The 121,896-nt window shown below is 37.4% G+C and overlaps 2 protein-coding genes across 2 annotated transcripts; one reads left to right on the top strand and one right to left on the bottom strand.

The window, feature by feature from the left end:
• Positions 1-770: 770 nt before the first annotated feature.
• FOXN2 (forkhead box N2) lies at positions 771-68,329 on the bottom strand. Its single transcript, XM_043603334.1, has 6 exons — positions 68,124-68,329; positions 30,749-31,299; positions 18,809-18,933; positions 16,045-16,109; positions 8,059-8,127; positions 771-5,235 (listed from the first exon to the last, which is right to left on the bottom strand). The coding sequence occupies exons 2-6, from the start codon at positions 31,283-31,285 to the stop codon at positions 4,712-4,714; spliced, it is 1,320 nt and encodes a 439-aa protein (XP_043459269.1). The 5' UTR covers positions 31,286-31,299; positions 68,124-68,329; the 3' UTR covers positions 771-4,711.
• Positions 66,658-67,523, top strand: LOC122467069 (lysine-rich arabinogalactan protein 19-like). Its single transcript, XM_043553319.1, has 2 exons — positions 66,658-66,875; positions 67,205-67,523. The coding sequence occupies exons 1-2, from the start codon at positions 66,658-66,660 to the stop codon at positions 67,521-67,523; spliced, it is 537 nt and encodes a 178-aa protein (XP_043409254.1).
• Positions 68,330-121,896: the final 53,567 nt, after the last annotated feature.

Genomic DNA, 121,896 nt, shown 5'->3' with positions numbered 1-121,896 from the left:
TGGATGCCCAATTTTTAAACACATGGCATTACTGGGTATTGTTGAAGTAACACTACTGTATTTATATATTTTTTAATGTTTTATTTAGTTTGAGAGAGAGAGAGTGGGGAAGTGGCTGAGAGAGGAGACAGAGCAGACAGCAGAGAGCCTGATGCAGGGCTTGACCTCAGGAACTGTGAGATCGTGATCTGAGCCGAAGTCGGATGCTTAACTGAATGAGCTACCCAGGCACTCCATAACACTACTGGATTTAGAAATAATCTTAATAATTTCACATTCTACTCAGTTTTTCCTGTTTTTCAAACTATCTCATACATATGCATATGTACAGGAAAAGAAGTTCAATTTCAGGAAGTGAATAATTTTTTTAAAGTTTATTTATTTTTGAGAGAGTATGTGTATGTGCCAGAGTGGGGGAGGGGTAGAGAGAGAATCCAAAGCAGGGTCTGAGCTAAGGGCTCTATCTCACAAACCTTGAGATCACGATCTGAGCTGAAATCAAGTGTCAGGTGCTTAACCTAAACCGACTGAGCCATCCAGACACCCCAGGGAGGGAATAATTTAATTAATACTATTTTAGCTTTCAAAATGATTAAGATGGCCTGTAAACACTAGAAAAAAAAAGACTTAAAAATTCTGAATTTGAAATTTTATTTTTCATTTGTATGACCTTCAACTTTGTAACACCAAAATGGAAAGGGTGTGTGTATGCAGAAGTATGACCACTTACAACTACACTACCCACCCCTAAAGAACAGAGAAAGCAAAAATGTTATAAAACAAGGTTTATTCTGCAATACTTTATCATAATGAATTGCATCTCTTTGGTAAAAATAAACTTTATAAACATTTTAATAATCAGAGATTAGATACAAAAACTAAACATCTGTTAAGTTGCTTTTAATATGAGCAAAGACTGGCAACTGAGAAGTGGTTCATTTGTGACTGGTCATCTACTGGCAGTTATAACTCAAACTCAGGGCAATTTTTATGCTACATTAGAAAAGAGGATAAGGGAATCAGTTCAATAACTCAAATTTCTTGAATGAGAAAGCATTCTTATACTTTCATTGAAAAATAAATAATAGTTACACTGAATTGGCAATTATACATTTTTATACACTATAGGATGGCAACATAATACTTTAAAATTAAGCACTTAGTTTAATAAGAAATGTACAACAATTTTAAAAACAAATTTGATAATGGCACTGGCAGTTAAATGCAAAAAAAAAAATGTGCTTTAAGAAAAAGATGGCAGGTAGAACATTAAAATACTCTAAATTTGTCTTTCAATAAATATTTTGAGTACATCATTAACATAGTGAAGTAAACTTTGTTTAAATCAAAGCTTACACATTTTGAACTAACAACAACAACAAAATAAACGATAAAGTATATGTAAACCAGAAAGCCTCAAAGTTTCTGAATTAAATGCTATAGTCTTCACAAAAGGTTGTTAACTTACTGTAGTATTTAAGACAAAAGTCTTTACAGCTTTGTGAAGTATTCACATCTGTTGCTTAAATTGCTGGGAAAGGCCTCCTGATCTACCAAGACACACACATTCCCTCCTTAACACTTTCTCTAGCTTTGAATTCGTCCTAACATGTATTTAACTGACCGCCTCCTATGAACCCTTTACATAATGCCTCAGAAAGTAGCAGAAGAAAATTTATATTCTAAACCTTATTATATACAAGGGGATCTAAGTTAAGAGAAGTCATGCTGGCTATAGGGAGGAAAGGAAAGGCTCAAAGGTGGAACAAGGAGATGATCCACCAATAATTCTTTCCATGAATACAAGTAATGTTTTCTTTCTCTGAATCTGAAAGGTAAAATAAAATATTAATGAATTTAATAATATATTGCACAAATAAATTTCAAAAATCTATATTCAAGAAACACTGATTCTATTTGGGATGTGAAGGATGAAGATTAATTGTGCTGAGTCAAAACTTTTACTAGAAATCTATTATAAATGGGAATTGGTTGTAACAATTTATATCAATATAAAGCAAATTATATTAGCTTAATTCACAGTCTTAAAGTATGCTGGAATATATATAACCTCTCTGAAAATGCCAAATTTTTGCTGTTACAGTAAAATTTCTTATGAATATATTAGAAATATAATTTCTAGTCATAGGACTGGAAATTACTTTCTTTAATTGGGTGGTGATTAGCCATGTTTTTATCTCAACACATCTGAGGAATGGGATCATAATACCTATGAAAGTAATAATGGGAGAACCATAATTAAAAAGGTACTTTCTCTTTAAAATAACTGTCTTGGTAAATCAGCAAATGGAGTGATGCAATGAATTCTGTTTAAGAATTAAGTGTAAAATATTGTGTGACTTCTTCCTATTCACTTGTAGTACAAAAGTGTTTATTGTCCTTGCTAGTGAAGTTAAATTTAACTTTTAAATTTGCAGGAAGAGCACATGAAGAGGGAGAGAAAATCAAGTTTAAAGTATTACTGTTATTTGTATTAAACCAAAATAATTCTGAAGATCCCTCTTAAAGTAGGGACAACTCAACTCTCCCCCTCCTTAGATCATTTTCCTCTGCTTTCGAAGAGTAATTACAAATGGACAGGAACCAGAGAGATTATCTGTGGTACAGAATTTCAGTAGGACACAATAAACTGGAACCAGATCACTGAAACACTGTTACTAAGGTCTATGCAGAACAGTTTCAAGATATTGTTAGAATGATATTGATAATCTGTGTACTATTTATACTGTGTAAAGCATTTTTTGTGTGTTATATTCATTGTCTACAGTAAAAGGTGGTAACTTGAATTAGCCATTTTCTGTAGATGTGACATATATGAAGAACAAAAACTGCAAATATCTCATCCTGCATACTTGAGGACTATTTTTTGTTATCAACAAATTAAAAAATTACTATATTTCAACAGCACCAATTCTATTAATGTGGCTATCCAGGTTCAATTACAATTAACATGGAAACAGGACAGATAATAGTAATGTTGTTATCCCTGGCTTAAAGTTTTGCCAACTGAAAAACATGTTTTCATTAGGCTTCTCATTTGACAGTTTTGCCCAAATAAAACTTACAAGTCAAAATAAAAATATTTGTCTCTTAAAACACACACACACACACACACAATCCAAGAAAATGCTTTAGTCATAGAAATAGCTGAAAGTAACCATCCCAAATCATGAGCCTATGTGTGTACGTATGTATGTATGTGTGTGTGTGTGTGTGTACGTACATGTATATGAAATTATCAGAAAGTGAAAACAAGGTCATTGTTATAAAACAGAATGTATGTATCATGAGATAAATTGAACTTTTGGAAAGTTGCTTCCACCACTGTAAAAAAATATATATAATAAAGTTTAGTTTTATTAGTATCTTGTGTTCTTTCTAAATAATATATAAACTATAAAAATGATATGAAAAAAATGTCTTGTAGAAGCAGATTTGATCAAATACTTAAAATGCCTTAGTCAATGCACATTTGGAACAGCAATATAAAATCTTTTAGCATGGAATAAATGGCACATAATATGTATTATATGGTCTCCCCCAAAAGATGTACTGTATAAGATTAATTTTGTATAAATTTTAAAACCCCTGAATGTACACTGTCTCTACAGTTTTGTTAAATCCTTTCAATTTCAATTACGAATACATACAAATTTAATTCATACCCTGGAGAGAAGTTTTTTCCTAAAGGATCTACTACCTTTATTTATGACATATGTAGTAACTATTCAAAATGTTTTTATTAGATTACACTCCATTCCTACTACAAAATTCTCAGAATGCACTCCACTTAACAAGCAAATAAAAGATACTCTTATTGCAAAAAGTGTGTCAAAATGAGTGTTAACTCCATAACACACTTTATGGCTATATCCTCTGATTGGATTGTTTCTACTCAACAAATAGAGCTAGTGGCTAAAATTCAAACAATGGTTACAAAGCACTTTGGGAACAAACAAAAGGCCCCAATAAATGTTATGCAATATTTGAGAAGTAAAAAAAATAAATCAAAGATAACACTGTAATAGGAATTGGAGTGTTCTTAGATGGAATTATGCCACAAACCTGCCTTTTCTAAATCTCAGAACTCTGCTGTACTTTCTGCCTATGTAAACAAAAGGAACTTTCTAGACATCTAGGACCTTTTCCAATTTATACTCAACTTTGTCCATGCTTCAACAAAAAGTAATTAAAAACCAAAATTAAGACAAAAAAAAAATCCAAATCTCATTCTACTGGACTGCATGTCTCCAGAGAAAAGTACATGAGAAAGACATCAGCAAAAATTTTAGATGGATCAGCAACTACAGTTAATTACAGATTGGAAAAGAAAATGAAAAAAAGTCACAGAGTTGCCAATTCTTCCACTTTAACATATTAACAAAATAAAAGATTTTTCCTTCAAGTTTTAAGACAGAGGTTGTGGATTTTCTTATACAAAAATTTCCAAATCTTGGAGACACTTATCACAAAAATTATGCTTTTAGGACTTGGCATCGTATCTATGATTGGGCATGTTCCTAACAGCAATTATTTAATAGAAATTAAAACAAACATTTTGAAATAAACAATTAGCACCCCTCCCAACCCTCAAACAAAAGAAGTCCATTATGGCTTTGATATCCCTTATAAAGAATTAAGTAGATGAGTATTGCCACACTTTAAAATAATTTCACACTAATAAGTATTTCTATTTTCTCCGCTGCTTTTGATTTTGTGTCTTTGCAGTACTTATTAGGGAACCCAGACAGGTACGAATTCCAGCAAGGTGGAGCAGAGATCCAGCTGCCTCTTTGAGCTCCTCATCAATTTCTTGACATAACTGTTTACGCATCTTTTTGCCTGGCTGCCCTTTATCAGAGGTATCAGCACAAGCCTGTGACGCATAGCCACTGTCTCCAAGAGGATCATCTTCATAATCAACATCTGTATCTTCTTCACTGTGAAATCCTTCACTGCCATCACTTCCCACATGGTTACTCTTTGGGATAAATTCATATGACTCATCCACAGAGGACAGAGAAGACACGCTAGACCTGGATGCACAGCGCTGTGCTGCCATGCTACTTGCACTGTAATTGTGGTCTTCTTTTGGATCAATGCTTGTGGCTAAAGAATGACTCTCTTGCAGTCGCATAGTACTGGGATGACCAAATGCATTGCTGTAACTCCTCTTTTTTTGCATTGCTGTTTTAAGAGGAAGAGGCTTCTCACCTGTTGTAAAGAAAACATCTATCGATATAGGTCAAATGCATTTGATTGCAAGAACAGGCCATTTAAACTACTGTATCATTCCTGAAAAGTAAGTGCTTTAAGTTAGTTATGTTTTATAGGTTTTTGTTTGCTTGTTTCTTTTTTTATGCAGACCATATCATCCTGTAGGTATTAAGTTGAAACATTTATTTTATACAATTTTTTAATATTTATTTTTAAGAGATAGAGCGAGAGCAAGAGCATGAGCGGGGTGGGGAGCGCACACACATAGACACACACAGAAAGAGAGAGAGAGAGAGAGAGAGAGAGAGAGAGAGAGAAAGAGAGAGAGAAAGAGAGAGAGAGAGATGCAGATTCAGAAGCAGGCTCCAGGCTCTGAGCTGTCAGCACAGAGCCCAATGCAGGGCTTGAACTCATGAACTGGGAGATTATGACCTGAGACGAAGTCAGATGTTTAACCGACTGAGCCACCCAGGTGCCCCTAATTTGAAACATTTTAAAATCACTTAATGAAATGTCTTGACCTTTCCATCAAAAATATAATTATTTTGAGCTGCTTGTACAGAATGCCTCAATAAGAATGTATCACACTGTTTAGCTAACCATTTCCTTATTGATATTTAGGTTTTCCCAATTTTTCACCACTATGAAGAACTGCAATGAAAATCCTTCTGATGCTTTTTCTTACACGTATGCAAATATTTTTCTAGGATACTAAGAAACAGCACTGTTAAGTAAGAGAATACACGCATTTCAAGTTATTATTAGTATTTTTTTAATTGAAGTATTATAGTTGACACACAATATTAGTTTTAGGAGTACAACATAGTGATTTGACAATTCTATACATTCCGTAATGCTCACTGTAAGTGTAGTCACCTATAGAAAGTTAATACATTATTGACTATATTCTCTATGCTGTACTTCTCACTCCCCTCTTATTTATTTTATAACTGGAAATTTGAAACTTCTTAACTCCCTCAATTAATTTCATCCACCCCCCCACCCTCCTTCTCTCTGGCAACCACCGGTTTGTTCTCTGTATTTATAAGTGTGTTTGTTTTTTGTTTGTTCATTTGTTTGTTTTTTAGATTCCACATATAAGTGAAATCATATGGAATCTGTCTTTCTGTCTGGCTTATTTCACTTAACATAAAGCCCTCTAGGTTCCTTTAGGTTGTCAAGAATGGCAAGATTTCATTCTTTTTTATAGGTGGGTAACATTTCATTGTATATATCTATCACATCTTTATCCATTCTTGTATCGATGGACACAAGTTGCTTCCTTATTTTGGCTATGAAAATAATGCTACAATAAACACAGGGATGCATGTATCTTTTAGAATTAGCATTTTTGTTTTCTTTGGGTAAATACCCAGAAGTGGAATTACTGGATAGTATGGTTTTAGTTTTTTGGTTTTTTTTAGTGTTTATTTATTTATTTTGAGAGACAAAGAGAGACCAGGGAAGGGACAGAGAGAGAGAATCCAAGGCAGGCTCTACATAGTCAGCACAGAGTCCGACGCAGGGCTCAATCTCAGGAACTGCATGATCATGACCTTAGCTGAAATCAAGAGTGGAACGCTCAGCCAACTGGGCCACCTAAGCACCCCTATTTTTAGGTCTTTGAGGAACCGCCATACCGTTTTCCATAGTGGCTGTACCAATTTGCATTCCCACCAACAGTAGGTTCCCTTTTCTCTACATTCTCATCAATACTTGTTAGTTCTTATCTTTTTGGTACTAGACATTCTGGTGTGAGATCTCACTGTGGTTTTGATTGGCATTTGTGATTGGTATTTTCAAACTGTCCTCTAAACTGGTTTTATGAATTTACATCCTACAGTGTGTGACAATATTCAGTTCCTACAATTAACACCTGATATTACCATGGACAAGAAAGTAGTATACCAATATTGTTGCATTTTGCATTTCCCTGACTTTTAGACAAGTTGCTTATCTTTTCAAATGTGTATTGTCCACTTTATTTCCTTCTTTGAGACTTACCTAATTCATATTATTTTCTTGGCTTTTCTGTTGGGCTTTTTACTTCTTACTTATAGAATCCTTTTATGTACATATACTCAATATTAACCCTTTGTTGTATACATAGTAAAAAAAAATGTTCTCTCAGTGTTTTGCTTGGGTGACTTTTCTTACAGCTATCTTTTATTGTCAGAACTTCAATTTTTTTTTAATTTTTTTTTTTTAACATTTATTCATTTTTGAAAGACAGAGAGAGACAGAGCGCAAACGGGGGAGGGCTAGAAAGAGAGTCACAGAATGCAAAGCAGGCTCCAGGCTCCGAGCTGTCAGCACAGAGCCTGACGCGGGGCTCGAACTCATGGACCGCGAGATCATGACCTGAGCCAAAGTTGGCTGCTTAACCGACTGAGCCACCCAGGAGCCCCATTCAAAATTTTGACATTTAGTTAAATTTACTCACATTTTCTTTTATGGATTTTGTACTTGTATCTCAAGGGTTTTCTTATTTCTAGGTTATAAACATACCTTCCTATATTTTCTTATCTATGGCTTTCATTTTTACTTTTAAATCCTCAAGTTTAATTTTTATACATGCTGTTAATTTCTTCATTTCTTGGTCCATGTAAAAAAGATCTATCACAATATTAAACTCAATCTCATAATTTGCTCACATAAATTAATTAAAATATGATAAGACAAAGTAATTCAGATGAAAACATAATTTAGTTGGAAAAAAAAACAATTTTGCCTATAACATTTAAATACTTTGCATTCTAAATTACATTTGAAAAAGCACTCACAAAAATGTATTTTAAGAAGAAAAACAGGATTGCTTACATTCTAAAATTCCTTGTTCTATAGAAGTATTTAAAAGCATCATTGCAGTGGCAGCATCAATATCAGATTCTGAAAAAGGAAACCAGTAACAATATTAATGTTCTTTATAAAAGAGAAGCTATTTTAAGTATTTGCAAAGGTAACCAAAATTCAGATGTGGTGCATATTCTTTTGCTTAAATACACACACACATACACATACACATTAAACAAAATGAGACACATTATTCTTCAATTTGTTTTTGTTCACTTAAAATTATGAACAGTTTTATGAACAGTATTGAATTGAATGAAGGAAAACTGCAAGGTACTAGAGATCATAAAATTCTTTATGATTTTAATAACTTTTTCTTTCTTCTAGCTTGCTTTACTATAAGACAGTAATAACTCATAACACACAAAATACGTGTTCATCGACTGTTTATGTTATCAGTAAGGCTTCCAGTCAACAGTAGACTATTAGTAGTTAAATTTTTAGGAAATCAAGTTATACATGGATTTTCAACTGCATAGAGGAAGGAGGCAGGGGTCAGCACCCCTAATCTCCACATTTTCAAAGGCCAACTGTAATTAACTAAAAATGTACACAAAGACATTACTTTTTAGCATTTAAAAAATATCCTTACCTGTGCATATGTGCAGTTATGAAGTAATGCATTAATTGCATGCTAGTTACAGGAGTTAAAAGTATATGTACTTGGTCAGTCTAGATCATGTGAATCTACAAATGCTAAATGAATAATTATTGCTGGCACAAAAGTATTAGTAATGTTTTTAATCATTATATATGAGCCTACAAATACTATAGATTTGTATAATACATATGAGGGCAAAAATAATTATAGATATTCCATAAGAAAAATAGGCTTTAAAAGGTTGAGAAAATCAGCAGATCTACTCCAGATAAAGTCATTATGCTCTCATATCTACTTTTCTACTGAAAGTTCCTCTCCATCTTGGTGATCTATTATTCTGAATAACTATAATTAAATAAAAGTGAAATGATACAATCTAAACGTGAAGAAAAAGTTAGAAAATATTTAGAAATTTTAAATTATAAAGGATGTTTAAATAAGATTTGGATTTGAAACTTCCCATTTCTACCTCAAAGTCAGAAAACTTCTGTTAACCCAAAGTTTTCCATTTTATTTGTAATATCTAATTATAGAGTTATTCTAGATAATTAGGTCATAAAGGTATTGACTTGTCTTCTCCCCAACCTGACCATAAACTTAGTGAAGGCAGAAAAGGTTATTGTTATGGACTTTACCAAACAGACTTAGGTAAATCAGAAGATGGTTGTTACAAGGGAGCACACAATACTGTAGTTCTTTCCCCTTGAATAAACTGTGACTTTGTGAAACACAAGTCTCTATATGAACGCCTCCCCATTAGACTGCCAGCTTAAGGTAGGAACCCATCTTACCCTCTATGTTCCACAATGCCTGTAACAATAGTACGTCCTTGATAAATGTGTAAATAATAAAGTATAAGACCTCTTTATCCTCCTTTCTTTAGATTAAGCTACTACCTACCACCAAATTACTAACGTTATCAATGGGCTTAGCATGCTCTAGGCATTAGTAACTCATCTAATTCTCACAACTTTATAATGTGGGCACTATTAGTATATTTCCATCTTAAAAATGAAAAAAAAAAAAAGAAAAAGACACAGAGGGGTTCTAGGAATGATAGAGATGGGACTTGAACCTCAATAGTCTATTTCTAGAATCCAGGCCTTCAATCCGTATTCTATCATCAATCCTTAATACTTACTAAGTATCCATGACTAGAGTAGGATTCTGCAGAAATTTACAGAAGATACTGGAAATTCTCTATTCTGTTACTCACTCAATAAGTTGAGTGCCCTGTTATGAGCCAGACATCATTCCAGGTTGTGGGAACACAGCAAAAAAAACAAAACGGGAAAATCCCTAACCTGTCAGAGCACAAAGGAATAATTAAAACACAGTATGTCACAAGGTGATAAACACTAGGGAGAAAAATTAAGAGGAAAGGGAGATAGTGTTGAGAAAGGTGGTTGCAATTTTAAAAACAGAGGTTAGAGAAGGTCTCAACAAGAGGCAACAGTTGAGCAAAGATCTCTGGGAGATGAGAAAAAGAAGCCATTTAGATATCTGAGGGAAAAGTATTCCAAGACAGAAAAAACACTAAGTAAAAAAAAATTTTAATCAGTAATTCCCATATCATAGCCAAAAGGATAGCAAAACAAAGATCTCTCAATTCTCGTCTTTTAAAATGAGACCTGACTACAATTTGATAGAGCTCAGTATTCTAACATGTCCCTGAAGAAAAAAAAGTGCAGACTCTAGCCCATATTGTATCTCTGTGTGAACTGGAAAAAAACAACTCTGCCTCCAGGTGAATGCTTCCCTGTATGAAGGCACACAGCTTGAAGACTGGAGTGTGGGTTGAATTTCAGACCCCACTTACTGTCTCAGCCAGATGTCCTTGGGCAGGGCACATCTTGAATGGCACTATGCAAAAGCCCTACAGAGAGATTCCTGCTACATGAAATAATTTTTCTTTTAATAAAAAAAAGGTCTATCTCGTTTCCAATTTTATTAAAAAGAGGCGGAGAAGGGGGAGGTGGTGGTGAGGGAGAATCTAGCACTGAAATACATTATGATGAGGAAACAATTTCAGGACATTTATAATCTTATAAATGAAGTACCTGTAAAATCTTATCAAAAAAAATTAGTGTATCTCTAGCTTAACCTCCCATAGTAAACTTCCATTAGAATTCAAGGAGTCATATTTCTGAAATATAATACCTAAAATAAAGAAAATTGATGAGGCTTATCCTGACAACATAAGAAAATTGCATGAACACCACATTTCTTTTCTCAGTTTTCAAATATTTAAAAATGATAACAAAACTAGGTATTATTTCTGTACAGGACAGGAAATGTGTTCCTTAAATACATTTATTTCTTGTATAAATTACAGCCAAATTAATTTGAACTCTCCCACATGAAATTAACTTTATGAAACCAAAAACTTCTTTGCAAAAGGATTTTATCTGTATCTGGTTTGGTTTAGAACATTTGTAAGTGTGCTTACCATAATGCCTTGCCAATTAATTCTGGAAAAAAAAGTCTAACTGCAAGAGAAATGACCCAAAACACTCAGTAATCAAGAATACCTGATTATCAATGATTTGTCCAAGGTACATTCTTGGAACAAAAACAACAAAAACACTTTACAAATTTTACAAAAACTTTACAATTTTAATTTGGAGTACCCAATCTGTTTTGCTATTAACAGTAAACTGAAGAGTTACTTATTGTCACAATTAAAAACACTTCACAATGTTACTTTTTCACTGACAATACTTCACACCATTTAAAAGGTAGCTGTGTTTTTAAAAAACATACTATTAGGTAGGTTATCTAACATGTCCAGTTCATAAAGAATAAAAATCTGGTGCTCCTATAAGGTCTTTTGTTTATATTTTCTGGCACTATTTAGATTAAGCAAATAATTAACTTCTAGTTGAAAGTCATTTGTCATTAGTCATGAGAGCTATCCAAATAGTGATTAAAAAAAAAAAAACTTAGTTCAAAGTCTTATTATTTCTTTTTTCCTTCATAGTTCTGACTGGAGTCCAAAACCTGCTACTGATTTAACAACTGGTTCAAATAAATTTCCATCATAAGTGTTAATTTGTATGTCCTGGCTTCTATTTCATTAGGTTTGATGCTGGGAAATTATGAATGATCATTCAGAAAAAAATTAAAAGACACTAGGTTCAGCTATGTCAAAGTGAGGGTTTTTGAGAGAGAGGGAGAGAGAGAATCCCAAGCAGACTCCACACCGCGAGTGCAGAGCCCAACGTGGTGCTCAAACTCATGAACCAGGAGATCATGACCTGAGCTGAAACCAAGAGTTGGACGCTTAACCGACTGAGCCACCAACATGCCCCGAAGTGAGGGTTATAACACATTTCTGTTCTAACAGACTAACACATTTCTGTTATCTGATTCTCAATTCATTTGCTTAAGGAATGCTATGAGAACAAAAGAGGCAGAATTTAAATATTTACAAGCTCAGTAATAACTATAAGGACTTATTGCCTCTATCAAAACTAATATACACATTTAAAGAGCATCCAGAGAAGTTGTCTCTTGTGATTCTTTAATAGAGGAGAGCAATTTTGATAAATTGCTGATACTTTAAGCTGCTTGGGCCACTGGTTTACTTTCATTTCTATTAAGATACAAATTATGCTGATTTGCGACCTTAAATTTGCCCTTAGATTTGCACTTAGCCCATAATATCATCATTAACTGCCTAAAGTTTGTATTTTCTTGTAGTATACTAGTGCTTAAGTAGAAATACTAAAACTTACTAACTAGAATGTGAGTTCCATTTTTGTCATCTTTGTTCACTAATGTATCCTTGGTACCTAGTACATAAGTGTGCTCAATATTTAAGTGGATGAATTTATTCCAAACCCACACCAAACCAAAATACTGAGAATAACAGGTTTTGAGATCTCAGTATGAGATTCTTATGTCTCCTGCCGCGTTATACAATCCTGTAAACATAAATATTGGCACATAAAATTAGTCACTGAAAGGTGAGCAAGTGGGGCGCCTGGGTGGCGCAGTCGGTTAAGCGTCCGACTTCAGCCAGGTCACGATCTCGCGGTCCGTGAGTTCGAGCCCCGCGTCGGGCTCTGGGCTGATGGCTCAGAGCCTGGAGCCTGTTTCCGATTCTGTGTCTCCCTCTCTCTCTGCCCCTCTCCCGTTCATGCTCTGTCTCTCTCTGTCCCAAAAATAAATAAACATTGAAAAAAAATTTAAAAGGTAAGCAAGAGATACTTTAAACAAACTGCTGCACCTACTCTGGATGACAGTGACTGTTTCTCAAATTCCTATGCCTAAATAAGTTCTTCTGTTGCTCTTACATATTTTAAAGGTAGCTATAATATAATTATTAGTAAAGATGATTTTATGAAGTGATAGATGAATATAATATTGGATTCTAATACTGGAACTCAATGACACCAAAGTGATCTTTACAAAACACAATACTGACAATGTTGCCTCATTCTTTAAAGCCCTTCAGCAGCAACTCAGGCACCTCATACATGGTAGGAGTGCAGGTTCTGAAATCAGAGTTTCTGAGTACTTTGTATGCCATTTACTAGTCGTGTGGCCTTGAGAAAGTTACTTACTCTCTTCAAACTTCAATCTCTGTATTTGTAAAAGGAAGTAACAATACCTCAAAGAGTTGGAAGGGTTAAATGAGATGACACATTCAAAGCATCATAGTAAGAAACTCAGTGCTAACTAATGTTATAATTATAGGAAGGAGTTCAAACTCCTTACTCTAAGTAAGTTCTCTTTGATTTGGCTAATGCTTGCTTAAACTTCTTCATTTGCCTTGCCCATGCTAAGTGATCACATCTACAGCTACTGGACCAAGGCTATCCAATCCTCTTTTATACTCCTAGGCTTCAGCCAAACTCATCAGCCTGTGGTTCCCAGCAGATACCCTCCAACAAGGTCAAGTATTCCCCCAACTTTTCAGGTCTGGCTCAAGCACCACACTTTGTTTTCTAAGAGGCCTTTCCTAACCTACCTCTAAGCTTAATTTGCCACTCACTTCCTTTTTGTCCCAGTGTACTCTGCATAATTCTTATCAACCTTCTTCAATTAAACTGTATGGTTTTTCAGAGCAGGGCCTGGGTCTCTTTCAACTCTGCATATCTCAAAGCACCCATACATTGCTTGGCACCATGTGGGAATTCCACAATTAGTTATAGAATAAACAGTTGAATGTTTAGTCCCTTTACCACTGTGTTTTTTCAAACTTTTCCCTAAAAATGATATCAAGATAGAAAAAATGCAAATTTCCTCAACAGTCTATCAAACTACCCTAAAGCAATCTGATTTATATATGAATTTTCTCAAGTTTTTGTTTGGTCTTATGTTTTCCTCTTAAAACTCATAAGAACTGTACATTCTATTCCAGGACAGACCTGCATTTGTTTCAACCTAGAACACCAAGCACCCTTCCCACCAAGTCCATTATTACCAGGCCTAAGACTCACCAGTATAGAAATGGAGGGAAGTAAGCTGTTAGCAGCACTGAAGAGATGATGAATCATATGTATAAGTCGTTAGACGAAGGAGAAGTGCCTATGCTCCAGTTATGAAAAACTGGCTAAAACTAGCAAGAGAAAATTGTGGAAGTGTCTGCTCCCCAAAGGAAGAAGCAGAGTTAGGATGGGATGGCATAAGAGCAAGAAGAGATTCTAAATAAACCCAGAATTCACAAAGAAAATGTTCTCAAAATTTGCATATGAACTGAGCTTGAAAGACTAAAGGTCAAAACTTATTGAGATAATAAAAAGATGCAGTTTTAGCAATGTCTACATGTAAAGAGAAAGCACATTTGTCCATGCAGGGAATGAGAAAACAGATACTTGCCTTATGTTAAGTCAGAACATTATCTGAAGCAAACATGTAACTTCCTTGCAAGTTCTCTTGAGCTTTTTCATACTCTTTCCCTTCCTTATTTTTACAGACCATCTTCACACTGCTTCCTAGGCTTGGTTTAGTGTAGTTCCAAAGAGCCAAAATGTGTCTGATACACAGAAGGGCTTTTGGTCTGAGGATTTCTGTTTTTGAATGTCATAGAAATGTCTCTAGGCCCCAAAGCAACAATGCTAGAAAACCTTATGTTAATACATCACTAATTTATAATATTAACTATGAGTAGAGGAAAAAACTACTACCTCAGAATTTTGATATACTTCTAAAAAGTCATCTACAAAATTCTGAAAGTTAACTTGTTACCTTCTTAAAGTTCTTTCCATTTAACCTATAAACGAAAAATTTTGAACTATATTCTAATCCAGGGGTTGGCAAACTTTTTCTGTAAAGGGTAATCAAATAAATAATTTAGGTTTTGCCAGCAAAGAAAAACCAAGGATACAATACAGAGATCTCTGTGGCAACTATTTAACTCTGCTCGTGACAAATTTTCATATGCCTTGAAATATTATTTTTATTATTTTTCAATTGTTTACAAATATAAACTCAGAGGTTATACCTAAATAGGTGGTGGGCCAGATAGGGCGCAAAGGCCAAGGGCCCGAAGGCCAAAGGCCACCTCTTTTGAAGTCTAAGACAGACCTGAAAATACTGATAGTATGACTAAGAAACATTTTCCTTTTTTTTTTTTTTTAAATGCTTATTTTTTGAGAGAGAGAGAAAGAGAGAGAGAGAGAGAGAGAGAGAGAGAGAGAGAGAGAGAGAAAGGGAGGAGGGGAGAGGCAGAGAGAGAGGGAGACACAGGATCTGAAACAGGCTCTAGGCTCTGAGCTGTCAGCACAGAGCCCAACAGGGGATTCAAATCCACGGACCTTGAGATCATGACCTGATCCAAAGTCAGACACTTGATTGATGGAGACACTCAGGCACCCTGCAAAGTATTTTCGTATTTCCTTCCTTCCTTCCTTCCTTCCTTCCTTCCTTCCTTCCTCCCTCCCTCCCTCCCTCCCTCCCTCCTTTCTTTCTTTCTTTCTTTCTTTCTTTTTCTTCCTTCCTTTCTTTAATATGAAATTTATTGGCATATTGGTTTCCATACATCCAGTGCTTATCCTATCTTCCTATTTTCAAGAAAAAATATACATAAAAGGAAATGAAAAAAAAGAGATATACAACAGCATACACAGTATGAGCCTAGCATTTGGAGAAAAAGTATGTGTGTATGTGTGTGCATGCATACATACATATCTACTCATACATAAGGGCAAACAAAGAACCAAAGTAATTAAAACAAAATGTTGACTATAGAATAAAGAGTAAGTTTTAGTTTCTTTTTTATAAGTGTTTTTATTTTCCAAATCTTCTACAACAAGCATATAATATACTTTTATGGTTAGAAAAAAAAGAAATCCTTATTTTTGACCTGAGTTTTTCGGATTTAAAAATAATGTTCTTTCACATACCTTTGAGGGTTCGCACCTGGTTCTGCTTGAGTACAGAGCTTAAGAAGTGAGGTGATAAAGAGCCACTGAAAAATAGAGATAAGACAAATATGCTTATAAAAATCTTTATTTCACTTTTTATAGAACTTAGTCACAAATACAACTAATTTATACAATAAAAAACACAAACTATTTTTACCTTGTTTTCTTTGCTAATACTATTCAGTTTAGGAAGAATCTGCCAAAGCAGAAAGAGCATTAGATCCAAGATTAAATCACAACTATTTGGATGTTCTTAGGCAAAATAATTAATTTCTTAGTTTCTTCATCTGTAAAATAGGAATAATTAAACCTCCCACACAGGGTTGCTGTGATGATTAAATAATAATAATGCATTTAAAATGCCTGTAACAATAGATAATACATAATAGTTACTATTTGGTTTTGTATTGGATGCTTAAGTTTGATGATATTAATATAGGTGTTACCACAGAAATGAAAGCATTTATCAAAACAAATGTGTAAATAGAACTGTATGGTTCCTGATTTTATTAATAAATATCAATATCAAACTAATCTTGCTATATTCATAAAAACACCAGCAGTTTGGGCTTTTTTAATTCCAAAAATTAAAGCATTTTGGGGACACACTATTCCTGTTCTTTGGAATTTGTGATAGCATAAAAAAATCTGTTTTGCTGGGGTGCCTGGGTGGCTCACTTGGTTAAGTGTCCAACTCCTGATTTTGGCTCAGGTCAATATCTCACTGTTATGAGTTTGAGCCCTACATTAGACTCTGTATGTAGCCTGCTTCTCTCTCTCTCTCTCTCTCTCTCCCTCTCTCAAAAAAAATATCTGTTTTGCTAAGTAAATTATAAGTATATTTTCTACTCACAGTTTCACATACACTTTATTTCATTGTCTTCCTCAACTCACCAATTATGACATGAGAGGGCTACACAAAGGCGTATCAGATGGAACCATCACTTTGCCAACAATGAAAAAGAAAATGTTTCTAAAAATATTAAGATAATGTTTTAAAGTAAAAAATTAGAAACTTTATGGTGTCATTTATGTATTTGTTTTTAAACCACAAATCATTTTTATTTAACATCTAAACATGATAAAGCTAAAAAGTACAAACATGAAAATGCAACATATCAAAGGCACAGTAAAGTGCATATTTGATGGTAGAGTGTCAATTCTCTCATTTAATCTTTAATTAAAAAAAAAAGCAGGGGCGCCTGGGTGGCGCAGTCGGTTAAGGGTCCGACTTCAGCCAGGTCACGATCTTGCGGTCCGTGAGTTCGAGCCCCGTGTCAGGCTCTGGGCTGATGGCTCAGAGCTTGGAGCCTATTTCCGATTCTGTGTCTCCCTCTCTCTCTGCCCCTCCCCCGTTCATGCTCTGTCTCTCTCTGTCCCAAAAATAAATAAAAACGTTGAAAAAAAAAATTAAAAATAAATAAATAAATAAATAAATAAATAAATAAATAAATAAATAAAAGCAGAGCTAAATAACACACACAAATGACCAAAAGCAGAACTTACCATTAGTTTCCAAATTAATTTTTTAAACTAGTATACCTCATAAGCACCAACATTAACTAATAAAGAGAAGATACTAAGTCCCAAATAAGCACCAACATTAACTAATAAAGAAGATACCAAGTTCCAAACAAGGCTATAAACTCTGATGACTTCTTTTCTAGGTTTCATTTCATACAGACAAACTACTCAATAATTCTTGTGACAATAATCCTTCTAATCTACTAGTATAGTAAATAAACTTAAAATCTCAATGAGTATATAAATATATTACTGATTGCAACTTTAGCCTTACTAATTTTTTACTGTATTTTGGGTACAACAAGGTCTCTAAGTTAATTAAAATAGTTCAAGAAATTAAACATTGCATTAAATACTGATTAATTGTAGCTTTCTCCCTCCTTTTGTGTATGTTTGAAATTTTCCATTTAGTCTTTTATTAAAAAGCCTCTAAAATTTTCCTAAAAAGAAATTAACCATTGTTAGGCTACCCTCAAAAGTAACTCAACGAAGTCTGGCATTTTCAATTCAAATGAATGTACATAATAGAATTAAAAAAAACAGATTCTTTAGGAAAAGGAAACAAAACCAGATTTGAGGTACCATTTACAGCTTTGACTTAAATGGGAAAGCTATAAGATCAATAGGAGTCACTGAGTTTGAAAACAAAACCCAAGGAAATACATTACAATTATATTCACCAGCAAAAACGAAATGAATAAAAAAACTCAAAGCATTATTCGGCTTGTCAGACATTTTAAAATTTGAGACTCTGAACATAATTTTCAAAATAGTAAATGTGGTGTGAAAGAAAACCAAACTTAAAATAGAAAAGAAATATAAATATACATATAAAACTGTTACAGTGACAAACCATTAATCACCTTACTTTAGAAAGTTTATATATACTTTTAATTTGTCTTGTCTTTAGTATGCATTTGTATTGCAGACAATTAAAATAATTTAAACCTTTTGTACCTAGAATCATATTATAACTTTCTTTACATACCCAGTAGGGTGTATTTTCCAGAATTATGTTCTTACCTATCAAATATCCTATTTCCTAATAACAAAGTTAGATATAAGTGAAAATGCCTTAGGCTAATGTCTTACCCCATATATTGGTCTCCATACAATAAAAAAAACCACACAGAAAACCTTACAACTTTGTTAAGTTTTTGTATCTCACACAATGAAATCTTATAAATCACCATTGACACTTTTATGGAAGATCCTGTACCTTTGTGGAGATGCAGGAGGGGTGTAGAATGTTAATGCTGAGGAAAAAGGTTGCTTCTTCAGTGCCTGCATAAGGTTGGGTTTATATTCTGGATCAACACACCATAAGGAACCTTTCCCATTAACCTAAAATAAAATACACAAGAATTATTTACCTGGAATCTTTAAGACCTACACAATCAGTGCCTAGATGTTTTTACTAAATGTGTGGGGGCAAAAAACCCTACAGTACCTTTTGAGTAGAATGTAAAGGATGAAATAAGCTTGCTATAAATGCATTGTGTGATTAAAAGCCCTAGAGGCAGATCTCCAGCTCTGCCATTTACCTGCTACGTGACCTTAGGAAAGTTAACCAACTCCTATCTCTCCAAGACACTCTCCATTCCTTCTTTTGGAAGGTAGGGATGATAACACGACCTACTTTATAGGACTGTTATGGATTAAATTATGCATAAGGGGCAGTACACAGTGCCTGGCACAGAGAGCCACAGGACATGCCAATCACTTCATTGTCTGTGAGAATGGTACAACGCCAAGAAGTACAGTGAAGAGCACGAAGGACTATACAATGTAGTCCTCCACATGCTAAGTTGTAACAAATGGAAGCCATTACAGGAAAAACAGAAAGAAAAGGAAAAATTAAGCTTTCTATGCAGCAACATTTCCTCAAAAGTAATAAGCAGTATATCAAATGATACATCAAAAAATAATTCTCATTTTTAATGGTATTAACAGTAATAGTTAAGTTAGCATTTAAAGTAAAATTTAGGGGCGCCTGGGTGGCTCAGTCGGTTAAGCATCTGACTTCAGCTCAGGTCATGAGCTCATGAGTTTGAGTGAGTTTGAGCCCCATGTCAGGCTCTGTGCTGGCAGCTCAGAGCCTGGAGCCTGGATTCTGTGTCTCCCTCCCTCTCTCTGCCCCTCCCTTGCTCGCACTCTGTCTTTTTCTCTTTCTCAAAAATAAACATAAAAAAATAAAGTAAAATTTAAATTTAAAATGCAAATGATTTTTTTTAAAATTTTTTTTTTCAACGTTTATTTATTTTTGGAACAGAGAGAGACAGAGCATGAACGGGGGAGGGGCAGAGAGAGAGGGAGACACAGAATCAGAAACAGGCTCCAGGCTCTGAGCCATCAGCCCAGAGCCTGACGCGGGGCTCGAACTCACGGACCGCGAGATCGTGACCTGGCTGAAGTTGGACGCTTAACCGACTGCGCCACCCAGGCGCCCAAAATGCAAATGATTTAATGAAAAGCACAGTAGAAGCCTCAGGGTGGCAAATCAACAACTGAGTATGGAAAAGACTCCTATAAAAGATAATGAAGAGGAAGGAAGCATTATTAGCCCTTAGAGGATTTAAGTTACAACATTTGAGGGACTTTTAGATAATATGGCAATGAACATATGAACCCAGATGCCACTGAAATAATCAACAGAATCTAAAAATTATGTAATTTGTATGATTACTAGAAACTGAAGAAACCATAAACAAAAGTGCCTGCTAAATTTCAAATGGGAGCTGCCTGAAGGAAGGGCTTGAGTGATCCACAGTTGGCCCCATGTGAAGGACCAGCTTAGAGGAAGGTAGGTGGACCTGATACCTGAAAAACCTCACTAATATTATCTAACATACAGAGAAAAGGCTAGGCTATGGGATAATTCCTTCAAATAGGTTTGAAAAATACTACACATTTTACTTCTCTCCTTCTTAGAAGGTCACACTACATATGACCTTCATATAACCTTAACAGGTTAAGGGATCTAAATATTTCTGTCATTAAGCCAGTTTTATATGGTTTCCTAAAATTATCCAACACAGAACTTCCTTCTCTCAGGTAATATTTGAGGAAGCTTGTGTTCTGTGGAACACCTATGAGAAAAATTGATGTAATTAGTGAATTTTTATAGACTACACTTTCAAAATATTAATGGAAAAAACTATAAACATTGATTAGGCCATTAAGAATAATAAATTTCCTTTTAAAGATCACAATTTTAGGAGCACCTGGGTGGCTAAGTGAGTTAAGTGTCTGATTCTTGATTTGGGCTCAGGTTATGATCTCATGTTTTGTGAGATGGAGCCCTGCATTGGGCTCTGTGCTGATGGCATGGAGCCTGCTTGGGATTCTTTCTCCCTCTCTCTGTCCCTCCCCTGCCCATGTGCACTCTTTGTCTCAAAATAAATTGAAATATCTGAAACCAGCTTTTATCATATCTGGGGAGGGGGGTATTATTATAATGTTATATAATATAAATAATGAAAATAAAATTGATAAATTGATAACTAAAAATTAGGAAAATAAGGGAACTGACAAATCAACAGAGTATTCTAAAAAACCATCAAAATATTATACATCCTAGTTGAGGTAGTCAAAGGAAATAAATGAAGGACTTTAGGAGCCGTGAGATCACCTGCTAACTCTTCCTTCAGGATAAATCTTTACTACTTCCTTTTTTTTTTAAATTTTTTTTCTTTTCTTTTTCTTTTTTTTTGAGACAGAGAGAGAGAGAGAGAGAGAGAGAGAGAGACAAAGCACAAGCAGAAGAGGGGCAGGAAGAGAGGGAGACACAATAAGAAGCAGGCTCTGTGCTATCAGCAGAGAGCCCGACACAGGGCTCAAACCCACAAACTGTTGAGATCACTACCTGAGCCAAAGTTGGACACCCAACCAACTGAGCCATCGGCGCCCCTATCGTTTCCTATTTCCTTAGCTGAACATCCCTAACTGCACATCCTGAACAGTAGCTAGATGATAAATATATCCATACACATGTACCGCATCCACACATAGCCTTTACACAAAACTCCACAGCCACGCAAGAAGAAGATCCAAATTCAATCTCATCCCACTTCCCCAGAGCTAAACACTACTTGTACAGTGGTTAAGAGTGTAAGCCTTGGAACCATTTTGCCTCCTTTGGAATCCTGGTTTTGTCACTTAAGAGCTGTGTAATCTTCAGAAAAATGTCTATGTTCAAAATATAACTATATAAAACATAGTACCTATTTCAAGAATTACTGTATTGTAAGAGTTAATTCACATAAAGTGCTTAGAACACTGTCAGACAATAAGTACTCATTAAACATTGGCTACTGCTATTGATATATGTTCATTTTCTTTGTAGTGTTTTAAATTTTTTTTTAAAATGTTTATTATTTTTGAGAGAGAGACAGAGCGTGAGTAGGGGAGGGGCAGAGAGAGAGGGAGACACAGAATCCAAAGCAGACTCCAGGCTCTGAGCTGTCAGCACAGAGCGCAGCGCAGGGCTTGAACTCACGGACTGCGAGATCATGACCTGAGTGGTGGTTGGATGCTTAACCAACAGAGCCACCCAGACACCACTCTCTTTGTAGTTTTAAAAACTGTTCCTGTTTCCTCTAGTCTAATAGCATGCAAGTTTGTTTTTCTGTTTCTATTCTACTAGATATTGGCATTAAATTTTAACAAATATTTTTGAAGATTTTTTCTCTACAAGTGTTGAAAATCAACCATAAGGTATATAATCTTCTCTTCTCCCACCATGTGACGTTCAAAACTTCCTTAGAACTCATAAGATTAGTGAGTTTCAAACTGTTAAATTTTTTTTCATATTATACCTTTCTTTTTTTTTTTTTTTTAATTTTTTTTCAACATTTATTTATTTTGGGGACAGAGAGAGACAGAGCATGAACGGGGGAGGGGCAGAGAGAGAGGGAGACACAGAAACGGAAACAGGCTCCAGGCTCTGAGCCATCAGCCCAGAGCCTGATGCGGGGCTCGAACTCACGGACCGCGAGATCGTGACCTGGCTGAAGTCGGACGCTTAACCGACTGCGCCACCCAGGCGCCCCCCCATATTATACCTTTCTATTTCAAAAGCCCTTTGTTAAAATTTGAATTACACTTCATAATTAAATTAACAATTACTTGGACAACAATAAAATTTATGCGTGTTCTAGTCCCCTGTCTCCTTTTTGTTTATACAAAATCCTATATGATAGAAGCTGTTATGATTGCTGAAGATTTTACATGATGAATTCCAGAGTGTTTCCATGTCCCAAATTCTTCGTCAAGATAATATTCTATTACTGAGGCTCTTTTATCTTCTGAACATCATGTCATAATTATTAGAGTAGAATGGCATAATATAAGAACACTGTTCCACAGGTATAAATAGTAAGGTCTTAATCATTGCTTATTGATTGGCAATGTGATATTGGACAAAACATTTAATCTCTAAGAGTCAGTCATCTTACTCATATTTTATTCATAAAATAAAAAACCAGGCCACTTTACTGAGTTGTGAGGAGATTCGAATAAGGTAATTTATATGTGACACAGAGCTGGAAAATAAGTGAATACTTATTTCTAGGGGTTATTCTGAAATTGGCATAAAGTAAGAGTTTATATGGTTTAGTAACAGTATATTCCTCTAAGAGGGAGTTAAAAAATCAACAATAAGAACAAAAATCAATTAGTTCTGAGTAAGACAGTAAAGGTAGTAAAGAACAAGGAATAAACTAAATTTAGAAGGGAAAATAGCTCTTGTCTTAGAAAAACTATGAGTGTTAGGCAGTTTTTAACATCCTAGCAACCCAGATGTATAGGAAAAGAAAAACCATGGGTGTCATACCATACTGTAATACAGAAAGAAACATACCATACTATTAGATGAAACTTTTCCTGGTCGTCAGCAGCAAAATACCACATGGACTATATATTAAGTATTTGAAATCTTGATTTGTTTTTCAAAGGAAGTCAAATTTTATATATGTATTTTTGGATTAAGTGACGAAATTTCTTAAATTAAATATATTTTCAGTCACTTGGCCCAAATTATAAATATGTTTCAATGATAGGGAAATAAAACTTTAAAACATTAGCACCCACAACATCCTTTGCTCCAACCCACTTCAGTTTCATATAGAAAAGATATGTCTGGATTATTTTTCATATATTGACTAAGACAATTATGTTAAGAATGTTAGTCATGTTCTATCTTGGTATTCCTGAGATTACACTCTTAGAAACTGTTTTGTTCGATAATCTACTTTTCAAATTCAATCGTGAGAATTACAAATTGTTTTGAACATAGCAGAATTGCTATTTCCTTGAAATAGTAAATTGGAAGAACTGGTACTGAAAACCTGCAGTTCAGGGCAGTTAAGTATCTTGAGTAAGGTCTCCAAATAACAGTCTGGTTTATGTTACCATGGCAGCATTTCCTTTCACTGGGTCTGTTCACAAACTATCAGTAACAAGAGATAAAACTATGTATTTGCTAACATTATGTTTTAAGATCTTCAGGAAAGAAAAATTTATTTTAAACTCTTACTTAAAAACCTTGCCCTTTTATTACTGTGCTTAGAAGACAGAACACAAATAATAAAGAGTTTCAGACGTTAAGTATTATTTTAAACTAAATTTGCCTATAACAAAATAAATCTTCTGTGCAATGGAAACAGGAAATGTGCATTCTCTCATTTACTATTTTGCATTGTGGAACTCTAAGGCGTCTGGACTTACTTGTTAAAGAACCACTGAAGGTGCTGAAGACATAAGGAAAATACTAAGAAATGAACTTCAAAAAGATCTAAATGTTAGTTGTAATGAAGAGTTTGGGAGAAAAGGCAATGTTCACTATTTCTGAAATGTTTTTATGTACTTGCCCTGTGCATTTTAATAGACTCCCCTCAACTACCTTTTCTGTGGTTAAAAAAAAAAAAAATAAATAAATAAAAAAGAATTAACTAATTAAAAAGGGCATTCATAACTCTTGTTTATAGCTTCTAGTATGAACTTTTATAGTGGTTGGCATGACTTCTTTCCTGGAATTCAGCTATTGGAGGGAGTCATCACTATGCAAATCTACAGACTAAAATTGTACTAAACCAGGCAAAATTTCTAACTTCACGGTTCCCAGCTAAAATTCCAGTTACAGTATTTTAGTTTGGCTTTATAAAAATTTAGGAAAGTAGATATAAGACCTAGATATTTAAATATTTAAAACATGAAACCTAAACCCAAGCAAAAAAAAATGTATCACGTTTAACTTTTGTAAATACTGAGGCAGATAAATACCAAGCCAAGATTTTTAGACCTCTCTATTGAGAGCAGTAACTATGGTATGGATGACAGTGAAGGAAAGCTAATCAGCAGCTATCCAGCTGGTTGAGTATCATTTCCACTTTGTAGTTTGACCCAGACCTTGCCATCTTGCCTTTTTTCTGAGATAATCATCTATAGATAAGAGATATTCATCAGAAAAGTGCTGTCAGGGTTGCCAAATTCAATTCCAACATTTACTGGAAGTAAGTATAATTTACTTGCCTTCTGCATATTATAAGAGAAACACAGTCATTTTGAAACACTAATTCAAGAAGTATTTCATACATAAAAAAAAAAAATCCACAAGCATTCCCAATCCTACTTGAATGTATCACACTTTCTGTCCAAATTTCAGACATTTAAGCAGGCTACTGATTTTTGAGAAGACCATCACCTGCCTTTCTCTCCTCTCACCCTGACCTCAGTTGTGACAGCTTGCTAATTTTTGTCCCAATATATTACAATTTCTCTATTTATTCTCATATTCTTTATTATCTCATAAGATGATTTATCTCTCTTTGTCACACTCTCCTTGTACTCTGTAATACTCTTCTTTCTTTCTTTCTCTGAGCACTCAAAAATGTTCAGGTTAATTATGTAAATAACACACACATTTACAAATTATGGTCAAGAACAAGTCCCTTTTGATCACTACCACAAATCAAACCACACTGGACATATTATTTTGCAACTTTTATTACAAACAATATCATAGTGAATATCATATACATCTCCTTGCATGCAAGTATGAATGTTACTCTAGGGAAGAAATCAGAATCTAATCCACTACATCAAAATATATGCACATTTCTAATTTTAATAACTGTAGTCAACTTGCCCACAAAAATGGTCATACTCAATTATACTCATATCAGTAGTGTGAAAATATTATTGTTTCCCCTATCCTTATCTAATTTGATATTACCAAACGTTTAAAATGTTTGCATTCTAATGGGTATAAATTACTTTTGGGGTTATTTTAGTTTGTATGTCCCTGACAACTTGTGAGGATGAATATCTTTGCCTGCTTATTGACCATTTATATTTCCTCCTCTGTTAATTGCCTGTTCATATTCTTGTCCATTTTCCTATTAGTTTTCTTTTTCTTATTGAATTAGATGAGTTTGTTACACACAGTGGTGTGCTGCTCACTGTAAACATCTCCCATCAACATCACATTTAATGACATAATACTGGTAGCTTGAAACTGGCCATGATGGAAATATTTATACCATGAAAATTTAGAGAACCTACATCCCCACCTACTTAATCCTTCAACATTTACCAGCACGCCATATTTTGAATCCTAATCTGTTGGCTGCTACTTGTCTCAATCACATCTTAGCAATCATTTTCAAGTTTTTGCAACATTTGATATTGTTGCTCATTCACACTTAAACTTAACCTCTTTAGATTCCATTACAACACACTTTTCCTAGATTTTTCTATTGAAAATCATTGCTGCTGATGACTTCAAAACTTAGAGCTTCAATCCCACATTACCACTATTCCTGGACCATACTTCTAAGTACCAAGTAGACATTTCCCCTCTTATGTCCCACCATAAGTATAAACACAATAGGTCTAAAACTAGTAAATAATTAAGTGATACAATTCAAAATAAAATCTAACAATGCACGTTGGAATGAACATATCCAACATTTCTAAAACTTTTAGTCATCTGAAAGGAAAGTTTGAGAACTGGGGGAATTTGCCTCCAAGATGGCTCACTCACATGGCTGTTGGCAAGAGGCTGCTTAAATGTTCTTATGATATGGCAGCTGGGTTCCCCCACAGCTTGTTATCCAAGAGCGCAAGATGGAAGCCATAGTGGCATTTATGACCTAGCCTCAAAAGGCATGCTCCAGCATTTCCACAATATCCTCTTAGTTACACAACTCAGCCCTATTCATTATTGGCAGGAACTCTACCAGGGCATGCATACTGGAAGGTAGGGCTCATTTGGGGTTCTCTATGACAGAGATTGATCCTTTGAAATTACTGAAGCTTTTTCAATGGCCTAACACATAGTTGGTCTTCATAAATATTCCATATGTAGATGTGTTAGATAGCAACATGTTACAAAAGATAACTAGTACAACCTCCTTTAAGTTAGCTGTAAGATGATGATGTGTCCTGATGTCTTGCTACTCATGGACTAATGGCACCAGGATCAACGGGGAACTAAGGGTACAAGACAAGTGAAAGAACTGAACTCTAAAGTATGACAAAGTCCTATGAGGAGAGATTGAACATATGCAATGTTTTATCTTTGGGAGAGCACAAATAAAGTGGTGGTCATAAAATAAGGTTAAAAAATAAAACTACTCAAATTTTAACAAATTCTTTTTTAAAAAAAAATTTTATTTTGAGAAAGAGAGAAAGAGACAGTGTGAGAGAGCAGGGGAGGGGAAGAGAGAGAGAGAGAGAGAGAGACAGACAGACAGACACCCAAGCAGGTTCTGTATGTACAGCATGGAGCCTGATGCAGGGCTTGGTCTAATGAACTGTGATATCATGACCCAAGATGGAAGCTTAACCAACTGAGCCATTCAAGCACCCCGATTTTAACAAATTCTTAAAAGCCAAGAATGACCTAGCAAGATAACTGAGCATCCTGGGATATCTACTCGCCAGAATTTTTCTATGAGTCTCCATCCAGTGCTCCAGAGGAAGACTGGAGGCAGTGAGAAATACCCTTGGAGATGATGATGGGATGTGCAGAACATACTAAGGTTTAAGCCTGGAGCAAGAATATCAGGCAAAGCTCATCCATGTTCCAGGCCCTAAATGAGCACAAGATAAGATGAGGTGTCACTGTGGGACAGGCACAAAAACTGGGCAAAACTCCACTATGAAGCCAAAGCTGCCTGCCACTAAGAGAGAGGCAAAACACCCTTTTCATCCCAGTCCCAGACAAAGGATGACTGCTGCTGGGAGAGAAATACAAAACTCAGCTATCCTCACACTTTACTGACACTAGGCAATGGCCATGTGTCATTAGGTAATGGGCAGGAAATCTGCTCATGCCCAGATGATACAAAGCAGAGATATACTTCCACTGAGAAAGGAAATGGTCACTCACTTATACCCAGGACCGTCCACTGATAGTAGGCAGAGTTTATTTACCATGATAGGAATGAGCAGGAAATTGGCCTGAGCTCTGAACAGTGTTATCCAATAGGACTTTCTACAGTGACAGAAATATCATATATCTGTACTGTCCAATATGCCAACCACTAGCCACATGTAGATAACTGGCTACTGATAAGTGCGGCCCTAGACTCTTCTCTGAGTAGATGGGAGAGACTGTCTGCTCCCAGGGGAGGCAAGCAAAGTCCTACTTTTGAGACAGGCATAAGAGCCTGCTTAATACTAAAACTAGAACAGAAGAATCAAGAAACTCATGTTCCCACCTCAAGAGCCTCATACCAAGTAACAAGCAATTGTTATGGGAGGGAAAAGAGCACAGACAGAAATAACTAACTCTCCTCCTGCCCCCAAACGTATCACAAGCTGAAAGATGAAGGTAGAGCAAAAATGCTAAGGAACATCATCTAACACTCCAGGACTTTCACTAAGCACAAAGTATTAGCAGTCCATTTCTACATGAATTTGAAGCCTGTGGTATTCTGAAGGTAATTATGACAACCACAAAACCCAAACCCAGCCCAATTATTTACAAAGATTGACCAACACCTGTTTCACACTAACAGACAAAAGTAGAGGCATGTCTATTTCTGAATAGAAATATTATTTGCCTCAGTCTCTACCATTATTTTATAAATAATGTTTGACATTTAATCCAAAATTAGGAAACACACACAGAAACAGGAGATAAAACACTCAACAAAACCAAACACAGAGATGGATGAGATAATGAAGTTATCAGACAGACACCATATCTATAATTAATATGTTTATGGATCTAGTGGGAAATTTTAGCAGAAAGATGGAGATTAATTTTATTGTTATTTTTTAAATGCTTATTTATTTTTCAGATAGCACAAGCAGCATAGGGGCAGAGAGAGAGAGAGAGAGAGAGAGAGAGAGAATCCCAAGCAGGCTCCATAGTATCAGTGCACAGTCCAACACAGAGCTCGAACTCATGAACTTTGAGATCACGACCTGAGCTAAAATCAAGTTGGCTGCTTAACTGACTGAGCCACCCAGATGCTCCAAGATGGAGACTACTTTTAAAAAGGCAAATAGAAGGGGGCACCTGGGTGGCTCAGTCAGTTGGGCATCGGACTTTGGTTCAGGTCATGATCTCACAGTTCATGAGTTCAAGCCCCACATTGGGCTCTGTGCCAACTGCTTAGAGCCTGGAGACTGCTTTGGATTCTGCGTCTCCCTTTTTCTCCACCCCTCCCCCACTCGTGCTGTCTCTTCCTCTCTCTGAAAAAATAAATAAATAAAAAAAATTAAAAATAAAAAAATAATAAGGCAAACAGAAATGCTAGAAATGAAAAATATGCACAAGTCCTTTATCAGGCTTATCGACAGAATGAACACAACAGAGGGAAGACAGAATCTACAGAAAGATAAAAATTATCCAAACTGAAACAAAGAGAGAGAAAAGAGTAGGAACTGGGGCAAAGTAACCAAGAGGTAAGAAAGAGCAAATGGTCTAATATATATTTTACTTGGAAGCCCAGAAGTGGGAAGTGAGCCACAAGAAATATTTAGATATAATGAACAAAACTTTCATAAATTTAAATAATGACAGATCTGATAATGACAATATCCAATAACAAATCACAGATCCAAGAACCTTTGAAAAACCAAAGGCAGGATACAAAAAAAACCAAACAAAACAAAAACCACACCTAGGTGCATCATAGTCAAACAGTGATATAAAGAAAAAAGTCCTTGTGGGAGGGGAGATGGGGTAAGGGGTATTAAGGAATTTACTACTGAAATCACTGTTGCACCATGTGCTAACTAACTTGGATGTAAATTATAAAAAGAAAAGAAAAGAAAAGAAAAGAAAAGAACTATTACAAAGGAACGAAGAATGGCAGCAGACTTCCCATCAGAAACTATATAAGCCAGAAGATAGGAGAGTAACATCTTTAGAGTACTTAAAAAAAACAAAAAAACAAACACACCTGTTAAACTAGAATACCCATCTTCCACAAAAGATTTTTATAAATTCAATGCTATAAGAAATGTTAAATAAACTTCTCCAGGAAAAAAGAACTAATCCAAATAAGCATCAGGATTGGTCAACTTCTCTGTGAAAGGCCAGATATTAAGTGGTATAATGGTAATATGATTTGAAGGTAGACTGTGATAAATTAAAGACACATACTGATAAGTGTGTAACAACCCACCCCTAAAAAAAGAATAGCTGATAAGCCGATAGTAGAGATAAAACTGAATCATAAAAAAAATACTCAATCCTTAAAAAAAACAGGAAAAATGGGGGGAAAGAACAGAGCAAATAGAAAACAAACAGCATGATCATAGATTTAAATCCAACCATATCAATTACATTAATGTAAATAGTCTACATTACAATTATAAGGCAGAGACTGCCGTATTGAATAAATTAAGAGTAATATACTGATACAGTTGACAGGAACAGTATAGAAACTAAGAATAGAAAATTAGAATATTAGAAAACTGATTTATGTACCTATAGTAGACTGAAATTCTGTTAGATTTATATAAATATTTAAGAAATTTAAAAACATCTCAAATGAAAGCAAATGAATATAATTAAGCTCAAACTGAAGTAATCATGAGTTGACTATTTTTTGCCTTCCTTTAATTTCCCCATATTTTAAGGTCTCTATGTTAATTTTCCCCCACCTGCCCAAATATAGCAATGTTCATAAACACTGACCTTGCCATGGCTTCTTTCCACTTTCTGAAAACATTTATTCAGGGACAGATTATGTCGAACAGAATTCTTCCAGCCTGTTGGTGCAGTGGCAAAATATGGGAAGCGGTCCAAAATCCAGCTATAAATTTCTTTGACAGGCAAACATTTATTTGGAGAGTGTTCAATAGCCATGTAAATGAGAAGACTAAAGGAATATGGGGGCTTTGAAGTTGCTGATTTTTTTTCTGGGTTCGGATAGCAAGATGGTCCTAAGGATGGCATATCATCTCCCTCTATGTCATACAATGGACTAACAATTGGAAGACCCTCACTTCCGAAGCTGAAGTTTGTTAGAAGATTAGTACTTTCATGAAGCCAGTTCAAGTTTGTGAGTTCATCATCTGCTGACTCACTGTCCACTAGAGTGGCCTTAGGCCTGGCAGCATCAACAGCTTCAGGCAAGCTTCCCATTTTGTAAATCTGGCTTAATCCTGCAACCTTTTCAGCTCCTGGAGTTTCAGCTCTCTTTTCTGGAGTCATTCCAATTACTGGACCCATTTACTCTTACAGTTCTGCAATAAAGGAAACAATTGTCAATCAATATAATACTTAAGATTTTTAAGCTCATGGAAAAAGAAAATACATATTTAAATATCACCAAAATCAGAAATTTTTCAATCAATTATACCACATAATATTTAAGCACAGTATTTGTGTAACAAAGACATTAAGGTTACAATACAAGGAACAGAGCTTATTTCATGGTATTAGAAATGACTGTAAATAAAATATAGTATTAAAACACCATATGTATGAGTCACATTAAGAAAATTAAATAATTGTGAATACTTACTAAAGTCCCTAGCCCACAGTTATAGCCTAATGGTAATGCTTCTTATTATTAAAAATGAGCAGACTTTCTTTGAATTGTAAGAGTTTATAATCTATGCATTTTAAGGATCTATGACCTATTGTAATAGTCATACATATGGCTCAATACAGAAAATAACCTAATTTAAAACATTGCTTAAATAATAATTCCAAATAAACCCTTTCCTCAAATATGAAATATTTATTATAAAGAGATAAACAGTTTCTAATATTTTTATAGTATATCATACTAAAAAGATAACATTTCTTATTCACTAAATTCATTATCACCAAAATTAAATTTACTATAAATTTATTATTTCTTCTGTACATTCTAACATTTTTAATTGAATTCTGTATCATCTCATCAAGTACTGACACCGAAAGGCTGACATTCTTGAAGTAAAATTTGAATTGTAACTATTTTCAAGGAGAAGAAAGAAAGATATTTCTAAACTACCCTTTTTTATTTCTATTTTCTCAAATGTCTTTTGTTTTGCTTTTGGAACATACTTCAATACAAAAAACTTATGATGGGAGAATAACTGACCAAAGAGAAAAGTAATAGACCTAAGGTGCTATTTAATTCATTTTCAATGGTTCATAAAAGTACCCTACTTAGGAATTCAGTGAAAAACCTTCCATGTCTTCCTATTCTATCTACTTATGCTTATATAACTGAAATAAGAGAAGTATCTCCAGAGTTTTATTTTACTTAGAACAAAGCTGGCAGGTTACGCTAAGAATTATGAAAAAGATTTTATATGTATAACACTCCTATCTGGATTCTGGTAGCTACTAATAGATGTAGTCTCAAAGCACTTAATTATCAACAGCATCAGCTAATATTTTGGGGGCCAGATGTTGTGCTAAACACCACAAACTATATCTCAATTAACCATCAATTAAACTCTCTATATAAAGTAGGCACAATTATTAACCCAATTTTATAAATGAGGAAAATGACTCAGAGGTTAAGCATCCTGTTTTAGCTTACCTGATCAGTAAATGGAAACAACAGAATTTAAACCCAGAAAGACTGAGTTCTGAACCAAAATTAACTACTACGTTATCCTGGTATCAATGCATACACAACACCTGTGAATACCAATGACTCAATCCTATCCATCTTAAATCTCATTATTGTTCTCTCCATATCAAGTTCCTATCTTTCTTACTTACACCTGTATCTATAACTTGACATATTAAGACACTTTAAAAACAAAAAGATCAAACTGTAACAAATATGGTTTCTATTTCAATCAATTATGCAAACCACACATTCATAAACATACACACATCTGTGCATACATGCACACACTATATTTCAGATGACATTCTGTCCAATGTAGCTGGCCAAATTATTCACTTTACCACCTAAGTCTCTCTACCCATAGAGAATTCCAAAAATGTGAATGAGAATTCAATGGCTGAAGAATGTCTTGCTTCCTTAAACAAACAAAAAAACTCTCAGCGCTCAACGTTCAAAGAAAAGAATGACTAATTTCCAATGTTCCAACTTTTACCTCTCACCTATATCTCCATTTATTTTCATTTACATATAGAAATCAGAGAGTAGCACGTATCAGTAGCTAACATTTACTGAGATTTTACTATACTACAGATACTATGCTATGAACTTTATAATCTCTACTTACTCTGCATGGCTATTCAGTTCTGTATATGGCCCTTTCAGCCATGAATTCTGTAATATGTAATTTTTTTACTTTTGTATTCCTAATGAATCTTAACAAAATGTTCAGCATGAATAGGCATTCAAATTATAATTATTTCAAACTGAAATGAACATATAGTCAACATATATGTTTATTCTGTATTTGCCTTTAAGAATTATTTTATTTTAGGAAGAACAAATATTGTTAAAATGTTAATACTACCCAAAGCAATCTACTTATTCAATGCAATACATATCAAAATAACACCAGCATTCTTCACAGAATGAACAAACAATCTTAAAATTTGTATGGAACCAGAAAAGACCCTGAATAGCCAAAGCAATCTTGAAAAAGAAAACCAAAACAGGAAGCATCACAATCCTGGACTTCAAGCTATATTACAAAGCTGTAATCATCCAGACAGTATGGTACTGACACAAAAACAGATATTCAGATCAACAGAACAGAATAGAGAACCCAGAAATGGACCCACAAACGTATGGCCAACTAATCTTTGACAAAGCACAAAAGAACATCCAATGGAATAAAGACAGTCTCTTCGGCAAGTGGTGCTGGGAAAACCGGACAGCAACATGCAGAAAAATGAACCTGGACCACTCTCTTACACCATACACAAAAATAAACTCAAAATGGATGAAAGACCTAAACATAAGACAGGAAGCCATCAAAATCCTAGAGGAGAAAGCAGGAAAAAACCTCTTTGACCTCAACCACAGCAACTTCTTACTCAACATGTCTCCAGAGGCAAGGGAAACAAAAGCAAAAATGAACTATTGGGACCTCATCAAAATAAAAAACTTCTGCACAGTGAAGGAAACAATCAGCAAAACTAAAAGGCAATCGACAGAATGGGAGAAGATATTTGCAAATGACATATCAGATAAGGGGTTAATATCCAAAATCTATAAAGAACTTATCAAACTCAACACCCAAAAAGCAAATAATCCAGTGAAAAAATGGGCAAAAGACATGAATAGACACTTCTCCAAAGAAGACATCCAGATGGCCAACCGACACATGAAAATATGCCCAACATCACTCACCATCAGGGAAATACAAATCAAAACCACAATGAGCTACCACCTCACACCTGTCAGAGTGACTAACATTAACAACTCAGGCAACAACAGATATTGGCGAGGATGCGGAGAAAGAGGATCCCTTTTGCACTGCTGGTGGGAATGCAAACTGGTGCAGCCACTCCGGAAAACACTATAGAGGTTCCTCAAAAAATTAAAAATAGAACTACCCTATGACTCAGCAATTGCACTACTGGGTATTTATCCAAGGGATACAGGTATGCTGTTTCGAAGGGACACATGCACCCCAGTGTTTATAGAAGCACTATCGACAATAGCCAAAGTATGGAAAGAGCCCAAATGTCCATCAATAGATGAATGGGTAAAGAAGATGTGGCATATATATACAATGGAGTATTACTCGGCAATCAAAAAGAATGAAATCTTACCATTTGCAACTACGTGGATGGAACTAGAGGGTACTATGCTAAGTGAAATTAGTCAGAGAAAGACAAATATCATATGACTTCACTCATATGAGGACTTTAAGAGACAAACAGATGAACAAAAGGGAAGGGAAGCAAAAATAACATAAAAATAGGGAGGGGGACAAAATATAAGAGACTCTTAAATATGGAGAACAAACAAAGGGTTACTGGAGGGGTTGTGGGAGAGGGGATGGGCTAAATGGGTAAGGGGCATTAAGGAATCTACTCCTGAGATCATTGTTGCACTATATGATGATTAACTTGAATGTAAATTTAAAAAATAAATTAAATTTAAAAAAAAGAATTATTAATTTTACAGGTGCCTGGGTGGCTCAGTTGGTTAAGCAAAAGACTTCAGCTCAGGTTATGATCTCACAGTTCGTGGGTTCTAGCCCCACATCAGGCTCTGTGCTCACAGCTCGGAGACTGGAGCCTGCTTCAGATTCTGTATCTCCCTCTCTCTCTGCCCCTCCCCCGCTCACACTCTGTCTCTCAAAAATAAATGAATGTTAAAAAATTTTAAGAATTATTTTATTTTAGAAGAAATCCTTAATGCTAGAAAACATCGTAACTAGTAACAATCATAAAACTGAAATTCACTGTTACTATTAAGGAAATGGGAGTGAGGTAAGCCATTTGCCTAAGGTTCTAAAACTAGTAAACAGTAAAGTCAAAATCATAAACTGGGCTAAGTTCAATATTCAAGTTTTTTGTCTAGTAGAGTACACTCAATCTCTTAAGGAACTTACATTTTTAGCAGTACTACTTAAAACAAATACTGTTGACAAAATAAGATATATATTCCCCTCTGAAACTAATTCAAATGTTTGCAAATATATGTTATTCCTCTGAATTACAAGTTTAGAATAAAGTCTCATTACTTTAAGATGTAAAGCAATATTATGACAGCATATATGCCAAAGATTACACAAACTGTACAGCCAAGCAAAGTTAAAAAATCAAGTACTGACTGAAAGGTTGACATTCTCTTCATCATTTCAACGGTGACTGTATTTTCAAGGAGGGAAAAAGGGCTGTTTCTGAACTATCCTTTTAGAATACTTCAGGACATCATCCATTTAGGATACTAAGTCCTGGGGCGCCTGGGTGGCTCAGTCGGTTAAGCATCTGACTTCGGCTCAGGTCATGATCTTGCAGTTCATGAGTTTGAGCCCCGCATCGGGCTCTGTGCTGACAGCTCGGAGCCTGGAGCCTGCTTCAGATTCTGTGTCTCCCTCTCTTGGCCCCTTTCCCGCTCATACTCTGTCTCTCTCTGTCTCTCAAAAATGAATAAAATCGTTAAAAAAAATAAAAAAAAAAACAAAGAATACTAAACAAAGGATCTTTTCCCACAAGTCAAATAAAGATATAACTATAAATAGCAAACATATTAGAAAATACCAAACTTTGCCAATAAAGAAACACAAAGCAATTGATAACACATATGGTATGATAACGTATTTAGCACAATGGTTGGTATACAGTAAGCACAAACATTAGACATAAAAATATCAACTTTTGCCCAAATTGGCAATGGTTTAAAAAAATATTTAATACATGATTTTGGGCAAGGACCTAGTGCATTTTAGAATGCTAAATGGTAGTGTGTACCAAGAATCATTTAAAATGTCATACTCTTTGACCCAATAATTCATAGATTAATGGAACAGAATTGAGAACCCAGCAATAAACCCACAAATATATGGTCAGTTAATCTAAGATAAAGGAGACAAGAACAACGAGGTAAAGACAGCCTCTTCGACAAATGGTGCTGGGAAAACTGGACAGCTACAAGCAAAAGAATGAAACTGGACCACTTTCTTAAAGCATTCACAAAAATAAACTCAAAATGGATTAAAAACGTAAATGTTAAGACCTGAAACCAGAAAAGTAAAAGAAAAAGTCAGCAATCTCTTGGACAGCAACTACAGCAATATTTTTCTAGATCTGTCTCCTCAGGCAAGGGAAACAGAAGCAAAAATAAACAACTGGTACTGTACCAACCTAAAAAGCTTTTGCACACAAAGGAAACCATAAACAAGATGAAAAGGCAATCCACTGAAAGGAAGAAAATATTTGCAAATGATATATACATTAAGGGGTTAAATATCCAAAATCTATAAAGAACTCTTACAACTCAACACGAAAAAACCCCTAAATAATCCAATTAAAAATGGGCAGATGACCTGAACATTTTTCCAAAGACATACAGATGGACAACAGACACATGAAAAAATGCCCAACATCACTAACCACAAGGAAAATGCAAATCAGAACCAGAATGAGAGGGGCACCTGGTGGCTCAGTCAGTTAAGTATCAGACTTCAGCTCAGGTCATGATCTCACAGTTTGTGAGTTCAAGCCCCACATCAGGCTCTCTGCTGTCAGGGCAGAGCCTGCTTTGGGTCCTCTGTCTCCCTCTCTGTCTGCCCCTCCCCGGCTTGTGCACTCTCTCTCAGAAATAAATAAACATTAAAAAGAGAGAGAGAGAGAGAGAGAGAGAGAGAGAGAGAGAGAGAGAGAATGAACCAGAATGAGGTATCACTTTACCACCCAGAATGGCTAGTATCAGAAAGATAAGAAATAACAAGTATTGGTGAGGACATGGAGAAAAGGGAATAGGGAACTCTCATGAACTACTGATGAAATATAAATCAGTACAGGGGCGCCTGGGTGGCGCAGTCGGTTAAGCGTCCGACTTCAGCCAGGTCACCATCTCGCGGTCCGTGAGTTCGAGCCCCGCGTCAGGCTCTGGGCTGATGGCTCGGAGCCTGGAGCCTGTTTCCGATTCTGTGTCTCCCTCTCTCTCTGCCCCTACCCCGTTCATGCTCTGTCTCTCTCTCTGTCCCAAAAATAAATAAAAACGTTGAAAAAAAAATTAAAAAAAAAAAAAAAGAAATATAAATCAGTACAGCCACAGTGGAAAATAGTATGGAGATTTCTCAAAAAATTAAAAATAGAAGTATCATACAATGGATAAATAAACAAATAAATAAATAAGATACGGTATATATATGCAATATTGCTCAGCCATAAAAAGGAATGAAATCTTGCCATTCATGACAACATGAATGGACCTAGAGGATATTACGCTAAGTGAAATAAGCCAGACAGAGAAAGACAAATACCATATGATTTTACTTACATGTGGAATCTAAAAAACAAAACAAACAACATCAATAAAGAGAGAAGCAGACTCACAAATATGAAGAATTGGTAGTATTAAAGGGAAGAGTACGGGAGGGATGGGTAAAATGTGTAAAAGGGATGAAAAATACAAACTTCCAATTATAAAATAAATAAGTCACAGAGATGAAAAGTACAGCACAGGGAATATAGTCAATAATATTGAAATCTACTTATTGTGATGAGCTTTTATAATATATCACTTGAATCACCGTGTTGTATACCTGAAACTAGCTTAATATTATATGTCAACTATACTTCAATGAAAAAGTCATACTTTGACCCAATAATTCCACTTATGAGTCATTTCAGTGAAATAATCCCACATAGGAAAAAAAGATTCTCTCCCTCTCCTCCTCCTCTTACACACACACACACACACACACACGTACACACGTTCACTGAAGAACTATTAAAGACAATAGAAAAGTATAAACAACTTACACATTTTATTATAAAGAAATAGCAACACTGAAATACATCTACTCAATCTAATATTTCGTCATTAAAAATGATTTTCTTGAAGGCTATGAAGTAAAACAAAAAACTTATTAAAAACATGAAAAAGTAAAAATACATAAAAAGCTAACAGTGGTTTGTAGTAGTAACTCGGTAATTGTTTTCTTTTTTCCAGTTTTTTTTAATGCGTTTATTACTTTTATATTAAAAAATTAAAATACACTCAAAGGGGAAAAGGTTGTGCTCGATTATTTTTAGTTATAGTATTTCTACTTCACAAAGAATCAAATCACAAAAAGGTCATGGACATATCAAAGGCTTCAAGTCAAAAACAGAAGTTACCTCTTAAATTCAGTACAGCCTATTCTATTGCCAAGCTTTTCTGTAAAACAAATTAGCTCACTGGTAAATAGGGGAAAGATTTTAGTACAATGTGAAAATCACACTGGTTTGTAAGTGATCTTTTACAAGCCTATGATTTTGCAGTACTAAGAAATAACAGCTGAACCCAAAATAGGCTAACATAGTGGAAAGCTGCAAACTGCTGAGAATGCAGTATTGTACACAATTCTCATTCAACCCATGTTTTTCCTCCCAGCACAGTTTGGCCACATGCATTTTCTTGGAAGTGTTAACGAGCTCCTCTCTCCAAATTTTTATGCATTTTACCCTGGCCTCCATAACCCTGTAGTTTCCACCCTTCCTTGCATGCCTTTCCATCAGGCTATTTTCATCTTTTTTTTTTTTTAATCCTATTTTGTAGTGTTTATTTGTAGTAAGTTTAATATATCTTTAAAAATATCTAACATACTTATTAAGATTTATTTTTGTTAGTGTTCTGATTATAAAACTTCACACTTTTAGGTGAATTGGCACAATATTTAGTGTTTTCACAAATTCATAGTATATAATATTACAACAGAAAGACCTATGTATTTCACACCCAAAATTTTTTTTAAAGCTTTTAGTTTTGTTTGGATAATTCTAGTTTTATGAGAAAGTGCTTCTTAAAATGAACTGAAACCATTCAGTAACAGGTCATTAATAATGAGCATGGAAGTTTGCTTTTTAAAGCAGAACAAGTAAAGAAATACAAGGAAATCTGGGCTAGTGATGTAACGTTTCCTTTTATTAATAAAAATAATACCTCAACAAACCACACATAACTGTTACACATAATGCATGTCACTCAAAAAAGCATTTAGGGGGGCGTCTGGGTGGCTCAGTCGGTTAAGTGTCTGACTTCAGCTCAGGTCATGATCCCATGGATCATGGGTTTGAGCCCCACATCAGGCTCTGTGCTGACAGCTCAGAGCCTGCAGCCTGCTTCAGATGCTCTGTCTCCCTCTCTTTCTGCCCCTCCCCTGCTTGTGCTCTCTCTCTCTCTCAAAAATAAATAAACATTAAGAAAGCAATTTAGGGCCAAGGGACCAAGATGTGGGGTTTGAAAAATGTACTCTAAATTTCTCAGGACTATAACTAGCATAACCCAAGTAATAAATACATCCACTAATAAACCAATTCCTAAAAGACACTGCTACAAAAAAAGTAGGTAAATGTACAAGACAATTTTGCAAATTACACATTTGTATTAAGACTCCAAATCTTCTACGTTTCAGGAAAAAATTGCGTATCTTTAGCGAAGAATTTAAAAGTGGAGTTCAAACAAGCCCATTACAATCACTCTGCAACCTCTGCCTAAAGGTTCACTGTGTAAGGCCATGGCAGGATCTCAAGAAGAGGGCTCAGGATTAAAAGGTATAATTTTTTCACATTGTACAGTTCATGCATTTCTCAAAGATAACTAATAGATATCTGTATGTTTCCATGTTATGTTCAATATTACAGTGATATTCTACTCTGGAACAAGAAAAATAAAACTCCATATTGGAATTCTTGGATCATTTCCCAAAAGGTTAGAGGAGAGCACTTTTTTTAGGTCAGTATTAACAATGGTCTGAGAGAAAAGGCTTGACAGAGCCTAGAGAAGGGAAATTAAGGTACAGAATTTTGAGTATTACCCTGGTATTAGGGGTGCTATACGGATAGCTCTTTTGCCCAAAATAACTAAGAAACCTCCTAAATACAAAATGTTAGTTATTATTATACAGCTTTTTTTGACATTTGTCCATGTTTTTAATTGACTGTATCACAGACTAGGCAAACAAAAACATTTTTTTTTTCACAGTTTTACCATGTTAGGATCCCTAAATATTATTTTAGCCCTCTATGTTCTTTAAACATCATGTAAAACTTAATTGTACTGAAACTTGTTCCCCCCCCACCACCAAATTCATTAACCTTATAGCAGCAGTAATTCATTTTTACAGATGACTGGTATTCTACTTTACGAATATACCAAAATTATTATAGTCTTGAGGACAATTATTTATGTTTGAGGCTATTACAAGTAGCATTGCTATGGATATCCTTGTTCACATCTCCTGGAATACAACTGCCAAGAACTTTTCTGGGGTACACAACTAAAAGCAGAATATATTGAGTAGAATTATTGGGTTACAGAATATTCTTCTCTTCAACTTTCACTGGTCACAACAAATTGCTACCAGCAAGATAGGTGTACTGTTTGCTCCATACACCCATTAAAAATTTTTTTTGCCAACCTGATGACTATGAAATTTCATCTCCTTGTGTTTTAATTTGCATTTCCCAGATTAATAATGGAAGCTGAATATGCAGGTATTCCTCGCTTTTCAAAATTCTTATTCCACCACTTTGATTCTACAAAAGACCTACATTAGTACCTGTCAAAGAGGACTTTCGCTTTTAGGAAAAGGCAAAAAGTGAAAACAGCATTCAGTGTTTGTTTTGAAGTGTGCATTAGAGAGATGGCCCACACCTCCAGCATGGAGAGTGGTACTGGCAAGCTGCTTCCCTAGGGGAAGGAACTATACTTAGCACCTCAGCATCAAGCTGCCATAGCTTTGAAATGTACCTGTGGGCTTCTGTGCTTTCTCTGGATTTATTTTGTGCATCCCTTGTCAATATGTGTCCTAAGGCATCAAAAAAGCCTACGAGACGTTATTTTTGGGGTTTAGGAATGTTCAAAATTTTTCCATATAAATTAATGGTAATTGCTTCTTCACTTTACACCATTTTGGCTTCCTTTCTTATAACTGTTGTACTTGGTAGCAAGAGAAACCTGTATGTAAGAAACTTCTACTAATTGTCTAACTCATTTATACTGTTTGTGCACTAATCCTTATGTGTGATGCAAATATCTTTCCTTAGTAGATGGTTTGTCTTTTTAGTCTATTTATTAGTTGTCTATAAACGAAAAAGTTCTTACTTTAATATGGTAGAATTTATTAACCCTTTCCTTTATGGTTACAGTTTCTCATTTAAGAACTCCTTCCCTACATTAAATTCATGTAAGTTTTATCCTATACTGTCTTCTAAAAGTTTTATAGTTTTTGCCTTTCACATTTAAGTCTTCAATTCACCCAAAATGTATCTCTGTATTTTTATTCAACTTTTACATATGGATACACAATTGTTCCAAGTATAATTTATTAAAAAATTTTATCCTTCCTGTTGGGGGAACCAATCTGGCATTGGCATCCCTGAACATTTTTACTGGATATGTGGAGAATGAAAGGTCTTAAGTGGGCCATTTCTCAGGGTTTGTGTTTGCTACAAGCACACTTGAGGGATGACCTAACATCTCCCAAAGAGCAGTTCAAATTCTACTAACATTTCTTCTTTCATTCATGAGTTATTTAGAAGATTGTTTCTTAACTGCCATATGATTTTTTTCTCTTACTGATTTCTAACTTAAATGGACTTTAGGATACTAATCCTTTGAAATTTGTTGAAACTCGTTTGGCCCAGTATGTGGTTGATTTTTATAATGATTTGGCTGATGTTTCCAGTGATTAGATGAAAGAGATGTCCACTGGATTAAGCTTGTTAATTACTTGTTAAAATTTTCTATATTTGTACCAACTGGGGTGGTGGGGGGCTGCTTTCTTTATCAAATACGAAGGAAGATATATTACAATATCCCATTATGCTGGTGAAATTACTCCATTTTTCCTGGTAGTTCTGTTAATTTAGCTTTTTTTGTGGTTACAGTTATTAATTAGTTGCATACAAATTTAAAGCTATTATTCTTGCAAAAATGAAACATTTACCATTTCACATCAATTCTTTTCCTTTAGTAATTCTACTAGATTTAACATCTATTTCTTTTTTTATTATTATTTTTTTTTTTAATTTTTTTTCAACGTTTATTTATTTTTGGGACAGAGAGAGACAGAGCATGAACAGGGGAGGGGCAGAGAGAGAGGGAGACACAGAATCGGAAACAGGCTCCAGGCTCTGAGCCATCAGCCCAGAGCCTGACGCGGGGCTCGAACTCACGGAACGCGAGATCGTGACCTGGCTGAAGTCGGATGCTTAACCGACTGCGCCACCCAGGTGCCCCAACATCTATTTCAAATGATATGCCAGCTTTCTTTCCACTAGTATTTACCTGGTATATCTTTTTCCATCATTTTACTTCCAACATTTTTTTCCTTTTGTTTCCTTGTAGTCTGTTTTAAACCCCACAGAGCTGAACATTTTAAATATAAGGTGTAGATATACTTGTATTTACTTCTAACACCTTATTTAGTGTTCTCTAGGTTTCTCTCTCTCTCTTTTTTTTTTTTTTTGCTTTATTTTTTTCCCTGGTTCTACTTTTTACCATCTATTAGTTTGGAAGTTATATATTTATTTCTATTACTAAATTGTTACCTTAAAATTTTTACCATGAACACTTACCAAAATCCAAAGTCACCTTTAATTTTCTTCTGAGTAATAAAAAGATCTTCTGAATACTAGCTTTAATCACCTCCTCCTGGTTTATAAAATAACTGGTATTTAGTAAGTAACTAAAATAACTGATACTTTAGTTCTAGTTTTTATTATTTATAGTCAATAATACTGATAAATTATATTACTTATAATTTTTATTAATTTACCCATATACTTACCACTCTTTTTGATTATTCCTTCCTGAATCTCATACTTGCTATGACCATTTTCCTTTTATGTAAAAAGTGGTCTGCTTTTGAACTTTCATGTTTTATTTATCTGAGCATGTCTTTATTTTGTCCTTGTTTAAGAATTCTAGGTCACAGTTGTTAGATTTATTTAAACTGAGTATATCATTCCATGGCCTTCTGCTTCCATTATTATTATTGAAACCTGATATTCCTTTAAAGGTGTTCTGTTTTCTCTTAAAAATTTGCCCTTTATTAACCTCTTCTATATTTTCCATTTTCTTATCTCTCTGTTGCATCCTGGATTTCTTCAGATGTATATCTTTCATTGTATCAATTTTTCTTCAATGGGATCTCCTTACTCTAATCTATCTTTTGAATTTTAATTTCAATTACTACATATTTTTATTTCTAGAGCCAGTGATTCTTTACAAAATGTTTGCTCTTTTCCTCATTTAACCTGTCATTGAACACATTAAATGTACTAATTTTATACTTTACATCCAATAATTCCAAGCTGTGAGCTACTAACAAGTCTGATTCTGCCTATTTTATATTACACTTTGTTTCCTTAGATGGTTTGTAAATTTTTATTAAAAGCCACTCATTTTCATTAGAACTTCATCAAAAGCAACTCTTTGATGACGATGACTTGTGTTGCTTCTGTCCGATTCCTGGGAATAGTAACAATATAGTATCATTTAAAATTCTCAGCTTGAGATTTAGTGTGCATTCAGGCTGCAAACCCGTGTGATAGCTAGTTTGTGGTTACCAAATTTTCAGTAGAGATATTATTTTCCTGTTAGCATCAACACTCTAGAAAATAATTATCTTTGTTGTCTCTAACGACACGAAGGGAAAGAATCCCTAGACCACTTTTGCATTTGGAGGGTATAGCCCTTTGGGGCTCCACAGTAATGGAGAACACTGTTTCCTCCTAGGTGTACTTGGCTGGATCTGGCTTTGCTTCCACAAGGGTAAGAAAACATAAAGTCACTTGATTTGGTAAATACCCTCAAGGCAATAGCCAACTTCAGCACTCAGCTTACCTCACTAGGTTTCCAATTAGTGCTCAGTCTAAAAATTCTTTACTTTTATGCCAGAGCACCGAAGCATTTTAGCCAGCATTTTAAGTTGTCAGCAGAAAGGCTGGTCCCCTGGACTTACTTTGCCCCCAACCTTATTTTGCCATGCCAACGTCCCCAACCTTACTTTGCCATGCTGTTGGAAACAGAGGTTTATATTAGTTCCTGATGGCAATATCACTAAACTACATTATCCTTTATCTTAGAGCACTATTTTAAATTCCTTCTGCCTCAACACACTTGAAGAATCTGACTCACTCTTCTATCAATAAGAATTGCTCACTGTGACAGTGATTCCCTTCTAGAAGTAAGTAGAAGACATTTCCCAGGAGGTGGAAGGTAGTTATCAAAAATTGTGCACTTTTTTTTTTTTTTTGGAGGATGGTTCTTCTCATCCCTTTTAAAAATCATATTCTTTAAAGACAGGATGGAGTGCTAGGTAGCTCAGTTGGTTGATCATCTGACTCTTGATTCTGGCTCAGGTCATGATCACATGGCTGTGGGATTGAGCTCCATGTTGGCCTCTGTGCTGAGTGTGGAGCCTACTTGGGATTCTTTCTCTTTCCCTCTGCCCCTCTCCCCTAGTCACACACACTCTCTCTCTAAAAAATAAAAATAAGGAAAAAATAAAATAAAAATAAGTATAGGAAAGATATCTTAACCCTTTAACTAAGATTCAGGTTCATCATTATAAACAGACTTGGTAAAGAATATTTATAGGGCTGTTCAAGTACATAGGACTATTTGCCACTTTATCAGTGTTTCTCAAATCAAGGTGTCCGATGGATATATTCCAGGGGCCCAAAGTTTTGCAAATTTTCATTCTGTGCTTTTATTTCAGAGTATAAAAATGTATTTTAACCATTTTCAAAGGGAAAAATGAAAGACTTACTTAAAAAAAACTACTTCAGGAAATGATGTCAGTGATTCTTAAAATAGGATCTATAATTTTTTCTTTAAGGGATCCACATATTAGTCAATTTGAGAAACACTGCTCCACGCTAAAAGGCTTCACCTTGCTATGCTTGAGTTACTAGATTAATCTTCTTAGTTCTATATCCTCGTTCTCATTTGTACTACACACACTGTACCTGATTGATCTCTTATCTAAAATCCTTGAGGGCAGATATATTTGAGAATTCAGAATATTTTGGAGTTTAGAAAGGAACTACAATCCAAATATGATATGTTGTATGATGTGTCAGTGAGGTCTGAGGCAGTACCCCATAACAAACATGTGGATATTTCTGTAGCAAAATGTAGATTCACATTGAGAGTAAATAAAGACTATCAGTAGTCTTACAACAGTTCACATCATGTTTTGCTACCAAATGGGCCAAGAGAAAACTTTGGTTTTCAAAGCATTTTGGATTTCCTAAATCATTAATATGGGATTATAGTACCATTGTCAACTATAGACTAGAAAGCCAAAATATTCTTTTTAATTTAATTTTTTTTTTAACATTTATTCATTTTTGAGAGACAGAATAAAACATGAGCAGGGGAGGGGCAAAGAGAGGGAGACAGAATCCAAAGCAGGTTCCAGGCTCTGAGCTGTCAGCACAGAACCCAACGTGGGGCTCGAACTCATTGACTGCGAGATCATGACCTGAGCCAAAGTCAGACACTCAACTGACTGAGCCACCCAGGCACCCCCAAAATATTTTTATTACAATTTCATATAAGATCACAGTAAGATCAATAAGTGTAAAGAGTTCACCATAAAGTGCATGAATTTAATGCATAAACTTTGTAATTTTCCCCCCAACTATTTAAGAATCACTTTTTGTCTATTTGTGGTTTAATAGTTGAGGATACAAAATAAGTAACTTCCTGTTAACAGGAAATATATATATTACGAATTGTAAAATGTCAGAAGTACCTAATCATATATAGGAATTTAAATACATTCCAAAGCTAATGTATTAGCTATACTGGATTATAATTACAAGATCTCTACATCTAGCAATGTGGATAAAAGGAAGAGAAAGAGAACTGTAAGATACACGGTATTCAGAATAACCTCTCCTGGTCCTTTTTGAAGAAGTTTTAAAAAGGAAAACAAAAACAAAACAAAACAAAACAAAACCCTTTTACTCCTACTATATTCACAGCTCTGTTCCCATAGTTGTTCACTATTTTACCGTAGAATCTAACAACCATGGCACAAGTGTAAAATGAAAGACTTCTTCCTTGAGAAAGGAATTAATACATGTAATACTAGGAGATATTTAACCAAAACTTGAGGTGGCAGCATATCTGAAGTTAAAATTGTGAAGGATAAGCAATTTCATATTCTAAAAAAATAGTAAAATCTAAATCACTATATTATTCTTGATATTATAATCATATCTGGCAGTAAAGCAGAGTTAAGAGCATAAGCTGTGAAGAGATACTGTCTTGGTTCAAATCCCAGCTCTGTCACTCCATAGGATACAAATCACATGAAAATATAAAAAGAATATAAAAGAGAATATATTTTATCTATAAAATATAAAAAAGAATATAAAACATACAAACATATAAGTACACAATGAATACCAGCTACAGAGATTGTAAGTATTGTTACTGTTGTGAATTTTTTAAATTATTATTAGTTTTCTTTCTAGGGTAGATTTATAAATGGTACTCTTTCAAATACAAAAAAATAGGGTACAAAATCAGTAACAATACTTTATGTTTTGAAATTTGGAAATAAAAAACATGCTAATATTACAGAGGGATCTCCTACCACTCACTGGACTTCTCAGAAGAGTGCTGTAATAAGTTTCATCATGTTCTTTTGCGACTTTCACTTCCTTATTCTATTTGTATCCTTGCACTTCATATGTTATATCAGTATTTTACCAACTGTGCTACATGACAAAACTCTTGTTCAAATCTTTCTAGTTTAAATAATCTAAAAGATCCTAAACTATGTAAACTTTTAGAACACTTTAGTATTTTGTTATTAATGGCCTCCAAAAACTGTTAAGTTCCTTTAGTAACAGCTCTGCCTGATGCTAACATTTTCGCACACCAAAAAAAGAATTAAAAAATAATAACTACACTACCTCTGAAGTAAAAAAAAAAAAAGTTGAGTTTTCACTAGTAATGATGTTCTCAAAACAAAATGAAAAAATAGTAGTGGCAAATATGCTATAATCAAAGCAAAACAGAAACATAAATATCTACATATATAGTACATTCATTTGTATCCAACTACTTCAGAATCTACTATCCTGTTACATAATTCTTATCAAGTTAAAATATTCAAAATAATCTCTTCTTTGAAGATTATTACTTACAGAATTATGATTGTAGCATATTTATAATCCTTTTAAAATATGGGTTCATAAAAAGTGGGTTCATGAATATATTTACTCAAAACCCCCCAAATCAATCTCGCAGTCCAGCAATTCTCATGAATATGAAAGTTTTTTTAGTGTATACTTTAGTAATACAGATCTACAACAAATAAGGAATAATTGCAGTTAACTCAGTTCTATTAATGATGTGCTTAATACTTCTAAAAAAGTGCTTTTTTTTTTTTTTTAAGTTTTATTTATTTATTTTGGGGGATAGGGTGGGGAAAGACAGACAGGCAGAGGGAGAGAATCCCAAACAGGCTCCATGCTGTGAGCACGGAGCCAGATGCAGGGTTCCATTTCACTAACTGTGAGATCATGACCTGAGCCAAAATCAAGAGTCAGAAGCTTAATCTGCCACCCAGACAGCCCAAAAGTGCTTTTCAATTATATTATTGAATCTCCTCATGTTACATTTTTTGATTTTAATTTTTAATTTTATATATACTATAGTTCTTCAAGCCCTAAATCTAAGATACTATTTGCAAAATAATTTATTAATTATTAAGATTTATTTTTAATCCATTATATTACCTAGGAATTCTCATTAGGAAATAAAGAAAAGCACCAAAATATACTCAGATCAAAATAAAATATGATAGTCAATTCTTGATATCCCAAAGCAAATGTATTCTGATTTTTTTCCTTGCACCCCCCCCAGCTGATCATTGAATATTTCTTTTCCTAGCATATTTCCTAGATTTATTCAACAGCATAGTAAGATTATAACAAGATCAACATAAAATATTTTAGCAGTTTACAAATACTAATTACTTTCTAAATCTCAAGAGTTTCTCATTTTAAAAAAAGGAAAACCCAAAAAGGGTAATGAGGAAAATCAATTTTGCTATTAAAAGCTTTTACTCTACTAGAGTGAGAAGGGGAACCATGCCATCTGTTAACTGGGAAGAAGATGAAACCAACACTTGAGCAATTGTACAGAGAAACCCTGATGAAGACTTGCAGTCAGTCCTATGCTTAAAACAAGCGTCTGGCCTACAGATAAAGTTGTTTCTCACCATTGTCACTCTTCTAGTCTAGCTTCCTACTTAAAATCAGTCTCATTATAAACACTTTAAACATGTGAATTCATAAGGCATGTGGCAAATGAATATCATTTTTAAGTTATATTTAATTAAATGCATAATTTCGAATTCTCTTTTTACATGGCCTTAAATACATTTGGAAACTTTATTATTATTGACTTGCCTTCTTTCTTCCAACCAGTAACTTAATGTCATCAGTAAATCTAACACTCTTGCAAATGTCAAAAGAGCAATCAAAGAGTAGGCCCCATCTTAGATCTGTGGCTTTCTCATCCAATCACTTTAAAGTAACAATATAAAAAAAATATTTGATTTGAGCTAAGACAACAACCCTAGCAAAGGGAAATGAAAACAAATCTACCACAGAGATATGCCATAGCATAGAATACAAAGTGTTTGTGATTTTATTAGCATGTCCTGGCAATGACCTCAATTTTTCACTGTAACTTAAACTTTGTCTCTGATGAAGATAAATACATAAAAAAAAGTTTGATTCCATTTCCTTTTCCTTTCCTCACCTCCAATGTCCTTGGGAGTAAACTACTGCCATTAATTAATTGTAATAAAGTAACTTTTCTCAATGTTGTAAGTCATACCATTATATTTCCTGGATTTATTCAACAGTATAATAAGACTAGAATAAGCTCAATATAAACTATTTTAGCGGCTTACAGATACTAATTATTTCCTAAATCCTAAGAGTTCTTCATTTTTAAAAAAGGAAAACAATTTTATTCCTGTTCATTTATCACTTTGGGAGCAAAAATTAAGTGTAACATTTATTGAGCACATACTATTTGAGCACATGTAACAAATAACAAACACTAGAATTTTAACGACATTCCATTAACTCAAAATACCTGATAACATTGGTAACCCTCAGGTAAGAAAAAAATTAGACATATAAAAGGAAGGAATTCACAATCCTTCCTATTAAATAATAAAACCTTCATTTTGAATAAGATTCTCTATTATAAATACTGTCCATCCCATAAAATCCAATACTGAGATTAAAAGGTAGATTAAAATACCAAATGTACTGCAAAAAAGATGTGTGTTTGATTATAATGCTACATGATGTCATGTATCCAGGACAACTGAAGCATTATGGTCTCTCAGGGATAAAACTGCCTCTTGGTCATAGATTTAGGTGACACAGCATGTGATCCATTGTCTCTACACAAAAAATGTGTGCAGCTGCATTTTCCAGTCAAGAAAGAGCAGGAAGGGGGGAGGGGGGGGGTTGGATACAGAATACAAAAGGGTCAAAGATTTGTCTCATAGGGAAACTGTTTTTCAAATAGGGGTAAAAAAATAAAATTGAGTGGAGGAAAAGACCTTCCTCCAACTCATGCAGAAAGGAGAAAACACTAAAATCTGGGGGAACAAATTCTGTTGTAACCTTCCACTGAATCCACTCTTCTTCCCTAACTTGCCCAGGTACACAGTGTAACCCATGGTTTAAATACAATTTCTATCTAAATAATTTTATGCTATTTGTACTCAGTATATAAAATTGTCCTACACATTGTTGCAGTACTTGTCTCTTAAAGTGTCTGTTGTTCATCAGTTTCTTGGGGAAGTTAAAATAAAGCAATTGCTTTATAAGAAAAAAAAAAACAACACACACAACACATTTGCTTCTAACCAATAAACAAACCTGGTATTTTCCATATAAAGAACAAACATTTTTCTTTAAAAAATGAATGCTAGTACCTAACCCTACCTTTCACACACAGAAATGCTGATCCAAAAAGCAGTACCACAAAAGATCTAAATTCAGTGAAAATTGTTTTCTCTGATAAGGAAAATGGCTGGTTCTCGTAAACATTTTTTTAAAAAGTTGATAACATGGGGCGCCTGGGTGGCTCAGTCGGTTGAGCATCCCGCTTTGGCTCAGGTCATGATTTCACAGGTTCCTAGGTTTGAGCCCCGTGTTGGGCTCTGTGCTGACAGCTCAGAGCCTGGAGCCGGCTTTGGATTCTGTGTCTCCCTCTCTCTCTGCCCCTCCCTCCCTCACACTATCCCTCTCAAAAATAAATAAAATGTAAAAAAAAAAGTTGATAACAAAATGACATGAAAAACTTCTATTACTATTTAAAACATACCACTAATTTAATTTACATGTTACTGAATATGATAGGGAAATTTAAAAATGCAGTACTAGCTCTTAGAGTAAATCTAGCTTAGAAAACCCATCTTTTCTCAACCTTTGGTACTACAATCAATGTGGTGTCCAAGGAAAATATGTTAAAGGCTGGAAAACACTAACAGCACATAAATAAAAAAATAAAAGTAATCACTAAAGGAGGGAAATATCCTTGCCATATAGAATTAGAAGTAATATCACCTATGTTACAAACTATATAGTGACCAGTTAGCCAAACAGCACTTTCGTTCTTTGACAGTCCAGTACTGACAGCACTGAAAAAGTAACGTTGACAGGAACAAAGTTACAGAAACCTGAAAGTCAACAGATCTAATGTCCTAAAGGACCAGGGTAAATTTGGTTGGCATTTGAATACAAACAGCAAATATACTGTCATCAAAATTTACTTATGTAGAAATGATTTTCAATGCCTCAGTCATGCAATAAATCTACTACAGCCAATTAAATGGTTCCACTGAAAATAAGCATTTTTTAAAAGTACATCCATGATCAGAAATACATTTAATACAGGCAGAAAATATCTTATCTTACTAATAGCCCCTTATGTCAAATTTGGAAAGCAAAACTTAGGACTCTATACCTAATAAATTTAATATACTGATTTGAAAATTTTTTTTAATGTTTTATTTTATTTTTGAGAGAGAAAGAAAGCGAGGGAGGGGCCGAGAGAGAGAGAGAGGGAGGCACAGAATCCAAAGCAGGCTCCAGGCTCTGAGTTGCCAGCACAGAGTCTGACGCGGGGCTTGAACCCACAAACGTGATATCATGACCTGAGCCGAAGTTGGACGCTCAACTGACTGAGCCACCCAGGCGCCCCTAATATACTGATTTGAAAGGTCATTCTAAAAACAACACAAAAGTATGATTAATTAAAAGTACAGGTTTTTTTTTAATGTTTATTTATTTTTGAGAGAGAGAGAGAGAGAGAGAGAGAGAGAGAAAGAGCATGAGCAGGGGAGGGGCAGAGAGAGAGGGAGACACAGAATCTGAAGCAGGCTCCAGCGCTGCAAGTGCTGATGCTCAGAGCCTGACTCGGGGCTCGAACTGTGAGATCATGACCTGAGCTGAAGTCTGACTCAATCAACTCAATCAACTGAGCCACTCAGGGGCCCCTAGAAGTAAGTACATTTTAAGTAAGACTCAACTAACCCTCTGGGGCACCTGGATGGCACCTGGGCTCACTGCTGTCAGTGCAGAGCCTGCTTGGGATCCTTTGTCCCTCCTCTCTACCCCTCCCCTGCTTGTACTTTCTCAAAAATAAACTTAAAAAAGGTTAACAAAAGACTCAACTAACCCTCTATGTGTAATTACTGAAATAAAATATATTTATGCTAAAAATTATTAAAGATATCTTGGGGCACCTGGGTGGCTCAGTCGTTAAGCATCCGACTTCGGCTCAGGTCATGATCTCGCGGTCTGTGAGTTCGAGCCCCGCGTCGGGCTCTGTGCTGACAGCTCAGAGCCTGAAGCCTGCTTCAGATTCTGTGTCTCCCTCTCTCTCTGACCCTCCCCTGTTCATGCTCGGTCTCTCCCTGTCTCAAAAATAAATAAAACGTCAAAAAAAATTTAAAAAAAAAGATATCTATGTTATTAAATAGACTATCTCCAGGACATTTTAGAAAGTAACACTTAACCTAATAAACATTCAAGTTCCTAAATAAACTTACATGGAATATAACCTAAATTCTTTTTTTTTTTAATTTTTTTTTTCAACGTTTATTTTTTTTTTGGGATAGAGAGAGAGAGACACAGAGCATGAATGGGGGAGGGGCAGAGAGAGAGGGAGACACAGAATCGGAAACAGGCTCCAGGCCCTGAGCCATCAGCCCAGAGCCTGACGCGGGGCTTGAACTCACGGACCTGAGATCGTGACCTGGCTGAAGTCAGACGCTTAACCGACTGCGCCACCCAGGCGCCCCTATAACCTAAATTCTTAATAGCCAAATCAACTGTAGCTATACATAGCTAAGAAGTCTAGATGTCACTACTAGTAGATAGGATCAGCCACTGAATGGATGTTAGTTCCATTTGATAATACAGAGAATATTGACAGCAAAGTGGCTGCTTTTCTTCTTGGAGGCAGATCAGTGTTTGTGGTGGTGGTGGTGTGTGTGTGTGTGTTTGTTTTGACCTGTTGCATTTGGCTTGTGAGATATTCAAATAGAATGGTCATTTGGGATATATGTGATCTGAAGTTCAGAAGAGAGTTCTGGTCTGGGGATAGATTTTGGAGAAATAGTTAAATCTGAAATCTGCCCATCTTTCTCCACCTTCATAGTCACGACAGTAGTGCGGAGCAATATTTCATTTCTCATCTAGGTTACTATAACAGTAATCTATATGAATGGTACCCCTCATAACTGTGTTCTGCACAAACATATGCAGTGGCTCTGACAATATGTTTTTATTTTATTTTTGTTTTATTTTAGAAAGAGAGAGCTCGAGTGAGGGAGAGGGGTAAAGGGAGAGAGAGAATCTCCAGCAGGTTCCATGCCCAGTGCAGAGCCCTACACGGGTGGGGCTCAATCCTACAATCATGACTTGAGTCAAAATCAAGAGTCAGACACTCAACTGATTGAGCTACCCAGGCATCCAGACAATATCCTTATAATTAGTCTCCCTGCATCTATGCCTGATCCTCTCTTAATTTGCTCTCTACAATACAGAGTAATCTTATAAAATGCAAATCTGACAAAGTCTCTTTCTTGCTTTATCCATCAATGGGGCTCTTAAATCCAAATGCAAAGTCCTTTACATGGTATATAAGGTCTGGCATGACAGCCCCTATCTAACTTCTTTGAACACATCTTTAGCCACTCTTTCCCTGGTTCTCCCCACTTTAGATGTCTAAATAGGCCATGCTTTCTCCTCCCTCAGGACCTTTACAAACGTTACTTCCTTTGCCTGATATACTCTTCATTTCACCTAGCCCTGGCTGCTATTTGTCATTCACAGTTCAGCTTTAAAATCTTAAGGGAGGGGCGCCTGGGTGGTTCAGGCAATTTGAGCATTCTAGCCTCAGACTCTTGATTTTGGCTCAGGTCATGATCTCACAGTTGGGAGACGGAGTTCCATGTTGGGCTCCGTGCTGGGCATGGAGCATGCTTGGGATTCTCTTCCCCTCCCAGCCCCCCCACCCCCACTGCAGACGTGCTCTCATCAAATAAAATAAAATGAAATAAAATAAAATAAAATCATAAGGGAAACCTTCTCCACATCCCAAACTAGAGGGGGCCTTAAGTTCTGTCTTTCCATAATATCCTATATTTTTTGATAACATTTATCTTGAGATGGCTTAATACATATCTTTCCTAACTGACTGAAAGCTGCATAATGGCAGAGCTGGTTGTCTGTTTAATGCTCAAATACTTGTTGTCTGTCAGATCTGGGTTCTAGCTCTGCAACCACTTAACTTGGACATCTATAAAATGAGACGGTTGGATTTTTGTTCTATACTAATCTAAATGTTATTAAAAATGGAAATTCAAGTATTAATAGCTTTCCTGTAGATACATACATGGTAAGACCTATATATATATATCCTACCCATATGTATACTTCCTATGTGTGTTTGTAGAAATCACGTACACATGATTTATGTAAATGAGAGCTAATACTTTCTTATATGAAAACATTTACTGAATGTTTATGATACCAGGAATTGTTTTAAACTTCACAACAACTCTACCAGGCAGATTAGTGTCCATTTTATATAATACGGAAACATATAAAGAGAGATAAAAGGTATGTCCATAATCACAAACTCTGAAGGGAGTATAGCTCCAGAGCTCATACTCTTCACTACTTCACTAGCTGCCACCCTGCCCAGACTGCTCCATTAACTACAAAAGATTTTTTAAAAAGTACATACTGTCATCAATATATCTGACTCAACATCTATACCCTCAAGCTTATTCTTCTCTCCTGGAAGTTAGTCCAAACTAGACTATTCCTGCCCAAATACTTTCTGTGCATTTCTCTATTTAGATTATTGCTTCAGCTATTCTAACACCTGGATTGTCTAGCTTCCCTAACACCATTCAGCCAAAACCCTAATGACAATTCCTCCATGTAATTACCACCTGAACTACTTTTAAAGATGTTTATCTCTCCTATGTTCCAACTGTATTTATTCCTCCTTTTTTTTATGGTTATTTCTGTCAGTAGCTCAAAGCAAACAACAGAAATGAAACCACTTTATAAACACTAAAGTTCTATACCTTATAAAGGACTTAAGGCTAAAACAAACAAACAAGCCCAAAAAGAATAGAAAACAATGGGCACAACAACCCTAAGTAATTTAAGCAAGTATAACCTGGCTGTCACTTGCTGCCAACCACATTAGACATGCAAAGCCCAAATTATACCATATTATTATGGTATTTTTATCAAACTATATGGAACAAAAATTTGAAAGGTGAAATGTGATATTCATTAAAAAATATTTACTGAGCAATCGACATTCAAGCACAGAAAACAATGCGAGATACCATGTTTTCCATTCTGCTTGGCGAGCCTTTCACTTAAATTTTAGTTCTCCACTTAGGAAGTATTTGCAAAACAGTATCAGAAAACTTTTTAAGCATTAATTATTTTAATTCCATCTGAACAACATGCTATTTTGAGGTAGTAAATGAAGGAAGTCTATAGTAAAACTATTTATATGAAGCACTGCTAACAGAAAAGTTTACAAAAACAAATAGAGATAATGAGTTTATTAACAGTAATGATACACCATTAGTAAACTTCCATTGTAACTAAAAAATTCACCTCACCTAATCCCACTCCTTGGGGAAAGTTGGTTCCTAATCTCTGTGTTTCCACAGTACTCTTGAATCTATGTCTAGAAGGGTATGTCTCACACTGTAATTATTTACTTACACACATCTGATTCCTAATGTACATTAAGCATTTGCTAATTATTAAATGAGTATCTTCAGCTTGCACAAATTATTTAAATCTTTTTGTTCTTATAAACATCAAGGAATATCCCATTAAGCTTTCTGATTATTTCATATTTCTGAATTACTATCTTTATATAAAGGAACATCAACAAGTTCTCAAAACTAACCATTTTTTTCTCCATAATGTAAGAACGCCCTAGGTACAAATAATGTAGGTTAGCTTTTAAATATTGGAAAGAGCTAAAGCATTAAATGTCAAAGCACTAACACTTGTGTATTTGCAACAGAAAGATAGTCTCATGACCCTTTCACAATTTCCCAAAGGATCTTTAAGAGACTTTTAAATGCTCTCTCAACTAAGAAGAAATAATCAGGGCAAAACAACAGGTTCAGAGTGCTATGACACGTAAAATCAGTGGACAGCATCATGTGGCAACAATTTTAGAAGTTAAGTTTTTTGCCAAAATTTTAGGGGGTAAAATATATAACCACTCCCCAAATTACAATTATCAGGAAGAGGATTATGGAAAATGGCAGCTGTGGTGGCAGCAAATTTTTAAGTCCTTCTGAATCTTTACATAAAACACAGAGCAACTAGAGAGCAAACCCAAAAACCATGGGTAATTTTTAGAAGAAAACTATTTGATAGTCTCACCACAAACCCTATAATACAAAAGACTGAAACAAACCACCAACAGCCCCAACCTTCTTTCCCCCCACTCTGCTCCCAATCTGTTTTCTACTGGTGTCTAAGTGAAAGAAAGCAGAGGGAAGCAATGAAGTGTCTGAGGAACTTGAGAACAGAAGCACAAAATAGCCAAAAGGTATTCAGTGGCAAGCACTGAGAGAAAATTTGTGAGAAGCTAAAATTACTCTAGCATTGAGTAGGTGCAAGTGGTTCACAGTAAGGCCTATAGGCCTACAGCAGTCTAGTCCCCTTAGGCTATTTGAAACTGACACTTGGGGCTGTCTTCCAAGACAGACCTTACCCTTAAGAGAAAGTCCTGGGAATGAAAACAAAATTGAGCAGGTTAAGGACAAACAAGATAAAGAAAAGAGAAGGTCCAAATAGAAGTGTCAGAGCAGAACAGAGCCAGGAAATCTCAGAAAGCCGTCTACCATTCTTTTTAACGATGCACAAAAACAATAAAAGAGAACTCTGAAGTTAGAAGAACTAAGCCTCCTCCTAAAACTTCAAGAAAACTATTTTCATATAAAGAAACAAGTCAAAGTATTGAGGTTGAATATCATACAAAGTTACAATAAGAAAAAAGAAACAGGAAAATAGTTAAACTCAGAAGCAAGGGAGAGGGGGGAAATGGGAGTTGTTCAATGGATATAAAGTTTCCATTATGCAAGATGAGTAAGTCCTAGAGATCTGTTGTACAACATAGTGCCTCCAGTTAACAATATTGTATTGTACACTTAAAAATTTTTTAACAGGGCAGATCTCATGTTAAGTGTACTTACCATACCACACACAAAAAGTAATAAATAAAAGAAAAAAGGGAATAACATCCTACAGACAATGAAAGCATGCCAGAGATGCTCACAGAAGAGATAAAAATGAGCTTCTATTTCAAAATGAACTTAAAAAATTATGTAAGACAGGAAAGAAAAAATATATCAAAATTTAAAAAGCTCAGGAAAAAATGACAAAATTCAGGAAAGAATCCGAAATAAAAGGGAAAAATCATTTCAGGAATGAAGACTTAAGTTCAAGAAATATAAGAAAAAATAAACATACAAGATAAAGTCTTAAGAAAAACAGAAGGTGAAAAGAAAACAAAAAAAATAAAAAAGAAGGAAGGGTGCATGCAAGCTTAAGTATAGTGTCTAGGGAAACATAGTAATAAAACAAAAAAGAAATTCAATTAAGCAGTTTCCAAAAAAATCAGGTTATTAGTTATTTTTTGAAGGAAAGGAGTTGTTTGGGAAAAGGCATACATGGAAGGGCTTCTAAGGTAGCTGGCAAAATTCTCTCCCTTTACCTGGAAGATGGTTACATGGGTGTCGGTCTCATAATTCACTAAATTACACATTTGTTTTCTCTTCTACATTTTATTTTACAGTAAAAAAGGATAAAAAAGGAATTTAGGAAAATCAAAAACCACAGATACTAATTTAAAACTACTTCTACGTATCAATGGAAAACAGTAACAAAAAGCTTTTGGAATAATCTTCAAACCAACATAATAGAATTAGGCAGCAAACCGAGAGACCAATTTTCCCACAATATTTCGCCCTTATATTTGGCAAACAGGATGATGAATTAAAAGTCTACTATCTTAAGGGCACCTGGGTGGCCCAATCCATTAAGCATCCGACTCTTGATTTCAGCTGAGGTGATGATCTCATGATTTGTGCAATAGAACCTTGTCTCTGGCTCTGCACTGACAGCACCAGAGCCTGTTTAAGGTTCTTTATCTCCCTCACTCTCTGCCCCTCCCCCGGCTCCTGCCTTCTCTCTGTCTCCCTCTCTCTCAAAACAAATAAACGTTAGAAAAATATAAAACTCTATCTTATTATAAAGTACCTACCTGTTCTGTTTCTCGCATACTTTAAAACGTATTTGACACTTACTGATTCTTAGAATAAACTGCAATATTTAAAATGCATAAAAGATTTTTTTCAGTAGAGATACTCTAAAACTGCCAAGAAAATTCATCTTTGTGACAAATATGGTAGTCTTCAAAATAAATATAATTAAATTCAACAAGCACTTATCCAGCACATATTTTCTATGAGGTATTTACACTTTAGACTGAAGAGATAATTAACAACTATAATAATAGAAAGCTATATATAGTAAATGCTTTGAGAAAGGTACAAGGTACTGCAGGTTCGGAAGAAAAAAAGGGCATTTCACCTGCCCTATTGCATTAAAATTCTAACCACACCCTTCTCATATTCCTTCAATCTGTATTCTCCAGTATGGCAGAATCATCTTTCAAACACCAAAATCCCCCTTTAAAAACTCTTTACAAAGTACAGTACAGTACATAGGCAATTTAAATGCCTTACAAGGACAAGGTAGACAACAAGTGGGTGAAGCTGGTTTGATGTAAGACAACAAAGAATGATGGAAACTACCAGCGAGAAGGAAGCTACTCACAAGCTTTAGGCAATTACCACCATGTAGGAACATGAAACCAATGTTGCTGTAATGTTCAATTTTTTCAAGAGATGACAGAACTCTAGTCATTTCATGTGAAATGTACCAATATTTAAATGTTGGCAAATAATTCAAAATGTAAAAAAACCAAACCAAACCAAACCAAAAAAAACCCCACAAGCCAAACAAAAAAACAGCTGTAGGTAAAGTTTGCCAACTCTGCCTTCAGAAATGTGCCTGATATTAATATTCCAGTAGCTGGCTCCTGAGTGTCCTCAGAACTGAAAAAAGACTGTCTTCTTAATTCAAAGCAAAGGGAACAACTTTCTCTCTTATAATGTTTTTCTCTTAAAATTTTCGGACCTGCTACCATTAGTATGCCAGCATAAGCCAGCAGTTGACAAAACACAAGAAAAAATAGAAAAGTAACATTTATTTGATAGTCACCTCAAAGTTGCTTGACCAATTTTTGGTTGTTATTGTTTTCATGAACAGTTATGTTCATGGTCACCATTTTACACTACATACACGTTATATGGTCAAATTTTCTATTGCTAAAACTGTTTCTAGATTATATGATACAATCAAATGTATCCATGTATTTTTTGTTCTTTAACAAAAGAACACCATGAGACTCCAGAAAACCATTAGCCTAGTAAGCTCCCTGAACAATCTGGCTCCTGTGTGCCACTGCTTCACACCACTTCAAGTTTCCTGAATATACTATGCTCTTTCACTCCTTTCGGTTTTTAGATGTATTTAAGGCTCTCTACCCCATTTGTCATAACTGCTCAGAGTCAGTAAAGCCTTAGTAGTAGTAGTCAGAAGAGACTTCCTTGAATTACTTTTTTTCCCATCCTGCTTGCTTAGCATCCTATATAGAACCTTATTATAGAACTTACTTGCTATTTATGACATTTTTGTAGAGATCCATGATATACATATATAACTGAAACAAAGTGAAATCATACTTTTACACTTAACCACATATAACACACTGAAATTTTCTATTCAATTTTTTATTTAAAAAAATATTTCTAATGTTTATTTATTTTTGAGAGAAAGACAGAGCGTGAGTGGGGGAGGAGCAGAGAGAGAGAGAGAGAGAAATCCAAAGCAGGCTCCAGGCTCTGAGCTGTCAGCTCAGAGCCCGTTGTGGGGCTTGAACCCACAAGCTGTAAGATCATGACCTGAGCAGAAGTCGGATGCTCAACTTACCAAGCCACCCAGGTACCTCTTCTATTCAATCTTTTAAAAGAAATGCTGATTACAATTTACCACATAGGTTCTATCATCCACTTAAGAAATACTGCACTAGAATATAAATCCTTGCAAGCAGCACTCAATACATTCATTTTCATGCTGTAGTACAGACCACTTAGTAAGCAAATATTTAAATAAAAGAATAAATATAGCAGTACCCTGTACTAGAAAAGTCAAAGAGCAAGGCAGACCCATCAGCCAACAAACTTCTATATATACAACCTCTGACAAATGACTTAACCTCCTTGAATCCCAAGGAGTTAACACCATTTACTTAACTCATTATAACAATAAAGTAGTAGCACTGCTGCCACAGATTAGGCATTCTATAAATGAGGCATCAAATGAGGGAAGATGGTCTGGAAATATCAGTTTCTTCTCCCTACCATGTATTTTTCCCTACTCCTTCCAGGAGACAAATCAAGATTCAAGTGTCTCATCCTGGCAAATACCCATTTCTTAAAGACTTTAGGTCACAGTACAAAGAGTATGCATTTTGAAAATTTTAACGACTTGGTTTCAAATACCCAGCACTGCATTCACATAACTTCTCATTATCTTTCTCTATCAATAAGAATAAAATACTTCCTGTAGGGTTAAGAGGAATTAATATATACTATATTATACTCTATATATCATATAACTACATGTCCAGTATAATGCCATGCCAGAATATAGTAGGTGATCAATAAAAGATAGTGATTATTGCTAGGACTACTACTGAATGTTGTTCAATCAGCATACAACAGGTAGCATTTAAACTGAACTTTTAAGGATGGAGGAGCTGGACAAAGGCGTGGGACAAACAAGAGGAACAGCAAAATCTTAACTTACAAGAAATCTCTTCTTTTTCTGTTATTTCCTCTTTTAAGATAAAGAAACCATAAGAATGTAAGTTTATCAATTTCCTCAATTCTCTACCTCTAAGGTTATGAATAAAACTCAAAAGTACTATGTTAACTCTGTCTCAAAATTCTAACTTAAGGGGCGCCTGGGTGGCTCAATTGGTTAAGCCTCTGACTTCAGCTCAGGTCATGATCTCGTGGTTCGTAAGTTCAAGCCCCACATCGGGCTCTCTGCTCTCAGCACAGAGCCTGCTTCAAATCCTGTCTCCCTCTCTCTCTGCTCCTCTCCCATTCTCTCTCTAAAAAACAAAAATAAACATGAAAAAAATTCTAACTTAAATATTAAATTATGCTCAGTGGGCTGTAAAATATAGTGTGAAAGGTATAAATGTATTAAATACATTTTAGAAAAAAATTCAGTTAAGAGTTCAAAGTAAGAGCACTTTGTAGTTAACCTAGTTAACTAGAAAAAATTAACTGAAATGTTCATTCAAGAAGACTTTAAACAAAAATCTTATTGTCCAATAAAATTGACAGTTTTATTAATAATATTCTCAATAACATTCCCAATGTTACAATGGCATCACTCTTCTACTAAGTATACAGTGTCTTCCCTCCAACAAAGTTCATCATCACTTTCAAAACTTTAATGTTTATTTTCTTCAACTGCATTTTCTTTTCCATAAATAAATAATTATAGCCTCTCACAAAGAGGAAAGCACAGGGTCTGTTCTTTTCCCAGTATGTTTTCCCCAATATATCTTTCAGACCACTTCTAAGTGGCAAAAGCACCAAATAACTATTAAAGTACAATCAAGAAGCCAAGAATTTTCTGGGGTACCTGGGTGGCTCAGTGGGTTCAGCACCCAATTGTTGATTTCAGCTCAGGCCATGATCTTTCAGTTTGTGAGTTCCAGCCTTGTCTTCAGCTCTGCTCAGACAGTGCAGAGCCTGCTTGGGATTCTCTCTCTCTGCCCCTCCCCCGTGTACGCACGTCTCTCAAAATAAATATTTAAAGAAAAAAAAAAAAAGCCAAGAATTTTCTTATACAACCTGTAGACTTTATAGGATCTGAGGATAATTAATAGTAATTAAACTATCCTGGTAATTTAACAGGAATACATCTATTTGGGGAGAATCAAAGTGATTTTTTGTTACCTGTGTTGGCACAAAAGGCAGTTAATCTTTATGATAATAAGCATATCTTCTACATGACTACTTAAGTAAAGAGATTTATTTAGCCTTTTAGGCCATAGTAATATTATGTTTATAACCTTCAGTGAAACCAAGATCTATGTGAGGGGATAAATTCCATTTTACATTTATAACAGGCAGATTCTAGGAAAGTAGAATTCTCTTGCTCACCACTATATTCTTAGCACATAAATACAGTAGATGCTCAATAAATATCTATCCAACTTTAAATATTTATAGAAAAGCTAATTAGGTTGAGGGAAATAAAAAAATATATGAATCAAAATTAGGTTAAGGCTTTGAGCATGGGATATGCTTTGCAACTTGCTTTCAAAGAGTAGAGTATGGAAGGAAAGGGGGTGGAAACCTGGCAAACAAAGCCCTCAAAGAGTGATCAAGATTATCATCAATTTTATCATATTGTTATTATGTGCCCTTAGAGTAATGTGATGAGAATGGCACTTCACCTCTGTTGTCTTCCTCCCTAAAACCTATATGACTCCAGTCTAATCATTAAGAATCATTTATCCCCTCACATATTAGGCAAATCTCAACCGAGGGACATTCTCTAATATCTCTGACTAGTACTCCCGAAAACTGTCACAGTCATCAAAAACAAGAAAAGTTTGAGAATTTGCAATTCTGGAATAGAAAAAGAACACTAGGGAAAAACTAGTGAAATCTGAAGAAAGTGCATAGTTGTTAGAAATGTAGCAATTTCGTTTCCTTAGTTATATAAGTTATATAAGCAGTTCACAATAATGAAAACTGAGTGAGGTATACTCTGTGTACTACCTTGCAACTTTTCTGTAAATGTAAAACTATTCTAAATAAAAAGGTTACTTAAATGAAAACCGAGTAAGGAAAATAAGGAATACAAGAATCAAAATCCCTTGGAAACAAATGATGATAAACCTTCTTTTCGTCCCTCTATGTTTGGAAGTAAGACAAAGATAGTATTCTCCTATAGTGGAAATAAAGTTATTAATAAACAATACTGTAGGCATTGTACAAGTCTATAGTATTAATTATGAAGTTACATATGATCAAAGCAAATCCCTTTGAATTTTAGTTTCCCAAAGTATCATTCTTCATCCTCAACATTTCATTAACACTGTGACAAAAATTCATAACATTTGCTGTCACTTCTATATTGAAGTGATTATCCCACATCTTTAATCTTTAGTCACTAAAGGTCATATTCCCCTTGCTTTCTCCCACGCATCTTACACTCAACTAAACTCACCATCTTCTTGATGATGCTTCCCTTCCAAACTTCCCTCTCAAAGTTATTAATTTTTTTTCAGTAGATCTCTCTCCTTCCCATGCCTCCCATTCCCGTAGTTAATAATTACTATTAACACTGCTGTCAAATGAACCTTCCTCAAATAAGGATTTTATTATATTCCTAGGTTCAAATGTCATCTCTTTTTTTTGTACTAAACCATATTTAAATTCAGAAGTGATACCTTTAAGGCCATCCATAATTGGTTATGTTTTTGTACCCTTCACTTGTAAAGATCTTTCCGTCCATCTTTCTACCTCATTCCATAAGTCTTGCCTTTCCTTTATTCAGAAAATAATTCAATCCTCACAAAGCATATCACATATACACAGGAAAATAAGACTCTTCTGGGTGGCCAAAGACTTTATAATTTTCTTAGGGTGATAAAACCTAAAAAGATGAGGGGTGCCTGGGTGGCTCAGTCAGTTAAGTGACTGACTTCGGCTCAGGTCATGATCTCATGGTCTGTGAGTTCGAGCTCCGCGTCAGGCTATGCGCTGACAGCTCAGAGCCTGGAGCCTGCTTCAGATTTTGTGCCCCCGCTCTCTCTGCCCCTCTCCGGCTCATGCTCTGCCTCGTTCTGTCTCTCAAAAATAAATAAATGTGAAAAAAAAGTAAAAAAAAAAAACCTAAAAAAATGACTAAAAAAGAACATTGAAGGAACACCTGGGTGGCTCAGCTCAGGATCTCACAATCTCACATTTTGTAAAATCAAGCCCTGCATCACACTCTGCGCACACAGTGGAGAGCCTACCTGGGATTCTCTCTCTTTTCCTCTCTCTCTCTCTCAAAATAAATAAATAAACATTAAAAAAAAAAGAACATAGGAATCTTATTCAAAGCTGTATCCTTAGTTCCTATAACATGAAAAGGGCTCACAAAGTGTTTTTTTTAATTTTTTCTTAATGTTTATTTATTTTTGAGACAGAGAGAGACAGAGCATGAATGGGGGAGGGTCAGAGAGAGAGGGAGACACAGAATCTGAAACAGAACCAGGCTCTGAGCTGTCAGCACAGTGCCCGACACAGGGCTTGAACTCAGGGACTGTGAGATCATGACCTGAGTCGAAGTCAGACGCTTAACTGACTGAGCCACCCAGGCGCCCCCCAAAAAGTATTTATTAAGTGAAAACAAGGCAGCATAGAATGCTACAGCCAAAAGAATTACATGCTATTCAAAAAGGTAAAGAATTTTCAGTTGGGGAGGTGAAGGCAGGTCTAAAATTCTATGATTCTAAGGCTCTCAGGGCAGTCGAAACTCAAGCCTGAGTATTTCTTCAGCGGTTAAGAAGATGTGTGCAGGTATATTTCCAACAGAAAAATGCTACACCAGCAAAGATAAGTAAAATTGTTATACCACATTGAAGTAGTGAATAAAGAACAGTTCCTGAAGGTTAGTGGAAGATAAGATGGGATTAAACAAGGACCAAAGTTTGAAAAGTCCTGAGAAGAAATTTGGTATTCATACTTGACCTAAGGGTAATACAATTCATGCTTGACATGAGAGTGATACAATTTTCAGAAAGATTAACCCAATGGGAGTAACATGTTAAACTTTAGAAATCAAGAGCCTTATTTCTTGATTCAAGAAAGCCTCCCCTAACTACTTAAACCCTCTAGGTTCCTTCTCCTTTTAAGCCTTATACCACTTGCCTGCAGTATACAATTTAACTCCTAATTACATCTTCTCACACAGTAAATTCTTAAATTTTCACTGGTGTTAATCTAGTCTCTTCAATCAAAGAATAAGGATCAAATCAAAGATCTCCATTTCTTCCTAAGAAATCAGCAAAGCATTAGGCCCGTAAAACTTTATTTTTGGAGGACTTTTTGCATTTATGTAAAACCTACTTACTAAAAAGACAACAATCTAAAAGCGACACACACACACACACACACACACACACACACACACACACACACAAAAACAATGATAGCTAAGCAATAAGCTACCACAAGAACAAGTCCTGTTTGGATGGCACTTCTTAAAGTTTCATTCGATAGATCCCATAACTAATAATGTCGTTATCTTACAGCATATGTTTTCAGTACTTCCTGTTTTATAAAGGCATTTCATCACCACATTTACTTTTCTTTCTCAACTAAGCATTGCTCTCAGTGGTCAGCACATAATAGTCATTTCTCAATCTCATTATCTTTTTGGCACTGAAGCCTTTCCAATCTTTTTATCTATTAACTTCATTGATTGAGAACCACTGTTATGGCATAATTAAATTCTAATAAATAGTGCTGCTATAACTTCTCTACATAATTCTTTTACACATTTTAAATGCTTCCTGTGGTTTAGCAATATTCAAGTAAAACTAATTCAAATAAAAACATATGTTACAGGAATAATTCAAATCCACCAAAGCATTCACAAAATGATGTTAGTATCCATGGATTACACTTAAATTCTAAAATTTTCCAAATTCTACAAAAATTTGGATTTTTAAATGTTCAACCTTTTGACCCTTTACTTTCAAATATTCTCAAAATTAAATTTCACTCCTTAAAATAAAATCTGTTCATGTTAACATTCACATTAAGCGTTCATACTTTTCCAAAAAGAGCTTAAGAAAGTACACATACGAGTACTTATTTCATCCCTAAACAAGTATTTTCACTCATAATTTATCTATATCCTTTCAGGTCACATTTTCATATAAAAAGAAAAAAATAAGACTTTCTAAAACTCAAAAAGAAATATTCCAGAATGTGATTATTTCTGATTGCTTTAGAACCTCTCACTAATGGTTCTTAAATACAAACGATGTTTTTCCAGAGTTGGAAAACTCCATAATGTACTATTCTATTCCCCACCACTCCTTCATTGGTACCTAACACTGCTGAGATTTTACAGATGAATCATCAAACAGCAGAGGAAGGCAAAAACGTCAATATATACCCTACAAGGACTTCAAGGAAACAGAGATAAGTCTTAAAATTCGGATGGAAGAGATAGACGAGATAGACGTGAACAGTTCAGCTTTTTCCACTTCCTCATCTCAGAAAACACAAAAACAAATGTGGATGCAAGGCTACAGCACGATTACAAAGCCCCTGCCTACCAGTGAAGCCACAGACCTAGTGGCGCTAGGGCACTCTATTACAGTCAGCCGGCCACGTGGCTGTCACAATCAGAAGGAAGACAGGAGAAACAGCACAAAGTAACCTGGAAATAAATAACCGCCCTCCGCCTCGGAGTTGGGGTAGAAGAAAGACCGTGCCGTTTTTTTGCACGCTAAGACTTTTTTCCTGTAAGGTGAAAACGGAGTACAGGGGCTGCTTTTAAGGAGACTTTAAAGCAGAAATCAGGTCCAAGAAGACCCCGAGAGTGGTACCCCATTGAATTCGCTACTCTCACTCCCGCGAGCTAAGGTGGAAACAGGCATTCTGCAAAGGGGTAAAAGGGGCGGAGTTGAGTAAGAGTGGAGGATGAAGGACTACTCAGAGGGGCCTCCTTCCCCTGACTGCCCCCGTCCTCCGGGGTTTTCAGACTCGCCGCTGCTTTGGTGGGGCGAACCCAGAAGGCTGAAGAGCCTCGCACAGGCCCTCAGTACCTCTCACCCACCCCACCCCCCTCCCCGACAAAAGATACAAGGACAGAGATAACCACGGGCCCGAGAGAAGCAGCCAAAAGGAAGTGTCCATATTGCAGCGCTGAAAACCCTAGAACTCCCACCCCACCAAGACAGCCTCCTCGAGAGGCCCCCAGGGCGCCCGCTGGAGGAGGGGCCAGAGAGTGCCGGGGTCGGCCACCCCTACATCCGGGACCCGCCCCTGTCCCCCGAACGCCCGGCAATCCTGGGGCTTGAAGTTCACTCCAGGCAGCGTCAGGCGCCTCCCTGGGCACTACTTGGCTGGGCCCAGCCAGTCCGTCTGGGGCCGGACCAGGACTCCACGCCCGGCACGTCTCGTTCCACTTCGAGGCGGGGGAGGGGGCGCCGCACACACTCCCGAGGGGCTTGGGGCACTTCCTCTAACAGCAGATGCGCCCTGAGTTGAGCCCTAAGCGTGCCCGGGGCCACCTCCGAACCTTCCCGGAGAGCCGGCACCCCTCGCAGCGGTTTCCGCCAGACGACACCCGTTCCCAGGCGGTCATTACCTCTCACGAAAAACTCCTAACTCGACCCTCCTAACACGACCCTCATGGAGCCGCGCTCCCGTCAGTTCGACACCCCCCGGGAACCCACACAGGACTCAAGCCGCGCGCAGGGGAGAACCCCGTGCCGGCGCCAATTCCTCACAGGACAAAAATGTCCGGGCGCGTCACGGGACAGCCGCCTCCGCGCCCCACGCCGGGAGCCGGCCGCACGCGCTGCCTCCGCGCCCGGGAGCTGTGCCGCGGGCCGGGGCGGGGAGCGCGGACGCCCGGCAGCGCCCGCCCAGGAGGGCGCTACTCCGTGGGAACTCACCGTCTGCTCTGCAGCCGCAGCGGGGAGGCAAGGAACGGGCAGGGGAAGACACAATATGGCAGAGCACCACAGCTGCTCCCGGCGGCTTCCAGCAGCCGCCTCCGGGAAGACGCGGCAAAGAGCAGGCAGCGGCAGCTGCGGTGGCGGCCGCGGCAGCACCACATCCCCCTCCCGTTCGCTTCCTCCCCCTCCCTGCACCCTCCCCCGCTGCCATGGCAACGCGGCGCCAAGGAGATTAGCCCCGCCCTTCCCTCCGGTCCCCGCCTCTCGCGGCCACCTCCGGAGGGGGCTCGGCCCGCCTCCCGGTATCTCCTCCCACCTCCTACCTAAGGGCGGGCCCCGGACCTCGCAGGCCGTGCTGAACTGCGGGTGGGAAGGAAGGGAGATGCAGTGTCCGGAAGGGCGGGGTTCGCACGGAAGGCAGGGCGGAGACGTGGTGGGCCAGTGCCGGTTTCGGGCTGAGGAGGGGCTGGGAAGGCGGGAAAAATGGAAAGGCCTCGCCTGTCCCGGCAGGACCTATAGGAGTGTGGCGGAGCGCGGCGCGGCCGCTGAGTGGCCAAGAAGGCGCGGGGGCGGGGCCAGGGTGGCCTTCCCGGCTGGTCGGCTTGGAGAAGCCTGTGCTGGGACTGCAGCGACGACCCCCAACAGCCCGAGCTTCTGTGGGTTTCCCCAAGAGCTTTCCGCCATGGGTCGGGCCTTGAAAGCGCTGTAGGAAGCGGTAAAGCATTAATATGAACTTAAAGTGATATCACACTCGCTTCACTGAAATTTTAAGTGGAAACTGAGTTCAACGTGTTTGTGGTGAAAAAAAGGACTTTGGAATCAGATCCAAAATTTAATAAGCATCGCATTTCCTGAGCCCTCATTAAGTGCTAGGGACTGAGGTAAGTTCTTTACATGCATTGTCATAACCATAATGCTAAGATACTGTTGCCAAATAAAATATACAGGAGTGCCCAAAGTCAGAATTTCAGGTAAATGTAGAATAATTTTTTAATAAAAGAATGTTCCATTTGGGAACTTCCTGATTTTTGTTTTGTTTTTTGCTAAATTTACAAACCCTGTCCTAACTCTTAGAAATTCCCACTTTACAGAGAAGGAAGCCAAGGCTTAGAAAAATAATCTGACAGAAATAAGAGGCAGAACTAAGGCTCCATTTTACTAAAATTATGATCCTGATCACTAAATTTCTAAATATCTTTATCCACAACTTTAAAAAGTAGAGTAGTGATACCTATATCACAAATGTGCTGAACGGATTAAAAGTAAACGTGTGTGAAAGAGCAGGGACTGATGCATACAAGGTTCATTTTTTTTTTCCTGAACAATGAATGTTAACTGGATATTCACTGTGTGCGGGCTGTGAGTCAAGTGAGCTGAGCATGAAACAAGCTGCCTACTGACAATAAAGCAAGTCAAGCTCTGGGGATGACAGAGACACAGAATTAATTATAGGCATCATTCCGCAGATGAAAATACTGTGTCTATATGATTTGTCCAAAATCCTCTGCTAGTTGCATTTGTTTCTCATTACACTGTCTGAAAGGCCTCATAACTGCACTTAGATTAAGTGGCCACAAGCCAAATGTACTATATGCTTTATAGAAGCAAGAGTCGCTTCATTTTCTCCCTTCAGAGCAATCACTGTTGCCCCCTCATGTGGACAAATTGAAGGAAGTTCCTGGAGGAAGAATGCAGTAGAACGGGAACAAAGAAGGAAGGGAAGATTGAGAGGAGGTGGCTTCTGGAAAGCCATAGTCTCCTCATACCTTTGTCTTGTTTTATATCTGCTGACCATGGTGATCACTAATATAATATGGGTCTTCATCTCCCTACAGATTATTGTAATAGTATCTTATTTGATATATTGAACTTTAGTTTCTAGTTTTCCTTCTCATCTATTTTAAACTCAGGTGACCAAACAGTCCTCCTCAACTCTAGAAGAATCACAGAATTTGAGAGTTGGCATTAATACATACTTTCAAGACATGTCATCTAGGAGCCCAGTTTATCATAGATACAAAAGCAAATCCAGAACAGCTATGTAACTTGTATAAGGTCAAATAATGAAAATACTGCATTGGCATCCACTAACATCTCTACTGGTCCTGTCTATGATTCAGTAGACAGGCTGGGCACATTTAAGTAATCTCTGCAGGTAAGGCTCAGGTCTCTTAGGAAGTCTATCACACTTAGTTCAGAGTCCAGGGATACTTGTATACTTAAAGGCTATTTTAGAGGACTTTGAACACCTCTCAAGAAAAAGCTGTTATTAAAACTAATGATGATTCAGAGTGAGTAGCTTTACCCAGGAGTTTACAAGAGTAAAAAGGCTGTGAAACCAGAGCTTAACTCTTTAGGAAAAAGAGGATCCTGGCATTTAAGATCTCCTGTGAAGTTTGTATTGTTCATTCTCCAAAATACTTAAAAAAAATTTTTTTTTAGTTTGTTTATTTTGAGAGAGAGAAAGAGAGAACCAGTGGGGGAGGGGCAAAGAGAGAAGGGGACAGAAGATCAGAAGAGAGCTCTGTGCAGACAGCAGAGAGCCCAAAGCAGGGCTCAAACTCACAGACCATGAGATCATGACCTAAGCCGAAGTCAGACAGTCAACCAACTGGGCCACCCAGGCACCCCTCTCCAAAATACTTTTGTACTTTAAACTTTACTGGAAGACAAATACATTAGAAAACATATTGTTTGAAATGCCCTCATATTTAGACAGAAAAGTGATAGGAACTCAAATATACACATTTACATTTTATTTATTTTTTATTTTTTTATTTTTTTAATTTTTTTTTTTCAACGTTTATTTATTTTTGGGACAGAGAGAGACAGAGCATGAACGGGGGAGGGGCAGAGAGAGAGGGAGACACAGAATCGGAAACAGGCTCCAGGCTCTGAGCCATCAGCCCAGAGCACCACGCGGTGCTCGAACTCACGGACCGCGAGATCGTGACCTGGCTGAAGTCGGACGCTTAACCGACTGCGCCACCCAGGCGCCCCTACACATTTACATTTTAAATGTATTTATTATTGTATTACATATATTTAACAAAGACTCTTTGATCATGACTTGATGATTCTAAAAATAACCAGTTTGCCAATAAAGAATGTAGACTTCAAGACCCTTGAAGTCAGTGCCCATATCTTTTTCATTCTTATAGTCTAATTGCTTAGAACAGTTTTGGGACCGAGGTGATGGCCAATAATATTTGTTAACGGGGCACCCAGGTGGCTCAGTCAGTTGAGTGCCTGACTCTTTTTTTTTTTTTTTTAAATTTTTTTTTTTTCAACGTTTATTTATTTTTGGGACAGAGAGAGACAGAGCATGAACGGGGGAGGGGCAGAGAGAGAGGGAGACACAGAATCGGAAACAGGCTCCAGGCTCTGCGCCATCAGCCCAGAGCCCGACGCGGGGCTCAAACTCAGGGACCGCGAGATCGTGACCTGGCTGAAGTCGGACGCTCAACCGACTGCGCCACCCAGGCGTCCCGAGTGCCTGACTCTTGATCTTGGCTCAGGTCATGTGAGATCAAGTTTGTGAGATCAAGCCCCACATCGGGCTTTGTGCTGACAGCGTGGAACCTGCTTGGGATTCTGTCTCTCCCTCTCTCTCTGCCCCTCCCCTGCTTGCTTACTCTCATTCTCTTCCTCTCCAAGTAAATAAATATTTAAAAAATAATAATAATGTAGGGGCCCCTGGGTGGTCAGTTGGTTGGGTGTCCAACTTCAGCTCGGGTCATGATCTCATAGCCCATGAGTTGGAGCCCCACATTGGCCTTTGTCTGACAGGTCAGAGCCTGGAGCCTGCTTTGGATTCTTGTGTCTCCTTCTCTCTCTGCCCCTCCCCCACTCATGCTCTGTCTCTCTCTCTCTCTCTCTCTCCCCCCCTTCAAAAATAAATAAATATTAAAAAAGTTAAAAAAAAATAATGTTTGTTGATAAAAGAAGTAACTTTTCTCAAATCACAAGATACTGGGACTAAGATACAACAGCCCTATAAGTACTGGTCTGTTACTTGGGGCTAAAAAGATGGAACTGCAGATGACAGTCTAGTTTTGTTTTTTCCTTTGAGGATCTTTTTCAATGTACCTCTAAGAACAACTAGATATATTTAATAGTACCTACATTTCTGTAAGTCCTGGTATTGGCAATAATTTGGACCAATCCTTCTACTAACGACACTGGAAGAACTTAACAAAATATTAAAATTATCAGCTCAAAGGTATTAGAGAGCTAACAAGATAGAAATTACCAACCCAAGATCTGAAGGTTGCTGAGAGTATGAATAGGAATGGGGGATAGTGATTAGAGTTCAGAATGTTCAAAGGGGGAAGGAGGATGACTTGGTTGAACTTGCTTTAGACAGGGAATCCAAATGGCTACATCCTAGATGTAAAGGGTCATCATCTCCATTTCAAATCATCTCAACCCTAAGATTGGATTAGGGTAGTTCCTTTAAGTCAATGCCCCCAAAACCCTTGGCAGAAGCAAACTGAAATTTTCTTTGGAGTAAAGTAATATTATTCTACGCCTCAAATCATTTGTATAATTTTGCAAAAACTATGTCTAGTACACAATCAAAAATAGTCACACAAAGAAATAAGAAAAACAACAGAAACAACAAATAACAAAAAACGGAACTAAAGGGGTTCAGAGAGTGAAATTATCAGACACAGATTTAAAAATAACAATGCTTTCAGGGAGCCTAGGTGGCTCAGTCAGTTAAGCATCCGACTTCGGCTCAGGTCATGATCTCGCCGTGGGTTCGAGCCCCGCATCCTGCTCTGTGCTGACAGCTCACAGCCTGGAGCCTGCTTTAGATTCTTTGTCTCCCTCTCTGCCCCTCCTCTGCTTGAGCTCTGTCTCTCTGTCTCTCAAAAATAAAATAAAAATAAAATAAAATAAAGTAAAATAAAATAAATAAAAATAACAATGATTTCTATGTATAAGTAAATAGAACAAGATTAAAATTTAGACAGATAACTAGAAACTTGAAAATAAGGATCAGATGAAAATTTTAGAACCAAAAAATTCACTAACTGAAAATAAGGACTATTGGCCATAACAGCCATAACTGAAAATAAGGACTGATGGCTATAACAGCATATTAGACACAGATAAAGATAGAATTTGTGAACTAGATGATAAGTGAGAAGAAATTATGCAAAATGAGTCAGAAGAAAAAGGGTGGAAAATATAGAACACAGGGAAGGCACATAGAAGATACAATGATAAAGTTTAATATGCACATAGATGGAATTTCAGAATGAAAGGAAAGACAGTATTGGGCAGAAATAATATGTGAATTAATGAACCCCTGGAGGATTCATGTATATATACATATATATATTTCTAATCCATACAGTTGACACATCAATATGTCATGAAAAAATTGCTAAAACCCAAAGACGAAGAGAAAAATATTAAGAATATCTAGAGAAAACAAGAGTTGATCTTTAAAGAAACAATAATCAGACTTACAACTGACTTTATAAAGAATAGTTTGAAGCCAAAAAATGATGGCTCAATAACTTAAAAATTTTTTTTGTTAACGTTTATTTATATTGAAAAACAGAGAGAGATGGAGCATGAGCATGGGAGGGGCAGAGAGGAGGGGAGACATAGAATACCAAGCAGGCTCCAGGCTCCGAGCTGTTAGCACAGAGCCCGATGCCAGACTTGAACTCAGAAACCATGAGATCAATACCTGAGCCAAAGTCAGATGCTTAACTGACTGAGCCACCCAGGCGCCCCATGGCTCAATAACTTTAAAAGATTAAAAGCAAATATTTTAAGAATGAAGGTGAAATTAATACATTTTTAGTCGCTGGGGCACCTGGGTGGCTCAGTTGGTTAAGTGTCTGACTTCGGCTCAGGTCATGATCTAGCGGTTTGTGAGTTTGAACCCCGCATTGGGCTCTGTGCTGACAGCTCAGAGCCTGGAGCCTGCTTAGGATTCTGTGTCACTCCATCTCTCGGCCCCTCCCCTGCTCACGCTCTGTGTCTCTCAATAATAAATAAATGTTAAAAAATTTTTTTAAAAAAAAAGAAATTTTCGAACAAACAAAATAGAGTATTTGTCACCAGCAGATTCACACTGGCATTCTTTGAGCAGAAGGAAAATGATCCCAGTTGTAATAAGGTTAGTGATACATGAGGAAATTAAGATCAATTAAAATGACAAATTTGTGGGTAATGAGGTGCCTGGGTGGCTCAGTTGGTTAGGTGTCTCAGTTGGTTAGGTGGTTAGGTGTCTTAATCTCAGCTGAGGTCTTGAACTTAGGGTCATGAGTTCAAGCCCCGTGTTGGGCTGCACTGAGTGTGAAGCATACTTAAGAAAAAAAGATAAATAATGTGGGTAAATCTAAATGAATATTGACATTGATTATATAGTCCAATAATAGTAATGTCTTTTGTATTTAAAAATGTATGATAGGGGCGCCTGGGTGGCGCAGTCGGTTGAGCGTCCGACTTCAGCCAGGTCACGATCTCGCGGTCCCTGAGTTCGAGCTCCACGTCAGGCTCTGGGCTGATGGCTCAGAGCCTGGAACCTGTTTCCGATTCTGTGTCTCCCTCTCTCTCTGCCCCTCCCCCGTTCATGCTCTGTCTCTCTCTGTCCCAAAAATAAATAAACGTTAAAAATGTATGATAATGGTGTATATGTTAGGAGAAAGTAAATGGAATCACGTATTCTAAAATCTGTTAATCATCTATGAGGATGGAAAAAAGTTACAATTAATAGTAGACTCTGATAAGTCAAGAATGTATCTTGTGATCTCTAGAATAATCACTAAGAGAATAGTATGACTATGATTATTGGTCAAGGTTCTCCAGAGGAACAGCACCAACAGGATGTACACACACACACACACACACACACACACACACACACACACACAGAAAGACACTTTTTTAAGAAATTAGCTCAGGTGATTGTGGAGGCTTGATAAATCCAAAATCTGCAGGATAGACTTGCAGGTTGACCTAGGGTAGAGTTCCAGTTCAAGATCAAAGGCAGTCTGCTGGTAGAATTCTTTCTTGCTCAGGGAAGGTCAATCTTTGTTCTCCTAAGGCCTTCAACTGATTGAATGAGCCCACTCACATTATGGAGTGGCTTACACAAACTGCTTTACACAGAGTTCACCAGTTAAATTGTAGATTTCATCCAAAAGCACCTTCACAGAAACATCTAGAATAATGTTTGAACAAATATCTGGACACTGTGGTTTAGCCAAATTGACACATAAAATTAACCATCACACTATGCAGTTTCCAATCTAAAAGGAAGAAGGGAATGGAGAATCAAAAGTAATTATCCTAAATGCAAGATAGGAAAAATAAAAGGGCATACAATAGATAAGACAAAAATAGAAAGTACTTAATAAGATGATAGACTTAAACCCAAATATATCACTGATTATATTAATTAAAAAAAATCCTAATTTAATGAAAAAATTTTAGTTGCCTATTGCTATTTAACAATCTACCCCTAATTTAGTAACTTTAAACTATGACCATTTTATTATATATCATGATTCTGTGGGTCAGGAATTTGGGTAGCATCCAAAGGGAATGGCTCATCTCATCTCTGGGTGATGTCTGCTGGGGCTGAAACATCCCAGATAGCTGCTTCACTCTCATGGCTGGCACCTCAGCTAGAATGGCTCCAATAGCTGGAGATTAGCTGGACCAGCTTTACTGAGCTCATATGTATGGGGCCTTGGTTCTCACTGTTAATTGAATTCTTTGGTTTTTGTGTAAGTAGTTCCATGACTTCTTCCTCTCCACATAGTCTCTCCAGGGGAATAGGCAAACTTCTTATGCACAAGCTTGAGTCTTCCAGAAGGATTAGACTTGGAACTAGCATATTGTCACTTCTGCCACATTCTTTTGAATGAAGCAAATTATAAGCCAATCCTAGAGTCAAGGGGAGGGAACTACAGAAGAATGTAAGTATTATTAGTTGTTGATAAATCTGGGGTCACCAGTTGATGTAACGAGCTAGCATAGATTGTCATACTGGACAAAAAAGTCAAAAACTACATGCTGTTTACAAAGGATATATCTAGAATATAAAAATGCAGAAAGGTTGAAAGAAAAGGGATAGAAACAAACTAAACCATACAATACTTGAAAGAAAACTTGAATAGCTATATTAATATCAGATTAAGTAGGCTATAACACAAAACAATAATAGAGATAAAGGGAGACTTCATAATGATAATGATTTAATTTGCCAGGAAGATTTTTAAAAATCTAAGTTATATTCCCCTAATAACATGTCATAGCACATACAGCAATAATTACAGAACTATAAGGAAGAATAAAAAGGTCAACAATTTTATTGGGAGATGTTAACATATTCAGCTGCTGATAAAATAGACAAAAAATTCAGTGAGAACATATGTTTGAACAATACTATTAGCAAAGTTGAGTACAAAAGCATATTGAGTATATTTCTATAGTCTTTTACATCTTAATGAATTTATCAGTTTATATTATTTCTCTTTTGGCTCATGAAGCTGCAAGGGGTATCTGAGGATCCTGAGCCTTCAGGGTGTTTAGAACCTATCCCTGTGTTAGAGATATATTTACCATTGTGTACCTTTACATCTGTATTAAGTTCTTGCTATGTACCAGGCCCTGTACCTAGCATAGAGATGAAAGCCATAGTTATAACTATAGACAAGCAAATCAGAAAATGTAATGTGGCATTAAAAGTACAGTGATAGAGTTTTACATAAGGAGCAATGGGAACCAAGTCCTAATTCAGCCACAGGCGGTAATGCCTGAGCAAAATGTGCAGAAAGAAAAATACATGGAGAAGTGGCAGTGTTGGGGTGGGGAGTAGAACCACACCTCGCAAACCCTCAGTTGTGTGAGAGCATGACTGTTCATGTCAGAGAACTATCTGTCATTTGGAATGTCTGGAGTATAAAAGGTTGCTCGGCTTAGGGGTTATCTGGTTGCAAGAAACAGAAACTCATACCAGCTGGCTAAAGTAAAGGAGGAACAAATATAAAAATAGGCAGGGATTATATGAGACAAAACTGTGGGAAGCACAGCCAACATTACAAGAACTTTCCTTCACCCTTTCTCATCTTCTGGTCTCTAGTCTGAGCTTTTCTTTGTATGTCTGCTTCATTTCCCCTGCAAACTGGCTTCTCTGCTTACTTGTCTGCCGGCACGTTATGATGGCTGCCCCAAATAGTGGCCCCAGTTCTTCATCTCTGGGCTCCACCCAGTTTGCCCAACTTTCCTGCTTAGCAACTCATAGTTATTACTTAACTCAGTTTCCCAGTCCCAATTCCAAATTCCCAGGAGCTGTAATCTGACTGGCTCAGTTTCAACTTGCATGTAGATCATGGGTCAGCAAACTTGTGGCCTTGGAGGTGGGGGAGGGGGTGGGTGGCAAATCTGGCCTGCCTTCCACTTTTGTAAATAAAGTTTTAACAGAACACAGCCACACACATTCATTTACATATTGTCTTTGGCTGCTTTGACATTACAGGGAAGAGTTGAGTAGTTGCAACAGATAACCTATGGACCACAGAGCTGAAAATATTTACTATCTAGACCTTTAAGAGAAAGATTGCTGACCCCTGCGTTGGATAGTTGGATGTGGAGACATAGGGCTATGTAGAGGCTTAGGGAAAGACAGCTCTGGTAATCGAAGCTCTTCCCCCTCTGCAGAAAAAGGATAATGTGGGGAAAAGCCAGCTGAGGAAGTATTTTGAGAAAGGAAATGTTTGAAGTCTCTAACACAGGAAAGAAAATAATCAGTCTCAAGTATGTACTAAATTTTTCACACAAAGGGTGGAAGAGTGCAAGACAGTTACTCCTTAATCTGGAGAAGTTCATTAAGATGCTAAATTTAGAAGAGAATGTCACCATAACTACCTTTAAATAACTCACTTGTGGCAAATTTCCCAGACCATCCATAGTTAGCTCTTGCTGAGATGAACTGGCTGAGGCACAATGTTCACTGTATGTAGAAAGATATTTAAATTTGTGTCCAAAAAGTTAAATATTTACCTTTCAAAAGAGAGAGAGAAGAGAAGCACTGAGAGAATGAGACATATTTAGAAAGACAAAGTCAGGCAGACTAAAACTTGGGGAGTAGGAGAAGATGAAATCTAGAATTTACCATTTTGGTAAACTTATCATACTGAGGAAAATAAGCAAGGAGTCTTTTTGGTTGAGTAGAGTTTTTAAAGCTCTAGAGATCATTTTGGTCCTTGCTATATTCAGGCCCAGCATACTGGCAGCATTGGCATCACCAGGAGTTAGAAATGCAGAATCCCTGGCCCTACCCCAGACTCACTGAATAAGAATCTGCATTTTTTTATGTTTATTTTTATTTTTTAGACAGAGAGAGAGTGGGTGTGTGTATGTGTGTGAGAGAGAGAGAGAGAGAGAGCAGGGGAGGGACAGAGAGAGAGGGAGACAGAATCTGAAGTAGGCTTCAGGCTCTGAGCTGTCAACCCAGAGCTCACCGCGGGGCTGGAACTTACAAACCATGAGATCATGACCTGAGCCGAAGTTAGAGGCTTGACTGACTGAACCACCCAGGCACCCAGACTCTGCATTTTTAAAGATCCCAAAGTGGTTCATATACACATTAAAGTATAAGAAACAATTAGAATGGCAGTTTCAGACAACTCAAAGTAGAACTGTGGGGTTTTGTTTTATTTCAATGAAATCTTAACATGGAACCCAACTCTATAAAATAGATCAGAGTGAACCTATTCTGGTTGAAAATGGGCTGATGGGGACTCAGTGAGTCTCAGTGAGTGAGTGAGTGACTCACTGAGTGAATCTCAGTGGCTCAGTTGGTTAAGCATCTGCCTCTTGATATTGACTCACGATCTCGTCGTGAGTTCAAGTCCTGCATCAGGCTCTGTGCTGACAGAGGCTCTGAGCTGGAGCCTGCTTGGGATTCTGTCTCCCTCTCTCTCTCTGCCCTTACCCCACTCGCACTCTCTCTCAAAATAAATAAGTAAACTTAAAAAAGAAAAAAGAAAAGAAAATGGGCTGATGCTGATAAACAGAGAAGTACTGGAAAAGCCCAGGCATTTTTATCCAGCGTTCCTCTGGGAACACAGTTTGAAAACCACTGATCTAGTGGAAGGAGCAGAAGTACAATCAGAACCTTTAGGGCCAGGCTCTGCCAAACTTCCAGGCTCTCTTTAACTTCTACCTCATTGAGAACTTCTACAATGAATCCCTGATAGTGATAGGATATGTCTTGCCTTGAGAGAGTTGAAATTTTTAAAGACCTGGAAATCCTCAGTCTAGATCCCTTACCTCAAAGATGGGGAAACTAAGGCTTAGAATGTGACCAATGAAACTCAGTTAAAACATAGGCATATTGAAAACTATACTGATCACTAACAAAAGAGGCTGCTATAGATTGTTATATCCCCCTTAATGCCCAGTATGGTGGTATTAGGATGTGGGACTTTGGGATATGATTAGGTTGTGATAGTGAAGCCCAATGGAATAGGATTAGTGCCTTTACAAAAGACAGGCCACCAGACTTCCTTACCCCTTCCATCATGGGAAGTTACAGTGAGAAGATGGGTGACTATGAATCAGGAATTGGGTTCTCACAAGACACCAAATGGTGGAACTTCCCAGCCTCTACAATCGTGAGAAATAGGTATTTGTTATTTACAAGCCACGTAGCCTTTGGTATTTTGTTACGACAGCCCGAATAGACTAAGATAGAGGAAACCCTAAAGCTTTAATAATTCTTAGGGACAAAATAGTGCTGCAATTCCATACCCCTTCTCTGGTCCCTCCCTACATAACAGTCAAGTAGACAGTTTGTACAGTTTTTAAAAGCTCTAGTCTAGACTTGGGTTAGAATCCTGGCTCTGCTACTAACTAGCCCAGGCAAAATATTTCAACATTTTCTTAACCTCTCCATGTCTAAAATGAAAAAAGTAATTCCAGCCTCATAGGGGTGCTGCGAGGCCAATGTATGTGAAACAATTTAGTGCATGGCCTGGTGAATAAGTGCTCAGTAAATGCTAGCTGCTGTTAATGTTATTTTTTAAATGAACAACATCTAAAAAGTCAACCTACTTCAATTTTTGAAATTGCCCAAAAGGATTGCACAAGAGAAGCTAGAGAAGCCTGTTTCCTTCTCCACTGCTAAAAGAATAAAACAAATGATATCTGTAGCAATAGGCCAATTAGCAAATAGAGTTTATTCAAAATTAAACACTACAGTTGTGAAACTGACTTCTGATAAATAAGGTAAATGTTTAGGGAAGGCAGTATTAAGGAGATTCCAAATTATTTTATAGCAAATACAAATTTTTGTTCTACAGTAGTATTGCATTTAGAGTCAGGCATTTTTAGTAACTATGGTCAATTGCTTCACTCTGTCTTTTTGATTGTGCAAGCCCCAAACCTTGGAGTCACCTTTGGCTCCCTTTGTTCCTACCTTTAAAATATGGCTAGGAGCGCCTGGGTGGCTCAGTCGATTAAGTGTGTGACTCTTGATCTCGGCTTAGGTTACGATCTCATGGGGTTCATGAGTTTGAGCCCCACAGTGGGTTCTGAGCTGACAGCATGGAGCCTGCTTGGAATTCTCTGTCTCCTTCTCTCTCTGCCCCTCCCCTGCTCATGCTTGGTCTGTCTCTCTCTCTTTCAAAAATAAATACACATTAAAAAAAAAAAAATACGGGGGCGCCTGGGTGGCTCAGTTGAATGTCCAACTTCGGCTCAGGTTATGATCTCACATTTGGTGATTTCGAGCCCCGCGTTGGGCCCTTTGCTGACAGCTCGGAGCCTGGAGCCTGCTTCGGATTCTGTGTCTCCTTCTCTCTCTGCCCCTCCCCAGCTGGCATTCTCTCTCTCTCTCTCTGTCTCAAAAAGAAATAAACGTTAAAAAATACAAATTAAAAAAAATTAAAAAATAAAAAATATGTCTAGAATCTGACTCCTTCTCCCCACATCTACTGCCACCACCCTGCTCAAAGCCAGGGTCCTGTCTCTCACCTAAATGACTTTAATACTTCCTAATTCCCTGCTTCTCCTCCTTCCCCCAGGCAGTATTTCCTTACCACAGCAGCCGGGATTGATCTTAAAATCTGTCGGTTCATGTTAGTCCTCATCTCAAAACTCTTGAATGGCTTCCCCATTTCACTGAAAGCAACACCAAAGTCCTTATAATAACCCACAGCATTTTATAAGATCTAACCCCACCACCACCATCACTGGCCTCCCTGCTCTTTCTTAACAGTGCCAGGCACACCCAGCCCTGTGACCTTTGCTTTCTGCCTGGAATGTTCGTCTAGATATCTGCTTAGCTAACTCTCTCACTTCCTTTAAGTCTATGCTTAAATTTTACTTTCACAATGAGGCTTGCCTTGACCTCCTTATTTAATACTGCAAATTACCCCCAATCATGTCCCAAGAATCCTAATCCCCTTTCCCTATTGTATTTTATCTTTCCCATAGCAATCATTGCCTTTTAACACACTAGGTAGCTTATTTATTATGTTTTGGTTAAATCTGTTCCCGTGACCAGAATGTAAACTTCACAGGAATAGCAGTCTTTCTTTTATTCTCTGCTGTATGCTAAGCATCTAGAACACTGCCTGGCATATATCTCAAAAGATATTTGTCAATTGATTAGTTTTGTGGTTGCTAGTTGTATGTGTGTTTGTTACACACTCTTATTTGGACAAAGATTAAACAAATTCACAGTAATTTAACAAAGCCAATGATTACATGAGTTGGGGGTTTTCCATTTTCTTTGTACTTCTCTTTGCTTCAATTTCTTCTTCGTGCTATGCTAAAACCCCCAAATGTCCTAAATACAACTCTACTTTAAGCTGATGTGTACATTTCCTCAGCTAAGAGTCAATGCTGCCCATGTTGCCATTCCCCATCCCCTGCTAGTCCTCAGCCATACCCAATCTGTTCACAGAGCACAACTTTTATGTCTAACTAGCCATTATTTTTAGGACTGCCTGGTCTTACAAACTGGCTAAGAGACACTCCTCAGGTTGTAGTTCAGGTTGGGACTAAGCAGTAAAGGGAAGAATAGTACTGATGCACAGAAGATTTGGGAGTTGGCTTCTCTATGGAAAATGATGAATCTTTGTTACTCCTCCCACCATGGAACAATAAAAAGAAGACAAATTAGAGGAGGGCATTAATAAAGTTGTGTGCTATTCACTGTGGTTTATAAAATCTTCCCTTGGCTCCTTTACAAAATCTTCTGTAGAATCTACATTGCCTATAAATATTTGATGGGTAGATTTTCTTTTGAAGGGATTGGATGGAATATGTTCAGATTTTTTCTTCAAGGTTGACACGGGGCAACATTTTAGGTGTAGAGATGACAGTCTTCAGGGGTTGCCTATCTGCCATGGGTTAGGGTGATGAGCCATGCAAAGGGAGGTTGACTTCCTGCCCCTGACCAGGGCACAGCACATAGGTCCTGCCGCTAGCGAGAGGTGACCCTGGAAGCTGGTGGATGGTGAGTGTACACAGTCATGGAATGGGGCCCTGAGGTGCCTGTGAGCAGCTGCCCTCACCCTGAAAATATCCCTGTGCAAGGGATTTAAGTAGCAAATTAAACACACCAAGAAGAGTTGAGAGAAGAAAGACAAGGGTTTTATATTTTAGTATCTTTTTAGCAGTGCCCTGCATTGGCACTTTTTCTGCTTTTTGAACAAGGCACCATATTTTCATTTTTCACTGGACCCTGCAATTAATGTGGTCGGTCCTGTCTGTAGGCATTCTACTTCTTTTCTCCAAGTAACAGACTATAACATCTGAGTGGTGATGTGTCTTCCATTAGTGAAAATAAGCCAATTTTTACAACACATAGTATTATTAATCTTCAGTTACCTTTGATGGGTTTAGCAAAGGGGAAGCAATTTTTTCCTATGCCCATAAGAATCACTCTATCATTAAATTCACTTTATAATATGATTTAAAATGAATAAGCAGGGAAGAAAATTTCGTACTTGTCAGTAAAATTCCATTTTAAATTGCAGTAATTTCTTTTCTGGATGTTCTTGATATCCAGCAATCATGATATAAAATGTTGCTTATGTATAGATATTATATTACATAGGATAATTTATTTTCAGTTCAGAGCCAGTCAAGTCGACTAAGAATAAAATAAGCATTAAAAATAATTGAAACTTTGAAATATGCATTTCTTACTCATATGATTGCTGTCTCTTCTCATGTTAGGGAAGTGGTATTGCTTGGTAGAAAGAACTCAGAATTCTGAATTAGAAGAAGAAAATGGGCAAGTTATTTAATTTTCCTAGCTCCCAATTTTATCTTTATTAAAGAAAGACCTTCAACTAACTAGAAAATTTCTCAGTTTTCTTCCAAGCCTGGAGTTTAATGGTATTTGAATCATGCTTTAAACACATACACACATATTCTCTGTATTTTTCCTAATGAATACTACTACTATTAAAGCATCTTTAAATTTTTTTTTTCAACGTTTTTTTATTTTATTTTTGGGACAGAGAGAGACAGAGCATGAATGGGGGAGGGGCAGAGAGAGAGGGAGACACAGAATCGGAAACAGGCTCCAGGCTCTGAGCCATCAGCCCAGAGCCCGACGCGGGGCTCGAACTCACGGACCGCGAGATCGTGACCTGGCTGAAGTCGGACGCTTAACCGACTGCGCCACCCAGGCGCCCCAAAGCATCTTTAATAACTATGAGTCTTGGAACATGTTTGCATGAAAGGAATAGAAACCTACTGAATTACTCAAGTAAAAATTATTTTTCCCTTTTGAGAAATTGTGTCTTATAGAACAAGAATGTATAAAACACACATATATCAATATGAAAAAATAACTATAAAGTAACCATCAGCCAGTCTAAGAAATAGAATATTTCCATACCTTAGAAGACCTTTGTTTTCCCCTCTCTGCAAACATCTCCCTCACTCCACTTTAGAGGTAACTGTCATACCGCTTTTTTGGAAATAATCATTTTTTTGTTATCCTTTATAGATTTTTCCATCTATATGGTTATCATTAAGAATGTTATTTTTAAGGAGTTGCATTATAGGAGCACATGGGTGGCTCATTGGAGTAAGCTTCTGACTCTAGGTTTTGGCTCAGGTCAACAAGATCTCACTGGTTTGTGGGATCAAGCACTGCCTCAGGCTCTGTGCTGAAAGCGCAGAGCCTGCTTGGAATTCGCTCTCTTCCTCTCTGTCTGCCTCTCCCCAACTTGTGCTCTCTCTCTCCCTCTCTCTTTCAAGATAAATAAATAAACATTTAAAAAAATCATTTAGGGGTACCTGGGTGGCTCAGTCGGCTAAGCATCAGACTTCTGCTCAGGTCATGATTTCACAGCTGGTGTGTTCAAGCCCTGCATCAGGCTCTCTGCTGTCAGCACTAAGCCCACTTCGGTTCCTGTCTCCCTCTCTTTGTCTGCCCCTCCCCAGCTTGTGCTTTCTCTCTCTATCTCAAAAATAAGTAAAAATAAAAATTTTAAAAAATCATGTCAAAGGAGTTGCATTATAAAAATACTTTCGTAGTCCACAAAGGAACAGAGAACAACTAAGCCACAAGAAAGAGAGGAATCAATACATTTCAGGACTCTCAGTATCAAGATTTTAGATATCTTCACTCTAGTGCTCTACCATTAATGTGCCTCAGCCACCAAAGTATTGAGATAGGAAACCTAATTGGTTGAAATGGCTTGTTTCTCCTTGGTCAGATGTCTACCTTTGATCCAATCAGCTGTGGCTGGGAAGAATGCAAATGTGATAGAAACAGGACAGGCAGAAGTACCCAGGATTTGTTGAAAGGTTATGCGTTGTTCAGGTAATAGCTAGATACAATGTATAATTCAGCTAGTGATGGTACCACTTTGAACAAGTCTGAACTACCATTGGATATATTTTCTCATAAGCATATACTGCATTTCATGTTCTTTTGAAAAATATCTTCAGATCTTAGAGAGAAAAAAATGACAACTTTAATTCAGTTAATCTGACAAATGAATTTTTCCTGTTATTTACTTCAGCATCTGTGTTACCATTTGATGGAGAAGTGTATTGAACATCATTGTTCAATCTCCATCAATATGCTTGATGGAGAAGTGTATTGAACACTCATTGCTGCTCTGCATTGGGCTTCTGCTCCAGCCACGCCCATATCATACTTTCCCAAACCAATTAAGAAAATCAAGTGCCACATGTTCATTAACAAATGTGATAGAATGAATGCATTCTTTTTATATTTACCACATTATTTAAAACATAAATTGTGTGTCAGAGATGCAGATCGTTGATTTCATCCATCCTCCCCTCTAAAACATTCTGACTTGTCTCCATCATAACAGAGCCTTTCTGGCCTATGTGTACTATGTGACTTCACCCCTGTCCCAGACTCAGGCAAGGAAGCTATGGGTAGATACTTGGCTGGCCCAAAAGAATGTACCCCATTGCACAGCTAGATCAATAAAAATTTCCTTTTTGGGGGTGCCTGGGTGGCTCAATTGGTTGAGTCCGACTTCATTCAGCTCAGGTCATGATCTCAACAGTCTGTGGGTTTGAACCCTGTGTTGAGCTTTGTGCTGAGCCTGGAATTGCTTTTATTTTGTGTGTGTGTGTGTGTGTGTGTGTGTGTGTGTGTCTCCTGCCCCTCCCCCACTCATGCTCTGTCTGTCTGTCTGTCTCTTTCTCTCAAAAATAAGTGAACATTAAAAAAAATTTTTTTTAATTTCCTTTTTGAACATTTGAAAGAGGAGATAGAAACCTAGGGAATGGGCAGCTACCTCACTTTCATAGGGGAACTGAAGAAAGTGACTGCCCTGTTCTCACCCTTGCCTCCTTCTTGAATTCTATGAGGTTATTAATTTTTATAGGATAGATCAAGAGTATAATAAACATGTGAACTAATGTGAGTAGGTTACTTGAAATAAAACTTGCTCTAAAGCAAATATAAAAAAATTTAAATACCATTAATTATTTTTTTCCTTTTTTTTTGTCCTTTCTTTAAAAAAACTAAGTTATTTCCTAAAACTTAGTGGTTCTCAAACTTGAGCACACATCAGAACCAGCGGGAGGCTTGTAAAGTGCACACTACCGGGTCCCACCCTAGGCTTTCTCATTCAATATGTCTGGGATAGGACTGGGACATTATATTTCATGTTTCTAACAAACTCCCTGGTGATGTTGATCTTTCTGGTCCAAGGATCACTCCTTGTGAAACAATGCCCTAGAAATAATGATCTAAAGTGACCCTATCTAACATGACTTTTTTTAAAACCTCAAAATAAGATTCTTCAGAAGAGTACAGTGTTTAAGAGTTCATGCCCTGGTTGCAGCCAGATAACCTAGATGCAGATCCTAGCTCAGCCACTTACAGAGTGGGTGAGCTTGGGCAAGATACTTAACATTTCTGTGCCTTTTCATCTGTTGAGTAGAGAATGTAATAAATAATACCAACAAGCAGCCTAGTGCTATATAATTCCAGGCATTCATATAAACCACAACATGAATGGCATCTTCTACAATTGTGCAAAGGGACCACCCTGTTATGAGTACCTACCTTAGGGAGTTGTGACAGTTAAGATCATTGTAAAGATTAAATACAGTGTAATGCATATGAAGGGTTTAGAATAGTGCCTGGCACATGGTAAGGGCTTATTAGATGCTATTAGAAATCGGTCCATATCTTAGCTATGCAAAGAAAATCCTGAAAACATAGTCATGGTGACTATATTATTAGTTAAGAATTAAAGGAATACAGGTACCACTTTGCAGGTATAGTAGATTAAAAATGTTTTTTTTTTCTAAGAGATATATGCTTTAGAGAATAGGGAAGTAGAAAAAGAGAATATGAACTTAATTCTCCCAGGGCACAGAACTACCCTTTACCCCATACACGTATCTATATAAAATTAAGCAGATGATCACTGTTGTCCCCAAATTGTTTTTTTATTTTTATTATTTTAATTTTTCTTAAATATTTATTTATTTATTTTGAGAGAGAGAGAGAGATTGAGTGTGAGCAGGAGAGGACCAGAGGGAGAGAGACAGAGAGAGAGACAGAGAGAGAGAGACAGAGAGAGAGAGATATTCCCAAGCAGGATCCACGCTGTCAGTGCAGAGCCCAAGGCATGGCTCAGTCCCATGAACTGTGAGATTGTGACCTGAGCTGAAATCAAGAGTTGAACACTTAACCAAATGAGTTGAACACTTAACCAACTGAGCCACCCAGGAGCTCCCCCCAACCCAAGTTATTTTTTAATATCCTGAAATATGAATACTCTGGCTATCAAGAAGTAGTTAGTGCTCTGTATAGTTTGAAACCTAATGATTGTTTAATGATTTTCTCCAACATACTGTGTCCTGATTTAAAATATTACTGCAGGGCATAGGTGGTAGATTGTACAATTCTATTTGACAAGGTAAGAAAGTGCTTTAAGTAGGGAAACTATAAGAATAGTACAAGCCAAGTGAAGTTGGTGCTGTAAGAAAAGTCTTTGAGACATGTATATGAATGTTCATTAGCAATATTATTCATATGAGCCCAAACCCAGAAACAATCCAAATGTCCATCAACTAGTAAATGAATAAACAAAATGTGATATGTTATCTATTGCTATGTCCATATCACCCCAAAATGCAGTGGTTAAAAACAACAAATGTTTATTTTTTCACTGTTCCTGTGAGTCAGCAATCTGGACCTTTCTTAGTTGGGTAACTCTAGTTTAGTCCCTCCAAGATTACAGCCAAGGTCTGCTCAGGGCTGCAGTCTCATTTGAAGTCAGACTGCAAGGAGGAGGTATCTGCCTCCATGCTTCCCCATGTTTCTCAGGTTCTCATTAGTTTTGGCCAGAAACATCAGTTCTTTGCCGTATGGATCTCTCCGTAGGGCTGCTTACAATACTGCAGCTTAGAGCAAGGGATTCAAGAGAGAGAGAATAAGAGCCCCCAAGAGGGAAGCTATAGTCTTTTTATAACTTCATCTCAGGAATGACATCCCACCACATTCAGTTCATTAGTAGCAAGTCAATAGGTCCAGCCTGCTGTCAATGGAAAGGAACCACACAAGGGCATGAATGCCAGAAGGTAGGGATTATTGAAGGCCATCTTAGAAGCTGCCCACTAATGTGGTATATCCATACAACAGTACTATTCAACAATAAAGTAGGAACAAACTACCAAGATATGCTATAAATGGATAAACCTGAAAATCATCAGACTCAGTCAAAGAAGTCAGACATAAAAGACCAGATACAGTACTGTATAATTCTATTACTTGACATTCTGAAAAGGCAAAACTATTGAGACAGAAAGCAAATAAGTTGTTACCCAGGGCTGGGGGTTTGAGTGGGGAAAGCAGAATTTTGCAGGGATGATGGGCATGTTCTAAAACTGGATTGTAGGGATAGATGCACAACTCTATATATTTACCAGATATCATTAAATTGTATACTTACAAAAAAGATGGCATGGAATACAAAACAGCTGGCCTGTACTTTTCAAAAACTGTCAATATCAGGAATCATGAAAGGCGGAGGAATTATGTCAGATTAAAAGAAGTGAAAAAGGCATGACACCAACTGCAGTGCATGATTCTGAATTGAATCCTGAAGGGTGGGAGGGTAGGGCATGGTAGGATGTCATAAGGATATTATTGAGAAATTGGAGAAATTACATAGGGATTGTAGATTAGATAATAGTATCAATGTTAAATTTTCCACATAATTGCCCTGTGGATATGTTGGAGATTGCCCTTGTTCTTAATAAATACATGCTCTTTAGTGGTAAAGTTACATGTTTTCTGCAGCTACCTCTGAGTTAAGGAAAAAAAAAAATTATATGTGTATAAAGAATGCAGAGGAGGGGCGCCTGGGTGGCGCAGTCGGTTAAGCGTCCGACTTCAGCCAGGTCACGATCTCGCGGTCTGTGAGTTCGAGCCCCGCGTCAGGCTCTGGGCTGATGGCTCAGAGCCTGGAGCCTGTTTCCGATTCTGTGTCTCCCTCTCTCTCTCTGCCCCTCCCCCGTTCATGCTCTGTCTCTCTCTGTCCCAAAAATAAATTTAAAAAAACGTTGAAAAAAAAATTAAAAAAAAAAAAAAGAATGCAGAGGAGTGATAGAGTAAATGTAGTTAATTGTTAACAATTGGTGAATCAATCTTGGAGAATAACAACTCAAGTTTAAAATTATTTCAAAATTTAAAAAGTTAAAAAAAAAAATAAAAGAAATCTTTGAATTCTCTCCTAGCTTCCAGCTAAGATCGAACACGGCTATCATTCATCACATAGAAAAACCAACTACAGATAAAAGGAAACAAATAATTTTTGACCTACTACTTGTCAGGTACTGTTTTTGTTTTAACTAATTCTTGTAACACCCTTAGAGTGCTGGCTGTTGACTTTATCTGCCCATTTCAATCACTTAGGGAGTTTTTAAAAAGTCCCTATCCCCTTGTAACAACCACACGGATAAATTTAGAAGGTCTGGGAGTGGGACTCAGTCATCAGCGTTACTAAAGTTTTCCAGGTAATTCCACTGTGCAGCCAAGTTGGGTCACTGCCTTGGACCTAAAGCTTTATTATCTCCTTTTTCCATTGTCAAAGTTGAGGCCCAGGGAGATTTGGTAACTTACCCATGGCTACATAGCTTGTGGAAGTGTCAGAGGGTGGAGCTGGACAGGAGCACACAGATGTGGGATGTGTCGGAGTATCTATGTGACCCCATTTTCAGTCTCTCTCCACCACACTTCCTGGCCTTTTGGGGTCTTCCCTTGGCTTTCTCCAGCCTGCCATGCAGGCAAGGAGATGATCTGGATGCTGGAAAATATAATCCAACTAGCTTTGGATTTTTAAGGAACTTATAAAATGAACATGAACATTTAAAAGATAATGAATATCTGTAGAAAAGCTCTATAAAAGCACAAAGCTATTTTGTGACAAGGTGAAATCAGGTGATGGGTGTAGGTTCAATCCAGAAAGTCTTCTTTGATACGTGGTCAAGAAAGAGAACTGACCTCTCTAAACATTCTTTCTCATGAAAATGTTATCTCCTTTCAACTTTTTTTTTCTTGAAACCCCCAAACCCCATTATTTCCTTTCAATTTTTTTTCTTGACTATAAAAAAGGCTTCTCCTTAAATTTCCTTCAACTAGACAAAACAGACCTAATTTTTAAAAATTGTAAAATAAGGAAATTTGCAAAGACTTCGTTCCAAATCTAGAATAATTAAATATGTTTCCCTGAAGCCATCATTCCCATCAACTTACAAATCATTAGGAAGAATTATGTCTCATTTTAGTTTAGTCCTCTCTATTAATTTTTCATACTGCTGAACAGATAACGTTCATGTTATAAACCTTAATTGTTGCTGCTCCTAGGTTTCCCAAACATTTAGAAATAAGCCTTTTCAAGTGCGGTTTAAGCTGAAGAAGGGGAAATTTGACCCATAGTTTATCACTTAGCTCATTAGCATACTAATATGACTACAATTTGCATTTGACTAGGGGGTTGTTCTTTCACCCCTGTAATCTTGTTGGCAGAATATCACAGTTTTGGATCTATTTTTAAGACAAATTGTATGTCTACACTGGGGAAATAAGGTGGTGTTAATACAAGAAGCTTGGAAGTGAATTAATTGCTTTGAAACAATCCCTTGTTGGTTTAGCCCCTTAGGTGGTGTTATTTGCACAGCTCTCGCAAATGCTAATGATCAATTCACTTTGGCATTTAAACAAAATCAACCCTAAGACATTTCTCACGCCTCCTAATGAATGATTCCTTTTTTCTTAGTCTCAGGTTACCTGGGTCCTGTGGTGATCTAGAATTGCTCCACTTTGATAAGTAAAAGTATGGCTGAGGCTTTCTAATAGTTTTTTTCAAATTAACTAGTTCAGAACGACCCAGCTCTTTTCTAGCCTCCTGTGCAAAAATTTTATCTTGATGTGGATACCCATGGGAAGGAAATTAATGCGGGACTGTATTGATGGCAGTCTTACTGGTAATTGAGATTTTTATTATTAAAAAAATGTAATTCAATATTTTAAGTAATAACATGTTTTTCTGAAGTAACTGAAAATATTTAAGAAGGCCTATAGTAAAAAGCACACTCACTGTATAGAGAGGCAGGATATTTCTGATACAATAACACCATTGTTTTCTATATGTACTATAGACTGAATGTTTGTGTTCTCCCAAAATTCATAGGCTGAAACCTAATCCCCACTGTGATGGTATTTTGGAGATGGGGCCTTTGCGAGGGGATTTAGGTCATAAGGGCTCATGGGATTAATGACATAAAAGAAACCCCAGAGGACTGCCTTTCCCTTTCTGCCAAGTGAGGACACAGTGAGAAAACAACCAATCTAAGAACCACGAAGTAACTCCTTACCAAACACCAAATTTGCTGGTGCCTTGATCTAGGAATTCCCAGCCTCCAAAACTATGCAAAATAAATTTCTGTTGTTTAAGCTACCCAGTCTATGGTGTTCTATTATAGCAGCCAACTGGACTAAGAATGCATACCAGGATAAGGATATATAGATATATGGATATATAGGTATATAAATATGTAATGTAGCATATTAAAATATACATTTTACTGGACAATTATTTAATTAGAATAAGTAATTTAATGACAGTAAATAATTGGCCAAGAGAAACATTTGTTTCTTTTTATGGCATATCAAATACTAAGTCCCTCAGCCCAGCTGGTAAGATTATCCTGGTTAGATGGAAGAGTGTCCTTTTCAGTGCACCTACTATATACCTTGTCAACAGGTTTGCATCAGATTGTTCTGTTGTGGGACAAAGTGCCTAGTAAACTCCCTTACAATGGAGAAGGGACTTACAATACCTATCATTTAGGAGTCCAAAATAATTAATTGGTAGCGGTAGAATTTCTGGAATGCTGACAAAAGGAGAGGTGATTTTTGGTGGGCTGTGAGAACTTACTAAGAAGAGGAATGTAAAAGAAAAGTGAGAGCACGTGTGAGGGAGTTCCTCCAGGTTGTGTACAGAGGAATGAAATTATTGGGGCAACAGGTGGGTGGATCTGCATCTTAACTGGATTATTACCAAAGTGAGGGAGGATAGCTATTCCTAGAAAGTCACTCCAGGAACGTGACCTGACCTCTCCGTGGGAGGGAAAGGAAAGTGCCTTCCCTCTATCAACAGCACACCAACATCATTAAGAATCCATTATGAATGTGGCACTGGATTCTGGAGGATGGCAATAAATCCTCAGGGTGGTTCTTGTTTTCAGCAGTTTGTGTAATATTTTATTTTTTAAACTGTGTAATGGGCACATAGATGCTTATTTTGTCAATCTCTAATATTTTGTATGCCCATAATATTTCAATTTAAAAACATTAGAAGAGGTAAAAAGAAAGCTGAAAAGATACACAGTGAAATGCTTAATAGTATTTATTGGGAATATGGATAAAAATTTATTCTTTATATTCTTCTCCATTTTCCAAAATAAATATAGTATTTTTATTCAAAATTATATAAATAAAAAAATTTTTAAGCTACATTACAGAGACATTATATAACATTATTATATTATGTTATATTGCAAGGGCCTAGAATAGTAATTGACATATATTAAAATCTCAATAAATATTTACTGAATGAATGGATGGATGGATGAATGAATAAATGAGACCTTAGGAATACAAACCAGCAGGGAGGAAAATAAAGCTAGGATTGGTACAGGCAGGCCAGTGCCAGGGGCAGATAATTCAATATGGTACAATATCCAGTGGCCATATTCCTGTTTCTAAGGAGAAGAACAACTCAGGTATAATCCGATTCATTTTGGCAGGTGGGATTGGGCAGAGGCAGAAATGTTAACCTGATCACTATTCTCCACCCTCAGCTAACTATTCTCTTCCTTCTCTTTCCTGCCTACCTGTGTTGCTAAGATTCCATCATTCCTAGCACCTAAGCTTGCCCATCACCATAAGGATAAGCAGAAATGTCTATATAGGATAAGCAGAAATGTCTATATATATAAGATATATAAGACCAGTATTGTCTTACTTAGTTTAGGCTGCCATAACAAATACCATAGACCAGATGGCTTGTAAACAAAAGATCTGTATTTCTCACAGTTCTGGAGGCTGGAATTCCAAGATTAGAGTTTGAGCATGGTTGGGTTCTGGTGAGAGCCCACTTCTGGGTTGCAGATTGCTGACTTTTCATTGTGTCCTCACATGGCAAAAAGAGGGTGAAAGATCTCTCTCGAGTCCCTTTTAGAGGGGCACTAATCCCATTCATAAGGGTCTACCCTTATGACCTAATTATCTCCCAAGGGCCCCACCTCCTAAACACTAGGGGTTAAGATTTCAACATAGAAATTTGGGGTGGAGGGGGCAAAAACATTCAGTTCATAATAAGTATCAACCCCTAAAAATACCATCTCAAACATTTCAGAAAGCTAGGGCTGAGACTCTATAGACCAATTACATAGTTTCAGTAATACATTCACTTGCTTTATAGGAGTCCATATTTGTATTTATGCCAAAGTTCTTATACACCCAAGCAGAATTATATACCATTTGGTAAGATTTTGCTTATTAAACTGACTAACAAGGTAATTACTTGGGCCTAGGCGATTTGAAGAAGATACAACAAGAATTTGCACAGAAAATAGCAGTAATCTTCTAAATACAGCCAAGTCAATTGTATCTGTTGTGCACTAACAGAAAGACTCCTGGGTTTTAGTAGATAGCCCACTATGTAATCATCCTGGCTGAATAGCCTCAGATACTTTGTTTTGAAGGGAGTGCAGAAATCCTGCAGGTTTAATTGCCAATAAATCAGCATGACCTCCACTCCCTGGCAGTCCTTTTTTACAATGATCTTTTCAACCAGAAAATGAAGAGATGGATTTTACAGTGTGTGCGTACTGCCTAGGGTGAGATAACAGAATTACACTTGCCGTTTTCTCCATTACAGTCCATGCTAGATAATGAAGGACTCTATTAATGACATGTTCTGTTTGCTTTTAGGTTATTTTCGTCTTGTATTATAGTTATTTCTTTTTGTTACTATGGAGAGCTGTCTCTCTCTCTTTTTTTTTTTTTAAATCATTTGTTAATTCAGTATTTTATCATCACCAGAGATTTTGTTCCCTAGTTAATTCACAAGAATTTGCATTAAAATATTCTGGCTCACTCAACAGGCTATTCACAAACTGATTGAATTGGATGTTACTCTTAGCTGATTTTCAGATTTGTCTTAAAAAGTAGCTATTTTAAATTAATATTTCCTTCATGACTATAACTAATACAGAAATCTTAACACTCATCAATACCCAGATGTAATATCAACCTGCTGCTTGTACTTTTGAACTGTTTGTTTGTTCAAGTTTATTTTAATTTGAATGAACAATATTTTGTGGTATATATTTATATATTTAGATTTTATTGTATGAACACTATAAGAAAACATCAAAATTTAAAACTACTGAACAATAAGTTCCACTTCCTACTTAATTGTGGAGTGCCACTGCTATGTGTTCTGAATTTTGAGTGATGCTTTTCTCATCTGAAAATAGGGAACTGGACCAGATGACTTCTTGAAGCTCTGTCTAGCTCTAAGATCTCTGATGCAACCTGCCTGGTCAGGAGGGCACCTTCTTCTTCTTTTTTTTAATTTTTTTTAATGTTTATTCATTTTTGAGAGAGAGAGAGAGCGTGCATGAGCGGGGGAGGTCAGAGAGAGAGATAGGGAAACACAGGATCTGAAGCAGGCTCCAGGCTCTGAGCTGTCAGCACGAGCCTGACACGGGACTCGAACCCACAAACCATGAGATCATGACCTGAGCTGAAGTTGGAAGCTTAACCTACCAAGCCACCCAGTCGCCTCCAGGAGGCCACCTTTTTGTGGGCTGTGTGCTGGACAATACTACCATGCTTTAAATATACATTTAAAAGGTGTTTTAGGATTGAGAAGATTCTGGGATGTTGGCAGCAGTGACCTAGTTTTTTAATCTCTTCAAATATCTACATAACATAGAGCCACTAGATAGCAAGACCAAAAACATTTACAATAAAATTAGGTGACAGAGTATCCCTAGAAAAACCAAAATACAAGCAAATGAAAACAAGCCACCAAAACCGACAAGTCCTGCCATTTGTGTGGTAGAATGGAGAGGAAAGCAACAGGGTCTCTAATGAACCTGAGAACAGAGCAGAGAAAAATAACCAACAAATACCTACTGGAAAGTGAAAAGACTGATTTGAGAAAAGCAGCTGAAATTGGGAGGTAGTTCCCTTACTCCAATGGCAGATGAATGCAAGAGGTCTCCAATAATGATGGAAGGGACTAGAACATTTTGGTGTCTCTGAACTCATGCAGATGGCCAGCCAGGGCTCTCTTCCAGAATAGAGCCTGACCCGGATTCCTGAGAGTAGACTCAAAATTGATCAGGATAAAGACAATAAAACAAAGGGAAGATAAGAGCCATAGCCAGGAAATCTCAGAAATCTCAGAATTAATCTCAGAATCTCAGAAATCTCAGTAACTAAAGAGTTAATTTTTTAAACACTTTATGGAAATAAAAGAGGGAGCTCTATAAAGTTAGCCAACCTACCCTGAACCATACGACCTTCTGAAGATTCAGAAAAACTCTTTTCACATAAAAGTGGGCAATATATCAGTTACTATATGAAAAAAATAATGAATAAGGAGCACAATGACATCACTTCAGATAGTGAAAGCACATCAGAAACATGTGTCCATGGAATACATCAAGTCTATAACCTTTAATTTCAAAATAATCTGGAAGATATTAAGAAAACTAATCTGAAAGATATCAAGACATGAAAAGAAAAACCATAAATCAGATTTTATCGTAAACTCAGAAATGACATGATAGAACTCAGAGACTAACAATAAAAGAAAAATCGTTTCAGAAATGAAGTCTTTGGGGCGCCTGGGTGGCTTAGTCACTTAAGTGTCTGACTCAGGTCATGATCTCACAGTTTGTGGGTTTGAACCCCACATCAGGCTCTGTGTTGATAGCTTGGATCCTGGAGTCTGCTTCGGTTTCTGTGTCTCCCTCTCTCTCTGCCCCTCCCCTGCTCGCGTTCTCTGTCTCTCAAAAATAAATAAATTAAAAAAAAAAAAGAAATGAAGTCTTAACTGAAAAGAACACAAGAGGACATACAAATTATATATATATATATATATATATATATATATATATATTTTAATAAGATCTATATCCAATGGGGCTTGAACTCATGATGATGATGAGTCAAGATCCCAAGTGCTCTACTGACTGAACCAGCCAGGCACCTCTACAAATAATATCTTAGGCAAAAGTTGAAAAGAATAAGAATTTTAAAAATGAAAAAGAAGTTAACAAAGATAGAAACAATTCAAGAGAAAGTGACAAATTAAAGGCAAAGAAGCTCCAACATATAAATAATAAGAAGTCCTCAAAAAAAAAAATCAAAGTCAGGGAACAAAACAAATACTAAAAAAAAAAACATTAATTCAAGAAAACTTTCCTGAAACAAAAAGAAAAAATAATGTAAATTACATATGGCAAGAGTACACCATGTATCTGAGACTATTCATCCAAAACACCAAAATCAAGACATAATTTAGTAAAATTATTGGACTTTAAAGAAAAAGGGAGATTACTATATTACCATACATAACCATTATATAACTATATATAACTATTACATAGTTATATTATCATCAGTCTTGTCAACACTTTAATGCCAGACATAAATGGAGTAACTCAAAGACATCAAATGTGAACAAGGCACTCAAAGACATCAAATGTGAACAAGGATATATTTAGCAATGGGGCACCTGGATGGCTCTGTCGGTTCACCATCCAACTTGGGCTCAGGTCATGATCTCATGGTTTGTCAAGCCCCATGGTGGGCTCTGTGCTGACAGCTCAGAGCCTGGAGCCTGCTTTGGATTCTGTGTCTCCCTCTCTCTATGCCCCTCCCCACGAGCACTCTCTCTCTCTCTCTCTCTCTCTCTCTCTCTCTAATAAAGATTAAAACTGACCATAAGGTATAAAAAGCACAAACAAATGTTTTTCAGCATGCAAGAACTGAGGGAATATTGCTCTCATTTTTCTCTCTGAGGAGTCTGTCTGCTAGAGATCAGGCTTTAGATAAGCAAGAAGACTAGTGAGACATTGGTATTAGTTCTGCTCATGAGCATTAAACATATAATTATGTGTAGGATGAAGACTAAAAAAGGTTAAAAGGAGAGTATGGTATGTAATGGTTCTCTGACAATGTAGATACAGTATAAGTGTTAAAACTGAAAGAAAAAAAACTGAGAGGAGAATGGGAGAGGAATATGTGAAAAAAGTCTGTCTGTCCTCAGTAATTGCATGTGTATTTTTCTGAGCCTGTGATGTGTATAACACAGGATAAAGTAAATGGCAATTCTGGGATATTCAAATTGTGTATTACCCTCTCCCCTTGAGAACCAGGATTTTCCAGTGTGGAAAACTAAATACAGAAGGGATTAAATAAAAAACCTATAGTCCCAATTTGACTTGGAAATGTCAATGTTAACTCAGAGGTTTATGTTTAAAATGTATGTTTCTCTGTATCTGTGTGTTGTTTAACATAACAATAACAAGGTTTTTACAAGGAGGTTTTCTATTTTAATTTTCATATCTCTTGTTCACTGAAGAGGCCTAGAAACAATGACCAGTCCTGTAGCCATGAGCAGCCTTAGCAGTCAGATTGTGGTCTTGAAATACCATGATGCCATTTCTCCCTGAAAGAAATCTGAGCTTCTTGGGGAAATGGGTGATTGGTTTTCTAGGGCTTCTGTAACAAAGTACCACAAACTGGGTAGCTTAAACAACAGAAATTTATTGCCTCACAGTTCTGCAGGCTAGAAATCAAAATTAAAGTATTGGCAGGGTTGGCTCCTTCTAAGGGTCATGAGGGAAGGCTCTGTTCCAGGCCTCTCTTCTTAGCTTGTAGATGACCATCTTTTCCTTAAGTTTCTTCACAATGTCTTCTTTCTATACGTATCTTTGTATTCCCTTTTCTTTATGAGGATATCAGTTTTATTGGATTAAGGACCACTCTAATGACCTCGATTTAACTTAATTACCCCTGTAAAGATGCTTTCTCCAAATAAGGTCACATTCAGAGATACTGGGGAGCTAGGACTTCACCATATACATTTTGAGGATATAATTCAACCATAACTGGTAGTAAATATAAAAAATGAACTTTAAACACCTTGTTATATAAATAATGAGGAAGTTTATTAAGATTTACCAGGATCATGTCCAAAGGCCCAGAAGCCAACCTAAAGAGGCTCCCACTGGCCAAAGAAAAGGTAGGAAAATTATAACTTGAGCTTCAAAGCTGTTTATATATATACATACACACACACATATATACATATATATGTATATATATAATTTATGTAATTTATATATAATTATACATATCATATATCATTACTATTTACATATAATTTATATATTTATATATAATTGTGCATATTAAAGATTATGAATATGTTATATATTAATTTATAGATATAAAAATTTGTTTCCTTTAGAGGATGCTAGGGAACTAATTCCTTATCTTGAGAACTGCTGATGTAAAAGAATCAACTATTTATTTTACTTTTCCTATATGAACACTGCCATTGTGTTACTAAATAGTAAACAAGAGTAAACATCTTTTTACAAAAGTATTCCAGCTAATAATTGAAAAAAAAAATGATAGAAAATGATAGCACCATTTTTCAACCCTTAGCAAATTAATGGTTATGGGCACGAAGCATCAACAATCTGCTGGCACCACAAAAAAGGGGACAACTCAACATGTGCCTCCAGGGAAAGAAGACCATCACCCCCCATGTCTTGGTCTTTTCAGGCTGCTGTAACAAAATGTCACAGACTGGGTGACCTAAAACAGCAGAAATTTATTTCTCATAGCTGTGGAGTCTAGAAGTCTGAGATCAGTATGCCAGCATACTTGGGTGAGGGCCCTTTTCTGGGTCACAGATTTATTGTTGTATCTTCACATGGTGGAAAAGTCTAGGGAGTTTTATGGGATCTCTTTTATAAAAGCATTGATTCCATTCATGAGGGCATCTCTCTCATGACCTAATAATCTCCCACAGGCCCCACCTATTAATACCATCACCTTTGGGGGTTAGAATTTCAAAATATAAATTTAGAAGGGACACAAACATTCAGACCATAGCACCTAGTCTTCCCAAAGGGACCAAACATGAACTTGATCATGCCTCTGGTCCAGCTTCCAATGCAGGAAATAAAGAGGACAGAGAAGCTTGTTAACTTCACTATGCATGCACAGTCAACAATATTTAGGGTGTAGGAGAGTATATGGGTTGGGTGGTCTGGATTCCTCAACAGATAGTTTGTGAAGAAAAGCATTGGAGGAGGAACTTCTACATTAAGAGACTTAACAGAAAAAGGTTTCTTTTTTTAAAATATATTTTATTGTCAAATTGACTTACATAAGACATCCAGTGCTCATCCCAACAAGTGCTCTCCTCAATGCCTATTACCCACTTTCCCCTCTCCCCCACCGCCCATCAACTCTCAGTGTGTTCTCTGTATTTAAGACTCTTTTATGGTTTGCCTCCTTCCCTCTTTGTTTGTAACTATTTTTTTTCACCTTCCCTTCCCCCATGGTCTTCTGTTAACTTTCTCAAGATCCACATATCAGTGAAAACATATGATATCTGTCTTTCTCTGACTGACTTATTGCACTCAGCACAACACCTTTCAGTTCCATCCATGTTGCTGCAAATGGCATGATTTGATTCTTTCTCATTGCTAGTATTCCATTGTATATATAAACCACATCTTCTTTGTCCATTCATCAGTTGATAGACATTTAGGCTCTTTCCATAATTTGGCTATTGTCGAAAGTGCTGCTATAAACATTGGGGTACATGTGCCCCTATGCATCAGCACTCCTGTATCCCTTGGGTAAATTCCTAGCAGTGCTATTGCTGGGTCATAGGGTAGTACTATTTTTAATTTTTTGAGGAACCTCCACACTGTTTTCCAGAGCAGCTGCACTAGCTTGCATTCCCACCAACAGTGTAAGAGGGTTCTCATTTCTCCACATCCTTGCCAGCATCTATAGTTTCCTGATTTGCTGATTTTAGCCAGTCTGACCAGTGTGAGGTGGTATCTCAATGTGGCTTTGATTTGTATTTCCCTGATGATGAGTGATGTTGAGCATTGTTTCATGTGTCTGTTGGCCATCTGGATGTCTTCTTTGGAGAAGTGTCTATTCATGTTTTCTGCCCATTTCTTCACTGGATTATTTGCTTTTCGGGTGTGGAGTTTGGTGAGTTCTTTATATATTTTGGATACTAGCCCTTTATCCAATATGTCATTTGCAAATACCTTTTCCCATTCCGTTGGTTGCCTTTTAGTGTCATTGATTGTTTCCTTTGCAGTGCAGAAACTTTTTATCTTGATGAGGTCCCAATAGTTCATTTTTGCTTAGATGTGTCGAATAAGAAATTGCTGTGGCTGAGGTCAAAGAGGTTGTTTCCTGCTTTCTTCTCAAGATTTTGATGGTTTCCTGTTTCACATTTAGGTCTTTCATCCATTTTGAGTTTATTTTTATGTATGGTGTAAGAAAGTGGTCTAGTTTCATTCTTCTACATGTTGCTGTCCAGTTCTCCCAGCACCATTTGCTAAAGAGACTGTCTTTATTCCATTGAATACTCTTTCCTGCTTTGTCAAAGATTAGTTGGCCATACATTTGTGATTCCAGTTCTGGGTTCTCTATTCTATTCCATTGGTCTATGTGTCTGTTTTTGTGACAATACCATACTGTCTTGATTATTACAGCTTTGTAGTAGAGGCTAAAGTTCGGGATTATGATGCCTCCCACTTTGGTTTTCTTCTTCAGTATCACTTTGACTATTCAGGGTCTTTTGTGGTTCCATACAAATTTTAGGATTGTTTGTTTTCGCTTTGAGAAGAATGCTGGTGCAATTTTGATTGAGTAGATTGACATTTGGGTAGTATTGACATTTTAACAATGTGTATTCTTCCAATCCATGAACATGGAATGTTTTTCCATTTCTTTATGTCTTCTTCAGTTTCCTTCATAAGCTTTCTATAGTTTTCAGCATACAGATCTTTTACATCTTTGGTTAGGTGTATTCCTAGGTATTTTATAGTTCTTGGTGCAATTATAAGTGGGATCAGTTTCTTTATTTCTCTTTCTGTTGCTTCAAAAAGAAAAAGGTTTCTTTTTTTTTTAATTTTTTTTCAACGTTTATTTATTTTTGGGACAGAGAGAGACAGAGCATGAACAGGGGAGGGGCAGAGAGAGAGGGAGACACAGAATCGGAAACAGGCTCCAGGCTCTGAGCCATCAGCCCAGAGCCTGACGCGGGGCTCGAACTCACGGACCGCGAGATCGTGACCTGGCTGAAGTCGGATGCTTAACCGACTGCGCCACCCAGGCGCCCCTAGAAAAAGGTTTCTTAAGAGACAACACTAAACAGTAGTCTAGGGTTACACATTTGGATGTCTTATTACACTTGGGTAATGCAAACATAAAGCAAGGATTGCTTTAGTACTCTGAATAGTGCTGGGGTGCCTCGGTGGCTCAGTCAGTTAAGCATTCCACTCTTGATTATGGCTCAGGTCATGATCTCACAGTTCATGGGTTTGAGCCCCTTATCAGGATCCCCGCTGTGCAGAACTGCTTAAGATTCTCTCTCTCTCTCTCTCTGCCCCTCCCCTGCTCACTCTCTCTCTCTCTCTGCCCCTCCCCTGCTCACTCTCTCTCTCAAAATAAAATAAAATATAAAATACTCCAAATAGTGGTTACTTTTGTCGAGTTAGGAGGTTATTGTTGGAATGGGTATATGGAGGGCCTCCTGGGTAGGGTGGGGGGCTGGCAGAGTTCTAGTTCCTGGCCTGGATAATGGTTATAAAAGCGTCTGCCTTAATGACTCATTAAGCTATATGTTTGTGTTGTATGTTTTTTTGTACCTTTTCTGTTTTTCAGTAAAAACACTTATCTTCTTTTTATTTTTGTTTTGTTTGTTTTGTTTTAAGTGCCATGCAAAAACAAAAAGTTTTAGAAGAAACCCATGCTGTATGCTGCTTTCATTCCAGGACACTTGTCGGTGTCTTCCAAAAGTGCTACTGTGACCCCATTTCCCATTAAATTCAGTGAAGCCTGTTCTTTGGATAATAGGCAAATTCATTTCTGTCTACAACCTGACTTAAGGACAGGATAGGAAGAAAGCAAGTGATATACCAGCAAAGTAGAAAAAAATGTTTTGCCATCCAAGCATATTCCTGCAGAAAAAATAATATTAAGTAAAACTGGGACATCATAGGTATAGCTATGGTAGCATGAATATAGTAGTATCATAAAACCTCTCTGAGAAGCCACAGAAGCCCTCACTGTCCAGATTTCCAGCTACACTTCATTCAGATTAGACAAAGTGGCTTTTATCCATTTGATCCATTGATATTTTTTTAAGCTACTTTTTTAAAAGCTACCTGGAGATTAGTCTGCCACCCAAATCAATCTTTAAGTTATCAGCCAGATCTCTCTGAAAGTTAGCTTTCCTGAAGTATTCATTAAAGCAAAGAACTGGAGTCCACTGTCTGAACAATAACACATTCCCTGCAATGAGTGAAGAGAGGGCCATGGGATCTGTATCAGACAATCTGCAAGTATTTATTGAGCACAGATATTTCTATATAGTCTTAATTTCAAATATGGGGTTTGAGCCCTAAATATAGGGTCACCATACCTACTTTATAAAATCATTCTTTCTCTCTCTTTTTCCACTCTTAATGAAAACAGTGCTGCACTTATGGGTAGATCTGACAGATGGATTTAACTTATTATTATTATTTTTTTTAATGTTTGTTTTTGAGAGAGAGAGAGACAGAGCACGAATGGGGGAGGGGCAGAGAGAGGGAGACAGAATCCGAGGCAGGCTCCAGGCTCTGAGCTGTCAGCACAGAGCCCAACATGAGGCTCGAACTCACAAACCAAACCGTGAGATCATGACCTGAGCTGAAGTCAGATGCTTAATGGACTGATCCACCCAGGTGCCCCTGGATTTAACTAATTCTTAAGTTTTTAACTTATTGGAACCAGCCCAGGAGGTTTGGAAGATATGCCCAGAACCCCTAAGGAGCCACTTGGAGGAGGGGGTTAGCAAGTAGTCAGTTATTTAAATCCTGGTAAGTATTTAAGGCCCAGCTCAGCATCATATCTCTGTTCTCCAAGCCCCTTGAAAACTTTATAGATTGAACCACATAGCCTAGCTTTTACTAAATTGCCACTATTATCTAGTGTTCTCCAACTACATTATGATTATTAACTTTGTGTCCTTATCTGGTTACAAAGCATGCTGAAGGCAGCAATTGTGTCCTAGACTTTTCTTGCATTATCCGCTGCATATAGAAAACACTCGGTACTTACTGATCTCATTGATCTATCTTTTAATCTGTCCATTTATTCAATCAACGGTATTTACTGTCGACGAACTACATGCTGGGGTTATAGCTATGAGCAAGTTGTGCTCTTGTATTACTTCCATTTTAATAGTTGGAATATGGGAAAAACCCCAGGATACATCTTTTCCCCCCAAACTATAGACTCTAAAATGACTAACTTTCCCACAGGCGCTAGGCCACCCTTTGTCCGAAAAGATTTCCCAGCCCATTCTGCTTAGTAACAGGCAAATTAAAAGAAAAGAAAAAACAAAACAGGTTCAGCAGGTATGAATTCTTTCTGATTGCTGGCCCCTTCCATGAGGTGCGTTCTTCAAAAAGTCAAGTAGAACCTTTCAAAATCCTGGGATAGGAGGGGATTTGCATAGTTTCCCTTTGACTCCTGTACTTCTCCCCATTACTCTGCCTCAGACATATACTATTATGTGTGTGTGTGTGTGTGTGTGTAGATGCACATATGTGTGTATATGTGTACAGAAATGTGTCTGTGTGTATATGTGTGTGTACATGTGTGTGTATATATAATGTTTGTCTTCTTCATAGTGTTTTTAGGGAGATTTTTATTTTTAAATCAGTAGTCACCCTCATGTCCTTTCCCCTCTAGAGAGATTTCTCAAAGACAGGGTGGTGCCAAAGCTGTAAACCTCTACCTTTGTGACTCTCTTTTTGATGTTGGAGCTCTCTCACCACCTGCTCTTTTTGTCTAAGCAATTCCCAAACTTCTACAAGCCTGGGAATTTGGCTCCTTCTTAACTATTGTTATTTATTTCATTAATAGTGTCAAAGTGGCAAATCTTAGAGTGCCGTGACATTGATTCTCAAAGTAAGTGTTTTATTGATTTTATTTGTTTTGACAAAATAATCTTTGACAGACAGGAAAACTAAATACATTTGCCCCAGACAAACTGCCCCAGATTTATAATATATATAGTATAAAAATGATAAAACTCTGCTCTTAAAAAAAATCATAGTGCAAATTGATGCAACGCTGCAGATAAAATTAAAAGTCAGTTAGGGGCACCTGGCTGGCTCAGTCAGTGGAGCATGTGACTCTTGATCTTGGGGTTGTGGGTTCGAGCTACACATTGGGTGTAGAGATTACCTAAAAATAGAATCTTTAAAAAAATCAACTAATTGATAGATATATAGCTATGGTACCTTCTGAATGAGGAAAAAAGTGAAAAAGTCACAGGGTCTGCTCTCAATAGACATAAAATTACCATTGCAGCCCAGTGCTGCTACCAGGCCAACATATAGTAAGCACAGTAATACTTGTCGAATGAATGAATTAAATTAAATTTTATCCACCACTCCCAGATCCCTAATACCTAAGAGTGGATTATCAATGAAGAAAAGGAAACATGTTATTACTATAAATAATAGGATTATAATAAATCATTGCATCATTTAAAAATAGTGTTGCTATGGTCAAAATTTGGTGCTTTGAGCGAGGGCTTATAAATAATTGTTCACTCACTTTTTGTACATCATTTGAGTAATCCAATTATGGACAGATGGGAAGATAAAAGTTTCCCCAAAAGGAATAAGGAGTCTTTTTCCTATGGAAATGCACAAACATTCTAAACATTTCCAAGATGTATTCTAGGTGGTCCATTCTTAATACCCAAAGAACTTGCTGTCAGAGGTGCTACTGCTCCAAGGTGGGGCTGAGTGTCTTTGAAGTAACGTGAATTAATGGGTTCTCATGTGGGGTGATTGGTTTTATTTGTCCAAGTAAAAAGGGCACGTGGGAAGCAGATGGCTGTCACTTGGCACATAATGGCTCCAGATGATTGTACTATTCCCTCGTTGAGCTCTGAGGAAGCTCAGAATTGTCCATAGTTGGACAATCAGTGAAACTTGCAGATTACTGTGGACAGAGAGTGTTTCCTGCGTGTAGTCTGACCTGAAGTTTATGTGGCAGAATTTCCTTGTATGGGTTTATTTACCTCACAGGAGTCTTTTGAAACAATTCAAAGTCCTAAAGGACTAAAGAATTCTGGTCAAATGAATACAGTTCATGTCTCTTTTCCATATCAGAAATGACAGAGAAAATATTGAAATTGGTTAGGTTTTCTCTTTATTCTTACAAACAGAACAATAGTAATGCAGTGACCTTCTAAAGCCTTAGGTTGAGTTAAACAGCTGGTCTGATCACAGCAGTTTCTCTAAGAGTGGATCATTCGGGTGGCAGCACTGGGGGCTGGGACATGTTTTCGATAGCCAATTGAGTATTTCTACCCCTTAAAGATATGATCAGTTATAACCCTCAAAGTAAGTGTAAGACAATTAATTCGGTTAATATGTTGCTACTGACCCGTGAATTCGAGCTATAATTTTCTCATATAAAATATTTTAAACAGGTAGCTTGCCTATTTACACAATCCACAAAGTTCTTTCTAACTTGCCTACCAGGTGAGTGGAAGAATTTGAAACCTGACCAAGTCTCCAGATGGGATACATACTGTATACTGACTACTGTCATATATCAGAGATCAGTAAAAAAAAAAAGTGTGAATCAAAAGTGTGTAACTTAAGGGGCACCTGGGTGGCTCAGTCAAGTAAGCATCCGACTCTTGATTTCGGCTCAGGTCATGATCTCACGGTCTGGGAGTTTGAGCCCCGCATCAGGCTCTATGTTGGTGGTGTGGGGCCTGCTTGGAATTCTCTCTCTCTCCCTCTCTCCCTCTTCCCCACTCATGCTCACTCTCTCTCTCTCTCTCTCAAAATAAACAAATAAACTTAAAAAAAATTTTTTTAAGTGTGTAACTTAAGAAATAAGTCTGTATGTATTCTTAAACAATAGATCTCTGTATATTTGCCCCTAGTTCTGGGCCTATGTTCAGTCATATCTTCATTCATTTATTTAACAAATATTTATCAAGCTCCTACTGTGTGGGGGGCTCTGATGTAGGCACTGGGAACATGATAGTAACTGAAACAGATAAACACTGTGAAGCTTACACACTAGTGCATTTAAGTATAATGATTCATTGTATGAGCCACATTCACCAAGTTTAGCTCCAAGGTTGCACTAACTGCCCCATTTTATTTTACTCTGTCTCTGAGAACTCTGGGCGCTTGCTCTTAAATGGTTCTTCATTCTCTTCTGAAGAATGCTTTAGTTTGGCACATTGACTGACAAAATTTCACTTTGTTCTTAGTATTCCCAAACCTGTCTTTCCCTTCTGGTGTGTCTTCCCTGAGAAACAAAATGAGAAGCAAATGGCCTAGTGATAAGCCTCCTGGCTTACAACTCCCAGACCCTACTACATTTCTGTACAGCTCAAATCAGAGGTGTCCTGAGTAATGAAGAGATACCAGACAATAGACCTGTGCTTTGTTTAAGCTGCAGAGTGTATGATTCTGCACAATAAGGAGTATTTCTGAGCATAGCTTCTTCTTGGCCCGGTAGAACATGAAGATAAACAGGGGTAGTACCAAGGCAAAATTAAGAAGCACTTAATGATGACTTCTACCACCCTAATGTCCTGTTTTCTTTCCCTCTTTCCACTTACTAAACATTTTCTACCTTTTTACATACTCCTTTAGTCATTTTAGAGGCCGATAAAAGGGAATGCCCCTCCTCTGACCTATCCATCCTCCTCTCATGGAAGGGAGCCCTGGCTGTAGTAGCTAGAGGCCTGATCCCTAAGAGCGACTAGGAGTGGGAGAAAGTACCTTAGGGTTTCCTTCCCTGCTCCCTTAACTCTGAGTCTTCATTCGCTATGCTATGCCTTAAGCCTCCAACATTCCAAGATCTAGAGCAACTACCCACAGGCCTGAGTTTCTGTATGATAGTGGTAACTAGCATTGGTTGAGTGCTTACTATAAACTAGGCTCACACTGAGCACTTTACATGTAGTGTCCTGCTCAATCCTCCCAATCTAATGCGGTAAGTACTGTTATTACCACAGAGGAAACTCTGAGTGGACATTTCTTTTAGTGCTGGACAGGAATACAGCACAGAGTGTTGGTTTTGGGGGCTGAGGTTCAAGAGAGAGAAAGTGTTTTATATTGGTTATGTATTGCTGCATACCCTCAGAAGTTACCCCAAATTTAGCAGCTTAAAACAACACACTGTTACTATCTCATAGTTTCTGAGAGTCAAGAACCTGAGGGATACCTTAGCTGTATGGTTGTGGCTCAGGATCTCATGAGGTTGCCCTCTAGGTGTCAGCCAGGGATGCAGGCGTCTGAAAGCTTGACTGGGACTAGAGGATCTGCTTCCAAGATGGCTGATGTACATGGCTCTTGGCAGAAGCCTCAGTTCCTTACTGGCTGCTGGCAGAAGACCTCAGTTCCTTGCATCTTCAGTCTCTTCACATGGTTGCCACAAGCCATGGTAGCTGGTATCCTCCAGAAAGACTAATCCAAGAGAGAGCAAGGCAGAAGCTACAATGTCTTTTATAACCTAGCCTCATGTTCTATCCATCACATAGACCAAATCTGATATAATACACGAGAGAACTACAGGAGGGCATGCATACCTGGAGGTGTGGATCATTGGAGGACCATCTCGGGATCCATCTAGGGATTATTAAAACCAATTGGGGATTATTATATTAGTTGTTATTTTACCAGAAGTTAGGTTCATAACACTGTCAGCCTGGCCATATCAAGGTTTTTTTGATTCCCATTTTATAGATGTTGGGAACTTAGATATTTGCTCAAGGTAATACTACTATTGTGGAAGAGAGAAGGAGTCTAATGAATGAGGTCAGACTGCAGAGGTCACTCTCACAACCAGAACTCTATAGGGCCCTACCCTCAAGAGCAGGCCATACTGTCATAATTCCTTTTAACCACCAGTCCAACCTAAGATATAAGGTCGGGGGAGCTAAAACAGAAAATGGAGTGCAGCCTGGTGCTACTCAAGGTTCCCTTTCAGATGTATATGGCACAGCATCCTAGAAAAATGGAAGGTAAGTAATATGTTTAAATCAGAAGCACAATCAGGACCAGAGATAGAATGAGGGCATTAAAGAAAGGGATCTCCTGCTTCTGATGCGCTGATTTTTTAAAAATTTATTTTTTAAATTTACATGCAAGTTAGTTAGCATATAGTGCAATAGTGATTTTCGGAGTGGATTCCTTAATGCCCCTTACACATTTAGTCCATTCCTGTCCCACAACCCCTCCAGTAACCCTCTGTTTGTTCTCCATATTTAAGAGTCTCTTATGTTTTGTCCCCCTCCCTGTTTTTATATTACTTTTGCTTCCCTTCCCTTATGTTCATCTGTTTTATATCTTAAAGTCCTCATACGAGTGAAGTCATATGATATTTGTCTTTCTCTGACTAATTTCACTTAGCATAGTACCCTCTAGTTCCATCCACGTAGTTGCAAATGGTAAGATTTCATTCTTTTTGATTGCCGAGTAATACTCCATTGTATATATATGCCACATCTTCTTTACCCATTCATCTATTGATGGACATTTGGGCTCTTTCCATACTTTGGCTATTGTCGATAGTGCTTCTATAAACACTGGGGTGCATGTGTCCCTTCGAAACAGCATACCTGTATCCCTTGGATAAATACCCAGTAGTGCAATTGCTGAGTCATAGGGTAGTTCTATTTTTAATTTTTTGAGGAACCTCTATAGTGTTTTCCGGAGTGGCTGCACCAGTTTGCATTCCCACCAGCAGTGCAAAAGGGATCCTCTTTCTCCGCATCCTCGCCAACATCTGTTGTTGCCTGAGTTGTTAATGTTAGCCATTCTGACAGGTGTGAGGTGGTAGCTCATTGTGGTTTTGATTTGTATTTCCCTGATGATGAGTGATGTGGAGCATTTTTCCATGTGTCGGTTGGCCATCTGGAGGTCTTCTTTGGAGAAGTGTCTATTCATGTCTTTTGCCCATTTCTTCACCAGATTATTTGTTTTTTGGGTGTTGAGTTTGTAAGTTCTGTATAGATTTTGGATACTAACCCTTTATCTGATATGTCATTTACAAATATCTTCTCCCATTCTGTCGGTTGCCTTTTAGTTTTTCTGATTGTTTCCTTTGCTGTGCAGAAGTTTTTTATTTTGATGAGGTCCCAATAGTTCATTTTTGCTTTTGTTTCCCTTGCCTCTGGAGCCGTGTTGAGTAAGAAGTTGCTGTGGTTGAGGTCAAAGAGATTTTTGCCTGCTCTTTCCTCAAGGATTTTGATGGCTTCCTGTCTTACATTTAGGTCTTTCATCCATTTTAAGTTTATTTTTGTGTATGGTGTAAGAAAGTGGTCCAGGTTCATTTTTCTGCATGTCACTGTCCAATTTTCCCAGCACCACTTGCCGAAGAGACTGTCTTTATTCCATTGGATATTCTTTCCTGCTTTGTCAAAGATTAGTTGGCCATACGTTTGTGGGTCCATTTCTGGGTTCTCTATTCTGTTCCATTGATCTCAGTGTCTGTTTTTGTGCCATCTGATGGACTGATTTAGGGTTTTCATTTCCTAATATGTGTGAAAATGACATAAGTAATATGGTAAAAAGTACTGCAAGGATGCTTTTCATTAATGCTGAATAATTAACACAATAAAAGGAAAATATATAGACACTTACCATGGCAAAGTATAAAGAATGCAAATTAGGGTCAATAATGTGAATTGTTTGCCATTTGTGTTTGGTTAATATAATCACATTCAGGAATAAATGCAAGGAAATAATGGACTCTAAAGGACAGGTAGGAGACTAAGAAATTCTTTTCCTGGATATTTCTCTTGGGACTGCCTCTGCCCTACCTTCTCCTTCCAAAAACTAAATAAGAAGTAGCTAGCTATTCCTCTTGAAAAATGATGTTTGCTGTAGAGATCTCATGGAAGGCTGACCCAGAAGGGCATAGTCATCCAACAATTCTGTTAGAGATGATGCCAAATTAAGAAGCTCATGTGTATCTTCCTCTTCTGAAAAGCCTTCTTTAATTTTGCCATGGTGGTCCAGGTACTCCTTGTACCTCTTTTGTCCAAATGGAAGCTTGGACTAAGAAAGAGTAAAGAAGGAAAAGTTAGTCATTTGAAAACATGGAGGAATGCCTGGGTGGCTCAGTCAGTTAAAGCATCTGACTTTGGCTCAGGTCATTATCTCACCATGTGAGTTCAAGGCCCATATCTGGTGAGCTCATGCCCCACGTTAGGTGAACACAAGTCCTTCTTCAAGTGAGCCCCACTTAGGGTGAGCATGAGCCCAGCTTGAGGTGAGCCTGAGCCCCGCTTTGGCTGAGCCCTGCTTCTCTCTCTCTTTCTGCCCCTTGTGGGATTCTCTCTCTCTCTCTCTCTCTCTCTCTGCCCCTCACTCACTTGTGCCATCTCTCTCTCTGTGTCAAAAAAAAAAAAAAAAAAAAAAAAGAAAAGAAAAGAAAAAAGAAAAGAAAACAGAACACAGAAAACTAGGGGAGGCAGACACTAGGGGGAGGAAGGTTGTATTACCCTAGGGGTTGTTGGGAAAGTCTTCCCAGTTAGATTCTCAGTGACCTGACTTCTTGAACCTCTTTCCTCTTTCCAATACATCTGAAAAATCCAGTTTGCTTTCTTTTCCTTTCTGACCTGTTCACACTTACTATACTTCTTGTTTCTCATTTTCCTCTAAAAGTAGATGTGGAATGGGATGTATCCCTGTCTTGCTGTGCACTGAGATAAGTACACAAGCCCTTTCGTTTTGGGGGCTATATTGGGGGCACCATGAGGAAATACAAAGGGATGAGAAATAACAACATGAAGAAGTTATGAAGTCTTCAAAAAGTTTACATAGCATTTTGCTTTATCCTTATCTGGTACCCAGAAGTGTAGATGGATCCTTTTCTGTCCCTATGGGTGGAGCTCTCATCAGACCTCCTCCTTCCTGCACCTCTTCCCTTCCTTATCTTGTTCCTACAGACTCCTTCCTCCTTCCCCAAGGGCCTCTCTTTCAAGATGGGTAAGTATAGTTTGGGTGTAGACATGTAGACGTTCAAGTGCTCCCAGGTACAAGAACTCATTTACTGTCAGAGTCCTTCCAACACATCTCTCTCAATGCCTCTCTCGTGCCACCTCAGGAGCTAAAAGCATAAAAACTGCAGTTGAGGAGAATGGACTGGGGAATGGCAAATCTAGAGACTTTGGGAAGGTACCAAGGATATATCACACTTTGTCATTTTGCTGAGGGCCCTTGGTAGCTGGCCTGAGTACTTCTGGCCATCATCTCTAGGTGATGCATTTAATAGGCTGCTCTAAGTGAGTGTTCTCTGTAATGTGAATCTGGGCACTTGCAGACGTTAAGGAGCATGAACCAGAGGAATCTTATCTGGCATAACCAGGAAGCCAGTGCTTTGTAGGACAGGCCAGTTACCACAACTTGATGGTATCACCTACAAGGACAAAACTTGGCAGCTTTGGTTTGCTAAATGGGCATCAAAACTACTCGTCATTTTTCATAATAGAAGAGATAGTACATCCAAAGTCAACTTTTGAAAATGTCTCCAACTCTTGAGGCACCTGGGTGGCTCAGTCAGTTAAGCTTCTGACTCTTGATTTCTGCTCAGGTCATGATCTTACAGTTTGTGAGTTCGAGCCCTGCATCAGGATCTATGCTAACAAGGTAGAGTCTGCTGGAGATTCTCTCACTCCCCTTCTCTGTCTGACCCTCCCCTTCTCGTACTCTCTGTCTGTCTCTGTCTCAAAATAATAAAAAAAAAAAAATTAAAAATGTCCCCAACTGTGGGTGTGCTTAGTGCCTTCAACAACAAGGTCAACAAAGAGTACAAATTGGAAGCTGAATATTAATGTTATTTCAAAGGACTCAGAAGTTGTTAGGTAACTCAGTTAGGTATAGCTTGTTGGTAGTTTAGTCTTTAGTGATATGAAATACACTTTATGTGACAAACCTCTTGAAGTTCACTCATATAGCTTAAGTTCTCATTTATGTTTGAATAACATGGTCATAGTGGTAAGTGTCTCTCAGCATCATCAATGATAACTGAGACTGGTCTCCTTAGTACCTTGATTTCTTGGCCCTCTCCATGAGGGCAATTGTACCCTACATCCAGCCTTAGGAGAAGAAACAAAGGCAGATTCAGGGACCAAAAGTATTCATGATAATGGATAAAGTAATTAAAAGCATTATATATAAGTAATTATATATCTTTAAAGTTATTTAGGGGCGCCTGGGTGGCGCAGTTGGTTAAGCGTCCGACTTCAGCCAGGTCACGATCTCGCGGTCCGTGAGTTCGAGCCCCGCGTCAGGCTCTGGGCTGATGGCTCGGAGCCTGGAGCCTGTTTCCGATTCTATGTCTCCCTCTCTCTCTGCCCCTCCCCCATTCATGCTCTGTCTCTCTCTGTCCCAAAAAAATAAATAAACGTTGAAAAAAAAAATTTAAAGTTATTTAGTATGGGGCATATTTTTATGAGATAAAACTTCTATGTGGTGTGCATACTTAAAAAATTTATCTTAATTTGAAAAATAACTACATTGGAGAAGGGAGCTGATGACAAAATTGTTTGCAGAAGTTAAAAAAAAGAAAAAAGGTAAAAAAGAAAACCCACTGGAGAATTTTGAGAAACTCCAGATGGATTTGAACTTGTTGATGGAGGCAGAGCAATAGTATGACAGATTAGATCTGACTCAAGGATCCATAATTTTCTTTTTTTTTTTTTAAACTTTTTTTTTTCAACGTTTATTTATTTTTGGGACAGAGAGAGACAGAGCATGAACGGGGGAGGGGCAGAGAGAGTGGGAGACACAGAATCGGAAACAGGCTCCAGGCTCCGAGCCATCAGCCCAGAGCCTGACGCGGGGCTCGAACTCCCGGACCGTGAGATCGTGACCTGGCTGAAGTCGGACGCCCAACCGACTGCGCCACCCAGGCGCCCCAAGGATCCATAATTTTCAAAAGGAATTTTAGAATTATCAGATAAACTGAATTTGATGAAAGAAGGAAAAACCTCTAGAATTTATAAATGTCTGCCCATGGGTTTTGAAGAACTATTTGCAAGTGTGGAACAGCCCTAAGGGTAAAATGGGGCAGTGAACTTGTTACCCTGTCCAAGACAGCTGGGCCTCCTGTTATTATCCAGCCACATGGAAATGGTTATGGTTCCCTGGATACTCCATGTTGTGACTTCTCCCCTCCCACATTCCCTTCCCACTATTATCAACCCTGTTGGGTTCTCATAGCACTGTATACTTTCCTTCTGTGGCAATTAACACAGTTTGTAATTTATTTATTTGAAAATTTGATTGTCTGACTTCATCATACTGCAAATTTCAAGAATAGGGACTGTGACTGTTTTGTTCAGAATTGTGTCTGTACGTAGTACAAGGTATCTGGTAGTAATCAGTAAATATTTTTTAACAAATGAGCCTTAGCACATGTTTTTTGTTTTGTTTTGTTTTGTTTTTTCTTTTCTCTGCCTGGAATGTCTTCCCTCTTTCTATTTGGCTAGTGATCTCATATTTACGTTTTCCAAAACCCACCCTGTAGCATGACTCCAAAATACTCCTCCTTTAGAGGAAATTATGGCATCCTTTCTCTGTACATTTTCTAAGCATATGGATTGCTGTACTCACCAACACTGTCCTGCGATTGTGCATTTACATGGCTCCCTTGACAATTAGACTGTGAGCTCCTTGAGTCCAGTGACTGGGTCTTATTCATCTTTTTATTTCAAGTATCTAGTGGCATTAGTAGATGCTCATAGATATTTGGAAATTGAAGTAATATTGAAGCTTATGTTTTCTAACCACCTCAACCACGGAGAAGTTGTTTTAGGGGCAGTGGTGAGCTGTAGCTCAACAGTTCATTGAAGGTGCAGGACACCAATGATGCCCCCCAGTAACATTGGTGTTGTTTCCACTTATTTAAGAGACTTACTGCTTTTCTCCCTCACTCTTGTGGCCCATATGGGGCCTCCAAGGCCACTGTCTGTGATACAAGTAAAGGCTCAAAGATTCTCTCTAGGCTTTTTTCTTCCAGTAGCTGAATAATAGACAGCAGTTCTTTCCTCTCTGTTGGTACTAATGTCAAGGTATGAGCACAACTCATTCCCCACTACTTGGAGAATATAGCCATCAAGTGTCTAGTTCTAGTAAGATCTAGCCTTCCCTGTTCTTTCAATGATTTGGTTTCATAAGCAAGTGCATTCCTTTTTGGACTAAACTAGTAAAGTTGTAAAACTTAACTAGCAGGCAGAGCTCAGCTCTCTACCACTTCTGGTCTTCTTTCCCCATTCTTCTCCAGCTTCTCCTCTAAAAACTTCTGGAACAAATAATAAAGAATATCTTTGAGATAATATCTATATCTATATCTATCTATATATATATAGATAGATATAGATATAGATGTATATATATAGATATAGATCCCTGCACCCAGTTCCTAGCACAGAGTTCCTAAAACCCTTATAATTTCCTAAGTGATAAGAGTAGTAGGAATACCCTTTGTTCTAATATTTGGTCTTTGATCCCCATTCTTGACAAAGAGTTCCTAAATCCCTTGGAATTTCCTGGGTAACAGCAGTAACTATTGGTGGGATCCTGGATGGGGGCTGGTCACCAGAAAGACCAAGCCATGATTAGAAGCCTGGAATTTTAAGCCCTAACTCCCATTCTCCTGAGAAGGGAAAGGGGCTGGACGGGAGCTAATGATTGATCATGTGTATGTGATGAAGCCTCCATAAAAATCCCAAAAGTATGGCATTCTGAAAGCTTCCAGGTCAGTGAACACATCCATGTACTAGGAGAGTGACACACCCCAATTCCATGGGGACAGCAGCTCCTACTCTGAGGACCCTCCCAGATCTTGCCCTATGTATCTTGTCATCTGGCTATTCATCCATGTCCTTTATTATATACTTTAATAAACAAGTAATGTGAGTAAGTGTTTTCCTGAGTTCTGTGAGCCACTCTAGCAAATAATTGAATCCAGTGGGAGGAGGCCATGGGATTCTCCAGTTTGTAGCCAAGTCAGACAGAAGTTGTGGGCAACCTGGGAACCTCCTGCTTGTGATTGGCATCTGAGGGGGGCAGTCTTGTGGGACTGAGCCCTCCACCTGTGGGATCTGAGGCTATCTCCAGGTTGATAATGTCAGAACTGAGTTAAATTGTAGGGCACCCAGCTGGTGTCACAGAATTGCTTCTGGGGGGGGGGGGACAAACCCTGCATATCTGGCATCAGAAGTATTATGAGTGCAGTGGTGCCTGGCTGGCTGAGTTGATAGAGCTTGCCACTCTTGATCTCAGGGTTATAGGTTCAAGCCCCATGTTGGGTTTAGAGATCACTTAAAAATAAAACTTTTTTTTTTTTTTTTAAAGACGTGTTGTGAGTATGGTAGTGGTGTGAGAGTAAAGGAGAAACACAGTAGTAAAGACTGGGTTTTTTCTTAATGTAATATCCATTTGGAAGACTTCTAGTTTACAGATGACTGAACAAAGATGGTTCTGCCCCCCTCACTCCCTTTTATCTCAAAAATTGCCCTCAAAGAACAAGAAAAACAAAAATAAGAAACACAGAGTTTATTTTTAATAAAACTGGGAGAAAATTGTGTTCTGAAGCAAAGAGGAAGAAGGTAAAAATAAAGTCCCAGGGCAGGGCCATGTTAAGGAGCTGATTCATTCCATCCAACTGTAGAAAGGCTCAGGAATTGGTGGCTCCAAGTACCTGGAAGACAGCAGGATGGGGACTATTTAAGAGCATATGAGGAACAGCTAGACCTGTTGTAGGTTCCTGTCCACTCTACAAAGGGGCTAAGTTTCCTGTACCCTCAGAGATGAGAGTAGGGTCTCTGGAGAAGCCAAACTATAAAGTTTCAGGAAATCAGATACAGAGGAGAGTTGGCAGTGAAGCACTATGAGTCTGAAAAGAAGGAAGTGAGGACCCCAGTGCCAAGTTCTAATGGCACTTCCTCCCTGCCTTCCTCCCATAGGAGAAACTCAACACTGTTGGAAAAGAGACCTGCCTATACTAAAATTTAGGGATTCCAAATGAAAAAGTTGGCTGGCCAGTTCACCAGAAGATACCTCCCTGCCCAAATAAACAGCTTCTGAACAGCTTTTAAGTGTCTCATTTTAGTTATAAATGGAGAGACAAAGATCACTGGAGATCTGAGGAAAACCTCCAATATGGAAGTTAGAAACCACAACAATAACAACAACAACTCAGAGGGGAAAACACCTTTCAGAGACTGAGAAAAAAAATCATTCCAAGGGATTGGGGGGGGAAAAAAATAAGGGCTAGAAGCTAAGGGAGTAACGCCTTTAAAAGTTTGAGTAAGGGGTGCCTGACTGGCTCAGTAGGTTAAGTGTCCAACTTCGGCTCAAGTCATGATCTTGCAGTTCGTGGGTTCAAGCCCCATGTTGGGCTCTGTGCTGACAGCTCGGAGCCTGGAGCCTGCTTTGGATTCTGTGTCTCCCTGTCTCTCTGCCCCATCTCCACTCACTCTCTGTCTTTCTCTCCCAAAAATAAAATAAACATTAAAAAATAAATAAATAAGAGTCTGAGTAAAAGTTATGGGGCACCTGACTGGCTCAGTCAGTGGAGTATGAGACTCTTCATCTCGGAACCCTGAGTTTGAACCCCACATTGGGTATAGAGATTACTTAAAATAAAGTCTTGAAAAAAAAAAGTCTGAGTAAAAGTTATTTTTAATCTAGAGTAATACACCAACCCACCCAAACAAATCATTGATTATGTGTGAGGACAGGATATATGCATTTTCATACATGCAAAATCTCAAAAAGATATCCCTTTCACATATCCTTTCTCAAGAAATCACTAGATGATATGTTCCACCAAATGAAGAAATAAACCAAGAAAGAATACAGTAGATCCAGAGAAGAGGGGAACACAGGAATAAGGCAAAGGGCATCTCTAGAATGATGGCAAAATGAAGTCCCAGAAGACCTCAGATAGACGAGGTGATGTGATAGGCCCAGAAGTAACCCATGTAGGGCTCCTGGGTGCCTCAGTCAGTTGAGTGTTCAACTCTTGAGACTCTTGATTTAGCTCAGGTCATGATCCCAGGGTCGTGGGATCAAGTGCCCGCATTCGGCTTGGCACTGGGTGTGGAGCCTCCTTAAGATTCTCTCTCTTCCTCCGCCCCTCTCCCCTGCTCGTGCTCTCTCTCTCTCAAACTAAAAAAAGAAGTAACCCTTATAAATTAAGTGGGATTGAGGGCTATAGGAAGGGCGCTGTCAGGGCAGAACAAAATGGGCTACTAGGATTATCTAACAGGTTTGGTCATGTGAGAATTTTTAGCGAGAAGCATTTTGTAGAACTGTTGGTGGATACAGAAACACAATTTGTTCAATGAAATCTGAGCAAATGACCAAACAGAGGGAGTTATCAACTTCTGGACAATCTAAAAGACATCCAAGAAAGAAAATATAATCACTGTTCCTAACTCCTCAGCAAACAGTAATTAGTTATATTAAGTAATACTAAATATGGATTTAGCCAAAAAATATGTTACAACTATGTTGGAGGGATGGGGGAAGTAAAAGGGGAAGAGTAAGAGTGCTAATCACCTCACTGGCAATGAAAGGAAATCAATAGATAATATCTAACTGGATGACTAGAGGAGCACATACAGAGAAACTTGAAGGCAAATAGAAACAACTATAAAAGCTGGAAATGATTGTGTCTATAATATAGGATGGTGAGGGTAGAGTAGAGCTGTGTAAAAATACTGTTGGTTTTTTTGTTATAGGCTTTTTGGTACTACCTGACCTTTTAAATTATGTACATACATTGTTTTGATAAGTAAACATTTGTTTAAAAATATCAAGGGGCACCAAATTATTAGACATTACAGCTCTGCCTCTTATGCTTGAAGGATTGAAGACGTGATCAGAGAACCTGTCAGAGGACAGGGGATGAGGCCTTGTGTGCCAAGCCCAAGAACTTGAATTTTATTGTACAGGGAATGGAGAGGCTTCAAGGATCTTAAACAATGGAACAATAGGATAAGACATGCTTTCAGAGCATTAGCTTCCTAGACCTCGTTGGCTTGGGAAGGAATATAATGCCACTTCTTCCCTGTCGATGTTTTATTATGAAAAATTTCAAATGTTTTATTTACTAGTTTTAGATTTATTTATTTTACCACTTTAAAATGGAATTTAATTTACTGTTTTACTTTTTTATTGTACATTATTAAATTATAAGTTATTTAAATTTATTTTGAAAAATTTTCAGAAAAATTGAATTATCTAGTAAACATCCATATGAATGCCTAGATTCTGCAATTGACATTTTACCATATTTGCCTTCTCACATAATGATCCATCTACCTTCTTTCTGTCTACCCATCAATCCATGTGATATTTTTGATACATTGAGAGAAATCAATATATTTCCTCTCAACACTTCAGCATGTATATCATTTATGAGCAATCTTTTTACAGAAGGGGAAAGCATAGATTATGGAATCAGACAGACCTGTTTCAATCTCAGAGTATAATTTTGCTGTTAGATTATTGAATATACCAGCAGATTTGGGGGGGGTCTTCATTTTGAAAAAAGAGTAAAATTATTAAGCATTTATTCCTTGACTTTCAGTAGCACAAAATTTCATCTGCATTGGTATAACCTACTTTAAAAAAAAATGTTCTTCAGTAACTTAAACATCTACTTTTCCAATTAAATAATTACCCTCCTGGTAATTAACAGTTTCCAATACTAATTCTAGACTATTAGCCTTCATATGTCAATCTCAGAGATCCTAGAATCTTGATCATTTTCTCCACCAAAGAGGAGAAGGAACAGTACTCTCAATGAGACCAACACCAAAGTCTAACATACTGGCAGAGAGGTCTGCCTCATTTTCCTGTGAAATAAGGCTTAGATCTTGGAAGATGACAGAGTTTACTCAGGATAGGAAATGAGCTCTTAGATGCCATTGGGAACACTAATTGCAATGGGTTAATAATATATCTTTAACAGTTTTCAACAGATATTCATTGAGGAAAATCTTATCAAAATACTACAAACTCTTGATTTTAGTTAAACCTGTCTACCACTTATTTAATAAATGGATTCACCTTTAATAACTTCAGGAAATGAAAGCTTATTTATTCAACCACTATCTCTTGATTCTAGGATGCAAAGATGGAAGGATCTTGTCCTCAAGGTGTATTCTGTCTAGTAGGGAATAATACAAGGAATGAAAACTCAAAATAATATACGGTAGAAAGTGATAAATGGCATAACAAATGCTTAAGATGTAATAGGGTCAAGGTGTAGAAGTGTGAGAGATAAGTTGATAACCTCCTTGTGGAGAGGAGGTTGCTGTCAGGGTTCAAGGAAGCCTTTCAGAGGATGGCATGCTTGTGTTGTATAGGAAAGGCCTTGAAAAACCTAACTTGACATAACTTGCATTTTAATCTGTTTTATTTAATGGAAATGTCTTTTCATAGCTTCTATTCATTTATTCAACATGTACTGGAGACTGCTCTGTGCCAGGCACTGACTGGCCTAGGTTCTAAGAAGACAGCAGTGAACTGGGTAGATCTTTGCTCACAGTCTGGAAGTGAGACTGACACTGAGGAAGTAAGTGTAAGTGTGAAGAACATTGTGTTAGAGAAAGAACAGGATCTGTAACAGAGGGGACTGGCCTTAGCCCAGGGGAGAGGCTTGAGCACACATCTGAGCACTTTAGATGTTTGCCTGGTCAGTGCCATTTCTGTCTTCTCTTTGGAAGTAGAGTTATCTTCACAGTTATTCTGAATCCTCTACAGGGCCTACCCCAGGGACAGGGGATGTAGTTAGCGGTCAGAACCCATGGCCTGTTTGGGTTTTTTCTTTTATGCTTGAGAAGGCACTTCTGGATCTTCACCATTCTGAAAATAATCTGTAGTTGCGTAGAGTGCCAGAGAGAGTTCCGATTATATTCTTCCAAAGAGTTTTTACTGAGTGTTTATTAAAGTCCTGCCTGGTTAAGAAGGACATGAGACTACAGGTCCTGAGATCACTTACTTTCACATTGCAAAAGTTCTGTGTTTGAAATTTAACTCTAGCCAGCAATCTTACAAATGCCTTTCATTGGTCACTACAGGACAGTTATTCACTGTAATTTTTATGGAAGATGGGTAAGAGGTGCCATTGCCAGATGTCATGGATGGCATTTTATAGAAGCTCTTCAACTTCCCAATTTCTGCCTTACAAAATCAGACAGATATAACCAAAGCCTGGGCCAGAGCAAAAGCCAGTTAAGTCTGCCCATCAACTGATGGCATCAGTAGGAGCTAATGTACTACGAGACTTTCCTGTTACATCCATGCATTTAATAGGTGCTTGAGAAATTAATTGAAAACAAAGTTGGCTTTCCAAAAATCCCAGAAACAGAGATATAGCATCAGAGCTGGCAGGAATCTTAGTGGTCATCTAGTCTAGGTTTTGCCAACCAGTAGATTTGGAACCTTTATCTGGTATCTGAACCAAGATATTAACTAAGATGATCCTCTCCTGTTCTGTCAATGTCTCTTATTTTCCTGGAACCTCCATCAAGGAGTATAACTGTGTTGACAGCCCCATGGCCATATCCCATCTTTACTTCTCCCCACATTCATGCAGTAGCTCCAGTGTTGGCACCCAACCCAAACCTGCTCTTTCTATAGGCTTTTCCATCTTAGTCAATGGCAGTTCAATGTTTCTAGTTGCTCAGGCTAACAATTTGGATATCATTCATGGTGATTTTACTTTCTTCCACACCTGATATCCAGTTTATCAGACAATCTTGTTGATTCCACCTTCAACATCTATCTAGAATATGACTTCAGCTGCTGCCTTCCCAATCTGAGCCACCATCAATTTCTCCTGAATTATTGCAGTAGTCTCCTACTTGGTGATGGCATTTCCACCTTTCCTGTTTCCAGTCTTCTCGACAGAGCAGACAAAATGACCTCTAGAGGCTTCCATCTCACATAGTGTACATCCCAACGTCCTTACCATGGCCTCAAATGCCCTGCATTTGAGCTATTCCCCGCCCTCCTCCTGCTTCAGTCACACACATGGCCCTTTCCCACCTCAAGAACTTTGTACGTGTGATTCCCTTGGCCTCCACTTCTTCCTAGAGGGCTCCTTCTCTCTCTGCCTATGGTCCTCTGCTCAAATGTTGCTATATGAGTGAGGCCTTCCCCAGCCACCATATAAAAATTAGTAACATCCTTTCCCTCCTCCCAAAGCTTTCTTTTTCCCTTTTTCTGTTGTTCTCCAGACCATCTGCCATAATCCAGTAGACTATGCTTCGCTTGTCTATGTATTTATTGACTATCTCCCACTAAGCTTCATGAAAGGGAGATTTTATCTTGTTCGCCTCCA

This window comes from Prionailurus bengalensis, chromosome A3 (assembly GCF_016509475.1).
Source record: "Prionailurus bengalensis isolate Pbe53 chromosome A3, Fcat_Pben_1.1_paternal_pri, whole genome shotgun sequence".
NCBI lineage: Eukaryota > Metazoa > Chordata > Mammalia > Carnivora > Felidae > Prionailurus > Prionailurus bengalensis.
This window is presented reverse-complemented; position numbering and strand designations above follow the sequence as displayed.

Excerpts from the sequence above, each read along its gene's own strand:
- FOXN2 (XM_043603334.1), bottom strand. The coding sequence starts at position 31,285 with ATGGGTCCAGTAATTGGAATGACTCCAGAAAAGAGAGCTGAAACTCCA. Across the intron at positions 16,110-18,808 it reads CCTCCTGCATCTCCACAAAG|TGGCTCTTTATCACCTCACT; the intron begins GTACAGGATCTT and ends TCTATTTTTCAG. Across the intron at positions 8,128-16,044 it reads CCAGGTGCGAACCCTCAAAG|AATCTGATATTGATGCTGCC; the intron begins GTATGTGAAAGA and ends TTCCTTTTTCAG.
- LOC122467069 (XM_043553319.1), top strand. The coding sequence starts at position 66,658 with ATGGAAGAGATAGACGAGATAGACGTGAACAGTTCAGCTTTTTCCACT. Across the intron at positions 66,876-67,204 it reads GACAGGAGAAACAGCACAAA|ACTCGCCGCTGCTTTGGTGG; the intron begins GTAACCTGGAAA and ends CGGGGTTTTCAG.